The 140,173-nt window shown below is 36.8% G+C and overlaps 3 protein-coding genes across 4 annotated transcripts; 1 reads left to right on the forward strand and 2 right to left on the reverse strand.

Moving 5' to 3' along the window:
- The first annotated feature begins 13,969 nt into the window (after positions 1-13,969).
- LOC106071402 (uncharacterized) lies at positions 13,970-32,613 on the forward strand. The gene is made up of 3 exons (XM_056008998.1): positions 13,970-14,418; positions 26,452-26,690; positions 27,189-32,613. Exons 1-3 carry the CDS (start codon positions 14,311-14,313, stop codon positions 31,198-31,200), a joined length of 4,359 nt encoding a protein of 1,452 aa, XP_055864973.1. The 5' UTR covers positions 13,970-14,310; the 3' UTR covers positions 31,201-32,613.
- A 252-nt stretch (positions 32,614-32,865) lies between these two features.
- LOC106076440 (uncharacterized) lies at positions 32,866-110,400 on the reverse strand. 2 transcript variants are annotated; one of them, XM_056008926.1, is made up of 17 exons: positions 109,958-110,400; positions 87,238-87,495; positions 83,815-83,915; positions 81,177-81,352; positions 70,410-70,619; positions 69,328-69,410; positions 68,295-68,390; positions 66,873-66,945; positions 65,900-66,090; positions 64,141-64,256; positions 62,158-62,280; positions 49,987-50,182; positions 46,153-46,290; positions 45,028-45,126; positions 44,093-44,184; positions 39,883-40,203; positions 32,866-35,926 (listed from the first exon to the last, which is right to left on the reverse strand). In XM_056008926.1, exons 2-17 carry the CDS (start codon positions 87,455-87,457, stop codon positions 35,738-35,740), a joined length of 2,424 nt encoding a protein of 807 aa, XP_055864901.1. In that variant the 5' UTR covers positions 87,458-87,495; positions 109,958-110,400; the 3' UTR covers positions 32,866-35,737. The 2 variants fall into 2 exon arrangements, with proteins under 2 accessions (XP_055864901.1, XP_055864902.1); XM_056008927.1 differs by lacking the exon at positions 39,883-40,203.
- A 12,331-nt stretch (positions 110,401-122,731) lies between these two features.
- Positions 122,732-123,925, reverse strand: LOC106075528 (transcription factor kayak-like). Its single transcript, XM_013236450.2, has 2 exons — positions 123,734-123,925; positions 122,732-123,625 (listed from the first exon to the last, which is right to left on the reverse strand). Exons 1-2 carry the CDS (start codon positions 123,923-123,925, stop codon positions 122,732-122,734), a joined length of 1,086 nt encoding a protein of 361 aa, XP_013091904.2.
- Positions 123,926-140,173: the final 16,248 nt, after the last annotated feature.

Below are 140,173 nucleotides of genomic sequence, written 5' to 3' on the forward strand. Positions count from 1 at the left end.
AGAGGACTGAGTGGACAGAACTGAATGGACAGGTCTGAGTGGACAAATTCCTGGACCCCATGACTTTGGCGGATAGACAGTGTCTAAAGTTAGTGACATTGTCCACTCTGTCCGCTCCGTCTGCTGACACTTGTGAGGCTGGATGGGATGACAAAAAAAATTTTTCATGTGGACCGAATGACCTTCGGTCAATTGATTGGACGTACGGACAAAACGAAAAAGTGTTGCATGGAAAGAATTAAGCATGCAAATAAAAAGATAACATAAAGTCAGTCAGTCACTCAGACAGACATGCATGCATGAAGGAAGATTGATGACACAGTGGGCATTGATTGTCAAACTATTTATATCCTCCAATGATAAGATTGCACTGACCACCAAGTTGAAAATACAATAACATCCAACAAATAGAGCTTCACACCATCTGAATGTTCAACCTTCTCAAAGCTAAATAGTTGTTGAAATATTCGTGTGTCTATTTTCAGTTAGTTTACACTACAGACGTATACTATGGAAGTACATTGTTAAACACAGCTTTTTAAATATTGTTCTGTCTGTCCGTCTCTTTTTCTCTGTCTCTCTGTCCGTCTCTTTTTTTTTTTCATTAGCACCACGGATAAGAGGTAATTAATAGCCCAGGTCACCAAGTCGTAAGTCATTATCATTGTAAATAATTTTCTACTATTATAAAACAAATACGAATGTGATTATATGTCAGTTAAAAAACAAAACTCTTCTGCGTGCACTAAACAAGGGAAAATAAATTGCCTTATCATTATCTTCAACATCATCTTTCCTTTATGTTCCTCGTGGAACTTAGAGCCTCGGTAAAAACACAGCACTCCCCCACGGTCTCTTGATGTTTTGTTTTTTTTACAACTCAGTTTGATTACAAAGTTTATATCAACTCTGTCAGGTTTAGGAATTATTTGTGTTGTTAACTATCTGTACACACTTAAGGTCCCGTGGTTCACCCTGACAAGAACATCACTCACACACAGTCGTACATAGAGTAACCAACTATGTAAATAGTTTAAATAACAAAAAAAAATGAATTTAATTGTATGAAACTGATATATGTGTATGTACAATGAGAATGATAAATAGACAATATATATATATATTAGATATACATATAATATATATATATATATAAGGATATTATTCAATAATTAATTTAAGCACCTTTGCAACTGCTATCAACTTGTCACCATGGTTTCATAGTCCACCAGATTCTGACCGACTGGCGTCACAAACCTGCCAACCTCGGTAAAAGTAAAGTTAGACCTCAGATGATCGCCAATTGGACAATGACACTGAAAACTGTAATATATATTTCTGAGACGGCAAGCGACGCCCACACTAGCATAGACTCGAGCTCAGTATATCCAACTCCAACACTGACACCCTATAAACGAAATAAATACAAAACTTAAATTCTACTCTAAAACTAGAAATAGTGACAACCTCATACAACATATATTCATAGATATCACAAACGAATAACTCACCCTAAACAGGGGTCCAAAAATCCTACTGAATAATAAGTCCGAGAAACTAGTACAGACTATAGATATAACAACCTTTTACGGACCAATACACCGTCCGTTTCAACCAAACTCAGAGGGTGAACTGCCTCATGAATGACCAATAGATGTCACCGGACTTTATGACGTAGCAAAAACAATTCAAAACAAAAATACAAGGCACTCTCGCCCCGTAAAGGTACTACGAGTAGAGGAAATAAAAAAACTAAAATAACTACGCGACAAACTGTCTGTCTGTCTGGTCAAATGTTTGTACACGTCATTTCTCCCACTACAAATCTCAGATCAAGTGGAATCTTGGCACAATTCTTTCTTGTACTTGACAAAAAAAAAAAAGAATAAATAAAAAATCAACCAATTAGTCAATTTTTTTTTTGTTTTGGTATTGAAAAACGGAAAGAAATAGTAATTGACTGCAGGGGTCGGCCTTAAGCATAGGCAAAGTAGGCTTCCAATTGGGAGATTTTTTTTTCGATTAAAAAAAATGCAGAACTTGGATCAACCCTCACAGATAGCAGAGATCTATGTCTGCTAGCCTTGCTCTAAGTCTCTGCTATAATAAATCAGGGTTTAGGTGTCAATGTGTAGAGCTAATTGTTAGACTAGCTATGTTAGAAGAACCTGGTTTATTTCCATTGGTAAATACTCCAAAACGTTATTTCAAGTTTCAAGTCTGAGGTATCAGAACGATAACGGAATGCGGAGAACTAAAATAATCTTTGGCTTTAGGAAATTAAAAAAAACAACATATTTTTCTTGTTTTCTTTCTATCCAGTACGTCGATATAAAAATATATAAATAGATTTCATGAATTTTTAAAACTATTTAGTCTTGAAGGTAAATGGCTATTCTAAAGTAACAAAATAACCGTTTAACAGCTTATACCAAATAGGAGGTCATTGCACTATGCTACATACATAATCACTCTGTGACCAATTTTGTAAAAATTAGATTATCATTTAATGATAATCTTTTTCTTTCAGATAAAAGTAAATAATAAACATTCTACTCTTTCTTTAGCGTGGGTTCGAATCCTACTTCTGCCTAAAACCTTTTACACACTTTTCTTTCAACCAAACGAGGCTGTACAGACAGACAACACACGTGCGCTCACACACAAACATACATAACCACCCGTTGATGGTTCAAGGTCGTTGGTCTGTTTGAATGGCACTCAGGGTAAAGAAAAAAATGGGACGCTTTTAAAGCAGTTTGTTTTCACCTGGAGAAAACTGCTTGCTCGTAAATAGGTCAGATGAGAAATGGTCTGGAGCAGATATAATATTATACAGGTCTGTGTGTGATCTTGCTGACTTTGTGTGGGCCTGCCGCCAGTGAGATTTTGAAGTGTGTGTGTGGGGGTCTTTGTGAGAATTTGACGTATGTGTGTGTGTGCTTGTTTTACAAGTGCATGTGATGATAACTAGATCTAGTGTGGTAAATGTATTGAATGTTAAAATATAGTGCTGGATTTACTATAGGCAAAATAAGCTATAGCAGAGGGGCCCCCCCGCTTGTCTGGTAGACCCCAAACATAGTTACAGAAATATTTCTAATTATTTTGAAGAAAGAACAAAGGAGAAATTGCCTCAGAAGGAGCCCTGTATCTCTAATAGCTTAGGGCCCTATCAAATCGAAATCCGGCCCTGTTAAGAAAGCTGGTAAGATGATCAAAGTTGTACCTCGTGTCCGGTGGTGAATTTATACTGTTGAGATTGTATAATTTATATTTCGATTGTAGAGTTGATAATGTGATGGTAAATTGTATGTTGTGATTGTAGAGCTCATGTTGTGATTTGTATCGCTTGTGTTTGGGCCAATATACTGGTTGTAATATGCAGTGATTGTAAAGTTATATAGTTCCTGTGTTTATAAAGTTCATGTTGTGGTTGTAAACTTATATAAATCCTGTTATTGTAAAGTTGATGCTGTGTTTATAGAGTTTAAGTTGTGGTTGTAGAGTTATATAGTTCCTGTGTCTATAAAGTTTATATTGTGGTTGTAGAGTTATATAGTTCCTGTGTCTATAAAGTTTATGTTGTGGTTGTAGAGTTATATAGTTCCTGTGTTTATAAAGTTTATATTGTGGTTGTAAAGTTATATAGTTCCTGTGTCTATAAAGTTTATGTTGTGGTTGTAGAGTTATATAGTTCCTGTGTCTATAAAGTTTATGTTGAGTTGTTAAGTTATATAGTTCCTGTGTCTATAAAGTTTATGTTGAGTTGTAAAGTTATATAGTTCCTGTGTCTATAAAGTTTATGTTGTGGTTGTAGAGTTATATAGTTCCTGTGTCTATAAAGTTTATATTGTGGTTGTAAAGTTATATAGTTCCTGTGTCTATAAAGTTTATGTTGTGGTTGTAGAGTTATATAGTTCCTGTGTCTATAAAGTTTATATTGTGGTTGTAAAGTTATATAGTTCCTGTGTCTATAAAGTTTATATTGTGGTTGTAAAGTTATATAGTTCCCGTGTCTATAAAGTTTATATTGTGGTTGTAGAGTTATATAGTTCCTGTGTCTATAAAGTTTATGTTGTGGTTGTACAGTTATATAGTTCCTGTGTCTATAAAGTTTATATTGTGGTTGTAAAGTTATATAGTTCCTGTGTCTATAAAGTTTATGTTGAGGTTGTAAAGTTATATAGTTCTTGTGTTTATAAAGTTTATATTGTGGTTGTAGAGTTATATAGTTCCTGTGTCTATAAAGTTTATGTTGAGGTTGTAAAGTTATATAGTTCCTGTGTCTATAAAGTTTATGTTGAGGTTGTAAAGTTATATAGTTCCTGTGTCTATAAAGTTTATGTTGAGGTTGTAAAGTTATATAGTTCCTGTGTCTATAAAGTTTATGTTGAGGTTGTAGAGTTGTATAGTTCCTGTGTCTATAAAGTTTATGTTGAGGTTGTAAAGTTATATAGTTCCTGTGTCTATAAAGTTTATGTTGAGGTTGTAAAGTTATATAGTTCCTGTGTCTATAAAGTTTATGTTGAGGTTGTAAAGTTATATAGTTCCTGTGTCTATAAAGTTTATGTTGTGGTTGTAAAGTTATATAGTTCCTGTGTCTATAAAGTTTATGTTGAGTTGTAAAGTTATATAGTTCCTGTGTCTATAAAGTTTATGTTGAGTTGTAAAGTTATATAGTTCCTTTGTTTATAAAGTTTATGTTGAGTTGTAAAGTTATATAGTTCCTGTGTCTATAAAGTTTATGTTGAGTTGTAAAGTTATATAGTTCCTGTGTTTATAAAGTTTATGTTGAGTTGTAAAGTTATATAGTTCCTTTGTTTATAAAGTTTATGTTGAGTTGTAAAGTTATATAGTTCCTGTGTCTATAAAGTTTATATTGTGGTTGTAAAGTTATATAGTTCCTGTGTTTATAAAGTTTATGTTGCAATTGTAAAGTTAAATTGGTCGTGTGTTTATACAGTTTGAGCTATTATTGTTGAACGTACTGTTACCAGAACGTTTAAACAGGCAGTAAACATATTTATTATAGAGCTTTTTATTTACAATTAAATAATCAAATTACTTGTACTCGAATATCTGTTTATAAAAAAATCCTTGTCCTAAATCACACAGATTGGTATAGTGCCACAGACGGACAGTTAAGGGTTTAAAAGGCAGAGCGAAGGGAGTGAACTGTACTTCAGAGTACCCAGTCGGTATACCCTTATTATCTCCCTTGCCTTGAGAACGAACAAGCACCTGTAGGCTTGTGACTAAAGTATTTAAAAATTGAAAAGGGACTTAACTGAGGAGCAACGCCCCGAAGGAATCCAGACTAAAAGTTTGCTAAGTATGTGTGTTTTTAGTAGTGTCTTCATTTAATGGAGTTGTGGTACTTCATGAAAGGGAGAGAATTATTGACAGGAAATCGAGTTAGAAAGGATATGTTTATATCACACTTTCTTTTATGCTCCGGTATTTATGTCATACCCCCTGTTTGTATGTTCCAGCACTAATCTTTGACTCAACGAACGAATGAATTTGTTACATTCATGTACATCAGGATAGAAACATTGATGGTCCTAAATATTTGTTTTCAATACGTTTCTGATGCTTTTACAAAGCTTCTATCAACTCATACAGTCCGTCTGTCTGTCAGTCTGTCTGCTAAAAGGTTTCTACACGTTATTTCTCCCACACCCAAACTCGGATCAAGTTGAAGTTTTGCACAATTGTTCATTGTACCTGGCAAAACAAGAATCATTAAAAAAGAAATAACCAATTAGTTAATTAATTTTCGGTAATTAATTATTTTGTTTTGTATCGAAAAAGGGACAAAAATTGTACTTGACAGATGTCGTGGTATAAATTGAATAGTCCCCTTGAAGAGGCATATGAGCCCTGATAGGGAGAGAACAAACTGTAATAATAAATGGCTCTAAATCTACACCAATAACAGTGAACTCAGGCGTACCTCAAGGAACAGTCTTAGGTCCACTACTATTTTTAATTTACATAAACGATTTACCAAATTGCATTAGTTTAGGAACAAAAGTCAGATTATTCGCAGACGATTGCATAATATATATATAAAAAAAACAAAAAACACAAGATACAGAAATTTTACAAAAAGAATTAGATGAATTACAGAAATTGAAATCAAATTGGAGCATGTCTTTCCACCCAGAAAAATGTCAGTTGATAAGAGTAACAAAAAAGCTAAAACAAATTAATTCCACTTATCTTATTCATGGTAAACCAGTAACACAAACTAAAAACGCAAAATACCTAGGTGTTATAATATATGAAAAACTGTCATGGAATTCCCATTTTCATGAAACTATAAAAAAAATCAAACAAAGCATTAGGATTTATTAAAAGAAATTTCTATAAATCAAATAAGAACATAAAACTAAATTGTTATTTAACCTTGGTTAGGCCAATAATAGAATATGCATCCTTTGTTTGGGACCTTTCAACTCAAGAAAACATTAAGAAACTGGAACAGACACAAAATAGAGCAGTGAGATTAATAACAAACGAGTATTCACATTTGACTAAAGTAACACCTTTAGTTAAATCACTAAATTTGGGAAACACTGTCAAGACATTCAAGTTCTAGCTCTCCTCTTAATGAACACTTGAGTTCAAACTTTGTCCATGACCAGTAGAGACATAATTTGAATGTTGGGCCCCTGTGACAAATAGAGACAGAACTTGAATGTTGGGCCCCTGTGACAAATAGAGACAGAACTTGAATGTTGGGCCCCTGTGACAAATAGAGACAGAACTTGAATGTCTAGCCCCTGTGACAAATAGAGATACAACTTGAATGTCTAGCCCCTGTGACAAATAGAGACAGAACTTGAATGTTGGGCCCCTGTGACAAATAGAGACATATCTTGAATGTCTAGCCCCTGTGACAAATAGAGATACAACTTGAATGTCTAGCCCCTGTGACAAATAGAGATACAACTTGAATGTCTAGCCCCTGTGACAAATAGAGATACAACTTGAATGTCTAGCCCCTGTAAAAAATAGAGACAGAACTTGAATGTTGGGCCCCTGTGACAAATAGAGACAGAACTTGAATGTCTAGCCCCTGTGACAAATAGAGATACAACTTGAATGTCTAGCCCCTGTAAAAAATAGAGACAGAACTTGAATGTCTAGCCCCTGTGACAAATAGAGATACAACTTGAATGTTGGGCCCCTGTGACAAATAGAGATACAACTTGAATGTCTAGCCCCTGTGACAAATAGAGACAGAACTTGAATGTTGGGCCCCTGTGACAAATAGAGATACAACTTGAATGTTGGGCCCCTGTGACAAATAGAGATACAACTTGAATGTTGGGCCCCTGTGACAAATAGAGATACAACTTGAATGTTGGGCCCCTGTGACAAATAGAGATACAACTTGAATGTCTAGCCTCTGTGACAAATAGAGACAGAACTTGAATGTTGGGCCCCTGTGACAAATAAAGACATAACTTGAATGTTGGGCCCCTGTGACCAATAGAGACAGAACTTGAATGTTGGGCCCCTGTGACAAATAGAGACATATCTTGAATGTCTAGCCCCTGTGACAAATAGAGACAGAACTTGAATGTTGGGCCCCTGTGACAAATAGAGATACAACTTGAATGCATAGCCTCTGTGACAAATAGAGACAGAGCTTGAATGTTGGGCCCCTGTGACCAATAGAGACAGAACTTGAATGTTGGGCCCCTGTGACCAATAGAGACAGAACTTGAATGTTGGGCCCCTGTGACAAAGAGAGCCACAAGTTGGGCTCCAGACTACTATCACACTGTTATGTGACAACGTTTGATCTGACGCTACAACTCATTAAATCCCACCGCCTCCACCACATTATGTTTTGAGTTGTTGTGTCTACAACTACACGCTCAGGTACAAGTGACTCATCACTCAACATTTCCGACCGTAACCTAAAGGTGAGGGGTAATCAACCATGTCACAGGTTACTACCTTTTTTTTTAACTAACATGTTTCGGCTCCTTATTTTCTTTCCTCAACTCAACTCTGTCCATTTCTAGCATCTCCTCAGTCAACGGTCATCGCATTTTCTCAGTATGTGTGACCCTTTCAGGTCAGCTAACTCTAACAATCGTGCCTCGTCCCCTGTGAAGACAAAGCTCCGCCCTGTCCACCTCTAGATTAGCCCCAAGAGGTATCCCGCAGACCAGCTCCGTAGAGAGGGGAGGAGGAGGAGAAAGTGTTAGGAGTCTAACTAAGTATTTCCCCTTGATGTGACTGTGTCTCATGGGCTCATCTTTCTAGGTCTGACTAGTGATCTGAAGGACTCTATAATCTTCATAGTTCCGTGTCCACCTGTAAGGATCTTAATGTCGCCCAAGGACTACTCCAGGTTAGGCCAGAGCATGATAGCAAGACATCCATAGAATGTCACACATTGCAATGAGATTCACGTGATATATTAAGAATTTAACACAACCAAAAGTATACAAGTATTGTGAAGCATCACTGAAATGGTCTCTTGGATTTGAAAAACGAAAATAGTCAAACTATCAAAATCAAAGGTAGTCAGGAAATATTTTCTAAGAACGAAATCTTTCTCTAAAACAATCTATGTTCATCTTTCTGTCTTTTGCTCCTTTTCTTTCTCTCTCTCTCTCTCTCTCTCCTCTCACCCTCACTCCTTCTCTATCTCTCTCCTACTCTAAATTCTCTCATTCTGTCACTCTGTCACTGTTTCTCTCTCTCCTCGGTCTCGCTCTCTCTCTCTCCTTCTCTCGCACCTATTTCTTGCTACTTTCTTCCTCTGTCTTTCTCTCTCTTTCTCTCAGTCTCACTCAATCTTTCTCCTTATACCTCTCTCTTTCTTTATCCCTCTGTCTCTGTCTCTTTCTCCTTCTCACTATCTTTCTCCCTCTGTCTTTCTCTCTCCCTAGTTTTTCTCTATTTCTCCCTCTGTCTCTCTCTCTCTTTCTCCATATGTATCAATATCTCTTTCTGTCTGTCAATCTATCTTTTTATCCATCAATCTATAATTAGCCATCTATTTCTCCCTCTCTCTCACTCTTTTTCTCTCTGTCACGCTATCTCTCTTTCTCCCTTTGTCTTTCTATTTTTCCCTCTGTTTCTCTCTCTTTGTCCCTCTGTCCCTCTCTCTCTTTTTCCCTCTCTTTCTGATTCTATTTCTCAATCTCGCTTTCTCCGCCTGTTTCTCTCTCTCCCTCTGTCTCTCTCTTTCTCCCTCTTTCTCCCTCTTTTACTCTTTCTTTCTCCCTTTGTTTCCCTATCTCTTTCTCCCTCTGCCACTCTTTCTCTTTCTCTCTCATCTATTTTCTCATTAAACTTTCATGTACAAAAAGTCCACACATTCTTCTATTTCTCCCTCTGTTTCTCTCTCTATTTCTCCCTCTGTTTCTCCCTCTGTTTCTCTCTATTTTTCTCTCTCTTTCTCCCTGTATTTCTCTCTATTTTTCTCTCTCGTTCTCCCTCTGTTTCTCTCTATTTTTCTCTCTCTTTCTCCCTGTCACAGTCCAGTTTTAGAACCTCTGTGACATGATGTGACACTCAGTCACCTATTGTAATATTCCGTGCTGAGAACACGTGAATAAGTTAAAGGGACTCTAAAATAAGGGTCAATGTTAACCAGTTAGTGAAGAACTCCAGCAGAGAGTGGATGTACGATTTTCTCTGTCTGTAATATGTACCTTAATGAATTTGATCTTATGTTAACTTGAGAGATTTCTTCGGACTTAAATTGTGAACATTCCATTGATGTGATTACTTATTCTACATGGCATGAGCAGCCAGTATTTATTGGTTTATATTTTGTGACGGCTGAAGTCGCCAGTAACTTTTGTGATTTATATTTTATATGTATAATAAAACTATCGTCTGCTATAAGAGCGTTTATTAATGTTTCGGAACGTTTGTGCTTGAAGAGTTCAGTACGCTAGTATACGCACGCACCTGCAAATATAGTGCGTATGAGAGAGCATCTACTTAAGGAACAATATCTACAACACTCGGACACATTTGCGTCGTCACGCCTACAACTAAAACTAGGCAGCGACACTCCCTCTGTTTCTCTCTATTTTTCCTCTCTTTCTCCCTCTGTCTCTCTCTTTCTCTCTCTGTTTCTCTCTCCCTCAGTTTCCCTCTGTTTCTTTGTCTGTTTCTCTCTCCCCTCTGTCTCTCTATTCTCCCTCTCTTTCTCCCTCTGTTTCCCACTCTGTTTCTCCCTCTCTTTCTCTCTCCCCTCTGTCTCTCTCTCTCTTTACCTCGGTAAAGTAAGTAATCAGTGAGATACCCACTTCTGCCTCTACAGTCATTGCAGGTATCTGTATTTCCTGGACAGAGGTCAGACTTAGGTGTGTAATGTAATAGCTCTTTTATTTGTTTGTTTCTAGTCTGATCCTCTCTAATGTGTCTTGACACTTATCCCATTTTGTTTCTGAAACATTGTCGTTCTACTATGTACCGTCTATGAATAGAATAAAGTCAAAGAGCATGAAGTGACGTCAACAATCTATTCCTGCCAGTTCTATGATCGAGAGTTAGCCCCTTTTAAAGCGTGTCCAGTATCTATATATATAATTCTCTTCTTCCCTCAACAGTTTGGACGAGAAGAAGAAGTAAAGGAAAGATCACTCTCTTAATTCTGCGGATAGTTACCCTACGAAAAAACAAGAAACGCGGGGGGTGGGGGGGGTGGAGAACACGTATTTACAGGTCGCTACGGATGGCTGCGCGATGGACTGTCAAACCCTGCCCGCTCCCATCCCCCTTCATCCTGCGGGAGGTTTGGACTAGGAAGTAAACTATCTTCAACTCTGAATGAATATCCGAAACATTTTACAAACAAACATTTTACAAACACTAAATAGCAGCGCCGGACTTAACCATTTTGACCAAGAAGTCTTGGAAAGAGAACAAGTAATCTACTATGTATATTTACAGGTCACTAAATAGTAGTGCCGGACTTGACAATTGTGGGGAGGGAAGCAGATAATAAGTGAAATTTTAAGAGTTTGTATTAGAAAATAAATTCGTCTATGCGTGTAGCAAAGTCATAATAATTCTGTTTCCTATATAGATCACGCTCAATAGCAAGAATGAACCAAATGTTCTAATCTATCTTTGATAATTGTTGACCTTAAGTAATTCTTCATTAGTTTGATGCGTGAGAAGCTTCTTTCACCAGATTACACAATTACGGCTAATGCATTTTATTTATTGGCGTTTTCCATATTGAATGACACCCCAAAATGACAATTTTTGTCTATATATTTCCGTATATTTTAAGGACTTTTTCGTATATTTTGCAATTTCGGGAGATTTCCAGGAGCTTCTGGTAAATCGACAGGATGGCGCGGGAAATCTGTTTTAAGTTATAAAATGGTTTAATTTAATAATTTATACACCTTGAATTAGCGCTTGTCATATATAAGTACGGGGCCCACTGCAATCGCTTATGTTGCCTAATGCTGGCCCTGCAAAATAGCGACGTATGCTACGCCGCCGGTCGACTAGTTCACTCTAAAGATGTACTGCCAAACTAAAAAGTGTATCCAATACAAACGCTTTTTTTTTTTCAAAAGTAAAAATGGAAGAAAACTACTTTCACACTTTTGTCTTCTATTTACTTCTCAGTTACCTCCCCTGCACTGCTGTACCACAATCACACATCTGCAGAAGTTTTTTTGTTTTTTTTTAGACATTGAAGGTAGCTGACCTAAATGATTACCTAACCATCCAGTCACATTTATTTTAAATATATATATATATATATTTTACCGGATTAAATATGACCCAAGAGAACACTATCCCATATGATGGATTGTATTTTCAAATCTTACAAGATAAAACCAAAGATATACTGTAAAGCAAACCAACAACAACCAAAGTACAGCTTGCTATTTAGATACATCTATGTGTATGTGTGTGTGTGTGTTCTAGTATCAATGGAGTACAGGAGGTTTGTGTTTCTACACTTTGCACTGTATGGGAAACAATGATTGAAAGACTTGTAATGTATAGATAGTATTGATCTCCATCTTTTGTTTTCTTGATTCTTATATATATATTTACTATATATATATTATATATATGTATATATATATATATATATATATATATATATATATATCCAGTAAATTGTAAAAAGTAAATGTGCATTGTTACATTTTATTTTCTAATAATTGAATCTGTTTTAAAGTCTCTTATGCACTATCGACTAAGGAACACAACTTGTATATTTTTAATATGTGACTGTGCACATAAACAAGCAAAGTATTTCAAAATACATGACACTGTCAGCTGATTGAACGTATATGATTTAGAACTTTTAAGATCTAGTCTAGATCTTGATCTACTTTTACATTTATAGTCTAGATGAAATCAATATTAGACTTTCGTAAACATACAACCAAAGTTTATACACTTCAATAAAATTGAAACAACTCTAAATTTATCAGTTATGGCATTATCGGTACACTGAGGCTGAATACGCCTTTTATTTTATTGAATAGTTCCAATGATAGGCATTTAAATCTAGACTTAGAAGTCTAGTACTCAAGCCAAATTTATATATTTTTTTTACTTTTTACAATGAGTAATTATAACGGTCAAATTTGAGTTTTCCAAGTGTGGCCAAAAAACTATAATTTTTCTTTTCAGCGATATACATCAACTGTTAAATTTCTAGTAAAATAGTTAGAGCCGTTTTCAAGATCAGCGTCCATGCTGGTGCCTGAAGAATCCATGAAGTCCTGGAAACAAAAAGCATTCAAAAAGTATTTCTTTAAGAGTACACACTATATATAGGGACCTACAGCAGCAACACAGCTACATAATCTCTAGTCAACACACATACACATGCATTCTTTTCTGCATTTTGATCTCATTGAATTTAAAAAAATTAATTTACTTAAATATAAATACTACTAGTGTCGATGTATTTAATGTATTTCTGAATATGACATTAGTTGCATGGCTTACAGCTCTATGCAGATCTAGTTTCGTCGAATGCCATATTAACCTCAGTATTTATTCGCTACTCTTATATAAACCTAGGATTTATTCGCTACTCTTATATAAACCCAGGATTCATCCCGAGAAGGCAAAAAAAAAACAACAAAAAAACATTTGCTCTTACTCCTGGCCAATATAATTACACTCTCCGTCTCGCCCCTTCTCTGTCTTGTTTTACCAACTCCTTTCTCTGTTGGAACCGTTCCTAACTGCTCAAAGTATTTTTACTGGCATGCCGTCTGCACCTGGAAACTTCCATATATGGGAGACAGGCCCAGCGTTTGTAGGGCATCAGCCGTAGACTTGGAATATAATGTACCGCGCGCGTGCAGATGTATTTGTGTGGGTAGCTAAGTGTGTGTATATATGTAGAAAAGTGTGTATGTATGTATATGTGTCTATGTGGGGATATGTGGATATATGTGTAAGTGCATTTTTAATGGGGAAAGAATCGAGCAGATATCAAGCGAATATAAAGTCTATATCACGTGACGAAGTGGTGTTTCATGATAGCAAAACTTCAAAACTGTAAACACACAAAGTTATGGAAAGAAATATTTAGTAATTCAAGGAAGAGAACAAAGGCATATAGATCTTCCTCAATATTTATTTGGATACTCCATGGGCTAGCTGACTCAATTCTACATAGTCCATATTTGGATCTTTTCTAATAGCTTTTAATTTCTCTCTTGAAAAACTATGGGGTTAACACATTCAATTATTAAATGTGTACGTAAGACATGCAAAGCCATACATTAATGAAACATTGCCATGGACTATATGAATGGAATAGAATCTTATATTGTAAACATGGTCAGACTTGGCTACACATAGTGTATGTTGTGTGCTCACAGGGGTGTAATTGTTTCAGGCGTGTGTGTCTGGGGGGGGGGGTGAGCACTGAACGTTGTACAGGTGTAAACATCAAGACTCTCACGTGATTCACACACACACACGGCTACTTCCAGTACACACACGTAGAAAGTGAGTAGCACCTTAGTGCCAGTCTCTGTGTTTTCTTCAGTGCTAGGAGATTGATTCTCGTCTTGAATGAAACTACAATATTGAGACTTACTCTCCATCACTATTTTCATGTTTCAATGAATTTCCTGTAAGTCCTGGAGTCACTTGTTTAGTTTTCTAACTTGGAGAAAGACACTAAGGAATGACTTCTGAGAGCACGGGATTATTCTCTTGTTATAAAACAACAGCAGCCATGCGAATGTGTTGATTTCTTTGATGTGTTTACGTTTAACTTAGAAACGTTACTCAAAGTGACCAGTAGTGGTCAGTGGGATGGCGTCTAGGAGAAAAAGCGCCAGGCCAACAAACAAGGTCCAACAGCAAGTGGAAGAGGATGATGAGGATGATAACGGCGAGACAGAGTCAGCCTTAGTACTAACGGTAAGGTCAACAAACTGACCCGTAGTTAGAGAAACTACACACTCAGTAGTTGTGACGTTTTCTTCCACAGTTCAAGTATTTTAACATCTTGTTATCTTGTAATAAGAAGTCACCCATAAGTAACCCTTACATTATACAGCATGGTACTTGAGATGAATAGGAAATCACATAGAAAATTAGAACATTGTGTAGCTCGGGTGACTGAATGAATAGAATGCTGAAATAATTGTAAATGCGACTTCCTGTCTCCTTTTACTTTTTTTCTTCTCTTTCTATTTCTTCCATTTCTATTATTTTTTCCTTTTCTTTCCTATTCTACGTATCTCTCTACTTCTCTTTCCTTTTTTTCCTTCTCTTTATTTCTTTCCATTTCTTTCTATTTCCATTTCTTTCCCTTACGCTCCATTTCTTCCTTCAGTTCTTTACGTTTTCCTTTTCTTTCTCTTTTCATTTCTTTTCCTCCTTCTTTTTCCGTCTATTTTATTTTTTCAACTTTTTTTCTTTCTGTTTTCCTTCGCTTTTGTTTTCTTCACAGTTTGAAAGAAATCTTTCTAGTAGTTAAAAGTTTCCCTTTCATTCATTTCATTTCTGACAATTTAAAAAAATAAAATCTAACCTCCTGTAACACACCAACCATCTTTCCACATAAACGGATGTGGGGAGGGGGGGGGACGTTTCATCAAGACAAGAGACGATGTGTTAACTCACTTTTGACAACTGTTCCAACCGGAAGTAATAAAGCCAATCGAACAGGTCAGTGAAATAAGTACATTGGGGTGGGAGAAGGGAGATTTGATATTTCTAATTGTCTAACCAAGGAAAGTGAGCTCATGACCTGGGGAACTCAAAATAGGTCATTGAGACTGAGTGTGACTGCTTCAGAAATTAGTATTTATAAATAAGTGACAAGATTCTCCATTGACTATCAGAGAGATTCTATTTCTTTGTTTAGACTAAACTAGGCCTGAGGACGTTTACTGAACCTTCTATTGCAATTGACATTATGGGAATTCATATATCATGCATAGTGATATGTTTACAACAGTTTTATCTATCTATCTATCTATCTATCTATCTATCTATCTATCTATCTATCTATCTATCTATCTATCTATCTATCTATCTATCTATCTATCTGTCTGTCTGTCTGTATGTATGTCTATCTATCTATCTATCTATCTATCTATCTATCTATCTATCTATCTATCTATCTATCTATCTATCTATCTATCTATCTATCTGTCTTACTGACTGTCTATCAATCAATCAATCAATCTATCTATCAATCAATATATCTATCTATCTTTTCTATTTATTCTCTCTTTCTCTCTCTCTGTATCTATCTATCTATCTTTATACCTAACACTGTTTAGCCTGGGTGTCATATATATATATATGTCCTACACTGTAACGCAACTAAATGTTGAAGTCAAATAGATCAGGGCCTCAACGTCTCCTTCCAAAGACATTATGGACAGAAGTTGTAAGGAGCTGGACAGCACAGCGTTATGGGCCAGATAGACCGAGGACCGTAGATTGCTTATCGCTGTGCTAAAGTTAACATTTAACTTAGAAATAAATCTGTACTTCTACGCATTGAATATTAGGTTTTGTTTTTTGTACAGAAACTGTGCTCCTTGACATGCACACTCCGCTACACACTGACATCTTCAGAAACTGTGCTCCTTGACATGCACACTCCGCTACACACTGACATCTTCAGAAATTGTGCTCCTTGACATGCACACTCCGCTACACACTGACATCTTCAGAAATTGTGCTCCTTGACATGCACACACTCCGCTACACACTGACATCTTCAGAAACTGTGCTCCTTGACATGCACACTCCGCTACACACTGACATCTTCAGAAACTGTGCTCCTTGACATGCACACACTCCGCTACACACTGACATCTTCAGAAACTGTGCTCCTTGACATGCACACTCCGCTACACACTGACATCTTCAGAAATTGTGCTCCTTGACATGCACACACTCCGCTACACACTGACATCTTCAGAAATTGTGCTCCTTGACATGCACACACTCCGCTACACACTGACATCTTCAGAAATTGTGCTCCTTGACATGCACACTCCGCTACACACTGACATCTTCCTAAATACACCCTGTTAAGATTTCGTTCTTTCAAATACTTCATTCATAACACATCCCAAAGTAGGTCAAACTTGAACTAGAACTAACGCTCACGATATTGGCTGGAGTTTGACAACAGATCAAAGCTCCAACCCTGACCTATGTATCCAGAGTACAGGGGAAGCTTTTTTTTGTTATTGTTCTTTTGAAAACGACTTGTACTGAATGACTGGATATGAGTGTAGATCACAGACAAACACACATCTCCAGCCATTCAGCCATTCAGCAGTGTTGTACTTACATTTGATACTCATTATTTATTTACTGACCTACTGCATAGGCCTACGTAGCTAAAGATACTAAAGTAACTAGAATAATAAGGCGTCTTCGAGTCCGAAAATGCAATAACTCTAGGGTTAAGAGACTTCTCCCTTTTAGACACTGAATGCGACACTGAATGTTTTTGCACCTCGACTTTTCTGTTTTTCAATGAATGTTGGTCTCCTCACAGTCTAACTCTAACTTGATCCTTATCTAGTAGGCTACATGTCTGATAGAGTCTAGACATTTGGAGACTTGCTGGTATGCGAGCCTTTAATCCTGTAAGATTGTAAGAACGAGACACTAAACATTGATACTGTTTTGCTTCATTGGATGCTTGTCAGTAACACATTACATTATGGCATAGATAGGAAGAGATAGAAAAGAAAAAAAAAATCCATTTCAAGAAGAGAGCACAAGTAAAAAGTTCTGGCCTTCCACACACACTGTGTTTCATCTCACACACACACACACACACACAACATCTATTCGAGCTACAAAGAGTCAAACACTTTTCCTCTACAGGGCTTATATATATATATATAAAACATTCACCAACTGGAAGGGGAGACAAAGGTTGAACATGAACAGAAATAACGCGGGAAGGGAAAAGAAGACTGGGCAAGGGGAGAGTACACCTCGAGAAAGAACACACGCACGACTTCCATATTTGGAACAGGTTTGCTCCCTTGCCAAAAACACAAAGTGAAATAGAGCAAGTGCGTTTCTATCTTCCTCACTCCCCCCTTCTCTCGTTCACCTCCATCTTTAAAAAGGTAAAAAGTCTGTCGGGGTGAAGTAAAAAAATTTCCTGGACTGACTACTTGGTTAGGACTTGGCTTCCCAGCATCTAGCTCCCAGCTTTACGTGGAATGTTCAGTTTACCTTTGTCTTTCAACTCTTATCTCACGCTGAATAGTCTTGAGCCTGTACACTTACATCAGCAGCCTAGTGCACTACAGCCTGTACACATACATCAGCAACCTAGTGCAGTACAGCCTGTACACTTACATAAGCAGCCTAGTGCAGTACAGCCTGTACACTTACATCAGCAGCCTAGTGCAGTACAGCCTGTACACTTACATCAGCAGCCTAGTGCAGTACAGCCTGTACACTTACATCAGCAACCTAGTGCACTACAGCCTGTACACTTACATCAGCAGCCTAGTGCAGTACAGCCTGTACACTTACATAAGCAGCCTAGTGCAGTACAGCCTGTACACTTACATCAGCAACCTAGTGCAGTACAGCCTGTACACTTACATTAGCAGCCTAGTGCAGTACAGCCTGTACACTTACATCAGCAGCCTAGTACAGTACAGCCTGTACACTTACATCAGCAGCCTAGCTCAGTACAGCCTGTACACTTACATCAGCAACCTAGTGCACTACAGCCTGTACACTTACATCAACAGCCTAGTGCACTACAGCCTGTACACTTACATCAGCAACCTAGTGCAGTACAGCCTGTACACTTACATCAGCAGCCTAGTGCAGTACAGCCTGTACACTTACATCAGCAACCTAGTGCACTACAGCCTGTACACTTACATCAACAGCCTAGTGCACTACAGCCTGTACACTTACATCAGCAGCCTAGTGCAGTACAGCCTGTACACTTACATCAGCAACCTAGTGCACTACAGCCTGTACACTTACATCAGCAGCCTAGTGCAGTACAGCCTGTACACTTACATCAGCAGCCTAGTGCAGTACAGCCTGTACACTTACATCAGCAGCCTAGTGCAGTACAGCCTGTACACTTACATCAGCAACCTAGTGCAGTACAGCCTGTACACTTACATCAGCAGCCTAGTGCACTACAGCCTGTACACTTACATCAGCAACCTAGTGCAGTACAGCCTGTACACTTACATCAACAGCCTAGTGCACTACAGCCTGTACACTTACATCAGCAACCTAGTGCACTACAGCCTGTACACTTACATCAACAGCCTAGTGCACTACAGCCTGTACACTTACATCAGCAACCTAGTGCAGTACAGCCTGTACACTTACATCAGCAGCCTAGTGCAGTACAGCCTGTACACTTACATCAGCAGCCTAGTGCAGTACAGCCTGTACACTTACATCAGCAACCTAGTGCACTACAGCCTGTACACTTACATCAGCAGCCTAGTGCAGTACAGCCTGTACACTTACATCAACAGCCTAGTGCACTACAGCCTGTACACTTACATCAGCAGCCTAGTGCAGTATAGCCTGTACACTTACATCAACAGCCTAGTGCACTACAGCCTGTACACTTACATCAGCAGCCTAGTGCAGTACAGCCTGTACACTTACATCAGCAGCCTAGTGCAGTACAGCCTGTACACTTACATCAGCAACCTAGTGCAGTACAGCCTGTACACTTACATCAGCAACCTAGTGCAGTACAGCCTGTACACTTACATCAGCAACCTAGTGCAGTACAGCCTGTACACTTACATCAGCAACCTAGTGCAGTACAGCCTGTACACTTACATCAGCAACCTAGTGCACTACAGCCTGTACACTTACATCAGCAGCCTAGTGCAGTACAGCCTGTACACTTACATCAACAGCCTAGTGCACTACAGCCTGTACACTTACATCAGCAGCCTAGTGCAGTATAGTCTGTACACTTACATCAACAGCCTAGTGCACTACAGCCTGTACACTTACATCAGCAACCTAGTGCAGTACAGCCTGTACACTTACATCAACAGCCTAGTGCACTACAGCCTGTACACTTACATCAGCAACCTAGTGCACTACAGCCTGTACACTTACATCAACAGCCTAGTGCACTACAGCCTGTACACTTACATCAGCAACCTAGTGCAGTACAGCCTGTACACTTACATAAACAGCCTAGTGCAGTACAGCCTGTACACTTACATCAGCAGCCTAGTGCACTACAGCCTGTACACTTACATCAACAGCCTAGTGCACTACAGCCTGTACACTTACATCAACAGCCTAGTGCACTACAGCCTGTACACATACATCAGCAACCTAGTGCACTACAGCCTGTACACTTACATCAACAGCCTAGTGCACTACAGCCTGTACACTTACATCAGCAACCTAGTGCACTACAGCCTGTACACATACATCAGCAACCTAGTGCACTACAGCCTGTACACTTACATCAACAGCCTAGTGCACTACAGCCTGTACACTTACATCAGCAACCTAGTGCAGTACAGCCTGTACACTTACATCAGCAACCTAGTGCAGTACAGCCTGTACACTTACATCAACAGCCTAGTGCACTACAGCCTGTACACTTACATCAGCAACCTAGTGCAGTACAGCCTGTACACTTACATCAACAGCCTAGTGCACTACAGCCTGTACACTTACATCAGCAACCTAGTGCACTACAGCCTGTACACTTACATCAACAGCCTAGTGCACTACAGCCTGTACACTTACATCAACAGCCTAGTGCACTACAGCCTGTACACTTACATCAGCAACCTAGTGCACTACAGCCTGTACACTTACATCAGCAGCCTAGTGCAGTACAGCCTGTACACTTACATCAGCAACCTAGTGCAGTACAGCCTGTACACTTACATCAGCAGCCTAGTGCAGTACAGCCTGTACACTTACATCAGCAGCCTAGTGCAGTACAGCCTGTATTCTTACATCAGCAGCCTAGTACAGTACAGCCTGTACACTTACATCAGCAGCCTAGCTCAGTACAGCCTGTACACTTACATCAGCAGCCTAGTGCAGTACAGCCTGTACACATACATCAGCAACCTAGTGCAGTACAGCCTGTACACTTACATAAACAGCCTAGTGCAGTACAGCCTGTACACTTACATAAACAGCCTAGTGCAGTACAGCCTGTACACTTACATCAGCAGCCTAGTGCAGTACAGCCTGTACACTTACATCAGCAGCCTAGTGCAGTACAGCCTGTACACTTACATAAACAGCCTAGTGCAGTACAGCCTGTACACTTACATAAACAGCCTAGTGCAGTACAGCCTGTACACTTACATCAGCAGCCTAGTGCACTACAGCCTGTACACTTACATAAACAGCCTAGTGCAGTACAGTTGGGGAAGTAGGGTATTGAATGTTTCTGATGCATGTGTAACACTCTCCTAAATCTATGTTCTGGGAACTGCAAACTTTGTAGTTCATGTGTTTGAAAACACATGAGTAGCAAACATTGTTTACATTTATTTGATGAAATTTACTTTAAAAGACCAATTACCGAGACGCTCATATATGTTATGGGGGTGTGGTGGCTGAGTACTTGGCTTCCGAACCTGGGGTCCTGGGTTCGAATCTCTGTGAAGACTGGGATTTTTTTTTATTTATTTTGGAATTTGTAGGGCACACCTAAGTCCACCCAACTCTAATGGGTACCTGACTTTAAATGGGGAAAGTAAAGGCGGTTGGACGTTGTGCTGGCCACATGACACCCTGCTCGTTAACCGTTGGCCAAAGAAACAGATGACCTTAACATCATCTGCCCTAAAGATCGCATGGTCTGAAAGGGGAACTTACTTTACTTTCAGATACACAACGTGTAGCCCTATAATATAGTTTCACAGTATACATAATTTATGAATACACTGTGTTTTTGGTTTCTGATAGCTGAATAATAATAATTAATTAATAATAATAACACAAATACTCGCCACAAGAGGTTCTCGAGTCATATTGTATTTGGATATATTTTGACTGACGAAACATTCTATTTTAATCGCCCTTATCTGCTGTTTATTGATTTAAAAAAAAGAGAACAAAAAAAAAAACGCGACCGTTATTGACATCGCCGTACCGCTGTCTCTTAATGTAAGAAAAACTGAAATGGAAAAACAAAGACAAAATGGGAACCTAAGCTTGGAGTTTAAGTGATGATGGAGGTCAACTAAAAAAAACATTGTTATATCAACAGAGAAGGATAATGACAACTGACCTCACAATTACTTTCAAGGACTTAAAAAGATTCTCGTTGCCTGTCAGAAGGCGGTACTACTGCAGACCTGCCACATCACCAGAATATTCCTCAATGGAAACTGATAAAGGGAGACTACAATGAATTGTGTTTCCCTTTAATGAAACTCATCATGGGTTCATGGCTCCAGGGCCCACGATCACTAGGGGTTATTTAATGCCAGAGAATGAATACTTGTTCGTTTGTAACATAATAATAATATAAAATAATAATAGTATCCAGGAAACTGGTATTATCATATTGTATCCACTTATGATTTTTTTTTTAGTTTTGTTTTGTGACTGACATTGAAGACAAAATGACTGCCTGACCTGGGGCCTGACCTGGGGCGTGCTCTTGGAATCTCTTGGTGCCCTTCTGCTATCAACTTGCCCCGTCCGTAAGGTATAAACAAGTATATATATATTAAAACAATCAAAACATATATAGAGGGAAAACAAGATCCGAGAATGAGTGTGTGTGGGGGGGGGGGGAAATAACGTGTTCACTATTTGTAGCAGACAGAGTGAGTAGATATAATATTCGTGATAACAATTTTTCTTACAAAAATAGCATTTGAACACAAACACGCATAAAAACAAACATTCTTTTTACAAACATATTCAAACGAACACATATAATGTTGATAGCTTGGTTAACAACAGCTTCTGAAAGGGGGAGGGATTTGGCTATGCAAACTGTCACAGCAACCTTACAAGTGGCGTAGCAACCATGGCGCGAAGGGGTTCATGGCGCCAGGGCCCACGATCACTAGGGGTTATTTAATGGAATGTGTTGACTATAAGAGTTTAAATGCATCACATTATTATTTTATTTTAATTAAATCATGTTCATTATTCTTAAATTTTATTTCTGGTGTCCGAGCAAAAACACGAATCCATGTAAATTGTATTACTGTAGCATGTAAATTGTATTACTGTAGCATGTAAATTGTATTACTGTAGCATGTAAATTGTATTACTGTAGCATGTAAATTGTATTACTGTAGCATGTAAATTTTATTACTGTAGCATGTAAATTGTATTACTGTAGCATGTAAATTGTATTACTGTAGCATGTAAATTGTATTACTGTAGCATGTAAATTGTATTACTGTAGCATGTAAATTTTATTACTGTAGCATGTAAATTGTATTACTGTAGCATGTAAATTGTATTACTGTAGCATGTAAATTGTATTACTGTAGCATGTAAATTATATTAGTGTAGCGTGTAAATTGTATTACTGTAGCATGTAAATTGTATTACTGTAGCCTGTAAATTGTATTACTGTAGCATGTAAATTGTATTACTGTAGCGTGTAAATTGTATTACTGTAGCATGTAAATTGTATTACTGTAGCATGTAAATTGTATTACTGTAGCATGTAATTGTCAGTACATCGTTTCATTTAGCCAAGACAAACAGACACAAACAGACACAAACAGACACAAACACTCTTTTGCCCCCTGGCAATCAAATCATTAAATAAGAACAATCTGATATAAACTTTGTCAACTGTAAATTATGAGTGAGTCTGGTGTGAATGTACACTTTGGTTTCCTATAGTTATGATGTTTTTTGTTCGGTGTAATACACAAATTGTAAGACAAATTTCCATACGGAAAATAAAGATTATTATTATTATTATTATTAATATTAAATCCAACATGTTGAATTTTTTTATTTAATAATAATAATAATAATAATAACAATAACTAATTGTAAGCCTACTCATTGTGAAAGGGTTCTATATGATGAATTATATTAGCCGTTATTTTGGCTCAAGTGTTATATGTTTCTTTAATATTACAATACATATTGACTAGTTGAAATACTTGAATTAATTTTTTAGGAGTCTACAGTCAAGGTGAAGTACTTATCGGATAACGGAATAAATAGAAAGTGAATCATACGCACATCTCATTAACATGGATATATCAAATCTTATTTAATCATAGTAATACACGAAGCACCTATATATAAATAAATAATTTTATCTATCTATCTATCTATCTATCTATCTATCTATCTATATATATATATATATATATATATATATATATATATATATATATCGTGGGCGTTGCCATGGGGTGGGTTTAACACCCCACTCCCCGAAATGAAAATTGTAATTTAGTGACTGATTTTGTTAGCCTTGATTTTAGGTGAGATTTTATACTAAACCATTACTTGCCCCAGCACAGCCAAGGGGATTTTAAATTTAAAACCCCCTACCAGGGGGTTTTGAGTTTTAAAGCCCTTACCAAGGGGTTTTGAGTTTAAAACCCCTACCAGGGGTTTTTGAGTTAAAACCCCCCTACCAGGGGGTTTTGCAGTTAAATCTCCCTCTTCTATAAAACAAAACAAAAAAAAAATTCAAATGACTATCCCCAATTTCCAAGAGCACAGTTAAGTAAGATTTTGAATTTAAAACCCCTCCAAAATTTACGATAAAACCCCTCTTCAATATAAAAAAAAAAGCAAATAACACGCTCAAAATTCTATGAGCGTAGCCAAAGGGGTTTTGAGTTTAAACCGCCCCCCTCTCCAGTAGGGTTTGAAGCTAAAAAATACATCTTCAATATAAAAAAAAATTGCGCACTCAAAATTTAATGAGCTTAGCTAAATGGGTTTGAACTCAGTTTTGAGTTTAAGCCTCCCTTAAGCAATGTTTGAAGGTAAAAAATACCTCTTTAATATTAAAAAGAAAGCAAATTATACACTCGAAATTCTATGAGAGTAGTCAAAAGGGTTTTGAGTTTAAACTCCCCTCCAGTGGATTTTGAAGCTAAAAACAAAACTCTTCAATATAAAAAAAAAGCAAATTACACACTCTTAAATCTATGAGCGTAGACAAAGGGGTTTTGAGTTTAAACCCACCTTCAAAGGGGTTTGATGCTAAAAAATACCTCTTCAATATAAAATAAGCAAATTACACACTAAAATTATTTGAGCGTAGCCAAGCCATTGGGGGTTTTGAGTTTAAACCCCTCTCCTACAGTTTGCTTTTTAAAACCACCCCAGATGGTTTTGAGTTTAAAATCCCCCTACAGAGCGTATTGAGGTGGAAAATCTCTATCTTCAATATTATTCTAAAGCAAACTACAGTTACCAAATTCTATGACCGTTGCTAAATGGGGTTTTGAATTTTAAAAAAAAAAACTACAGAGATTGTTTAGTTTAAAACCCCCAACAGATGACTTTGACGATGATTTTGACGATAAAGCTTTCCTTTACGATATAAAACCTATTGCAAACTACAGTCACCTGATTTCATGAGCATATTCAAAAGAGGTGACACATTTCTACTAGTGGCTGGGCTCCATTAATAAAGTGCAGTAAATAGTCATCTGCCGAAAATGAAAAACACAAAATGTGGCTCAACAAAGATGGCTAAGACAGATTTTATGAGTCAGTTATAGAGATCGGGTCTAAATTAAGGAAATCCTATGTCGACTCCTTAGTAAGGTTGTGACAGAGCGTCGCATGAGGTTTGCGGGACATGTTCTCCGACAAAATGAATTACGCATAATAAGAGTTGCGATGACATCCTAGTACAACTTGGCGCCACACTTCATGGAGGTCCTCTGAGCAGGTGGGAAGAGGCTTCAGACATTACCAGTGACAGATTTTTGTGGAAACAGTTCAGAATATGCATTTTGTTGGCTTTCAATACCAGAAATAGTGCTGCGCCCCGCGATGGGGGATCTTCTAGCGCTCCCCCAGACCCCCCTTGCTGGCTATGGCGGGAAGTCTACAATTTTTCCACTAACTCCAGGAAGAACCTATTCTAGGGCACAATAAACGTCTTCCGAAAAATGAAGGGTCAGAATGTAATAAAGATCACACACACACACACACACACACACACACACACATACACACATACATACATACATATAAATATATTTTTTTTGCTGTTTTTTTTTTTGCGACGGTAAAAGTAGTGACGTACTGAGACAGACGAATGACGTTACAGAACACGGGTACATGTTAGGAGAAGACTATGGCTAGGGATGGTAGAAAGATGTCTAGTGAATAAATCCAACGACGGACAGAGAGACAAGACGATCATCCCCATCTGTTAATAAAAATCAGTTGTTAAGTCCCTTGGTTGTGTTCGGACTCGCATTAGAATAAGTGAAGCAGTATTAGACAACACACAAAATCGACAGGACAGATCCAAAGCTTGAGGAAATTGTTCTATTTTACCTCGTGAGGAACAGGTGTACCTTGTGTACACTCTGGAGTAGAAGCTTGTTAGTTGTCATTGACATGTACAATCTCATTAGATACAGTAGGGCCCAGTTTGGGTTTAGTCACACTCAGCTTTTAGGAGGGGGCCCAACTTCGTATTCCTGAACGCGGGCCCGCGGGTACCTTGCTACGCCACTGACCCTTAAGACGAAATCGAAGAGACAGATGTTATGGTAATATAATGGTGCTTAAACTTCTTTTTTGCGCCAAAACGTCCCGCGCCAAAAAGGCTGCGCTCAAAAAAAAACGTCCTGCTTCGAAAAAATGTGGACACCACAGAAAATCAGAATGTTAAAGCTACATGATGAACTCTCATGCTTATTCCTTTTCCGGTTCAAAACCTGATTAATGATTTACTAGAAGTTTACATTGTGAAGTTTACATTGTGTACTCTCTATTCTGCAGCTACCAACAAAACATGTTCCTCTTACAACGCCCAGAGTACATTTAACTCCCCATGGTCACAACAAGGGCTCGTGCTTTGGTGCCAGCATACCTCGAGCTCAAGGGTCTCCATCATGCGAAGCGCAGGAGCCATACATCGCCATCCCTTCAGACATCTACGAAGACTTTGAGGCTCTGAAGTCTGCTACGAAATTAGATACCCCTGATCTCATGAGGAAGCTGCTCAAAGACTACCACAGGTAAGGATATCTCGGACTAGTTTACATAGAGAACATGGTCGTATGTAGTGTACTTATATCATTCGATTATATCGTGCTATACTTTATTGCGTTTTATTGTGTTCTTGTATTTTTTTCTTTTGACTTGTACCTAGATCTACTTAAAATATTATTGTCTTATATGGCATTTGACATCTCCTTTAGTTGCTTATTGTGTGCTTCTCTTTCTAACAAACACAAACGCTCTAATAGAAGATGAAAATAAAAACGTCTTTAAAATAGTAAAAAAGTAATACCTATAAAATGTTAAAAGGTCTAAAAATCAATGATAAAGTGCAGTGACAAATAAAATATTGAACTTAAGTCAGAGAGAGAAAGAGACAGACAGACAGAAAAAGAGAGAAAAAGACAGACAGACAGGAAGACTGATAGATAGATAGATAGATAGATAGATAGATAGATAGATAGATAGATAGATAGATAGCGTTATTTATACAATTTCCAATGTTATTGTTTCAGATTAGCAACCTCACCAACACATTTGTTACGAGAGCGACGATTGGATGGAGTCATAGGCGACATAGTTGCAGCAAAGACATCCTCTGCCCTTGACCTGTCCAGGAGCTGCCACAGTGTCACCAATGTGTCAGATAAGAACCGTGACGGGGCACATGTGAGAAGCAGCCCTAATTACTCTCTGGCAGAGCAACAATGTGTTGAGGATGAACTCTCGGAAGAAGAAGAGGAAGAAGGTGAACTTAAGCCTTTGGATTTAACCTTAAACCGGCATGAGCCGGCTGTGTCACCCGACTCCGCTATCGTGGAGGATATTCACATGAAAAGTTCGAAGTCGGCCTTGAGTTTCGGAAACCAATCATTCGAGACTTATCAAAGTCTGTCCCCACAGAAACATACTGGATCGTATGTAATAAACCTTGAGCCAGGTAGCGAGGGAAGTATAACCTCCAATTCAATGTTGGCTAAAGTTTTACAGTTGGACATCCCACCCAAAAATGTTCATAAAATTCAGAATTATTCTATTGGTTCTCCATCTACTTTGTTCGGTCAAGCGAATAGAAAGAATCCAGCCTATAGTCAGACATCAGCATTGTTTCTGAATGATACAAACAAGGTGGAAGAAGACAAATCTGACATCAAAAGCATACCGTTTGCAAGAAATGAAAACAATTTAAGACTTAGTGGTCTTCCATCATATTCAGAAGCTTTAAGCTCTGTCTTGCATTCACAGACAATCTCCACTAGACTTAAAGAATGTGAATCAACTAAAGAATCTTTGACAGATGCCAGTGGTGTAAAGAAAGAGCTCCTAAACAGAGGATTATCTGTGTTTCAGACATCTTTAGGAGAATCGGATATTTCACAAAGCCAAAGAAAATTACCGTTTGGATTAAATTTACCACATGTTGATACAACACATAGAATTTTACATCAACATTTCATGCAGCAGCAGCAGTTGAAATCAGAACTTCAACATCAAAATATAGCCAATGAGGTACAACAAAGTAGACCAGTTAGCGGCACTCAGATGTCAATGAAAATGTTATCAGCTCAGTCTCCAGTGATAGAAGCTGTAGACTGCAACGGAGAAAAACACAGTTTGAAAGCCAGTGACTTAAGTTTTCCTAACTTTCTTCTTGATCCTCAATCACTGGGAATTCAACCTAGCACCACAGCAATGTCCAATGGAGCAGTAGCGTCCACTGCTTCCATTCCAATGCCTGCATTTTTCATGACGACACCCACCAGCTGTATGAATGGCGTTGTAGCAGTACTGCACTCACTACCAGAAGGTGTCACAGGCTTGCAGCCCTTTGCCTTTGCTCCTCATCCCGTGCAGCAATCATCCATCAGTTCATCGTCCATACCAGCACAGCTTTCAACAGATATGATCTTTACAACGGCCAACACGACACCGGCAACAAATTTCACTTCTATCAGTGCATCAACGACTTTAAGTGATCAGAACGCAGCCATCCAAGCAGAAACTACACAGCCTTCACCACCTTTAGCATCAGCAAGACCGAAACCGGGTCGGCCTAGAGGGAAAGGCGGAAGAGGAAAACTGCAAAGAATCCAAAATAAAGATATGAAGCTGTTAACAGAGAATACGCTGTTCCCTGGTGTCTATACGAGCATTCTAAAACTTCCTTGGAGTCGTAGATCCAGAAATAAAAGCAAGTCAAAAACTGTCTTAGAAATGAAGAAAGAGGCTCAGATAATTGCTCATGAAAAGGTTACTGAAGAAGAATCTCATTTTCTTTGCGAATCTGAAGTACATGATTTAGAATCTCCTTCTCAAGAGATAGAAGATGTATTTGATACATTGAATCAAGAATGTAAACAAGAAAAACAAGTCGACTTAAAAGGGCTTAATGAACATACCTTTGAAAATTCTATGCTTTATACACAAGAGAGTTCTAATGAGCCTCCAAAACTGGATCACATACAATCCATTCAGCGTCAAAAGCAGAAGGACCTGGAGCAACAGCAGCGTCTTCATGCACAGTATCACCAAAGACTACAAGAAGAGCAGAGGAAGCTGACCAAACAAATTGAGATGTCTTACTTAAATATGTCTAGCTCCCCTGTCCAGACTTTGTCCATCAATGCTCTCAACTTGCCAACTTTAAAACAGGAAGCTATGTCTCCTGATCTTTGTTCTCCGGTGTCTAAGTTATCAAGCAAATCGTTAACCCCTGACGGAGAAGAGACATTTCCCTCTAACGAGAGTGTGGTCATGACGTTTTCAACTGACGATAAAAAAGCGTTGACCTCGAAGTTGCCAAGAAAACGTGGACGACCTCCTAAGATGCATGTTTTATATAGCCCGCTAGAGAAACAAACTGAGAATACTGACATAGCTTCGAGCTCAATCCAGTCTCCACATAAAGCTGAGATAGAGCCTGATAACTTTCTGAACGTCACAACAGCTGCAACCACTTCTAATTTCTCTATTCTGAAATCCGCTCTATCGACAATGAGTTCAGACGGATTCGCTCATCGCCGAGCTATTGAACAATTCACCACTAGACCCAATTTGAGTACGACTTTGATGGAGCCAGACATGGAAGTTCAGACAGGCTTAAACAAGAAGTTGTCGTTTCTTACAAGTCACATTGAACTTGATTCGCCAGTAGCCAAACATCAGCCGGAGGATGAAACAACAGCAAGCAGTTACCTGGAGTATGAAGACGAGAGCACACCAGACGAACAAGATGCAGCATTGACCAATGAAATAACACCGGAAGTAAAACCTCGCAAGAAGAAAGTTTCAAGATCCTTGAAGTCAAATGAGAACTTTATGTACGCCACTTTTAAAATCAAGCCTAAAAACGGTGGACTGACGCCAAGGAAGAGCCGAAGAAAGCGTAAAGATGTGCTGGCAAGCACTGCTGCTGCTGCTGAGACCATTGCAAATCTGAGACAAAGGAAACTCCTTGACGCTACTCTTTCTGATGGACTGAAGCCGTCCTCAATGATTGCATGGAAATTCCATGAACAGTATCCGCATTCAAGCGAAGAAAATTCGGAGAAAATAGTCGCTGAAAAGAGAACTGCAAACCTGCTGAACGGAGATTTTAGCTTAATAGAGAGCCCTCATAATGTGTTGCAGACTTTTGAAACATGCCTTGATGTGCCAAGATCCGGGGAAAAGTTGCAGATGCAGCTCAATAATGAGCTCATAGATTCAGAACTTAAGGCCGAATGTTGTGTGACATGTGGCCAAATTTTTCAAAAGCATTATTCCGACACGAGCGCGCGATGTAACGAGTGCATCCGAAACACTTCCATGATCATCAAATCTTCTAAACTCTTTTCGTTCGGGGATTTCCCAACGTCATCCTTAGCATCCGTGCCTCCGGCTTCAACACCTTCCAGCACTCTAGCATCCAAAATGGAAACAGTTCTCCCCAGAGAGACAGGGAGTTCAAGCCTGTGCAGCAATAATCCCAATCGTCTACACTGTAATATTTGCCAAATGGATTTCACAAAGATTTGCGATTACCTGCAGCACATCAGAGAAAGCCATGGCGCCCCAAACGTGAACCAAGGGGATACTACACGGAGAGTAAAAGTGTCCAAAACGAAAAAATCCTTGGCACACAAGACACTGACATGCCCTGTAGAAGACTGTCCGCATTTCTTTAGAGTGCAGAGAGATTTAGAAACCCACTTTCTGAAGAAGCACTCCAGTCTAGGCACGTGCCCCCATAGTGATTGCTCCTTCACGTGCACCTCGCGTGAAGACTTGGAGAATCACTTCCGCTTCGATCATGACGCTGTTGGGTCTGTGCACGCGCTATCAGTTCCCAGTACGCCCGAGAGCATTACAGAAAACAGCGCTGACGGAATTTCTGTCAGAACAGCCTCGCTGTCCTCTGAGAAACCTCTGCACTGTGAGTTCTGTGATTATCGCTGTAGACAGAAAAACGCCCTGACGTGGCATATGAGGAAACACCCAGAGGCGGCCTCGCAATACAAGCGTTACAACAGTATGAACAGCGATTAAGACATTGCCTCGCCTAAGACATGTCCCTAGTCACTCTTTGTTTGTTTTGTTGAGTTTTATAGATTTCAATCTCACATAGATATTATAGTATCTCAAATAGTTCATATCACATATCATAAAAAAAATGGTTTGAATACAATAGATTGTACAGGGAGATGAAATCTAAAAATAATGAATCAGCAAACAATGACGTGTACAGCTACATAAGCTCAAGGATACCTGCATGGAAACAAATAAAGGAACGTCTCTAACTTATAAGACAACATTGATAGCTACTTTCCCCATTACGGGGGCTGCTAAGAATCTCGATTGTGTTCAAGCTCTTATTTGAGATGACGAAGACAAAAATCAATGACCTAAACGTTCAGAGAAGTGAACGTCACAATTATTGTGTCCTCATTCCTGGCATGTATCAGTTGACATATATTGAGATCGGCCTTTGAAAGAGTGTTGAAAGTTTATTGTATCTATTCAACAGTTTAACATTCAACAGTTTAACTTTCAGCAGTTTGACATCTTGTTTGTTACAAGTGCATATTTCCCCTCCTTCTAAACCCACCCAGTTTAGAGGAAATATCAAATTTTGTTTTGCCTAAGTCTAAAAATGGCAATGTCTTCGATTCTGAAGATTAAGTTTGAGTGCAGTGTTTCACATGACTTACGCAAACCCAGTTGTGACCTGGATATTTTTTCCACATCTCGTGCAGACAAAGGCGTTGTCCGCTTGCGGTCTATTTAAGTTTTCTTTACGTCTTCTGTGCTTGCCTTCAATAATACCATTCGTAGGTTCATCATTTATCCCGCATGGGAGACGACCGCATGTCAAAGGCGATCTTCTTTGGAGAGCTTCAAAAGGACGGCGTAACAGAGGTGCTCCCATAAACTCTATGAATATCACCTCAGGCGCCATTTCGTCCTCACTTGCATAGAGGAAAGTAGCCGGCAGTAGCAGATGGCCTCTGATAGAAACAGTTGAAGAGCTCTCACAAAGGCTCTATGATAGAGACAGTTGGAGAGCTCTCACAAAGGCTGCGGGACAAACATTTGAGACTCAAAGATAAGCCTAACTCTAACCCTTACTCTAAACCAATGAGTTAAACACTCTCCTAAGATGGTGGGTCAAGTTAAACAAAAATCTGATTCATTAACAAAGCAGAAAAACAGCCCAATTCTTCTTCTCCAAGAGAGGTAACCAAGTGCAATAGATTGTTATTTTTCAGAGTGAATTATTTACCTTTTTTATTTTTAGAGCATAAATAAACTGAACTGTAAAATACATTTTCTACAAATCATATAAATCATGCAATGACTTTGTCATTATACAATATATCAATGACTCCGTCCGTTATCAGGTTTTGTTCACTGTTTTATTTAATATATAGATATTTCTTCCATTAAATCATTGTTTAGAAATGTAAATTCTTTGTTTATTGATTTAAAACTGATATTACAATGTCAGACACCATATACTGACAGAGGCATCGCTAGGGTCACTGCCGCTCGATGCGATACGCACTTATCTTCACATTATTGCTATGTCACTGTATAATTGATAGATAGATAGGATAGACAGATAGATTTAGAGAGGGAGAGAGAAACGACACAATAACAACTAAACTTGACACGTAAATAGTGTTTTTTTCAACAAAAAAAGTCTAATGTATTCAATAGTTTATTATCAGCAAATTTGACGCATTTATAGACATTTTGATAAGATACATATAAACATAGCAAGCAATAAGATTATTTTGATATTCTGCTCTGCTCTGAACATTTCTCTGATCAGGCAAATTACTTTGAAAAAGAAATTACCGTAAAAACTAGCTCAAAACAGTTTTCATAGACATTTTAGAAAAGACTACAAGTAAAGGAAATAATGTAACTAAGTAGATGTAACCACTACATTTGCCTGGTCGTGCGGTATGCACTTCGGGGCTGTCAAATCATGTTCTATCCCCTGCATTCCTGTTAGAGGTTTGATCATCTGCATTCCTGCTAGAGGTTTGATCCCCTGCATTCCTGCTAGAGGTTTGGCATAAGGCGTACTAATCTTTACCCATGAAGCGACGTCTGAAGTTCCTAAAACCAAAACCTGAGGAAGAATTAGCCAAAACTGAACTTATTTGAGAACAATTCTGGAATGGATGAAACCTTTTGAAACGAAAGTTTTCTATGAACAAGTTTACAACTGGATTTGGTAGATCAATGATTACAATTGTAAGAAGAACATCTTAGAAACTATAGCAAGGGCCAACGTAATGTAGGGACAACAAAATTATTCCTTAAAAATGACTGACCTCTTCATCATGGGTAAACATTCCAGTGAACATTACAGCATCACAACAGTCAAACATTGACCTGATTTATCAAAATGATTAAGATACAGTTTCAAAAATAAGGTTTACACTAATAATTGACCAGACAGCTCTCACACAGATCTCTCCTCTCACACATCTCTCCTCTCACACAGATCTTTCCTCTCACACAGATCTCTCCACACAGATCTCTCCTCTCACACAGATCTCTCCTCTCACACAGATCTCTCCTCTCACACAGATCTCTCCTCTCACACAGATCTCTCCTCTCACACAGATCTCTCCTCTCACACAGATCTCTCCTCTCACACAGATCTCTCCTCTCACACAGATCTCTCCTCTCACACAGATCTCTCCTCTCACACAGATCTCTCCTCTCACACAGAATATCTTTTGTTTGCATTCACAACATTCATGACCAAGTAGTTTCTCAACCCAGAACTGAAGCAATGATTTCAGCGTCTAAAACAATTTCTGATAAATGCAGATTGTACTCTGTCCAGAGTATAAGGAATTATTTAATTACCACTCTATGTAACAAGTAAACATGTTCAAAAATATTTTTCTTAATTACAAAATATTACATGAGCAATTATAATAAGTACTTGGCAAAACAATATATTAATTTTAGATGGAGCTATAAGTATGTATTCCAAATCAAGGAGATAATTGACTTGCAAGTCCTTTCCAGTATGTGCATTTGAAAAGATCATTAGAACATTGACTTGCACAGTGTATATACACAAAAAGAATCTAGATATTATCAAATAAATACATTTCTTTTCAAACAGTAATTGAATGACTATGTAACATGACTTCTGAATGAAAGAGATAAAATTGTGAGAATCTTTCAATGAAATTGTGACATTTGAAAGTGTCACTGCATGACACAGAAAGGATGGAAAGTGTCATTGTTAAAGTAACGACAATTTAAAGTGTCATTCTACTAACGAATGACATGGAATTAAATAAGAATGATTTTATGCTATGGCTACGAAATTAAAGATGTATAAATGACCAAGAAGTCTTCTAGATATGACTTATTTTCCCATCCCACTAGTCCTAAAGTGAAATGATCTGCCACAGTTCCTGGTTAGGGTCAACGTTCATAGTACTACAAGCTATAAGAGTCTATTGCAGTGATGTCCAAACTATTTCGGACTGAGGGCCACGTAACTTTTTATCTTCCTGGACATATCTTTTAAACTAATTTGTATTCCAATGGATCCAAGCCTCTGAGATTTTATTATTCAAGGTGTAAAGAAGTTTTGAAGGCCGCATAGTACAATCTAATGAGCCGAAAGTGGCCCGTAGATCGAAGTTTTGGTCAATCTCAAAGAGTCAAACTGACATAGACATTTCACGTGGACGGAAAAGACAATAGATTGTTTTGTACATTTCTTCAGAAGTTTCTTTAGAAGAATTCTTGTTATACCAAACTGTAGAAGTCAGATATGTGTCTTCCTGTTTTTTTTATGACTAGAATCAAAGCAAAGTAGATCAAATCAAAGTAGGTCAAATCAAAGTATATCAAATCAAAGTATATCAAATCAAAGTATATCAAATCAAAGTATATCAAATCAAAGTATGTCAAATCAAAGTATATCAAAGAACTGTAGATCAAATCAAAGTATATCAAATCAAAGTATATCTAAGAACTATAGATCAAATCAAAGTATATCAAATCAAAGTATATCAGAGAACTGTAGATCAAATCAAAGTATATCAAATCAAAGTAGATTAAAGAACTGTAGATCTAATCAAAGTAAATTAAATCAAATTATATTAAATTACTGTAGATTAAAGTATATCAAAGAACTGTAGATCTAATCAAAATAGAACAAAGCACTGTTGTCTTAAATCATATCTTACATTCCTTCCAACCAAGCCATCAACTCTTATCTTAGTTGTAAATAAGACCAGCATGTCACACTCTATAGCGTACACACGTCTCATGAAATTATTTCACTTTGTGTCAGCTAACATCCTTTGGTTATAAATATATGTATTTAAAGCTTGTCAGATTTTATAGTTTACCAAACATGCATTTTATACCAAACAGAGAAATACAATCATGAATATCACATTGAGTATTAAAATAAATTTCGAGTCTTTGGTGCTATTAGCCAGATTGTAATGTCTCATGACGGATCTTCAAAATACCGCATCGATCGTCATTCAACATCCCAAATAGTTTCTTCAAATATCACAAGGAAACATCTTCAACTGTGGGCTGGCCGCTGGGACTCTTTATTAAAGTTGATACTGGGCACTGTGTTGGCAGGTTCTTTGTTTTGATGGATGCGTGCCGATTGGGTGTCATTAAACTTCTGACAGCCTGGAATACAAGGAAATCCCACTTCAAAGCCAGTCTTGTCTAGCAGCCAATAAGTCTGCATCAAACCCTTGCCCTGTTGCAATGAAATATAAATCTTACAGCATCAAGACTGATTATTTATAATAGTTAACAATATATAGAAAATACAAATGTAATTAAAAATCAATCAAGACAACTCTAGAAAAATAGCAGACATTTACAAACCAAACTGCAATTAGCAAAAGTAATCAAACAATATAATTCGTTTTTCAATTAGCGATTTTCATTTATGGCGACAAATTATAAATAGGTAGCTGTTTCCGGTGTATTATGTATATAGAATGAAGTAAATTTTTGATTGGCTATATTTGTTGAAAAGTTACATTATAATTATGTTTGCCTTTATTTGTGTGTTATCACTGCAGAATCCAATGCTCTCAATTCTTCCCTTTGTAGATCATTTTATGTTGATTCAGTTGGCTACATTGATACATTCATAAACTTATTTCATTGATCTTGAAACTCCACAATAATTGTGATTTTCTAAACAAATCCTACAGAAAGTAGTCAACAACAAACGTAATTATTGATTGCAATGTCAAAGAACTCCTTGCCAAATCTAAATGTCAATTAACTAGTAAAATTAACGATATTGAAATCAAAGGACCATAAATAAAACTAGAAATACATTTTTACATAAAAAAGAACATATTGTAAAAAAATTTGCAAAGCGAATTGTATTATAAAGAAAATAGATGCTTTTAAACTATTAGCTTTCTAATTTTTTTTAAACTAAACTGAAAGAAGACTGTCTATAGTCTATATAGAAATGAACTACTTTGTATCGACATAAACTAAAACTACAGTCATTACATGAGTTTGTTTGCTGTACATGTTTAGGATGTTCCTTCAGATTTGAAGATTTGTCCATCTTTACCCAAACTTCCCGATGGACGGCAAGACATGGCGGCAGGCAAGGTTTGAACCCGGGACCAACAAGACTATCAAATGACAGTCCAGAGCGCATATCACACGATCAGGCAGCCATCATAAATAACCCACCTGCCTTCACGTGACATGATGAAACTGTCTTAGCGAGAACTAAAGAAACAGTTTCACATCAATGTCATTCATCCATTTCTAATCAAGGTGATATACATTCGTTGATCGGAGTTCTTTTTTTTTTACGTAATCATTGTTAAAGCTTGAACGAATACCGATTTACCAGCATTATCTCAAGAGAATATCAACACAGACACTTATTCTGAGCTGACAAAAAGAATTGGAAAAGCTTCTGCTGCAATGTCAAAACTCTCCAAGCGTAGTTGGAAAAAATGCCAAAATTGACTACAGCAACCAAAATCCTAGTCTGCAATACTTCTTCTATATGAGCAGTCTTCTTTGTGATTGATGGCAGCTAGAGCTGGGCAACATCAAGAGCTTAGATTATTTCACTCGCACTGCCTCCGACTCGAAATGTGCATCTCCTGGAGGGATCGTGTCTCCAATCAGGTCAGTTGGAAATTGATTAACACGCACAGTATCTATGTTCTTCTGACACGAAGAAGACTATGTTGGCTTGGACATGTTACCCACATGCTAGTTGGAAGAATTCATAAGGATATCCTCCATGCTAAGGAAGTCTATCCTAAGGGCCGCCCAAGAATAACCTACAGAGATGTCTGCAAGTGAGATAGTCCTAAAATAGGGTCATTTACATGCACTAACTTTGATAACATTTGCCGCTCCAGAATTGGCTTGTTTAGACACCTCAGATTCTCTCTCGACTCAAGAAGAAACTAAAACCAGTGATTCATCTGGGCGCATACTTTGTCATCTAAGATTGAAGGAGCCATATAGTCTAGTTAGTTTATGTAGAGCTAGTCTAGTTATTTCATTCCAAACTGTCTAGTTAACTCATGTTAAAACAGTCTGGTTAGCTCGTGTTAATACTGTCTAGTCAGTTTATTTAAAAACTTATTCATGTAAAAACAGAATAGTTTGGTAATTTAGAGACTGTCTTGCTAGCTCATGTTAAATCAAATATTTCATTGGGGATGAAGTGACCAGGTGGTGAAGTGACCCGGGATGAAATGAGTCAAATGGACACCATTCAAAATGCTATTGCAAGTCATTAAGTTAATTATTCATGTTTCTGTGCTTTTTTTCTGTATTTGTTGACGAGTGTAGACAACGCATAGTGATTCCGTTTACGAAATCATTTATTTTAACCTTTTAATTATAGAAATATTTTAGAAGGTGTAAAGCCAAGTTGATTAATTCTTAGTTCAATGAAAACAAAAAGTTGACCGTGTTTCAGGACGGATAGAACACAAAGGCATTGAATGACTAGCACATAATGAGGCAATGAATGACTAGCATAATGAGGCAATGAATGACTAGTACATAATGAGGCAATGAATGACTAGCACATAATGAGGCAATGAATGACTAGCACATAATGAGGCAATGAATGACTAGCACATAATGAGGCAATGAATGACTAGCACATAATGAGGCAATGAATGACTAGCACATAATGAGGCAATGAATGACTAGCACATAATGAGGCAATGAATGACTAGCACATAATGAGGCAATGAATGACTAGCACATAATGAGGCAATGAATGACTAGCACATAATGAGGCAATGAATGACTAGCACATAATGAGGCAATGAATGAATAGCACATAATGAGGCAATGAATGACTAGTACATAATGAGGCAATGAATGACTAGTACATAATGAGGCAATGAATGACTAGTACATAATGAGGCAATGAATGACTAGCACATAATGAGGCAATGAATAACTAGCACATAATGAGGCAATGAATGACTAGTACATAATGAGGCAATGAATGACTAGTACATAATGAGGCAATGAATGACTAGCACATAATGAGGCAATGAATGACTAGCACAATGAGGCAATGAATGACTAGCACATAATGAGGCAATGAATGACTAGCACATAATGAGGCAATGAATGACTAGCACATAATGAGGCAATGAATGACTAGCACATAATGAGGCAATGAATGAATAGCACAAAATGAGACAATGGATGACTACCATAATGAGGCAATGGATGACTACATAATGAGGCAATGAATGACTAGCACATAATGAGGCAATGAATGACTAGCACATAATGAGGCAATGAATGACTAGCACTTAATGAGACAATGAATGACTAGCCCATAATGAGGCAATGAATGAATAGCACAAAATTAGACAATGGATGACTACCATAATGAGGCAATGAATGACTAGCATATAATGAGGCAAGGAATGACTAGCACATAATGAGGCACTAATTTCAACCAATTACAAGAGTAGATATCAATAGATATTTTAATTTGTGCATTTCAGGTGGTCTGCAAGATACAAATAGCTTCTGAACATGTTTTGGGCCTGAATGTTTTAATTGTGCGCCTCCTTTTGGATTAGGCTCTCCTTGTGTGTATAATGACTAATTTCGCTAATAAAACTATAACCACTCTGATTTAAAATGATGTAACTACTTTGAAGCGGAAAGAATGTATTTAATTAGTTTTATTTATTTATTTAATTAGTGAATGAAACAAGAAAAACATAAAATTACATTAAAAAAAAAAACCTAAGCTAATATGCAGTGTAATTGTATTAATTAAATACATCTAGACTAACAATTAAACATGTATCATAAGAAATAATTTTACCAATTGTTTTTGTTTAGCGCGATTTCATGTATTTAGCTTTCTCAATGCGCTACGATTCTATCCCTTGTCTAGACCAGTTGGGAAAGGAATAGGGTTTCAATTGTACTGGGATCGCTTTTTAAAGACATGGAACAAACAATTGTACGACTTGAATTCGAATTCGAGGCTCAAGCAAATAATTGTTTACATTTTCAGTTGAAACCTTCAGCATATTCATAACAATAATTTCCAAGAATTCTTTGACTGCCTTCCCCCCCCCCCCATATAAAAAAATAATACTAATGAAATTTGACCCTCCCGTAAATCCATCCACATTTCAAAGCAAAGTTTGTTGCTATAGTTACCTGAAGTACCAGTCGATACGTATTCTGGAGCGTGAACTCCATTAAGGTGAAAGGGGGCCCAGCGTGGTCCAAGGTTTTACTGACGGGGGCATAAATGACCACGGTAGTGCCGTCCTTGCCCTTGGTCACTTCTGACGTCCCGTTGCTGATCACGTGACCGTTCGAGCCGGCTTGCAGCTCGCTATGTGCGTTGTCCAGGTCAGGCGAGGTGGGCGGAATGTATCCGGGCATGGGTAACGGAGAGTTTCTTTTGTAAGGAACCAAAGGTCCCGAGCTACTAACCAGTTTAGTGGGACTGGGGAGGTACTTGGCCACGTCGCCCTTTAGAAAGATGAAAACGAAAAGGAGGATAGCAAAAGTTTCACGACAAAAGCCTATTTCTTTAAAAAAAATGAGTTTCAACTTCATAATCATAGTCACTTATGAGTACACGATTCAGTTTTTTTTTCTTTTTTGCCATGGACTGTAATTGGATGACTATCTCGTTAAAAAAAAAGTACAAATGTGAAACTTATAGTGTAGTGTGATACCATTTCATATTTTTAAAAGTGTGGATTGATTTGAAATTACAATCAATTACAATTTATACCAAAAAATCCTTTTGATTAAGTTGAATAGAGTGTCTTCCCATGCTCCTACTGGAACATGCTCAGTGGGTTTGGTTCCATTTCTTTGTTGAAATATGAGAGAAGGGGGGATATTTGGAGAAGGTTTCCAGGGTGACTTTAAAGTGTAAAATATACTTGTCTACATAGAGTTTCGAACCTGAGCCCCACTCATTAAAGTTTATGCCACTCACACACACAATCCAATCTCAATATTTTAAGCGGCCCTTGAAAAGGGGAAAAGACGCTATTAGTTTTGTGTGGCTTGTCTGTCCGTCCGTCCCATATAGATCTCAGAAACTAGAATTTAAAATGAAAATCGGACATCATGACATTTTAGATCATTCAAAGTTCTCATGCAACGATTACTTTTTTTCTTTTCCGAAAGTGAAGCATCTAATTTTTTAAATTATATATGCTAGCAGATTTTAAAAACAAATTACACCACTTTTCAATGAAAAACTTCAGGGGAGGTAAGTTTGAATGAAATACTGATTGAAATGTTGTTTTTAAAAAGAATCTTGATACGAACTTCGTTTTAATTGTTAATTTAAAAAAAACGACTACTTTTTAGCGCGCAGTTTTCACATAGACTATTAGGCTATACACTTGACAACAATCTAAATTAGACTAAATAGAGGCCAGACATAGATCTAGATTTAGTTTTAATTGTATTAAACAATTTGAACAAAATTTACATTTATAATCCAGAAGAAAATAGTTTACCTTATAATAGCTTAGGGGTGCAGATTTATTGATTATGTAAGCAGTAGTATCACAACAAAAAGTGAATCTGATGTGAACATCATAAATTCACTATAACCCAGTAGCAGGCTTACTAATGCTGATCACAATATTGACCTAGATCTAGCTCTAGAAGATCTAGATTCTATTTCTAGCTTTCTAGATCTAGTCTAGATTCTACTCTAGATTAGGTTTTATATTAAGTTCTGGATCTTTAGACTAGACCTAAACCTAGTCTAGATCTAGCTTCTAGACCTAGTCTAGATTGTAGATAGAAATCTAGATTCTAGAGTCTAGACAGATCCAGATCTAAACTAGATCTAGAAATAGTCTAGAAATCTAGTTCTAGCCTAGATTCCAATTATAGCTCTAGTCTGAATTCTAGGTCTAGATTCTAGTTCTAGTTCTATCTAGATCAAGAACTAGTCTGGAGATCTAGTCTAGATGTAGATCTAGATTCTAGATCTAGACTATATCTAGAACTAGTCAAGAAATCTAGATCTTGTCTAGATCTAGATTCTATATAAATTAATAAATTGTATATTCTGGATCTAGTCTAGACCAAGTAAATAGAGCGATTATGGTCAGGATTAGTAGTTCTACTAGTAGGTAGTAGTGTATCAGCCTATGCTGTTCGCATGGAAAACCTGTTTAGCTGTGTGGGCTCATTTTTTTAAAATTTCTTACTACGTCTTCTCCAATATATTAATCGAAATTGTTGGGAAAAAGTGGGTATCTTGGAGCAGTGGCGTCATGGAGAGGGGGGGGGGCTAGGGTGCGGTCCGCAAAGGCCGACACCATTTTGGGGGTGGCAACCAAGTTGGAAAAATTATATCTTGGCAAAAGCGGACACATCGGAAAAGATAATAATAAAATCTCAAGATATATCTTGGAGCAGTGGCGTCACTAGGGGGTGCGAGGGGTGCGGTCCGAACCAGTCGACACCATTTTGGGGGTGACAACCAAGTTGGAAAATTTATAACTTGATAAAAGCAGACACATGGGAAAAGATAATGATAAAATCTCTAGATGCCCAAATATGCCTAGACACATCTAGATGGTAGTTTAAGTGTAAATGATACATCACAACGTTATACCTCTTCCGTCTTAAAGTATAAAGAAAAAACCTGTTCATATGATGTTAAGCCTGTTTATAATTTTTAATTAAATATTATTGTAAAATTTGGAATAACATTTAAATAAATGTAATAAACATTGGAATTTTACATTAAAAATAAAAATCAATCAAAGTAGGTAAACAGCTCACTGTTTTGGTTCAACAACAAAATAACTAGCAATAGTGTTCATTGGAACATATTTCAAGATGGGGAGGGGTGACACTCTGAGCTACCGCACTAGGTGCCACCGACACTGTATCAGGAGGTTTCCATGCTGATCTACTCTACCTATTAAAGAATAGTTAGAAGAGCCTTATCAAAGACAACGTGTTCCACTGTTTGCTTTTATGTGAAAAATAACGCCAAATTTTAAAGATTTCTTTAAACGATCAAAACAAGAATGTGGCTTGAATATATTTCTTGTCCATTGGTAAAATTACACAAACACTTTTTTTTTTTTGGTAATCTTGTTAGTACTTAAATTTGAAGAAATAACAAAGTTGAGTCCAATTTGTTCTCATTGACCTCTGCACGTAAATCTAGTAACTCAACACCCACGCGCAGTCGTGGATCTTTGAACAACTTTTCAGTAAAGAATTTACTTAGAAATGAGAATTATATATATATATATTAGCTGTGTGGGCGACATCGTTCCAACCATAACCAACGGCCAGGCTTTTATCTCGCTTGCTCGCAATGAACCAAAGTCACTCTACGACTAAAGGAGGCCAATAGAATATATATATATATTATTATTTTCCAAATTTTGATGTCTTCGTGTGTTGTGTGTCATTGAACACTATCTGTTGAAGAACGTTCTTGTTAGTTAGGGATCGAACATGGAACAGCAGTTTCTTGTAAGTTGATGAAACTCTAGAACAGTTCATGAAATCACTCGATCATTGTGCTAGTCATACAATCCTCTGAAATGTAGCTACTCGTCGTATACTTAATATGGGCAGACGTCAACGTCTAATATCAATGAGAACAGGCGGTCGCACTTGAATAGAAGTAATTCGTAAGTTTTAACACACTAATTCATTATCTCATTAAGTGCATGGAACAAATACATAAACTATTACTTTTTATTACATTGGTCTTCGTAAAGATAAAAAACATTAGTTTACAACTTAAAAAATAACAACAGTATCTCATTTTTATGAGGTACATTAAGCCTCTCACCAATTAAAACGCAAAAAAAAGCCTGCCCCTTGTTCTATACCTTTGGCATCTTTAGTTGCCGGGAGACATTTCTGTGAAAGCGTTTGTTTGTTTTCTTTAAGTATTCTAAGCTCACCAACCGGTCTGTTTATTTAAGATCTTGCCCAGTGAATTGATTTCAAGTCGTTAGTTTAAAGTACGTGACATTGTCCAAACGAACTCCTGATTTGTTTAATGTTGATCTAAGAATCATTTAATGAAATTTAAACATTCACAATTTTATTTTTAGTAGCAATGATGTGCTTGGTAAAAAGTGCAGGTATTATTTTCATTTTGAAAATCAATGAGATTTCAATTGGTTTAAGAAATCGACTGCAGTTTCACGTTTAAACAAATAATAAAAAAAACACAATACTAAGTTCGAATTTTCTTTGGTCATAATGACAACTTTAAGCCATAGATCTGGCCCTGAAATATTTGTTATATTTACCAATAAATTAAAGGTTGAGATTATATTTGGTTATGTACGGATTGGATTTAGTTCTATTCAATAAAAAAAAAACGTAAAGAACATACACTTACTTTGACCTCTACGTGACCTCTGCACTCTAAAGAAAAACTTCCCTGGGTATCTAAGGCTGCACATGTAGCACTGGACACTTGAATGCGGTCAGCTAAATAGAAGATAGATGGACCTTGTAGTATTGTATCCAGTCTCTTACACTTTAAACAGACAGAAAACATTTAGAACATTTATTCATTTCCAGTCTTGGCCTATTATTTTATCCACACACCAGTTTCCACTGATGTTATAGGAAAAGATGAGCTCTACAAATGGATGATCTGTAGCTTTAATGTGAAACTGTACATCCACACGTAGTCCACGAGACACCCACACGCAGTCCACGAGACATCCACACGTAGTCCACGAGACATCCACACGTAGTCCACGAGACACCCACACGCAGTCCACGAGACATCCACACGTAGTCCACGAGACACCCACACGCAGTCCACGAGACATCCACACGTAGTCCACGAGACACCCACACGCAGTCCACGAGACATCCACACGTAGTCCATGAGACATCCACACGTAGTCCATGAGACATCCACACGTAGTCCACGAGACATCCACACGTAGTCCATGAGCCATCCACACGTAGTCCACGAGACGTGTGACACATCAATTATGACATCGTATTGTTAAGTCCTAGCATTTGATCCTCCGTGTCGCATTTAGGCTTGAAAAGCTATTTGAGATATTGGGGCTATTTTTAAGCCCAGAATTTAGTGATAAATATGTTCTAAAGGTCCTGTTCAGTCACAACTACTAATCAAAAGATCCCTTTATTCAGTCTCAGCTAATAATGAAGACAACCCGCTGTCCAGTCACAACTACTAATCGTGACATTTAGTTTTGGTCTCAGCTACTGAAGACAACCCGCTGTCCAGTCACAACTACTAATAGTGACATTTAGTTTAGGTCTCAGCTAATGAGTATCGTTAGAGCTCACCCTTTCCAGTGGACTCCATTCTGCTGGCTGTGTTGACAGTGTCACCAAAAAGACAGTATCTTGGCATTCTTGAGCCCACGACACCGGCTACTACAGCACCTGTTGAAGAGACAATGATAAATCATTGACAAAGACTTTTAGCCGTGAAGGGCCATAATAATTGAATAATTTAATCAAAGCTGCTAACATGGTATTAAATTTCTGGCCAGTTAATGTTTCCTTAAATCTAAAAACACACATGCAGGAGGCTTTGAAAATAAACAACGTATCGAGGTAGTTTACACAAAGTTTAAAATCATAATTGTAACTCATGTTTTTCTGATTATAATTATCTTTATATATATATAATTCTCTTCGTGGCCCAACCATGGGGGAAAACTCTTTCATTTCTGAAAATGGGACTAGAGTTACCCCACGTAACTTTCGCGGGGAAAGAGAGCACGACTCAGGAAAAAAAGAGGGGGGGGGGGGAGAACAAGTCTTTCTCATTATACTTTCTATATTTGACTACATTTATGTATGTATTTTTTTACACACGTCAATATCTGGTGTCATTAAAATAGTTGCATGTTTTTTCTGTAGCTTTGTTTTGATTTTGTCCCTTCGTATTGCCCTTCGTTTCCTAAGCATGGCCACCGCTTCACATATATTTCATGGAGTCAACATGTCTTTCAATGTTGTAGAAATTCTTGCATCAGGTAACTGTTTATTTTTATCAGTCGCATATTTCTGGAAAAATGTCATCGACGAAACTGTTGCTCTCGAACTTCGCAAGATGGCTGTAAGCCTTGTATGCTACGCCGTGGGTCGACTAGTTATTATAATTTGCTTAGAACAAAATGAGTATATCGTTTGCTAAATTTCTTGTACTTGTATTCGATCAAATCTGTTAAGTAAATGTAGAACTAACTCATCACAAGATTTCCCAATCTGCTAGAAGTGATTTTCTGCACTGGCCAAGAATGTTTTGCTATTCGTGACTTTTACTTATGTTTTTTTCTGTCATTAATTCTGAAGTTAGTATTACCACATTATGTCCACATTATGTCCACATTATGTCCACATAGGTCCCTAACCAATTCACCATTAAGAACAAATTTGAGCCAACAGAATTGATCTTCTTACCTGTGTGGATGCCGGCCCTGAGACTGAGGTATTTGCCAGGTAGATGAGGTATGTTGATATGCCCGGCATGATGTGCAAGGTCCAAGGCCATTGTGGCAATCTGGGATACATGCTTTCTGCCATTTCTTTTAGGGACACCTTCAGAAAAGACAGGACAGTGTAGGTAAACAAATGAAAAAAAAAAAAGAACTTTCCCAATGAAACATTCTGCAAACTATTTCACAGAAAATATTTTCAATTTGAAAACAAACTAAAACATGTAGAATGTTAGATCAAAACTGTTTTGAAACGATTACTTGCAATAGGTAATCATTAGCTCAAAGTCATTCATTTGCGTTGTTGTGTGAACCTACAGACAGGTTTGTGTGAATCTACAGACAGGGTGTGTGAATCTACAGACAGGTTGTGTGACCCTACAGGCAGATTGCGTGAACCTACAAACAGGTTGTGTGAATCTACAGGCAGGTTGTGTGAACCTACAGGCAGGTTGTGTGAACCTACAGACAGGTTGTGTGAACCTACAGGCAGGTTGTGTGAATCTACAGACAGGTTGTATGAACCTACAGACAGATTGTGTGAACCTACAGACAGGTTGTGTGAATCTACAGGCAGGTTGTGTGAACCAACAGACAGGTTGTGTGAACCTACAGGCATATTGTGTGAACCTACAGGCAGGTTGTGTGAATCTACAGACAGGTTGTGTGAATCTACAGACAGGTTGTGTGAACCTACAGGCAGGTTGTGTGAATCTACAGGCAGGTTGTGTGAATCTACAGACAGTTTGTGTGAATCTACAGGCAGGTTGTGTGAATCTACAGGCAGGTTGTGTGAATCTACAGACAGTTTGTGTGAATCTACAGGCAGGTTGTGTGAATCTACAGACAGGTTGTGTGAACCAACAGACAGGTTGTGTGAATATACAGGCAGGTTGTGTGAATCTACAGACAGGTTGTATGAACCTACAGACAGATTGTGTGAACCTACAGACAGGTTGTGTGAATCTACAGGCAGGTTGTGTGAACCAACAGACAGGTTGTGTGAACCTACAGGCATATTGTGTGAACCTACAGGCAGGTTGTGTGAATCTACAGACAGGTTGTGTGAATCTACAGACAGGTTGTGTGAACCTACAGGCAGGTTGTGTGAATCTACAGGCAGGTTGTGTGAATCTACAGACAGTTTGTGTGAATCTACAGGCAGGTTGTGTGAATCTACAGACAGGTTGTGTGAATCTACAGGCAGGTTTTGTGAATATACAGGCAGGTTGTGTGAATCTACAGGCAGGTTGTATGAACCTAAGGCAGGTTGTGTGAAACTACAGACAGGTTGTGTGAATCTACAGACAGGTTGTGTGAATCTACAGGCAGGTTGTGTGAATCTACAGGCAGGTTGTGTGAATCTACAGACAGGTTGTGTGAACCTACAGACAGGTTTGTGTGAACCTACAGGCAGGTTTGTGTGAACCTACAGGCAGGTTGTATGAATCTACAGGCAGGTTGTGTGAATCTACAGACAGATTGTGTGAACCTACAGACAGGTTTGTGTGAACCTACAGACAGGTTGTGTGAACCTACAGACAGGTTGTGTGAACCTACAGGCAGGTTGTGTGAACCTACAGACAGGTTGTGTGAACCTACAGGCAGGTTCTGTGAATCTACAGACAAGTTGTGTGAATCTACAGGCAGGTTGTGTGAATCTACAGACAGGTTGTGTGAATCTACAGGCAGGTTTTGTGAATCTACAGACAGATTGTGTGAACATACAGACAGGTTTGTGTGAACCTACGGGCAGGTTGTGTGAACCTACAGACAGGTTGTGGGAATCTACAGACATGTTGTGTTAATCTACAGACAGGTTGTGTGAACCTACAGACAAGTTGTGTGAATCTACAGACAGGTTGTGTAAATCTACAGACAGGGTGTGTGAATCTACAGCCAGGTTGTGTGAATCTACAGGCAGGTTGTGTGAATCTACAGGCAGGTTGTGTGAATCTACAGGCAGGTTGTGTGAATCTACAGACAGGTTGTGTGAATCTACAGGCAGGTTGTGTGAATCTACAGGCAGGTTGTGTGAATCTACAGACAGGCTGTGTGAATCTACAGACTGGTTGTGTGAACCTACAGACAGGTTGTGTGAATCTACAGACAGGTTTGTGTGAACCTACAGGTAGGTTGTGTGAACCTACAGACATGTTGTGTGAACCTACAGGCAGGTTGTATGAACCTACAGGCAGGTTGTGTGAACCTACAGGCAGGTTGTGTGAATCTACAGACAGGTTGTGTGAATCTACAGGCAGGTTGTATGAACCTACAGGCAGGTTGTGTGAACCTACAGGCAGGTTGTGTGAATCTACAGACAGGTTTGTGTGAACCTACAGGTAGGTTGTGTGAGGCTACAGACAGGTTTGTGTGAACCTACAGACAGGTTGTGTGAACCTACAGACAGCACAACCTACAGACAGGTTGTGTGAACCTACAGGCAGGTTGTGTGAATCTACAGACAGGTTGTTATTCTTTGTTTTTTTTTCGTTGTTGTTTCTTCTAAAAGTTTTAGTTCCGAAGAAGAAGAGAATCTCTAAACAATCTCTAAACAATCTCTAAACAATCTCTAAACAATCTCTAAACAATCTCTAAACAATCTCTAAACAATCTCTAAACAACTCTAAACAATCTCTAAACAATCTCTAAATCAATATTTTACTTATTATCATGTACAAAACGAAAACATTTTTAAGTGTCTCCATTATCAAATATTTTCAACATTTTTTTTTCTTTAACCTATTTTCGGGCAGGCGGTGGCTCGTTGGTTGGCTACCCAACTAGGAGAAGGAGAAACTCTTAACCTCCGCTACCTTGCAGCTAAACCCAAACACGGAAAAGGTTTCGGGAGTTATTCCTGGGAACAAATTTCAGCAGCCGGTGATCATTAGGTAGCTTGTACTTACATAGTGCTTACCTACTGGCAGACCCTGCAACGACGCTGACCACAAAGTATATCAACTTTTGCAGTTCCTTTAGACACAACAGCTGCGAGGAGAGGCGGAGGTAACTGGCGTGTAGCTACGCTCCCACCATAACCAATGCCCAGGCTGTAATATTGTTACCCAGACAATGAGCCTTAAGTCTTCTTACGACTGAAGGAGCTCTTAGATGCTACTCACAATCAAAGGAAAGTTATTCTAAACTAAGCTGACAGCAATAATGTCTTTTGCGCTACAGTATATCAACACTGTACACAGTCATATGTTTGACATTCTTTCAAACATTTGAAATATTATTTTATCTTGGTAGGCGGAACAAAATCAATATATCGACAAGAAGATCGCAGGCACTTCAAAATGTTTGACTTTTGAACGAAATTATAATTCTTGCTCTAGAACATCATGTGGAAGAGATAAATCTATAAGAATTGAGATAAACTCATGTTTAAAATTACTAGACTTGTGTTTTTGAAATTAAACTCCAGCAAGGCCTACAGATTCTTACTTCCGCATGTAAGACAGTGAAATATTTGCGTTGCTGGATTCCAGTTTGCCATTAGTTTCATTTTTTTTTCAAATCAAAGAAACCTGATAAAAACGTTTATAATAGATACGGATGTAATGTGTGGCCAATACAACATAACATGGTAGCCATTAAAAACTGTGTCAACACAGGGGCTTTCCACAAGCACATAATTCTTCTTACAAGAATGTGAGCCTAAAACCAATGGAATACTCCTTGCTCAAAGCGTCTATATCTATATCTAAAGATATCACAAGAAAGGGCAGCACTATAGAGAAGCCACATAGTCTAAAATAACAGAAGACTTCTAACAGAACAAAAATGTACTAACCCGATGACACCATGTAGGCGTCGCCTATGGTCTCTACCTTGTAGACGTCGTAAAGCTCCAGCCTCCTATCAAAGCAAGTGTAGAGGCTGTTTAAGAGGGCGACTACTTCCATGGGCGTACACGAGGCGGCTATAGTAGTAAATCCGACTATATCCGAGAAGAATATGGTCACGTCTTCATAACTCTCAGCAGGCACCTGATGGAAAAGATTTGGTTTAAAATCTGTTCAATTGAAGAGCGGGATAAAATGAAAAGATGGGAGAGAAAGAGCGGGATAAAATGAAAAGATGGGAGAGAAAGAGTGGGAGGAAATGAAAAGATGGGAGAGAAAGAGCGGGATAAAATGAAAAGATGGGAGAGAAAGAGTGGGATAAAATGAAAAGATGGGAGAGAAAGAGTGGGAGGAAATGAAAAGATGGGAGAGAAAGAGTGGGAGGAAATGAAAAGATGGGAGAGAAAGAGCGGGATAAAATGAAAAGATGGGAGAGAAAGAGTGGGAGGAAATGAAAAGATGGGAGAGAAAGAGCGGGATAAAATGAAAAGATGGGAGAGAAAGAGTGGGATAAAATGAAAAGATGGGAGAGAAAGAGTGGGAGGAAATGAAAAGATGGGAGAGAAAGAGCGGGATAAAATGAAAAGATGGGAGAGAAAGAGTGGGATAAAATGAAAAGATGGGAGAGAAAGAGTGGGAGGAAATGAAAAGATGGGAGAGAAAGAGCGGGATAAAATGAAAAGATGGGAGAGAAAGAGTGGGAGGAAATGAAAAGATGGGAGAGAAAGAGTGGGATAAAATGAAAAGATGGGAGAGAAAGAGTGGGAGGAAATGAAAAGATGGGAGAGAAAGAGTGGGAGGAAATGAAAAGATGGGAGAGAAAGAGTGGGAGGAAATGAAAAGATGGGAGAGAAAGAGTGGGAGGAAATGAAAAGATGAGAGAGAAAGAGTGGGAGGAAATGAAAAGATGGGAGAGAAAGAGTGGGAGGAAATGAAAAGATGGGAGAGAAAGAGTGGGATAAAATGAAAAGATGGGAGAGAAAGAGTGGGAGGAAATGAAAAGATGGGAGAGAAAGAGTGGGAGGAAATGAAAAGATGGGAGAGAAAGAGTGGGAGGAAATGAAAAGATGGGAGAGAAAGAGTGGGAGGAAATGAAAAGATGAGAGAGAAAGAGTGGGAGGAAATGAAAAGATGGGAGAGAAAGAGTGGGAGGAAATGAAAAGATGGGAGAGAAAGAGTGGGAGGAAATGAAAAGATGGGAGAGAAAGAGTGGGAGGAAATGAAAAGATGGGAGAGAAAGAGTGGGATAAAATGAAAAGATGGGAGAGAAAGAGTGGGAGGAAATGAAAAGATGGGAGAGAAAGAGCGGGAAAAAATGAAAAGATGGGAGAGAAAGAGTGGGAGGAAATGAAAAGATGGGAGAGAAAGAGTGGGATAAAATGAAAAGATGGGAGAGAAAGAGTGGGAGGAAATGAAAAGATGGGAGAGAAAGAGCGGGAAAAAATGAAAAGATGGGAGAGAAAGAGTGGGAGGAAATGAAAAGATGGGAGAGAAAGAGCGGGATAAAATGAAAAGATGGGAGAGAAAGAGTGGGATAAAATGAAAAGATGGGAGAGAAAGAGTGGGAGGAAATGAAAAGATGGGAGAGAAAGAGTGGGAGGAAATGAAAAGATGGGAGAGAAAGAGTGGGAGGAAATGAAAAGATGGGAGAGAAAGAGTGGGATAAAATGAAAAGATGGGAGAGAAAGAGTGGGAGGAAATGAAAAGATGGGAGAGAAAGAGTGGGAGGAAATGAAAAGATGGGAGAGAAAGAGCGGGATAAAATGAAAAGATGGGAGAGAAAGAGTGGGAGGAAATGAAAAAATGGGAGAGAAAGAGTGGGAGGAAATGAAAAGATGGGAGAGAAAGAGTGGGAGGAAATGAAAAGATGAGAGAGAAAGAGTGGGAGGAAATGAAAAGATGGGAGAGAAAGAGTGGGAGGAAATGAAAAGATGGGAGAGAAAGAGTGGGAGGAAATGAAAAGATGGGAGAGAAAGAGTGGGAGGAAATGAAAAGATGGGAGAGAAAGAGTGGGATAAAATGAAAAGATGGGAGAGAAAGAGTGGGAGGAAATGAAAAGATGGGAGAGAAAGAGTGGGAGGAAATGAAAAGATGGGAGAGAAAGAGTGGGAGGAAATGAAAAGATGGGAGAGAAAGAGTGGGAGGAAATGAAAAGATGGGAGAGAAAGAGTGGGAGGAAATGAAAAGATGGGAGAGAAAGAGTGGGATAAAATGAAAAGATGGGAGAGAAAGAGTGGGAGGAAATGAAAAGATGGGAGAGAAAGAGCGGGAAAAAATGAAAAGATGGGAGAGAAAGAGTGGGAGGAAATGAAAAGATGGGAGAGAAAGAGTGGGATAAAATGAAAAGATGGGAGAGAAAGAGTGGGAGGAAATAGAGAAAGTAAAAAAAAAGAAAGAAAAAGAATAGGAGGACAGCAATGAAATGTATGTATATATATATATGAATAAGGCTTGTCTTCGAGTCCAAATATTAATATACAGTATTTCTCTTGGATACATATATATATATATATATATATATATATATATATATATATATATATATATATATATATATATATATATATGTAAAGAGTAAGATTTTTTAAAAAGAGATCAAAGAACTGGAGAAAAAGAGAGAGAAAAGCAAAACAAGAATAGACAAAGATTGAATGTGGAAAAAAAAAAAGAAAAAAATGAAAAAAAAAAAGTAAAAAAATGTATGTAGAAGCTAATGATTTTTGGGGGGGGAAGGAAAGTCCTTCATTTATAAGCTACTTAATTTAAACAAAAGAAGAAGCATTACAAAGACGAAAGAAAAAAAAAAGAATCAAATATCTACTAAAAGAAAGTGTTCCCTGTATTAGAACAGAGTAACGTAAGTTCAAGGATTTATAAAGTTGGTAGACAAATACAAGAATAGTATTGGAGGCTGTTACGTGCGCATCTTAGTGTGAATGTGAAATGGTGCGATTGCGTGTTGAAAGGAAGGAGGAATCAAAATGGAGGAATATGAACAAGAAAGTGTTTTCAGTATTAATAAAGATTAAAGTATTTATAAACTGTGATTTGTCGTTTTCATGTCTAAAGAGTCTCATCCAATATGAAGACGTAACAAGTGGCGCCCAACGCAAAGGTAACCCACGTATCCCTCTATTCACAGGGGATCTCCTGTCAGCAGACAGTAGAGATAGTATAGTCTAGATCTAGAGACAGGAGAACATTCGATTCGATATTATTAGTAATCAACTATGGCGGACAAGGCTGAGGTAGCAGCGTTGAAGGAAGAGGGAAGGTTGTTGGAGCTTGAAGGGGCAGAACTAAGAAAATACGTACAAGAAAGGTTAATGGAGAGGGAGATATTAGATAAGGAGGACAAAAGAGAAAGGGAAAAAGAAAAGGAGAGATTAGCGATGGAAAGAGACAAAGAAAAGGAGAGATTAGCGATGGAAAGAGACAAAGAAAAGGAGAGATTAGCGATGGAAAGAGACAAAGAAAAGGAGAGATTAGATAAGGAGGACAAAAGAGAAAGAGAAAAAGAAAAGGAGAGATTAGATAAGGAGGACAAAAGAGAAAGAGAAAAGGATAAGGAGATAGTAGCAATTGAAAGGGAAAAGAAAAATGAATTGGTCGCCATTGAAAGAGAAAGATTAGCATTTGAAAAAGAGACAGCAGAGAAAAAAGTTAAAAACAGACCAAGGAAAAGAGAATGATAAAAGAAAGAGTGACTCTACAGGGAATAAACTGGCAAAATATAAAGGTTTGATATTCAACGAAGACAAAATGGACATAGACATTTTTTTGAAGAAGTTCGAGATAGAAATGAGAGAACTGGAGTACCCTGAAGACAAATGGACATTCTTATTGTCGAGATCATTTACAGCGGAGGTGCCTTCAAAAATATGTATGAACCAGGGTAACTACAGCATTGTGAAAGAACAACTACTTAGAACTTTCGGGAAAACAGAAGCTTTCTATCGCCAACAGTTTGTTAATTGTGAGATAGAACCAGAGGATGACCCGCAGACCTTCTTGGACAAAATGAGCAGCCATTTCGATAACTGGATAGAAACCGCTGAGGTAGAAAAAACCTTTGACAGTCTTAAGACATTTCTCATGCTGGACAAAGTGATGTACGAGTGTCAGGAGGAATTAAAAATATTTCTGTTGGAGAGGAAACCGAAATCCATAGAAGACATAGTAAGACTGATAAGGGCTTATAAAGTGGCACATCCCGAGAAGAAATTATCTAGAGGCAGTGATATAGAAGAAATAGTTGCCTTTAACAGAACATGTGAGACACAGAATAACTCTCACAGAACAAGGGAGACACAGGATAAACAGTATAGAAGTGGTACATATGAAAGACAAAATGATAGCCGCAACGGAAGATATCAAGGAAACAGACAGGAAAGAAAGGACTGGGAGAAAGGTAGAATAGAGCAAGGCTTATCATTGTCATCTGATACTGGAACATTGGAGATTTTTCAGACATTCGTAGGGAACAAGGCAGCCAAGACCATCAGGGATACTGGGAGCACTATTATTGGAGTGAATAAGAATTTAGTGGAAGACCATGAATATACAGGCGAATCTAGGAAGTGTGTTATGTTTAATGGGAATATTGTACAATTACCGATTGCTAAAGTTAGTATAGACACACCGTATGTTAAGGGGACAGTGGAAGCTTGTGTTGTAGATCAGGGTGAGATAGATTTAATTATTGGGAATATTCATGGGGTGAAAATATGTTCAGTAAGGGAGATTGAGAATTGGAAGAAATATTATGGGATAAAGTCTACGCGAGGTAGAAATGGGGATGTGGAAGAAGACATAAGATCTCATACATCAGATGACATGGGTAGCAGAGAGCACGAGAAGAAAGAATTAACAGATAAGGTAGAAAGCAATGCAATAAGAATGGGTCCAAATCAAAGTAAAGTAAGGCAATCAGTGGTACAGGGAAAGCGATATAAGCCCACATACAGACGTACAAATCCATACATCTTATGCTTTAATTGTGGGAAAAGGGGGCATATTAGAAGACAGTGTCAACAGTTAATTAGAATTAAGGATTCAAGGTACAATAGTGAAGAGGCGTATACGAGAAAAGAGAGGGATATTAGCAGCCTAGAAAACAGTACAGCTAGATCATTAGGTAGTAGAATCACAATGGGACATCATTGCAAAGGAGGGAAGCGGAAAGGATGGCATGTCAATAATGTTAGAATTATATAGATATGATTAGAAAAGGTAGGAATGATGGACCTTATTTATTGTTCTATTCTACATAGAATAAATATATGTGTAATGAATTGAATATTGTTGTTACAATATGCATGGAGCAAGATAGACTTTGTTTGTTAACTATTTGATTACGACTGGAATGATGGTGTTTTGTACAGGCATACAATTATGAGTGGGGAGTTGTATTGATAGAAATATGATTACTTATAGATAAATGTTAACAGAAGTGGTTTCAATTGCTCATAATAACAGTTATTATTGTGATGAATATAATTGTTATTTCATGTTGGGATTGTATTGGTATTAACATGACATTGTGTTTGATTTTGTTTAGTTATTACATTATGGTTTTATATGTTACCGATTTTTTTAACTTGGAATAGTCTGATAATATATTCAGTGATTTGTATTTTGGACGTTCGATGTGCATCGAACTTGTTAAACAGGGGGGGTGTTACGTGCGCATCTTAGTGTGAATGTGAAATGGTGCGATTGCGTGTTGAAAGGAAGGAGGAATCAAAATGGAGGAATATGAACAAGAAAGTGTTTTCAGTATTAATAAAGATTAAAGTATTTATAAACTGTGATTTGTCGTTTTCATGTCTAAAGAGTCTCATCCAATATGAAGACGTAACAGAGGCTATATTCCAGAAGTTTTCATTCCTAGTTATTCTATTGACTAATAAGCCTAGAGATATGATTTCAATATCTTTGAAAGTAACTTTTTAAAGACATAGATAGCTTTAAGCGTCTCAGAAAATTAACAATCTAATTTGTTAATGGACCCACTAATGACCACATGTGATGCTATCCATTAGCAAGAGCAGAAGGATTTTAAACTGGCGACCAAGACTGGGCCGTCTCCAACTTGCTGCACACAGAGACGTCGACTGGAATAAATCGACTATCGACTGACACTCAAAACGAAATAACCATTTTTTTTTTATTTTTTTTTTTACCGAGAAATGTTTAATACTAGTGATCTTCTATCTGTTTTTAAACGCTAAGTTTGAGGGAGAGACATAGGACTTTTGGACGTTTCGCAAATATGGTGGGTGGGTTTTGCCCCCTCCTCAACTAGATGTCCTGAAAGTGTGTGTGAAACTTTTAAAAATTTAATTAAATATAATTGAGTAAAAATGTATCAATGAATAATACTTTATTGTTCCTATGGAGAATGTAATTTGAACATCAGAATAGAAAGTTGTAAAACAAAGTAAATCAGTTCAACAGTTTGAGTTTATGGGACAGTAGCGTCCTCAGGGGGTGGCAAGTGGGGAAACCGCCCCAGGCCCTCGCTTGAGGGCGGGCCGTGATCGGAGATTCCTTTGTCACCGCCAAGTTCAAAAACCAGAACAGTTCTCAAAAACTAGAACTTGTTACGCAATATTTCCCGGCATCTATATGAAACCAATTGCCATGTAAGCTCTTAACAAAAATCGTTCAGTTTCGGTAAAGACAGCATCTTATGACCTGTACATTCTAATCGGTTATCACTGTTTAACAGTTTCACATTAGCATAAAAAAAAAACAAAAAAAAAACAACACGTTGCCGAAAGCAGCCAATCAAAATATTTTATTTCGTTAATAAATAAATAAGTCATTCAGTATTGTTATGTCGCATTACAGTTACAGTATAAAAAAAATGGTATGTGTGCTGTTACTTTAGTCCGACATAGAGACAAGGAACGAGGGTGTGCTAGAAGGATTCCTTGTTTTGTACTGTGGCCTAGCTCGTAGAGTTATTTCGGCCAATCAGCATCCAGAAAGTTTGACGATGCGTATTAATTTTTTCCCTGACAGAGATGAAGATAATCTATTTCCTAGTCCTAATCTCCCGCAGGACGACGGGGGATGGCAGCGGGCAGGGTATGAACCTGGGACTATTGAATCGACCGAACAACAGTCCAGCGTGCATACCACACGGTCAGGCAGCTATCCATACTTATGAGTCAACTTAGTTGGAATAAGCTCTGAGAATGCCCAATGGTAGCGCAACTTGATGCTAGAACACTTAGAAAAGAAAAACCTGCAATGGCGCATAATCTTAGCAACAATTCTAGAGATCGTTCAGTTGCTTGCCAAAAAAAGCACACAAAAAAAACAGCGCATTTCGTGGGAGAACAGAGAGACTTGATGCGCCAAAAAACGGTCAGTTTTTAGGCTTGGTTGGGATGCTTGACCAATTCGACCCAACCATGCAAGAACATCTTCGATGAAATAAGAACGCCGAGTCTCACGACCAGTACCTCGGATATAGGACTTTAAACGAGCTTATGGACCTGATGACATATTTTCCCTTCATCCTTGACTGCATGCTTGATGTAAGCCACAAAGAGCAGTTTTCAGATCCAGATGTTAAGGTGGAGAACACTTATGTTGTTAAAAGGCCAATAGTGCAGTGCTTACGTAGGGTAGTATGTCTTTTTTTTTCTTTTAAATAAAGTCTTCAGTATCAGAGGCGGAAGATCCGATTAGCGTGACATAGTATGATATATATAGAGACATAGTATGATATATATATATATAGTATACCCTTACGGCTTAGGGACTCGCATATGACTCGCATATGACATTCACCCAGGGCCCCGCGCACTACTAAGGCCGCCTCTGTATTGGGGGTATTTACGAGAAACTACACAAAGGATGCTAAATTGAACTTTCGAAATAAAACAATGAGCTAGAGACCGAAGGGCTTAGAAAAATGCACACTAAATATCATATAACTTTAAACAAATGCACACTAAATATCATAAAACTTTAAACAAATGCACACTAAATATCATATAACTTTAAACAAATGCACACTAAATGTCATATAACATTAAACAAATGCACACTAAATATCATATAACTTTAAACAAATGCACACTAAATGTCATATAACTTTAAACAAATGCACACTAAATGTCATATAACTTTAAACAAATGCACACTAAATGTCATATAACTTTAAACAAATGCACACTAAATGTCATATAACTTTAAACAAATGCACACTAAATGTCATATAACTTTAAACAAATGCACACTAAATGTCATATAACTTTAAACAAATGCACACTAAATGTCATATAACTTTAAACAAATGCACACTAAATGTCATATAACTTTAAACAAATGCACACTATATGTCATATAACTTTAAACAAATGCACACTAAATGTCATATAACATTAAACAAATGCAAACTAAATGTCATATAACTTTAAACAAATGCACACTTAATGTCATATAACTTTAAACAAATGCAAACTAAATGTCATATAACTTTAAACAAATGCACACTAAATGTCATATAACTTTAAACAAATGCACACTAAATATCATATAACTTTAAAGAAATGCACACTAAATATCTTATAACTTTAAACAAATGCACACTAAATATCATATAACTTTAAAGAAATGCACACTAAATATCATATAACTTTAAACAAATGCACACTAAATATCTTATAACTTTAAACAAATGCACACTCAATATCATATAACTTTAAAGAAATGCACACTAAATATCATATAACTTTAAACAAATGCACACTAAATATCATTTAACTTAAAAAAGCACGTAGCTTATCAACACATTATTCCCTACACCGGATGTGAACAAAAAGTTATTTATAGTTTAATTTTACGTCATAGATGAAAAAGTCTAATGCGAATTAGATTTAAATTGTAAGAATTCTGATGACAGATCTAACGGTCGTCTGATATTGCATTAAAACACAAAGCAATGCAGTAGCCGAAGTACTCGCGTATCGATACTCTGTTTCACAAAGACTTTGTAAGAAGCTTATCGTTAATGTCCTGACGACCCAGCTACTAGTGCAGTAATCCCGAACAACGACTTCTTCCGGTACATTTATCAAAGAGGGTCAATGAAGTATTCTCTGACAGGAGAACTTCAAGAGAGGAACCTTAGAGACATATTCACCAAGCTTGGGATTGGAAGTTTCCCTTTATTTTCTATTCTCAGTTTTCTTGAGAATTCACAACTCATTGCCCGAAATGCAGTGCAGGTATAAATAGTGCACTACCAGACTGAATGCTGCAGCCGTGGCCAGAGTCTGTACAAATATTCTTTCTACAACAAAAGTCTAAACGAGTGAAGTAACAGTAAATCACTAAATGTGGCGAGTTACTGCAGTGTTTAAATCTAGCTTTAACTTCAGCTGGTGGTAGTCTATGTGAGAGTCGACCTCCTCAGTGTACCATTTCTAAATAGGCAGTTACTAGTGAGTGAAGCACAATTTTTGGAGAAGCGATCAGTATTCAAGAAAAGACTCAACGCCCTAAGGCTGAAGTAAAGATTTTATTGCTACGAAACTGTATCTGTTAATTATTGGTTAAACAATCAAAACCATAATAATGGGTGCCAGTGGCTTTGTGGATCCCGAGAAATAAGGTCAATTTGATTCCAGAGACCAAAAGGTCAGTGGGACTTGCAAATAACTTGGCCAATAACAAATCTGTTTCTTATGAAGATGGTGTCGGAGGAATTCATTAAGAAAAGTCAGCAAGGGGGATAACTTTTGGAAATGTATCCCGCTGCTAGTTATTACCTTGAAACTCTAACAAAAGGAATGAAACAAGAGAATAGAGGCTAGAAATAGATTACAATTTTACGGTAACAGAAAGGAGGAACTTGTTTTTGTAAATAGACAGAGATTGGCGATGTTTGACAATTCTGAGGAAAATTATGAAGTATTTTACATTGGAAAAAAAATGTTACTAACAAAATGGCGATCGACGGGATAGAATATAAAAGGTTTTATAACTCACTAGATTGTCTATGTTTGCGTTGCATTTTTGTTCTATTATAGGTCTCACTCAAAGCTATTTGCATACTTGGGTCATGTGATAATTGGGTCATGTGATATTTGGTCAGGTGATAGCTAAATAAGAGTACAGAAACAGAAACCATCAGGTCGTCTCCAGATTCACAGATAAATGTCATTCTAAATTATTCTATTGACCCACAAACCTAGGCGACCAGACAGACGTTGCACTCGATTGTGCGTGTATGCGTGCATAGAGTTCAAAGTGTCTAGACAATTCATTGGCTTATAAATGAAGCGATGATATCATATTTTAATCTTGAATCCAAGTTCACTGTATAAATAAAATCATTCAATAATAAGAGACACACAATTTTTTTTTTAATTCCTCTTTTCATCTTACAATATCCAGATCTACAAATCCTGGAACCTGGGGTGGACACGGATCTTTAAAACTGCTAAAACAATGTCCCTACAAATTTGACAGTTTATGTATATCTTTGGGAAAAAATATTCTAGGAAATTACTTATACAGATAAAACTCTGCTTTGACAGTTATAATTTTAAAATTATTATCCTTTGTAATATTAACTTTGGTCTAGAGGTCTAGACCTTGTCAATAGTGATCTATTGGGCGTCCTTGACGTTGTTTAGTTTGTTTCTTGTGAAACCTTGTGACCAATTCTTCCACTTTCATTTTCTGACCTTTTAGTTCCCATGTTATAACCTCAACATTTCTCTGTATCTCTTATCAAAACCATTTATATTTTGAACAATGCAAAGAGTTAAAAATACTGTTTTTGAAAGATTATTCTCCTTTAAACAACTTATTGTGCGATTATTTGCTTTTAATAATTAAGGAATGTTAGATCTATAAAAAGGACACCACATACCACGCCCCATTCCCAAACCCCAGATACAAAATTCTTGTTAGGCGAATGTATAAATCTACTAGACTTCTAATGACAGGTTTTGAGCGCTAATTGTTCCGGAACAATTAAAATTTTGGATGAATAGTGCCCACATGTGATAATATCCTAAGACGTATAGTTTGCTCATGATTATTTTTGTCTAATCCTGTAGCCAAATTTAAATTAATGTTTTTTTTATACTTTTAAAAATTTACAACAGTCAAACCAAAGTTTTCCCAGTGTGTCCAGCGAGTTTGTAATTTGTTCCAACAATATATATCAACTGTCAAAGCAAAAATTGGTAGAGCCGATTACGATAGCTGTGTCTACCCATGAGATTCCAGGCTTTGCCCAGGTTTTGTGGACTCCAAAAATGTGACTTCAATTAAAAATTGTATTAAAAATATATATTTAAAAAAGACAATACACATATTTTAGAGCGATTATTTTGCTCTTAATAGTTTATAAATGTTAAATAAAAAATGGTACATTTTTTTACGCCGACTGCCCAGAGTTTTCCCAGTCTGACTAAATAGCAAGTAATACTTTCCAAAAGATATACATCAATTGTCAAATTTATATCAAAATCTTTAAAGCTATTTTCGAAACCATGTCCTTCCACCCAGGTTTTTTTTAGGCCATGAATTTGCAAGCAGGATAGAGGAATTCAAAAGATGATTTTGATTGTAAACAGAACCTTGAAAATAAAAAAAAGGCAGACTAGTGGGATAGACCTAAACATAAAAGTCTCCTAGATCAAAAAGTGACGAAACAACAAAAGTTTGGGTTTCTGATATGAAATGGTTTGAGCTGGTTTAAACAATACAACTAATAGTCACTAAAAAAATTGTGTTAAAAGTTGATGGAACAAACTCACAACCGAATAAAATACTGAGAAAGACGCGAACATAAAGACACATTTCTTATTCCGTATGCTAGAACAAATGTGTACAATACTTCCTTCTTCCCTAGTGCAATTAGAGAATGGCGCGGGTTTCTTGAGCCAGACAGTAAACCAATACATTTAAGTATCTAGTTAACACGCATGACTAGATGGACACACGGACGTTGGGCGTAATTATCTTCTTCTTTGAAGGAACGTCTGTACTTTATAAGATAAGATTATAATTAAGATTAATTCACAAACAGTAGGTACTTATACTACTTATGGTCAAACTAAAATATCTTGTCTTTGACTTACAGTCTTGTTTTCTTTGAGCTGCTTGGCGACCTGCTCGGGCAACATCTGGTAGAGCAGAGACTCGGCTCTCTTTCTTTCCTTGTTCAGCTCTTTGGTTTGTTCCGAGAGAGAGTTGGCATATTTCTAAAAGGTACACACATAGACATAGAAATAAATAAAGACTGGCCGATTAAAGAGTTTTATAAAGCGAAAATGTGTGACTTGCAATTTTGTGTACTTTATTATACAGTATTTATGAGCAGTATAAAAGTTAAGTATTCATATCTATTTCAGCCATAACCTATATAAGTATTACATTATTTTCAAAAGTGTTTTTTTTAATCTCTAAGAATGAAGATCATGCAATTTTTCATAATTCGGAAATCCGAATACAATAGATATACATGTTTTCAAGTTACATGAAGTTACTTCCTTCGGCCAGTCTATATTTATTGATGTCTATAAGTACACACAAACACACACCAATGTAAACAGAAATAATGGACAAGATTGAGGGCAACAATTCATTTAGGAAATCTAATGGAAATACATATATTTAGCAAGACACAATGACTTATTATATGCATAAAGATTTATTGAGCCATTTCTCGACTGGGTGTTGAGAGATCTTGTTTCACTCTCGTTGGTTGATGAGTTAGTCACAAATCTGATCGAACGCCTCATTCAGTTTTGCTTGTATGGGTCTCGGACATCTTTTGGGTAAAAGCTCTTACTATTTGTGCCTGCCCTTTTTTTTTAAATATAAACTCATTCTGTCTGGTCAAAAATGTGTACAGCTTATTTCTCCCACATCCAATCTCGGATTAAGCTAAAATTTTGCATAATTTTTTTGTTTTACCTGACAACACAAGATTTTTAAAAAATAATCAATTAGTTAATTTACTAATGTTGATTGATTCTTTTGTTTGGAATCTTGAACAACAAAAAGAAATGATATTTGACAGATGTAGTGGTATAAGTTGAATTAGTTCCCTTGAAAAATCCTGAGCCCCGAGTGAACTTTTTTGGATGCATTAAAAAAAAACGATTATGTAAACATTCATAAAGATACCTCCATGTTCCCTTCCCCTTTCTCAACAGGTCCAAACAAGTGATAGGATCGTCGCGCTTTCAGAAAGCTTCAGAGTAAACAAAAACGGTACAAATATTTCTATCGCACAGGTTTATATGACTAGGTCATCATAGGTATAATTACATGACGGGTCCAAGCTAATTGATACAATTAAAATAAATGTAACTTTTTTAAAAAGTATTTGTTGAATGTTTTTCTTGTTTGAACTTTTGGTATTAGTACTAGATGAACATGAACTTTTGACAGTATAAATTGAAGCTTTACCAAGAAAGGAAAAGATTAGTTTAGAATTATGAGTGATTTAGATAAAACAAATAAATATTTTTCTATGAATGTGTAGCTCGTGTTCACTATATCCCGTTTCACTTCCTTGGGCTGCAAAGTGTTAGGGCCACATCTAGTAGTGTATCTAAGGTAGTACGTGCTTATTGCTTATTATTCAACCCAACTTTCTCCAAGGATTTTTAATTCCCCAATAAGGTAACCAACTTTCTCCAAAGATTTTTAATTCCCCAATAAGGTAACCAACTTTCTCTAAGGATTTTTTATTCCCCAATAAGGTAACAAACTTTCTCCAAGGATTATTAATTCCCCAATAAGGTAACCAACTTTCTCCAAGGATTATTAATTTCCCAATAAGGTAACCCAGATATCTGCGAGGGTGTTTACTTCTCCTGATTGGTACTCAACTCTCTTGAAACATTTGTATATCCAGCAAAACATCTTTCTTTCTTTAACAATGTGAAATACTTAACAGATGTCAAATACTCTTTAGAGTGGACCCAAGAAATTCCTAAAAATTAAAAATAATTTGCAAATAAGCTTTGACCCTGGGACAAGATTTGATTTACTTGTATCTATTTATATGAAATAACTTGTAAAGTATTTTCATGGACAATCCAAATGATTACCTGTATATCCAGCAGCAACATTCGCACAGATAGGACGATGACTGGTGCCAAGAAGACGAAGACACACACTAAGGTAATGCTAATCGATATGTCCTCGGTCGACTGGCGACTCAACTCTGTGAATGGAGAGATAGGGCGGGGTCAACAGAAGGTGTATGATGACGTACAGAACATGTCCTGACCACAAAACAAACAGGCAGAATGCATGTAATTACTTCTGTCCTGGATAAATGATACAGATCTAAAGCACGCTTTATTTAACGTAGACTTGAATCTCATTCATTTAAAATAATTAGTTCGTTGATTACTTTCCAAGAGAACATTGAAAAGATTCAATTCTGAAAAAGCAATTTTTTTTTTGTTGTTTTCAAGTATACAGACTCAACCAATTGAAATGTCGTTGAGATATTAATGTTCAAAAACTTGTATGATCTATAATGGAAGGTCCACCCTTCAACTCGTTTAGAGCTCTATAAAGCATAGTGTAGACAAAAAAATTATGCTATCAACAAAACACAAGAAATACTGTGCATTCTAACTACTTTTAAAGACAAAAAACATCTCACAGTTCTTCTTTAGTGACCATTTCAATTTTGTTTTCGCCAAGTATTGGATTTAGTTAAAGGTGGAAATTTTAAAATATTGTTATACTGATGATGTCATTTATGATGGCAGTGTGTTCGATTCCAAAGATTAAGGCTGAATGCAGTGTTTCACGTGATTACGCAAACTCAGTTGCGACCTGCAATTATGTTACGTGCTAAGACGAGATCGAAATTACAACACAGAAAAACATGGCATTTTTATTATTCAGAATTCTTTAATGAGGCTAATTACCAGTCTATCACAAGTTTAAGAATCGATTCCAGTTCTCATTCTTCATTGTTTATTACACGATTGAAAAGAAAGAATCGAGTATTGTTACATCAAATGAAGATAAATGTGAACAGATTTAGGGAGTTGTTAATAATGAGGTATAATGAAAGTTATAAGAAGCTAAATTCTATTAGCTGGAATCTAGTATAAAGCTTCCACTCTAGCATAAAGCTTCCACTCTAGCATAAAGCTTCCACTCTAGCATAAAGCTTCCACTCTAGTATATAAAGCTTCCACTCTAGTATAAAGTTTCCACTCTAGTATAAAGCTTCCACTCTAGCATAAAGCTTCCACTCTAGCATAAAGCTTCCACTCTAGTATATAAAGCCTCCACTCTAGTTTAAAGCTTCCACTCTAGTATAAAGCTTCCACTCTAGCATAAAGCTTCCACTCTAGCATAAAGCTTCCACTCTAGTATAAAGCTTCCACTCTAGTATATAAAGCTTCCACTCTAGTATATAAAGCTTCCACTCTAGTATAAAGCTTCCACTCTAGCATAAAGTTTCCACTCTAGTATAAAGCATCCACTCTAGTATATAAAGCTTCCACTCTAGTATATAAAGCTTCCACTCTAGTATAAAGCTTCCACTCTAGTATAAAGCTTCCACTCTAGTATAAAGCTTCCACTCTAGTATAAAGCTTCCACTCTAGTATAAAGCTTCCACTCTAGCATAAAGCATCTACTGTAGTATGAAGCGTCCACTCTAGCATAAAGCTTCCACTGTAGTATAAAGCTTCCACTCTAGCATAAAGCTTCTACTGTAGTATGAAGCGTCCACTCTAGCATAAAGCTTCCACTGTAGTATAAAGCTTCCACTCTAGCATAAAGCTTCTACTGTAGTATGAAGAGTCCAGTCTAGTATAAAGCTTCTACTGTACCTACCATCCAAAGACTCAGCTATATCGATGGCCAGCGCATTCTGAATGTCAAAGAGAACGTTGAGGAACAAGGTCATGTTGTCAAACCACCAGGTGCTGGCGTCAAACGATTTCTCGATCACTCTGCTGGTGTTCTCAGAGACGACTATAATCTCATTCCTCATTCTGTCAATGTTGTTGATCAGGTTGTCCTGTCTAGAAGAAATAGAACGCTATGATCATTGTAGCAACATAGAACTTTGAACGTATAACAATATATGGATACTGATGCTAACCAGAGGTCGTGCAGCTAGGATTAAAAGCTAGAAGTCTTAGTGGGACCTCCTCATTTCTACCTCACCCATCCCTTTGTCTGTTGGACCGTTGGGGACGTCACATAAAGTTTGTCGTCCGTCATTTCTCCCTTCCTCTTTGCATATTGCCTTCGACAGAATATCTTTCATCGGCAAGCCAGTCCATTCATGTTTGTTGTCTTCTCATCGATTTCTCAGACTGCCTCTTCTTTTCCTGGTACTGTTCCCTGAAGGAAGGCCTTTGAGAGCCCCGAAGACCTTGTAATATGGCCATAGAGTTTTAGTTTGCGTTTTTTTAAATAGCAGGTCTTCGTGGGGTCCAAACGGTTTAGTAACCCTGTCTAAAATCTCTTCGTTTGAACATGGGTGTCATGGTGGGGTTTACGGGTTTAGGGGATGATATAATTAACCGGGTTCCCCACCTCTAATGCAGTAATCAGATAACAACAGTAAAACTAGTTGCATAACAACCGAACTGTAAATATGTGGTCAACGATCGTTGAACAATAACAATATTTAATACTAAATGCAAATACTTAATAATTGAAATATGTACTTATCATTTGATAATAAAGTAATATATTATTACTTGTACAAATCAACTCACCTCTAGCACGCACACGCAATTTTGGCCACATATCATAATGAAATTAAAGTTTTCACAAATGTTCAGATCAATCTTACCTGTGTTTTTCCATTTTTTTATCATAGAGTTCTTGTAACAAAGGAGAAAACAGCTGACAGGCCAGGAAGTTACCTGTTAAGTAGTATACAAATTGAATTCTAAAACCATGGGGCTAGATTTCATCAAAGTAGGCCGAGAAGACATATTCATTTCAAACAGTTTGTCACGTGACTGCAGCTAGATGTCGTAGAGGTGGCTCGCAAGCTCTTGCGATTGCGACAACATTGAGTTCAATATTAAGTTCACATGACACTTTCCGATATTCCCAAAGCTATAAAGGACTCATCGATAACAAACATAACTTTTCATTCTCGACAACAATTGCTTGAGCGCTAATAAATATAAAGAGATTTTCAAGATAAACTTCACTGTTACTAAGTAAGTAATAATAATGACTGAGCATTAATTTTAACAAGATCTCATTGAGTTGCAGTTGATCTTCGAATCATTCATTACCACTAGTTGTTTTTAATGAGATTTGAAGTCCAAGTGAGATTCAGCTGCCATACAAACTATACAATAAATGTGGGTTACAAACAAAAGAATTCGTGTACTCTGATTCTACAGTGCTCAAATGTGCATCCATTGGATTATTTGTAAAAAGTTTATCACCATGTCCTTTATGTTCTACACCGAATACACCAAAAAGCTGCTATGTATAGTTTTTCTGCCATGTATTAAATAAATCTCCATGCGCAATGAGAAAAGACATTCATTGTGTTCTTTCTACGTTAATCAAACGTAGTTGATCTCTAGGGGAGAAATGCACACTGCATTTTATTTATTAAATAGAGGCCTTTTTGTTGGACATAATAGTTGAGTTTGGCTGAATTACATTTGTGATTTTGTTTACAGTTAATTCCTGAAATTTCGGAAATGGATAAAGTGGCATATCGAATATCTCATCCATATATTTACAGATCAATAAAAAGTTTTCTTACAAGACCACAAAGACTCCCAAACTATCAGATAGTACGAGACTAAACAATGGTAAAAACGTTCTTTTGTATGTTGAAACTTTTCTCCTGTATTTTGAATGAAACGGTGCCTCTAAAATGTCATTTGTTGCTTCATCATCTTAGTGATAAAAGAAGAAAACCCATTGTGAAAGACATTTTTGCAGTTTATTATCATTATAGGGACTTTTATATGTCTTAACAAACTAAGTGTCTTCTGTTTAAGTGTATTTCGGGCTGTTTAGTCTTTGTTGTAGTGTCGAGTAACTAATACAAACAAGTAAATATATTGCTAATTTGTTTCTTCTTTAAACCATTTTCAGTTTTTTAACAAAGTCGGGCACCCTTAGACGAGTTTCTGGACATAAATATATTATCTTGTGTATGTCAGATCTGCATTTCAAGCGATGAAGCAAACATTATTGTAAAAAAAAAGTCTTTGTAACAAGTGAAAATGGTGCTGACCTATTCCTCTACTCTGAGAGCTCAAGAACCACATAAACTCATCTTGCCGGAACTGTCCAACCATATAAAAGACTCCGCCCAATGTTCTTTCAATACCTGCAGTATGGACAAAAAAAAATGTTTATTTACCTGGTAGAGTTCATCTCTTATGCACTGTCGATGCGCTCTGGGGCAATCTCTTTTTATTGACGCGTGTGGGGTGGGTTTCCGTCATACGTACAAGGACAACTTAGTTCGAATACAATTCTGATTAGTAAATCTTGGTCGACATCGGAATTTGAACACAAGTCCCTTCGTTAGTTAACTAACTTTTGTCTAACTCAGACACAAATATTGCGTGGAATAGAACATTAAAAATGAAAACGTTCCATTGGTGTAAGACTAACTTGTGAGCAGACATTCAGCTTGTTACTGAGTCAAGCTCATAATGAAACAATCAGTTCTTAAAACTGTTTTTTTTAAGGATTGAATAGATAAGACACAGCTGTAGTTAGAGACACCGCAGAGAGGTTCAATAGAAGTTGTAATTGAAGTTAGATAAATAGTACACTATTTTATTCGTGGATTTATTTCTAATAGTAGCAGTACTGAACGAAAATTTTAAAGGGCAGGAACTATTTTTAACGACAAACTTAACCGTTCTACTTTAAAACCTATGACATTTTATTCAGCAATTTATGACGTTTAGTTCAACAGCCTATGTTATTTAGCTAAACAAACTATGTCATTCTACATAACAACCAATGTCATTTATTCGACATTCTAACAATAACATTTGACATTCTAATTAACAACCTGTCATTCTACTCAACAACCTATGACATTCTAATTAACAACCTGTCATTCTACTCAACAACCTATGACATTCTAATTAACAACCTGTCATTCTACTCAACAATCTGTGACATTCTAATTAACAACCTGTCATTCTACTCAACAACCTATGCCATTCTCATTAAATTCTTTTTGTTCAAAACCTTTCATTCATCTGACATTCTAACAACAACCTTTGACATTCTACTCCACAACCTACCTATGTCATTCTTGCAAGAAATAAGAAGCTGGTAAGCCACAAGCTGTCTCCATTCGTTCCCTTCCTGTGTGTACTGTATAGCTCTAGAGAAAGTTCACCACAGTGTCAAGTATTTACATGCATCAGTTTTTCTCTTCCAATATAAGTCTACGTGTTCGCTATTAACTAAATATAAGTATTACTGAAACACAAGACAAACTGTATGAAGAGTCCCCTGATCTGGACATCAATACGCAGTTCGTCTCAGATATAGCCACAGTTCATCTCAGATATAGCCATAGTAACCAGAGGCATATTGGATTGGGGGAGAGGGGCACGATTCCCCAGGCGCCACCCTCATTGGAGTACAACATGCAAAAAATATAAATTATTGTGGATATTTTTGTTAGGTAATACATTCTAAGGTTTTGTGTATTATATTATTATTAAATACTTTTTATTTATAAGCCTATATTTCTATTTGATGTTCATGGAAAATGAGGGGGCGCCAACAATGTTATTGACCCGGACGCACGTTTTGCTCACTACGCCCCTGCCAGTTACTAGTAGAACACTACCTCCAGTGGGCTCACACAGCTCGTTCTAGCGTACAAGTGCTGCATGTGGGGAGGGTGAAAGAAAGGCTCCCCTATATCGTCCCATCCTTCACGCCGTTCTTCACGGAGACCATACGCTGTGGTGATTGCTCTTTCACGTGGGCTAGATTTCCGGCCTCGCTGGGATGAGAAACCCAGACAGTGGCTCATTAAATTAAATTCTTTCTCAACAATGGGTGTGTATTAACGATTATCTAATTGATTGGGGTCCTCCGGACAGAGGAATCTGTGAAGAGCCATCTCTCATGCCAGGCTTCTGTGTAAAATCCTTCCAATTGGTTAAGGGTCATAATAGGGTGTAAGCTTGACCCTTAATGGACGCTCACTGAAGTATGCAATTATATGATGGTGCTGAGTTTAAATCCTACTAGATATTATTCCTAAACAGCCAACAGAAATATACAAGCTTAATTAACGTGTATAAAATTTTAAAAAGCAAACTAGATGTTTGCCCAGACTGAGCTCTCAATAAAACATAGGACTCACCCATACAGCCATTGAATCAGATACTCAATAACGCTGACATAGAAAGACATCTCTTGACGAATGGTTCTGTTCGTGTCCGGTGAGTTCAACAAGTTATCTCTGTAGTTCTGTAGCATGACCTTGAACTGGGCAAAGTCAGCAAACATCCCATACCTCGTTGCGTTGTCCAAGGGCCACAGTCGAAGGTTGCCGATTTTTTTGTCAGTGTTGCTAAAAGATAGAAAAATAAATCTTTCACTGTGAGATGGAAACTAAATAGATGCAATATTTGAACTTCAATGTCTTAATTATAAATAAGTAAAGTACGATTTTTAGCGGCCCCTGAAAGGGGATCAGACGCTATTAGTTTTCTGTCCGTCTGTCCGTCCGTCCCGTTTAGATCTCAGAAACTAGAAGAGAAAATTAAAATCGGACATCATGATATTTTAGATCATTCAAAGTTCTGATGCAACGGCTACTTTTTTCTTTTCTGGAAGTGAACCATCTAATTTTTAAAATTATATATGCATGCAGATTTTTCAAAAAATTACACCACTTTTCAATGAAAAACTTCAGGGGAAGTAAGTCTTATTAAAAAGTTCACAAGATTCTTCATTAATAAATCAAGCTTCATTCATAGACTCGCGCATTGGTAAAAAAAAATTCAACTAAGGTCACAATTGATAAGGTATCAATGGATCATTCTAAAATAGATTTTGCATTTATTAACTAACTCGTGGAATAGAATACTGTTTCGAGTGTTGTTTTTAAACAGAATTTTAATACGAACTTCGTTTCAATTTTAAGTTTAAAAAAAAACACTACTTTTACCGCGCAGATTTCACACATCCTCATTAGGCTATACACTTGACAACAATCTGAATCTAAATTACAATAAATAAAAGCCAGATCTACATAGATCTGTATACGAGTTCAAGTCTAGATATAGTAGATTATAGATCTAGAGCTAGACTTAGATATAGACTTTGAGTCTTAGATCTAACTCTAGATTCTAGATTTAGACTTTGAATAGATGTAGATCTAGAGAGACTTAGACTTAGAATGACTTATTCTTTAAATCTGAAATCTAACTCTAGATATAGACTTTAGACTTAGTTCTATTTCTAGATCTAGGCTTAGACTTAGATCTTGAATTTAGATCTAAATCTAGGTCTAGATTTAGCTAGATGACACTAGATCAATGTCTAGTTTGTATCAAACTGAAAGTATAAGGGAAGATATCAAATATATATTCCATTTAAATATGTGTTTCCGTAGTGTAGTGGTTAATGGTTATCACATCTGCCTAACACACAGAACGTCCTGGATTCGAAACCCAGTTGAAACTTTTTTTTTTCTTTTTTTTAGTTAATAATATTTCTGCATTTTTTTGTGAGTCACATCCTGTAAAATTGATATGCATTTTTTGATGATTTTTTAAAGTATATTTTTTACAGCCTAATATGTTCTATCCTCTATCAATATTAGATCTGTCCGTCTTTCTCTAGGTGGACCACTTCGGGGGGCCGATTTTAAGTTTGTGTGTCCAGACTAACTGTCTTTGTAACCTTGTTTTTTTATGCACAGATTTTAACTTAATAAATGTCAATAACTTGTTTAACGATTTATCAAATATTATAAATTATCTTTCTGATTGAGAACCTTGAAAGTTCAATAGGAAATCAGCGTCGTCGAGCCATTATTCCGCGATTAATAGTTGGAAAGGATTTTATTTTGTGACCAGGCGTGGGCAGGGAGCTCTTCACCTCATGTCCTGCCTAAGGGTTCTTAATGGTATTGACCATTACTACGTTGGGTCCTACCATGTACGCTAGAAACGGTCGAATGCAGAGCTAACCACGGGGAATTGGACTCAATTTTGTGAGCCACGAGTCTCTGATGTCGGTGCACTGTGTGGACTAGCGTGGTCCTCCCTCTCCTCTAGTCTCTATCTCTTTCTTTCTCTTTCTCTCTATCTCTATCCTCTCTCTCTCTCTCTCTTTCTTTCTCTCTCTCTCTCTCAGCAAACTTATAAGGAGCAACAAGAATACCAAAAGATAAAGCCCTCAATATTGAGACCAGGTTCCAACGCTGCTCGGTCAAAATCAGTTCAACTAGTTGCTAACAAATCTTGTTTTTACGTTTATTTTTTGTTTGTTATTTTTCATTGAAACTTACAATATTAGATTTTATAACAAATTATTTGTTTGTTTTTTTTTTGTTTTTATCTAAAACATTTAAGAAAATTGAATTACTGTCTTTCTAACCTATCTAATCTTTCTGAAAGTGAGATGTGTGTCTGAGGGGTATAACTACTTGGCCACCTATGAAGGGAGCTCGAGTTTGAAACCCGCCTCGAGCAGAGTTGTGCTTAACTTTTGTTAAAGGAAATGGTTGGATGAAAAGGTACCCCACCAAAGCATTCGATTTGGAAGTAATACATCACTCTCAACACTTTATTAGCAATTGAAAATTTGATCGTTTTCTACAAAAAAGAAACAATATATATATATATTTCAAAAATCAATTCCACCTTATGTTCAAATAATATCTAAAACTAAATATCAATATTTTGATTTGTTATTAAAAGCTAAAGACAACAAAACTGGCAGTAATGGAGATGGAACCCACCACATTCATGATCATTATTAGCGCGACGCTCTATCAACTGAGCTAACGAGTGGGGAGTAAGAGGCTTTCTGTTGTCACATGCCAAGTAATCTATAAAGCACGGGGCCTCGTGGGGTAGCCCCTATTGCCCCCCGCCCAACATTATTCTGTCGGTCATCTTTAAAAAAAAATTAAATTTCAAATTTGAAACTTTTTGTTTTTCAATTCGTTGTTTGCATTTTTCAGAAGTTTCTCACGGTACATTGAACCGAAGCTTACAGAATGTGACACTGGAGACTAGTCCAAAGAACATCTATCAGTTAAGATAAAATAAGATAAGATAATTTCATTCTTCTTCACTACAGTTGTTCACTTTAGCACAACTACTACAACATTATCCACACACAAAGCAAATACACACACATACACAGCCAGCGCTTTATGAATTAGCCTTCTATGTACTTTTCCATGATGACGGATGACCCACCTCCGCATGTAATGCAGCAATGCTATTTAAGTTAATGAATAAATATTCAGGTGTTGTTATTGTGGTCAATTATGTTCTGCATAATTAAATAAAATTGACGATTCTATTTGATGGCTATAAAACAAAATGGCGCAGTGCAAGCTCATCTGTCTAGTTGGCTTTCCAGTTGTGGGCAAGTGTGTATGGGGGGGGGGGGATATCCTGGAAACGTTTTCCGTGGATCCACTCAACTAACACAGTCCTGGTCTATCTCGAGATTAGAACTCCAGCCGTATGTAAGTTCTTTAAGTGGCTCAAGCCACCCATCCAAAAATGAGAGTCTTTATTACTTTGTATTTAACTATAAACATTTCTAGCAGTATTTTTTCCTTACCAAATCGGTTGTTACATGTGTGTGTGTGTGTGTGTGTGTGAGTGTAACGTTTCCATTGCGTTTAGTGTAAATGACAAAATGAGGTCACTTGGAGACATCAAATACTTAACAACATGATATTAAAGTAGCATTGTTATCAAGGGGAAAGTACTCTCCAGGGCATTATAAATAGATGAACTTTGGAACATTGAGATTAATACATTTCCTGATTTGGTCAACAGCGGTGATTGAAAGTCACGTGTCCACTCGTTGATTACCACTTGTCCAAGCTCAGTAAAAGTACTGACTACAGATGAAGATCTAGTTAAAGATAGTTACTTTTATTAAAGATGATTTTTTTAAATATAACTGTTTACATGTGTCTACATTTTGTTTAGAATATATCTTATTAAGTCAGAGTTGTTGTTTTTTTAATTCTTACCATGTGTTGTTAATAGTTGTTCCCCACTGGTTCTTTCTGTTATTGTGTTGTTGTTTTTTCATTGGTTGTTTTCTTGTGTTTTTCTGATTGATTATTTATGTTTATAGTTTCTTACATTATTTTGTGAATGTTTTTCTATGTGATACTTAATAATATGTTTTCTATATTATTGCTTTATATTTGTGTGGTCCGACAGTTTCACTGGGCGGGGCACGTATCCCATATGAGGAGCGATGTATGCCGAAAGCAGTCTTTTTCTGGTAAGCTGAAAGGTGATCGACGTAACAGAGGTGCCCCACGGAAGACCAGCTTAAAGACTAACTTAGGCGCCAACTTTAACTGACAATAGAAGAGAATACCTGGTTGCGTGCGGCTTCAGAACGAGACAGCAGGAGGTTACTCACAAAGGCCACGTGATACACATTTGAGACCTAAAGAAAATCTGCTGCCGATGACATACATAGACGGCGAATAGAAAATCTAAATCGACCACCGGCGGACAATGGTTATGCCTGCTCTGGAGGTACTGGTTGATCTAGGGGGAGGGGAGGCGGTAGGGGCGATCGCCCCCCCCCATTCGGCCGACACCCTCCCCCAAGGGGGGGGGGACGAATTTTAGTAAAGAAATCACACAATTTGTATACGAATTTATTAGTTATGTTAATAATATATACTAATTATTTATATTTCAACCTATTTTTAGATTATTTCGCCCCCCCTCTCTAGTATGTTGGCCGATTTGGTGGGAGGGGGAAGGGGCGATGGCATCAATCCCGCCCCCACCATAAACTTTCGAGTGGGGTTGCGGTCCAATTTATTTGTAGAAATCACAGCTTGTTAACAGTATCAGTTAAATATCTATATAATGAAACTTGTTATTGATATTTTTAACCAATCTTTATATTATGTCGTTCCCATGTTAGTCGATTCGGCGGAGTGGTGGGGGGGGGGGTGATTACATCTACTGCCCTTCCAACCTAAACCCTTTGAGTTGGGGGGGGGCGGTCCTCCTTCTTTTATTTAGAAATCATAGATTGTGAACAAAATTAGTTGAATTACTATATCATTTTTATATTATATCGCTATACGTTTGGTATCTTAACTGATTCGGTGAGGGCAGGGGGGTGATTGCTTCTATTGCCCTCCCCACCCTAGCCCTCTGAATGGGGGGGGCGGTCCTATTTTTACCGAGAAATCATAGTTTGTGAACAAAATTAATTGAATTTCTATATAATATAAGCTACATATTGATGTTTTAAACCCATTTGTAGATTATGTCGCACATACACTCTGATCTCAAATTTTATCATTAGTAAATATGAAATGAAAAAGGCTTGTACCAGGTGGGAGGGGCGATACTTGCAATCGCATTCTGATCATCGGACAAACCAATACTTTTTTCTTTTTGTATTTTAGTTAATTAAGAAATAACACAAAAAATGTCACTAATATAATTTATATATGCTATAGACCCCTTATTCTTTAATGCCAAACGCAATCATTAGCAGAAATTATAAAAAAAAGAGCAAGGATTAACGTTTTCACTCTACCGCCCCCTCCCCTTTCCAGACGAAAACATGACGTTTTAAAACAGAAAAGTCAAATATGGCGACATATTTTGCGTAATTGCACACGAATTTATCTTAGTTATTTGAAGAAAGACTTTTTTGTTGAAAATTTAAAATTCATACGAAAATTTTCATTATAAGATTAACAATTTAGATGAGTTCTTAACCCAAATATCATTTTCCTAGTCATATTTTCCCAACCTTTTCTCATGCTGATATTGTTCTGCTGTATAAAAAATTTGGGACTATAACTCACTATAACAATTTGACACTTAAATCCTAAAAATGAAAAAAAATTGGAGAAGAATCTAATTAGTTCACTTAATTTCTCAGAAAGGTCCCTTTTTAATAGGATGAATTATGAGCTGTAGATGTCAGGAGAATGCATTTCTGCAACGAAGAATGCCAGAAAACAGCGCCCCCCAGACCCCCTAGCTGTGAAGAGAAAGGCCTCAACATGGCTGTTTTATTTTTTTGGGGATAATTTTTTTTCGGCGGCGATCGTCAAAGCCTTAATCTAAATATGTGTGGTATCTTAGCTTTTCAAGGAACAAATCGGTTGTATTTGCAATATAGTAAGGGCCTATAAGTTCATATTACAATATTTTTCAAGTAAAACATTTCCAAAAGGTCCTTTTTGAATGAGATGAATAATAAGCTGTAGATGTCAGGAGAGTGCGTTTCTGCTGTGAAGAATGCAAGAAAACGGTTTGGCGTCGGGGCTTCGCCCCGATCCCCACTGGGGAAGCTTGCAGCGCTCCCCCAGGCCCCCTAGCAGTCAAGAGAAAGTTCTCAACATGGCTTTTTTTTTCCGCCGAAGGTTGAGAAACCCTGCCTTCTAACACACACACACACACACGCGCGCGCGCACACACATATATATATATATATATATATATATATATATATATATATATATATATATATATATATATATATATATATATGTGTACTGTACGCGCGTTTATGCTTAGGGTTAGGGTTTACTGGACGTTAGGGTTATGGTTTGGAAAAAAATCGCCCCCCCCCACTCCATAGTTCTGGATCCGCTAGTGTCTGGAGGTGGCAAAATATGTGGGTCACAGCCGGGGCTGCGTAGCCATGGGAAATACTACATTCTTTATAACTCTTCTGACTAACTAGAAGACAAGCCTTATTATTATTATACTACTTGTTTATATTACAAAATACTTAAGGTTTTTATAGCATTTGTATTATGTTCCTTAAAAAGATATGAATGCAAAGCATACGTTTCAATTTTGTTTCGATCATTCATTTGTAGTGCAGGTCATTTTTCATAGAACTAGTAGTTGGTTGGCAATAGAAAGGGATTGGAAGGGTAGGGAACTAGGATTGAAATACCTAAACTAAATCTTTTCTTTCAAAAATGAACACAAAATCATTGCGATTTCTGATTGTTACGCAAGACTTGCAAATATTGGCCCTGATGGGCGGACAAAGAGTTCGACGCCCTTCTCAGAACTATTTCAGTGAATACAAAATTAACTAGTTAAACCTGGAAGTAGAAAACTGCCAGTGGTATGTGTGGGAGAGGGAGTTGAATAGGTCGATGGTCGAAAACATTCAGTCGTAACGAATCATCCACATGTACAACAAATCGATGGCTATACCTTGACCCAATACTGCAAAATGGAGGGACATGGGGGGGACATGATGGCACTCTGTCACGCACCATTAATGTAGATCTCGTCTCTGTTGCATTAAGGCAACAAATTTAAGAAGAAAAATGGAATGGACGACAAGCATAAGGTGGTTGAACCGTAGAGAACTAAACTTCTAAGTTGTTTGTATCAAGTTTCAATCTAGATATTGTCATACAGAACTGATACAGTATTTTTTTCAGTAAAATGTTTGCTTTATTTTTTCACCGGCCGAAGGTTAAAAGCCACAATTAGTTTTGTTTAGGCTGTCTGTTCGTCCACGTGTTTATCACATTTATATCTAAAAAAAAATGGAAAATATATTACTATTACTTTGATTACAATATGAACAATATCACAATAATAACAATACACAACAATACAAGTATGTCGTCAACACTTTTCCCAGCACATGTCTTATATTGATGGAGCGAAGATTGTTGGCACTTCGTTGCTCCTGATAACATTGAAACCTGTCTTGTTTGATGTATTGTTTACCAAGCAGATGACTATTCAGGGACCGCCCATGTTGTGTTTGTAATCTTGTTTTGTTAGTGCATTAAGTGCAATTAGTCTCGTTGGGGAGTCTTTGAAATTCTCTGCCGTAAACAATCCACTCAGACTCGCTTCAATTTATCTTCAATTAAAGCATTTTTCCCCATCAGACTTCCTCTAAGTAATAAGACATTCTCTTTAAGGTAGGTCTATTTTATTTCCAGTAGTAAGCATCATTGGGGTGACTTTTTTTTTGTAGAACATGACCAGTACACTTAGCAAACATGACCAGTACACTTAGCAAACATGACCAGTGCACTTAGCAAACATGACCAGTACACTTAGCAAACATGACCAGTACACTTAGCAAACATGACCAGTGCACTTAGCAAACATGACCAGTACACTTAGCAAACATGACCAGTACACTTAGCAAACATGACCCGTACACTTAGCAAACATGACCAGTACACTTAGCAAACATGACCAGTGCACTTAGCAAACATGACCAGTACACTTAGCAAACATGACCAGTACACTTAGCAAACATGACCCGTACACTTAGCAAACATGACCAGTACACTTTGCAAACATGACCAGTGCACTTAGCAAACATGACCAGTACACTTAGCAAACATAACATGTACACTTTACGCTATTTGAGTTTGTTATATTACTAACCGCTCATCCCCGTCCCGACTTCAGTTACTGGTTTCTTCAAACCTGGCCAGTTCATAAAACGTAACATTTATATTTCCACCGTTATTGTTGCCTGCTTCTTTTTACTGGAATAGTTCTATGTAGAAATGTCTTTGTAGTTCATGAGTTGTCCGTTTGTTTTGTTTGTTAAGTTTTGTTTTAACACTGTTCTGGTGCTCCTTGTGGGACCTAATAGATTCCTCGAATTGGTTAAGAACTTCCTATATTAAGTTAATGTCTTTCTATAAGCTGCGCCTATGAAGGGTCTATCTAAATGTAGATTTCGACGACTCCTCTGTCTTTCCGTGTCTTTTAAAAAAAAAAACGTTAGATAATCGTTCGTTGTTTTTTCTAATAGTGTTAGCTTCTAAGTTTCAACATTTTCATTGTGTATGCACTTTTTTTTATTATACACTATCCACATATTCACTCTCAAAAGTAATTTAGATAACAAAATATGTATTAATATATTTTGACATTTTGAATCAAGTTATCTGTATTTGAATACAATTCATTGTATTGATTTTGTTAAATCTTAATCTAGGCCAGGTCCCTTTCAATCACAGCAACATAAACAATTGCGAGAGTGTATTTGTAGTTAGCTTTGTAAATCAACTGCCATGCACCATTCATAAAATGGCTGCTATCCCAAACAAACAGGAACCAAGCAACAGCAAGCGGAAGAGCGTATCAAGGAAACGTAACTCGAGCTCCATCCAGTCTCTTTTATGTCCAGCAAGCAGCTTCATCCAGACTGTCTTGGGCTGCAGGAAGTCGTTCTCAGACATCACAAACCGAGAAGAATGGCTTTCAAAATGGCTGACTACTTAAGAAAACGAATCTTCTCATAAAGTCATAAAGTTATCTTTGACCAATTAAAAAAACAACAACTTAAGGTTATAAAGAACATCAAATTGACTTAGTTCTTTATCTAATCAACAAACATTAACTTTGGGATTAACATTTTTTTTCTATACATATAAGTAAACATTGAAGTATTTGTAACAGAAAATTAGCTGTGACGAATGCTGATAGTAATTAGAGACAACTAGTTTGAACAGAGATTAAAACTCCATTACACTGGTGTCAGAAGTATACAAATGTGCATCTCTACATAAATATTTTTTTCCCCTGAGACTTCAGAGAGAAATATAAAATCTTCTTTCGAATTGCAAGTTATTCATTGTACGGTTAAAAGAGTCTCCGAAGTATGTGTCAAAGTGACAAGAGTAAAAAAGAAGTATATTTATACATTTGGAAATTGAAACGTTTGCACAATTATTACTTTTAACTGACAAAACAAGAATCAATTTTAAAAAGTAACCTATTAGATAATTAATGATTGGTAATTAATTATTTGGTTTATTATCGAACAAGGGAAAGAAATTGTACTTGAATGTTATCGTGGTATGTGTTATACTTTTTTCTAAAGTTTGAAACTAACAATACAGGGCCTAAAACCTTATATATTCATAAGCACTGTTCTGGTACAGTGGTTGGTTGGCTTGAGGACGTCTGATAGACTAGAGCCCTTGAGTTTGAAGTCAGGATTTCACCCTTTTTTGTTTAAATAAATACATTTGAAAATGATCATGGTATATCCCTAGTTACCCCCTTCTTTCTCATTCTACCCCTTGCCCAACTTTTCCATACAAGTGATAGGCGCATTGAAAAATCTAAAAGCGTGAATTGCTTTAAACCCAAAAAAAAAAAATAGTAAAAACATTTCTAATCCCACAGATGTATTATTGTTAGTCTAGCTGTATAAGACTTTAATTACCGGGACAGATTCAAACTCAATTACAATACAATTACCCTTAACATCATCTTGTTTTTGTTCTAAGTATATTTTAAATTTATGTTTTTTTTTGTTCTATTTATTTCTAATCAGCTTAAACATTTTGTTTATCACATTGTAAATGTTCATTATCTGTGACGGTTAAATCTATTGTGGATTTTTATTGAAGAAGTCTTCGTTGTGTTGTACAAGGATGGACGTATTGATAAGATAAATTATTAAGTACTGATAGGATACCAATTTAACAAAAAACACTTTTTTTTTCACTTTTTAGCTCTGCGGAATCAAATTTGTAAGCTCCTCTGCTGATAGCTTCAAATATTTTGTATCATTTGATGAAAGAATTCTTGACATTGCTTATTTTAAGGTTATTTAGTTTGAAAACAAGTCTTTCCATTTATTGCTTATTTAGGTTGTTTAGTTGGAAAAAATGTGTTTCCAGTTTCCTCTTATCCTTTTCTTACGTTTTACGTTAGGTTCCATTACATCGTCACACATTTCTTCATATTGCTCTCTGTTGTAGTTCTCTCTTACTGCATTTGATGGCTTCATTATGTTACACAGTGATTTTACAGAGACAGTGATTGAGTATGAGAATTCATAATTCACAGCCAACGTACTAGGTAGCACACACCACGAATTAGAAGGAAACAAATGTAAACCAAAGCCTACTTACTCCATGCTTTCTCTGACCAATGCCTTCGTCTCCACGCCAAGATGGCTGTTTTTAGAGTCTGTGACGGAAATGAAATGCAGCGCCGTGTAGCCTCGTTCTACTTGCATGTAATGAATGAGCTCCCCTACCTGCATGCTCAGTCTTATTATATCCGAGACTTGCTGGGCTGCCAGTGTCTGGAATAGAAAACTTCATTATTTTCTTCTAGAGTCTAGGCATGTTTGCTCATTTCAAGACCGATGTAGAAGCCATGAATAAGAATAACAAAACATAACAATTATTTATTTTTTTAATATAACAAAGATTATACGAAGTGTAGTTGTATCAATTAGTTTGGATCAGTCATGTAATTAAATTTGTAATAGATCTAAACTAACAATAATAACTCTGTGCGATTAGAAATATTTTAAACAATTGTTTTTGTTTAGCGCTATTTCATGCTTTTAGCTTTCTCAATACGCTATGATCCTATCACTTGTCTGGACCAGTTGGGAAAATTGGGGGGGTGGGGGGGGGGGAGAAATAAAGGGATGTCTGGGTGAATCTTACCGTAATCGTTTTTTAAAAGTGTTTATACAAAAAAGTGGAACGCCATGAATTCGAACTCATGACTCCAGCCTCCTCAAGCCGACATTCTAACAAGTTAGTTGTGGTGTGTATGAAAAATAGAAGATTGTATACTTATGTATTGCTTTTTTTTAAAACTTACTAAAGGGGGCTAGATCAGATTACACCACCTACTTCAATCAAGTATAATTTCTTTCCATTGTTCGAGATACCTAACACATAATTAATTGTCAATAGTTAAATAATAGTTAATTAACTAATTAGCAAACTTTTTTTTATTGATTCTGTTGTTGTCAGGTTAAATATATAATTGTGTAAATTTTCAGCTTGATCCAAGTATGGGTGTCGGAGAAATAACGTGTACAAGCTTTTCACCAGACAGTCAGAGTGGGTTTTGCAAAAAAATAAAGAGAAGCAAGATTTCTGCATGTTGGAGTTTTAACTCTCTCGAGTACGCTGGAGATGGGGATTGCTGGAATTATTTGAATGATCCCCCTTGTTTCCCACATTACGTTGACTCGGACAACTTTGTTTATTTTGTATCATAAACTGAACAGAAAAATATTTTCTACTTCTTTCAGTACCCCCACCCTCTCTGTCTCTCTTTCTACAAATATGTTTTTGCATTTGTACGCTACCATGAATGTAGTGGCCTTGGCCAATATTATGATGAACTGATTGTCTGCCCATGCATTTCTGTCCTTTGAAATTATTTTTGCAATGAACAAAACAAAAAAAAAAAGAAAATTTTATTGGAAAGATCTTTGATACTTTTCTTAACTCCCTTGGCACTTTATTAGTACTATTGGAAATTTACTCCCCCCCCCCCCCCACAATCTTATCTTATCTTATATGATACAGACGTTACTTGAAAAAAAAGGATGATTACGTCATATGCGTCATACATTTATTTAGTCATGCATATTAATCTTGTTTTTCTGGCTAGCTCAGGCAACCCATTCCATGCTCTAATAGCACTAGGGAAGAAGCAGTATTTGTACAAATTTGTCCCAGCATATGGAATGAAAAATGTAGTTATATCTTTGTGTTGTGACTATTTTATTAAGTTTTGTTTTTGTTTTTGAAGATTATGGTTCAGTGTTTTATGTATAATTGCTACTTTACTTTTGAGTCTTCTTTCCTGAAGGCTTTCTAAATTTAGGTGTTACTCTAGTCAAATGTGAATATTCGTTTGTTATAAATCTCACTGCTCTATTTTGTTTCTGTTCCAGTTTCTTAATGTTTACTTGAGTTGAGGGGTCCCAAACAGAGGATGCATATTCTCTTATTGGCCTAGCTATGGTTAAATAGTATTTTAGTTATTTGATTTATAGAAATTTCTTCTAATAAACCCTAATGCTTTGTTTGATTTTTTGATAGTTTCATCAATATGGGGTTTCCATGACAGTTTTTCATTTAATATAGCATCTAGGTATTTTGCGTTTTTAGTCTGTGTTAATGTTATTCTTTATACACTTTAAACACTAATTATTACGTGAGACGCTACAACTATAAAGAGACTATGTCATTTAAATCAACCGATAAAACAACATATATTTCTTGCACTTATTCAAAGCAATCAAAATTGTAAGTAGCAGCACAAAAGACCATATACATTTTCTCAAAGGCATATAGTTGTAAATAGCAAATAATTTCATTCATCTCATCATATGTATCTTCCTCAGTGCGGGGACAGTAACAAACAGTTTTATATCAAATGACAGGTGGTCAACATATTTTTCAGAGGTAGCCAAATACATTTCGTTCAATCAAACTTTCTTTCGCTCTCTAACTATTAATAGTTTTTTGTTTGTTTGTTGTTTTATCAAAGAGACATTCCATAGAGTTGTCAAAGGAACACAAATTTTCACTTGATAGAGTTGTCAAAGGGACACAATTCCCTCGATACAGTTGTGAAAGGGACACAATTACTTGATAGATTTGTCGAGGGGACACTACTGGCTAAATAGACGTATGCAGACAGGTATCTGTATTTGAAACAATGTTTTACATAATTTCATGAACTTTTTATATAGCTAAATAGCAAAAAAAAAATAAATAAAAAAAATACCTTATTGGCCTTGTTTTTTAGATCAATACTGGACATTATAACCAGAGCAATTGTTGGCAGTATAGTTAATACTAGCATTCTTGCCATCTGTATTCGCTTCCCTGAGTAATAGAATAAATGATACATACATATTTAACACACATGAGAGGAGAGGAGAATTAAAAGCGACGAAAATAAGAGACCGTGCCGACTAAGGCCCGAACCAGTGACTCAGGAAACGACAAAACCGCCTAGCAGAATTGCATCGGATTGTCCATAAAAACATTCTTCTGGTCCAGATTCATTCGCCCGCATGTAAATTACCCCCAGTGGTCAATGGTCACATGCCCCAGCTAGCCCCGTCCCCACCGTGTCAGTCCCCTATTTTCATCACTTAAAATTCACTACTTTCTCTCATTTAAAAACTTGGTCCCCTGTTTATTTATGTTTCATATGTAGATATCGTTCATTTGTTTCAGCACCTAGCTTCACGTTTCTGAGTAATATAAGTATGTGATTCAGTTTTGAAACTAGAACACAATTGTGATTTCAATTCGGTTCAAAGAAAATCATTTGGACTCAATCACAAATAAACTCTACACTCTATCCAGAAGAATTGAAGAAATTAATTGTAAATAAAATAGATGAGAAATGGACGAGCTCTCATCCAAATCACAAGAAAGATGAAGCTTACTATAAGCTATCCCGACAAGACCAACGTCTAATCTTTCGACTCAGGACCGGACACAACAGAATACGACAACACATGTACCGGAAGCTCAAAATTGGAACCAGCGAAATCTGCCCATGTGGAGTATCACCAGAGAATGCTGACCACGTCCTCCTAAACTGCTCTCTTTACCAAGAGGCCCGTACAAGACATTGGCCCTAAATCACCCCAATAGAAAGAAAACTATATGTGGAGCTCCCTGATTTGGAAACCACTGCGCAGTTCATCTCATATATTGGTCTAGTCATCTAAACACTTCAACATAACAATGAGAAGGAAGAAGAAGAAGAAGATTTGCAATGAGACATTGAATGCTCTACACAGTGTGTCTATAGCCCCAGAAGTAAGATGACATCACGATGACTATTTCTTGGACTATTTGACACCAGACACAGCAGGGGAGGGGGGCGGGGGGATGTGTCCTACCTGTGAACATAAACATTCCAAATGGAATCTCTCAGATGCTCAAAATCTCCTCCTACGCCATTGTAACATTCTTCTAATCTCATTTTGTATTGATTCCTGTCTTGTCTATGTCAATGAATAATTGAGCGGAATTTCAACATGATCCGAGACTGGGTGTGAGACAAATGACGTGTACATCAGACAAGCAGAGTGAGTTGATAGAAGCTTTGTCAAAAAGATGCGTAGGTTTAATGAAAAATGTTTCCTAACTAACTGGGAAACCTACAGGTCACGAGTTAGAAACATATCTGCAACCGGTTCCATGAGAAGAGCATATGACATACGAGGTAATAAAGCATTTCATAAAATGTCGTCTGCTAAGATAGACACGCGGATTCGATAAGACAGACTCCTGACTTCCGTCCCTTTTGCGTATTTTTATTTTCAAGAAGAAAACAAAAGGAAGGACATAAATATTTTCATTGTTTGTTTGATTGAGTTGAAATCTATTCAGCGATAACGTTGACACCTATAACAACCTATAACACATATAATAACCTATAACACCTATAACAACCTATAACACCTACAACAACCAATATTATTTTTTAATTCAAAATATGAAGTTTATGGGGAAGAGCTGCCTAATTTCTGCCATGACTTTCAATACTAAATACAATGATTTACCAAATTTTATATACATAAAAAAAATTAAATAATCTTTTTTTAAAATAACGTCTGTATAATAAGATTATTAGCTAATCGGTTAATTTTGTTAATGATTTATGATTTGTCATCGACATTGAATAGATGCAAAGTTTCAACTTAGAGATTGGGAAGTGGGAGAATGTGACTTAATAGACACACGAAAAGAGTTTATATGTGAAAATGTGTCATCTTTGAAGAGAATTAAAAGAAACATTATTCGAAAGATAGCGCTATGAAATGGAAATGTATTAACAATATTAAAAGTTATGAAACAATCAAGAAAGAAACAAATTAGATCAAAGAATGAAAAGATCAAACCATGAGCATCAATAAACGAAATATATTTATAGAGACATCTCTATTTGATATGTACTAACGATGGTCCTTGGTTTGACATCGCCCACCGTTATCCCCTCGTCCTGAGGGAGGTTTTGGGCTAGTGCCTAATAATCTTCAATTCTAAAGGTACTTCTGAAACTTGGTAGTAACAAGCATACGACCAGAAAGTACATAACCATAAAGTACATGACCAGAAAGTACACGACCAGAAAGTACATGACTAGAAAGTACACGACCAGAAAGTACACGACCAGAAAGTACACGACCAGAAAGTACACGACCAGAAAGTACACGACTAGAAAGTACATGACTAGAAGTACATGACTAGAAAGTACACGACCAAAAAGTACACGACCAAAAAGTACATGACTAGAAAGTACATGACTAGAAAGTACATGACTAAAAGTACATGACTAGAAAGTACATGACTAGAAAGTACACGACCAGAAAGTACATGACTAGAAAGTACATGACTAGAAAGTACATGACTAGAAAGTACATGACCAGAAAGTACATGACCAGAAAGTACATGACTAGAAAGTACATGACTAGAAAGTACATGACTAGAAAGTACATGACTAGAAAGTACATGACTAGAAAGTACACGACCAGAAAGTACATGACTAGAAAGTACATGACTAGAAAGTACATGACTAGAAAGTACATGACTAGAAAGTACATGACTAGAAAGTACACGACCAGAAAGTACATGACCAGAAAGTACATGACCAGAAAGAAGATGAAAAAAATAAAATAAAGAAGCGAGTACAAGAAATGAGAAATCGACATAAAAGTTTCGCTGCGGGCACACTTTGTGTGACTCTCAAAAAATGATGCGCTTACGTTGGAAGATTAGAAGGCGCGGTGGCTGAGCTGTAAAGCTTATTGCTTCCGAACTGGGGTCCCGGTTTCGAATCCTGGAGAAGACTGGGATTTTTAATTTGGGATCTTTGGGTGCCTCTGAGTCTACCAAGCTCTAATGGGTACCTGACATTAGTTGGGGAAAAGTAAAGGTGGATGGTCGTTGGCTGGTCACAAGACACCCTTGTTGAACAGAAACAGATGACCTTACTTTACATCATCTGCCTATAGATCACAAGGTCTGAAAGGGGAACTTTATTTTACTTTACAATGGAAGATTATTCAATATACTCATAATATCTAAAAAAAAAAAAAAAAAAGCTACGAAACCTTTAAAAGTAAAAAATAAAAGATATGGCTTAACGCTAGATTTCATGACATTTAACTAGACTTCCAGTTACCTGCTTTGGTCAGAGGGTTTCCCCGGCAGAGCCTCACCAGAGCGTTCCCTCGCTCAAATTCGGCTGCCAGAAGGGCAGCCCTGCTGTCCGGCATGTCGCCAACGGTAACCTGAGACATTGTCTTGACCACCACGCTCTGGGACTGGATCTTCATGCAAGTCACAGTCTTGCAGACAACAGCGACCTCCTGACCAGGCTCTATAGAAACTTGAGGCGACATTCAGAGTCTTGGTACTCCTTCAACATCCTGCATGGAAACTAGTGAATAGAAGGAAAACATTGAGATGTGATAAACGTTTATGTGGGACATGATTAGTGATTGATTTGACATGTATGTAGGACATGATTAGTGATTGATTTGACATTTTTGTAGGACATGGTTAGTGATTGATTTGACAATTATGTAGGACATGGTTAGTGATTAATTTGACATTTATGTGGGACATGGTTAGTGATTGATTTGACATTTATGTGGGACATAATTAGTGATTGATTTGACATTTATGTAGAACATGATTAATAAGTGATTTGACATTTATGTAGGACATGTTTAATGATTGATTTGACATTTATGTAGGACATGATTAATAAGTGATTTGACATTTATGTAGGACATGGTTAATAAGTGATTTGACATTTATGTAGGACATGGTTAATAAATGATTTGACATTTATGTAGGACATGGTTAATAAGTGATTTGACATTTATGTAGGACATGGTTAGTGATTGATTTGACATTTATTTTGGTAGATCTGGATAGTGCTGCCTCTTAGAAAATGATCAATTTGATAACCTTTCAATCACATCACATAAGCCAAGTTCAGATTGAACCCTAACCTTTTCAATCAACATTTAACCAACTTTCCCCTTTGGTGAAATCTGTACATGATTTGCATGTATCATCCAAATGCATTCATTATATGAAACACTGCTTATTAAATGATGCATTAAACTACATTCGACTTATACGAAATACATTCTTTCACTTTTAAAATTAAAAAAAAAACATTTTATTTAAAATGTAAGTAGCTTACATAACAGTGCAAACTTCATTTTGTAATAAAAATAACATTCTTTTTAGAAAATTAAAAAATTGTTAACATAGATACTAGAAAATATACAGAGTGATGATGTCCTCTAGTAATAGTCCCTTTAGTCTTTATTTTACTACTAATAGTAATAAGTTGTAAAAATGGTGTACTTTTATGTACAATAATAAGGCTTGCGCATTTAATTTAATAAATTAAATGATTCGCTTTCAGAAAAGAAAAGTTTTTGCATTAAGGCTTTGAAAGATCTAAAATTGATATCATGATGTCGGATTTTCAATATCTTTTTTATTTTCTGTGATGTAAACGGACGGACGGACAATCCACACAAAACTAATGGAAGCTATTCTCCTTTTTGGGGAAAACAATGTACAAATATATAAAGAAATTCTATCCCAAAGCAATCAATACCATATTATTATGTGAATCTTCTCTTCTTGTTTTGTTTTTTCCAAATTTTAGATATCTAAATGTTTTTTTCATTCTTTGTTCTTTCTCTTGTCTCTTTGTTTCAACACGTGAGAGTGTCGTCAAACATTGCAAGGTGAAGAATGGTCTAGTGCAGTGATTCCCAAAGTGGTCTATATAGACCCCCAGGGGTCTACGAGGACTTCCAAGGGGTTTACGGAAGTGAAAAATAAATTGCTGGTCAATGACCTGTAAATGGGGGTCTACGATAGTGAATCTCATTTAAGCATGTTGAGACTTTCAATTTCATTTCCCATTAATGATTTGTATCTTTGAATTGTAACTCAGTTCAGTAAATTTTGTTTATTTTTAAATTTTAACAGCTTAACTTTGTCTACATGAAAGTACTATTGTACAATGTCCAGTCTAAAAAGAACTGTAGACATTACAGTGTTGGTTATTAGAAATTTGTCTTTATTCCTTCCTTGTCAAACAAGTCATTTCATTTGTGCTTTTTGTCACAAGACGCTAGCAGTGTGCTGGCGCCTGCTTTAACTGGTCGTGGTCTAGGGTGATTCTGGAGGCCCGACTGTTGACGCTGGAACTTTGGTGGCTTTAGCCCTGTCGCGATTTGGTGTTTGTCTATATAATTAACATATAAAACTGAACACCTGAATATAGTTAGAAAAACGTAGGCGTATAACTTTATTTACATCCAATATAGAATCTTCCAAATAAAACGTTTACATACAGGTACATCAACAACTGGTGACTAAACTCAGATCTCTAATGACTATGAACGTTAGATTTCAATATAGTTTTCTCGTACAATCTTAGGAAGACTAGCAGAAGCGGGAAATACGACCGTCCGCTCTACAAAACCCATGCCCACTGTCCGTTCGTTTCCAGCGCAAAAACCCTCCCACGTGGACTACACCGCAACACAGTGGTTACGTCCCCTTGCATCATCAGTGACGCATAACCTCAGTGGTTACGTCTACATGCATCATCGGTATCTGACCAGTGATGACGTAGACCGCGCCAACTGCCCCTTTCCCAAAATGGTCCCCTGGTCACGTGACAACAAAATAAACATTAAAGCACAAAAATAATACTTATATCCCCTTCCAATAATAAAATAAATCTAATTCAACTAATTAAAATATATTAAAAACATAAATAATTGCATTAGATCTCAAATATAAATAACAGTAAACAAACTTATAACTTTCCACAATAACTAAGGCCATGGTAGTGGACTGCGGTTGTTCTGCTTCACACACACAAACGGTTGTGGGCTCACAGCGGTTTGTGACACTTTTTATGTAACAAAGTTAAGTCGCTATGAAACAATCTAATCTGGAACATCATTTGAGACGATGCCAACATAATAAAATAGATTGAGATTTGAAATACTTTCCAACACTTTTAACCCACAGTAGAAAAAAATGTTTGACTTAATATCACAAAAGAAAAGCGGTTTGTGAGCGTCTTACTATATTTTTCTTAGGCCTATATCAAACTCCAGAAAACTGCACACTATAGGAAAAAAAATTGACTTTCCTAGTCATTGAAGAGTTTTTTAAACCTGTTTTACACAATCCTAAATCTGATATCATAAGAAAAATTCCCCTAAACAAGAATACAGATCAAAAGTGTAATGGTAAGATGAGTTAGGAGACTAAAAGATTCTTATGTAATTACTTGCAAACAACTTACTTCTAAAAAAAAAGGTCGACTAGTTAACCTTGACTGATAATATAGTGTTCATATATTATTTGCTCTGCTCTTTGCCTGAAACTTTGATCCATTGCTTCTTCACACTGAACTACGATAGCTGTCGAAATGCTTATGTTTGACAATCTTTTTTTCTGAGTTCTTGGGTTCTAAAAATCCAATTTTTAAAACAAAAATTAGGCGAAAATCGGATATAGTCTACTTAACAGACTTGTTTCATAAATTTAATGAGGTTAATTTGCAGCTACAAGGGGATAACCTTATTTGATTAAAACGAAGGCATAATCTCAATGTTTCTAGTTGGGATTAAAGTAATGAAACATACAATGGACGGGATAAAGTTTCCCAATTTTCAGATTTAAAACAGCCAAACATCTTTTAATCGAAATGTCACAATATTAAACCTATCTGAATTGAACCTCAATACTGATATTTAATTGACAAAGCTGCTCACAAGTAGATGTTTATTTTTTGTTTAGTCAATTCATAAACTACAAATTAAATATATTTTGCTACATTTTTATTTTAATTTCTTCAATAAATATATATGGGTTTGAAATCAGTGAGAACAACACATTTAAATTTGAAGAATTTTCCACAAAAATGCTGAGGGTCTACCGAAGAATGGAAAACATGGCAAGGGGTCTACAAGAAAAAAAAGTTTGGGAACCACTGATCTAGTGCTAGGTGAAGACAGGGGCAACTATTACTACAAAAAAAAGTACACAACTTATTCTCTAACTATTTTTTTATGCAGGAACCGAGAGATCTTGAGTTGATGAAGACGAAGGTTTTAAACTTAATGATTTGTAGGAACCCCCCCCACACACACACACACCAGTCAGCTCTAATGGGTACCTGGCATACGTTAGGGCAGCAATGGCCATGACACACGGTCAATAGAAACAGATGGACTTAAAATCATCTACTCTTTAGATCGCAAGGTCTGAAATGGGCAACATAACTATTTTTCTTTACTGTCATTCCATTTGACCTCCTTTGACCCAATTTAATGGCACAGACAATGACTTTGAATTCTTTTCACTTCTCAGTAATCTAGTAAACAATCTTTGAACCAGACTGTGAATTATTTCGCATATCGTTTTGGTCTGACATGCTGACCATAAGGGAGATAATTTGAGCTGTTGTTCGGTTGTCGAACTTTGATAATCATGTGAGGACAACTATTATGTCTTCCAATGGAATCACTTTGTTGTGTCCCATTTTCTTTAGTTGTTAGTCTTACTCTGGATAACATTTTTTCTATACCAAAACTCTTTTTAGGTCATCTACTGGAATGAAAGAAAAAAAAAAGAAAAAGAAAGAAACGAAGAACAAGGGAGACTAATTGTGCCAGTTATTGACCTTTGGTCTAGTTGCTTTCAGATATTAAATTTCTTCTAATTGATTTATCTGCCCGGCACAACGAAGACAGCAATCTGTAATGATTTAATGAATCCTTTGGTGGAAGGGAGAACCCCTATGAACCCATTTTGATGTTTGACCTAATTAACGACTACCCATAATATCTCACGCGCCCATGGAACATAAGATAAGGAGAAGCCCCGCCTACAGACTCCGCTATATGACCTGACTATTTGACATGTCTTGAAAACCTATAATCATGTACCCACTCTAGTAGTGGTCTTCGTTAACCCGATCAATACAAATGAATTATCTTAAAGTCTAGATCTATTTATCCTTCAAATAATCTATAGATTTCGGTCAATGTAATAGTAACTGTCTGGACATATAGCTATAATTACCTAGCTATTTATAGCATGATTGTCTAGATTACTCTAGATCTAAAAAAGCACTGATTTTCGAGATCTATATAGCAATGATTGTCCAGATCTATATAGCAATGATTGTCCAGATCTATATAGCAATGATTGTATAGATCTATATAGCAATGATTGTCCAGATCTATATAGCAATAATTCTCCAGATCTATATAGCAATGATTGCCCAGGTCTGTATAGCAATGATTGTCCAGATCTATATAGCAATGATTGTCCAGATCTATATAGCAATGATTGTCCAGATCTATATAGCAATGATTGTCCAGATCTATATAGCAATGATTGTCCAGATCTATATAGCAATGATTGTCCAGATCTATATAGCAATGATTGTCCAGGTCTGTATAGCAATGATTGTCCAGATCTATATAGCAATGATTGTCCAGATCTATATAGCAATGATTGTCCAGGTCTGTATAGCAATGATTGTCCAGATCTATATAGCAATGATTGTCCAGATCTATATAGCAATGATTGTCCAGATCTATATAGCAATGATTGTCCAGATCTATATAGCAATGATTGTCCAGATCTATATAGCAATGATTGCCCAGATCTATATAGCAATGATTGTCCAGATCTATATAGCAATGATTGTCCAGATCTATATAGCAATGATTGTCCAGATCTATATAGCAATGATTGTCCAGATCTATATAGCAATGATTGTCCAGGTCTGTATAGCAATGATTGTCCAGATCTATATAGCAATGATTGTCCAGATCTATATAGCAATGATTGTCCAGATCTATATAAAAAAATGTTCCTTCAGAGTTGAAGATGTTTACTTCGTAGTCCTAACCTCCCGCAGGACGACGGGGGATTGGAGCGGGCAGGGTATGAACCCTGGACCATCGAGAAGAAGTCCGAACGCAGTCCACACTGCACGACAAGGCAGCCATCCATATAGAGCAGTGATTGTCTAGATCTACTTAGTACAGAGTGTCCAAACCTATTAAAACCTGTTTGTCTAGTTCTATATATTAATCATTGTCTAGATCTAAATAGCAATCATTGTCCGGATCTATTAAACAGTGTTTGTCTAAATAGTAATTATTGTCTAGAAGCCTAGAGCTATATGGCAATGATTCTCTAGATCTAAAAAAACAACCATCATTATCATCATCAAACTCCATTAGAGTGAGGGCTTGAGAGGCTCAAATTCTCTCTTGCAAAAGCCCTGGACAGAAACCCTGCTGTCTTGCGTAGTGCATACATGTCACCATACAGGTCGAGAATTTTTGTTTCCCCGACCTGTCGAGACGGAGATCAGCAAGTCTGGAGCTTTCAAAGCAATCATTGTCTAGATCTATATAGTCATGATTGTTTACAACTCTAGATCTATATAGCAATCATTGTCTAGATCTATATAGCAATCATTGTCTAGATCTATATAGTCATGATTGTTTACAACTCTAGATCTATATAGCAATCATTGTCTAGATCTATATAGCAATCATTGTCTAGATCTATATAGTCATGATTGTTTACAACTCTAGATCTATATAGCAATCATTGTCTAGATCTATATAGCAATCATTGTCTAGATCTATATAGTCATGATTGTTTACAACTCTAGATCTATATAGCAATCATTGTCTAGATCTATATAGTCATGATTGTTTACAACTCTAGATCTATATAGCAATCATTGTCTAGATCTATATAGCAATCATTGTCTAGGTCTATATAGCAATCATTGTCTAGGTCTATATAGCAATCATTGTCTAGGTCTATATAGCAATCATTGTCTAGGTCTATATAGCAATCATTATCTAGATCTATAAGATTCTATAAAGCAATGAATGTCCCTTTAAAAATAACTGAAAATGTCACAAAAACCTTTGTTCCATGACATGTGAGGTCCATGACATATCTAAGGTCACCATCGGTTAATGATCTAATTGTTTTCAAAGCGTTTCTTTCTTTTTGTAATCGATTAACATTACTGTTGCATCTGAATCGTCAAGGTCAATTAATCTACTAGGTAGATTTTAATCAAAACTTTCACACACACACACACACATAAACGTGAATTGATTATTTTATTTATTTCTTGCATTATCTGGATGACTTTTAAATACAACTTTGTCCAATGGCTTGCTCAGCGTTTTTAATGGGACACAAACAGCTGAAGGGGACACAACACAAAAAAAAGGTGTTCAATTAAACGATCTGGTCATTGTGATAAGTGAAACAAGGTGAGATAACTCAAGTCCCGAAACTAAATTTGTTGTATTTACTAACAAAAGTACAGAGGGCAGGGTTGGTAGCACGATGAGAGGTCACAAGTAGTTTACTGATTCTTTAGGTTTTAACTCATATTTTTAAAATAATAATCGGGATATTATAAGATGTAAACAAACATCTAGGTGAAGTTTTGCCCTCTATGTAAGTGAAGAAACACTCTGTAAATAACTATACAAAATTAATTGAAATTTACTATATCATAGTTCCATATTTCCACAAACACCACAGGTATATATATTTATAAAAAAATACATATACATTTATTGAATTTATAACATAAACAGACACATAAATAATTCCTTTCAATTAAAGGATTAGGCTAATTATACGTAATTGCTTTTTATTCTTAAGGTATAATAAATCCAGTAAATATATGCATGTTTTCCTTTTTTTTTATCACTGTATACCTACAGTTGCACCCTTGAATATTGAATATTATTTCTATATTATTCTATAGTGTTATTACACTAGGCCAGTAAAAAGGGCCATAACACACAATCGAATCAAAGTTTGGCTTGAACCATGTGAAATTGGAACCAACGGGATAATGGTCGTCTTGCATAGTGCTATGATAACTTGCACAGACCTGGGCAGGCTCCACCACGGGGAGTCTCTGTCAGGGTGCCTTGTGTGCTCCTAGACTTCGAGGGCATTTTCGGACCTGTCCCGGCATTCAGACAATGTTTCCTTTTTCTATCTTCTGGATCAATTTAGCGCTTGGGGAAAATTCGTAGAGATACAAAACTAGAGACTTTAAAGACTTAAGAACTTTATCGGAGTTCATTTTGTTTATAATCTGGTTTATAATCTGGCATGATATGAGAACCTGAAATTATGCTTCCTTTTATTGTGTGTGTATATTAGCGAGTATTTTATTTAATATGAGATCCTGGTATTTAGGTAGATTTTGGTGAGTGTGAAACACATGTAGTTACATTTCGATTTTAAATATATTCAAGCGTTTCTGGTTAGAAAAATATGTACAAGCATATTTTCTTATATTTATGGTAGAATGTATATAGTTTGTGTCTAAACATTTCAAAATACTACAAGACGTACCTTCCTTTTTGAAATGTTAATTACTATAAGTTACGTCTCTAGGCGCTTGTAAACTTTTACAAAATGCTTTGCATCCATCCCACCCCCCTAATACACAAGCCCCATCAAGTTTTCTGGTAATTGGAGGCTACTCAAAACATTGACACTTTTAATTGCTTCAAGTTTTTTTAGAAATTCGTCCCTGAAACCCTGACCTTGAAATCACGACAGACTTTTAACTGTGATAACCGACAAGCTGTTTCAATTGAAAAACATCTGTCTCCTGTAAAATAGATAGTTATCAACATTCAGTCAGAACGACTTTGGCCTCAGAACCTTCACCACATTGTTCTGTTGCCTTCTGTGTTGTGTATAACGTAGGACAATGTCGAAGTAATCCTGAAGTTGTTCAGATACATAAACTCACAAGCCTTCTTCTGGGCAATTCAAAGCACAAAGTGATCAAAAGTCTTCGTCTTCTCAGTTCGAGAGGAAACACAAGGTCTAAGGAATTTCTTTTCAACAGACTATAAATGTGAGTGCACGTAGGTGATAGATAGAGAGGAGCAAGACTAGAGGAACAACTGCTTTTCACCTCAAAGGACAATATCTCAAAGACAAATTGCTCTTGTAACACCATGAACATCTAACTTCCCACATGGATGATGTATATAGATCTGGTCGTTCTAGTGGTTGAACCTTTTATATATCGATTTAATAACCGCTTAAAATATTTGTAACATCAGCATAGAGTGTAACTTTTATATAAAACTTTTTTCATTTGCACCATCTCGAAAAATTCCGATGTTATTTGATGTTCTCCCCCTGTTTCCTCACTACTCTCACTATTTGATGTTCTCCTCCTGTCTCTTCACTACTCTCACTATTTGATGTTCTCCTCCTGTCTCTTCACTACTCTCACTATTTGATGTTCTCCCCCTGTCTCCTCACTACTCTCACTACTTGATGTTCTCCTCCTGTCTCTTCACTACTCTCACTATTTGATGTTCTCCCCCTGTCTCCTCACTGCTCTCACTATTTGATGTTCTCCCCCTGTCTCCTCACTGCTCTCACTATTTGATGTTCTCCTCCTGTCTCCTCACTACTCTCACTATTTGATGTTCTCCTCCTGTCTCCTCACTACTCTCACTATTTGATGTTCTCCTCCTGTCTCCTCACTACTCTCACTATTTGATGTTCTCCCCCTGTCTCATCACTGCTCTCACTATTTGATGTTCTCCCCCTGTCTCCTCACTACTCTCACTATTTGATGTTCTCCTCCTGTCTCCTCACTGCTCTCACTATTTGATGTTCTCCCCCTGTCTCCTCACTACTCTCACTATTTGATGTTCTCCCCCTGTCTCCTCACTACTCTCACTATTTGATGTTCTCCCCCTGTCTCCTCACTCCTCTCACTATTTGATGTTCTCCCCCTGTCTCCTCACTCCTCTCACTATTTGATGTTCTCCCCCTGTCTCCTCACTACTCTCACTATTTCATGTTCTCCCCCTGTCTCCTCACTACTCTCACTATTTGATGTTCTCCCCCTGTCTCCTCACTACTCTCACTATTTGATGTTCTCCCCCTGTCTCCTCACTTCTCTCACTATTTGATGTTCTCCCCCTGTCTCCTCACTGCTCTCACTATTTGATGTTCTCCCCCTGTCTCCTTACTGCTCTCACTATTTGATGTTCTCCCCCTGTCTCCTCACTACTCTCACTATTTGATGTTCTCCCCCTGTCTCCTCACTGCTCTCACTATTTGATGTTCTCCCCCTGTCTCCTCACTGCTCTCACTATTTGATGTTCTCCCCCTGTCTCCTCACTGCTCTCACTATTTGATGTTCTCCCCCTGTCTCCTAACTGCTCTCACTATTTGATGTTCTCCTCCTGTCTCCTCACTGCTCTCACTATTTGATGTTCTCCTCCTGTCTCCTCACTGCTCTCACCATTTGATGTTCTCCTCCTGTCTCCTCACTACTCTCACTATTTGATGTTCTCCTCCTGTCTCCTCACTACTCTCACTATTTGATGTTCTCCTCCTGTCTCCTCACTACTCTCACTATTTGATGTTCTCCTCCTGTCTCCTCACTACTCTCACTATTTGATGTTCTCCTCCTGTCTCCTCACTACTCTCACTATTTGATGTTCTCCCCCTGTCTCATCACTGCTCTCACTATTTGATGTTCTCCCCCTGTCTCCTCACTACTCTCACTATTTGATGTTCTCCTCCTGTCTCCTCACTACTCTCACTATTTGATGTTCTCCCCCTGTCTCATCACTGCTCTCACTATTTGATGTTCTCCCCCTGTCTCCTCACTACTCTCACTATTTGATGTTCTCCTCCTGTCTCCTCACTACTCTCACTATTTGATGTTCTCCTCCTGTCTCCTCACTACTCTCACTATTTGATGTCCTCCCCCTGTCTCATCACTGCTCTCACTATTTGATGTTCTCCCCCTGTCTCCTCACTACTCTCACTATTTGATGTTCTCCTCCTGTCTCCTCACTACTCTCACTATTTGATGTTCTCCTCCTGTCTCCTCACTACTCTCACTATTTGATGATCTCCTCCTGTCTCCTCACTACTCTCACTAATTGATGTTCTCCTCCTGTCTCCTCACTGCTCTCACTATTTGATGTTCTCCTCCTGTCTTCTCACTACTCTCACTATTTGATGTTCTCCCCCTGTCTTCTCACTTTTCTCACTCTCCTATGACGTATTCTTCTGTTTAAAAAAAACATTCAGGCATTTGTTCAAGATTTGCAAACTGACGGCCTTGCTTTAAAGGTCATTGATTGCTACACTTTTGATTCGTTTGCTAATGGCGACAATGGATCCCTGATCTTTTGATAAATTGGTTCATTAACAAAAACATTTGAAACAAATTTGTAATTGTCAACATGGCCTGCTCCAAGCCGGTCAAAGAAGAAACACTTTTATAAAAAATAATTTAAAAACAAGAACGAAGTAACGAAACAAAGTTAAATTAATTGTGTTTTAAAAATGTACATCCTGCTCGATTGTCAGATACTCGTCTGTTGGAGCCTTCCATTTGGCGGCTATTTCGAGACTTGTAAAACATGAAATGTGAGTTTATCAAAGTCATTCAAATTCATTCATTGTTGCATTAGTGACAGCAAATTTTCTTTTATTTCAAAGCTTTTCTTTGTTCAATTATTTATGATAAGAACACTATGATAGATGGTGCATTCAGAACAGAATTAATATTTAAGAGTGTGCATTTATCTTATATTATGTATAACTTGTTCAATTATTTTGAGGCCTATCAGAAATGCTCGAACTACGTCGCCGCGAGATTGTCGCAGCGACAAACATTTTGAAACCTCCCTCCATACAAAAAATATCTAACTTCTTTTTGAAGAGTCGTAGTACTTAAAGAGCAACTCTTGAAAGACACAACACATTTTCTTGAAACACTGTATCACGTTGAGAACTGACAAATGTGTGCACTGGCCATGCACGCCCTTCAGTCGCCAAATACCTTTCAAGTACTGTTCTTTTTAAATGGAAGAGACTTGCCAAGTTTTCTTACTAAAACTGTTTCAGTAGAAAAACGCAAAGGTTGTTTTTTTAAAATGTTATGCTCATTGAAGGTGACATTAAGATATACACACACAAAAATGGAAAATTGTTTTTGATCGATAGTCAACTTTACTAAATTGTCCGTTTGTCTGTTGTCTTTTCCTGTCTTGATAATTGCTCAAAAGCGTAGGATATATCGAACATCAAAAATAGCGATTAATTCTGATGGTAGCGATCAAGTGATTAGTTCTGATGGTAGCGAGCATGTGATTAGTTCTGATGAATACTAACATTCTTAAGCTTTTTGGCGGCCCCCAAAAGAGGAATAGACGCTACTAGTTTTGTGTGGTCTGTCTGTCCGTCCGTCCCATTTAGATCTCGTAAACTAGATATTGAAAATGGAACATCATGATATTTTCAGAAATACTGCCCGCGGGCCAGATCGACGTGGCTCTATCCTGCCCCTAGGAACGTTGCCAAAAAGTGTAAAAATTCCCCTCTCATAAATAAAAAAAAGTTTGAAAAAAACTAACTTTCTCAACGTTAGGGTAAATGAATTGGTACCGATAATAAGCCACCCTATTTTGTTTTATAAAGATAGAGTGGCTCTTTTAAAGGACATAAACAGCTTTGTGAAAACAAATACATAAATAAATAAATTGGCATTTTTGGTTTGAAACGCGATTGCTAGATTTCACCGCGAAAAGAGGATTGATAAGAATATTTACCAAAAAATAAACCATTTTCCGACGGCGAATGCATAAAAAAGTTTTTGCAAAAGCAGAGATGGAAGAACTGTGTTCTGAAAAGAAGAATTCTGTTGATGTTGTCAAACTTTCTCTTGACAATACAAAGCAAGAGAAAAATATGGGTAGATATCTCCTTTCATTCAAATGTAACAGACAAACAAGATTTCAAAATGTTTTCTAATGCCGCTGGCGAGTCTACCTACATATCTGATACCGCTCAAAATCTTGGTATTTATTCGCGGTAAAAACAACAGTTTTGAAATCCGAGAAGTTATTTTAGCTATGAGGAGCATGCATGGGACCATCACTAGCCAAGTCCTGCCAAAGAAATTTCTTTAGCCTGAGAGAAATTGGTGGGAATAATAATAATAATAATCTTTATTATCCGTAAGGAAATTTGTCTTACAATTTGTGCATTACACCAAACAAAAAACATTATAACTATAAGAAACCAAAGTGTGCATTCACACCAGACTCACTCATAATTTACATGTGACAAAGTTTATACCAGATTGTTCTTATTTAATGATTTGATTGCCAGGGGAACAAAAGAGTGTTTGTGTCTGTTTGTCTTTGCTATCGGTGTCTTGTATCTCTTTTGTGATGGTAAAATCACAAAATCCTGACACAAAGGGTGATTCTTTATTTCGAGGATCTTGTTAGCTTTTTTAGAGATGTTTGTCTCAAACAACTGCCCAAATGGGGTTTGTTTTTTTGCCAATGATTTTGCCAGCAGCATTTAGGATTCTATAAAGTTTATTTTTATTTTTAATGCTCAGATTGCTATACCAGGCAGTGATATTGAAACTTAAAATATTGCAGATGTGAGCGTGATAAAACATAGCCAAGGCCTTTTCACTAACATTAAACGAGGACAGTTTTCTTAGTAATCGTAATCTTTGCTGCCCTTTTTTGCTGATATAATCAGTATTTGCAGTAAAATTTAGTTTATTGTCTAGGATAGTACCCAGGTATTTAAAGGTTAGCACAATTTCAATAGTCTCTCCAGCTACAGAAACAATATCATTGACTATTGAAGGTGCAACAAGTATGGTTGACAGCAAGAGTGATTAGAAAAGTTGAGTCAAATAGAAAGAAGCCTCTGTTGCTTCTCTGAAATTATTCACCAACAAAGTTTATGTGGCAAGGTGGCAAGTCTGGAACATTTGAGGGTGATCGTGTTCAGATTGAAGAAAGTTGCTGGTTACGAAAATCCATCTGTGGCCAATGTTCAAGTGTCCAGACAGAGCTGCAACTGGAACTGGTTGACTGACGAAGCTAAACATCCCTGCTGGACAAATGTCCAGTGAATTTCTACTCTGTGTTGGTGGCAGAATAATTTCTAAATCTCAGAAAACAAGTTTTCACGATAATACCAATAATGACTTATTTGTGAGAATAAACCTTTTCAGTGATCAATCGGGTGACACTTTTATTACGTAATTGTCTCACGGACGAATATCTAGAATTTTAGATCCAGGACTCCAAAACGGCACCTCATCTATGCAGCCGAACATTTAAAAGTTGGTTTAGGATAAACTTTCATGAATCAAAATAAGTATTAGATTCAATAGTTTCTAATAAAAATGGTTTATTGTCTATTTCCATTGGGTTTTTTTTATGTGGCCCGCAACAATACTGTCGAAATTTAAAATGGCCCGCCGACCGAATAAGGTTAAGCATCATTCAAAGTTCTGATGCAACTGCTGTTTATTTCTTTTCTGAAAGCAAAAAATTTAATTTTCAAAATCAATTATGCAAGCAGTTTTTTTCATAAAAAATACACCATTTTTACAACTATTGTTTGAACGCATTTATGCAAACGGTTATAATTTTTTTGTCAACACTCACAGGATTGTATTGTTAAGCTAAATAATCTCAGTCCTACAATTTACCTATATTTACAAAAAAATGTTAACCTTTATCTTTAAAAATAAAAACTATTTAATATGCATACAAGTGGAATATAATTTAAAACAGCTATTAATAAGTAGTGTTTTATATTCTATACGTAAACAGCGTATCCACACTGTGGGACGGAGACTTACAACTATAAGAAAATTTGTTAAATTGTTTTATTTTTTGAGGTTTTGATTTAGAGATTCCACCTTTACAAAACAATTAAATATAATATATAAAAGAGATAATCATCCAATAGCATCAGTTAGGCCAGGTTCACATTTAGCATCACCTATCCCGTAGTCTGATGAACCATTGGGTGCACCACACAAGATCTGTCTACCCTCTTTCTCTTCTTCTCTCTCTCTGTCCTTTGCCTTTGATAAAATTCATTCAATGTCCTCTTTGCTAGCCCAAAGGACCAGACAGTATAAACCAACGCTATGGCATCCCTGTAATAATACAGTAAGTACCGATGCACATATGTGTGACTGGCAACACCATTGCAGACTCCTTTACCCACCAGAGAAGGCTAACACCACCTACCGAGCAGGCCGTGAGTTTTCAGTATGCTCTGACAACAAATGGAAAAGTGGTTTGAGTGCTGGGACAAGTACCAAAAAGCCCGTGGAGTCTGGGAGCGCATGAGGCACCTTGACGGCGCTTTCCCATGGTGGAGGCTGTCCAGGTCTAAGCAAACTATTATAGCACAGTGCAGGACAGGCCACTGTCCTGTTGGCTCATATTTCACAAAACTATGACAAAGCTTCAAGGTGCTCACGCCGCTGGAACGAAGAGGCAAACAATTTCTCATATTCTTTTTGACTGCTCCAGCTTTGCTATCTCCATCTCGACAGGCCTGGGAAACTACAAATTCTCGATCTGTATGGTATATAGTAAAACAAAAAGTTAAGTTTCCCCTTTCAGACCTTGCGATCTATGAAGCAGAGGATGTTAAGGTCATCTGTTTCTTTTTCCGACGGTTAACGAGCAGGGTGTTATGTGGCCATCACAAAGACCAACTGCCTTTACTTTCTGGTACCGATTAAAGTTGTGTGAATTCAGGGGCGCCTTAAAAATCCCGAAATTCAAAATCCCTGTCTTCAACGAAGTTCGAACCCAGGACCTCAGGTTCGGAAACCAAGCGCTTACCATTCGACCACCGCGCCCCCTTGTATGGTATATGCGCTATCATGGGCGTAGACGGGGGGAACCCCTAGCCCCCCCCCCCCCAGAAATGAAATCCCCCCCCCCACCGCAGGGGGGAGGAACGGAATTAAGTGACTGATTTTTGCTTTCCTTTTGTTTATTTTAGGTGAGATTTTAATACTAAATCATCACTTACCACAGCACAGCCGAGGGGGTTTTGAGTTAAAAACCCTCTACCAGGGGGTTTTGAGTTTAAAACCCCCTACCAGGGGGTTTTGAGATTTGAAAAACCCCTATCAGGAGGTTTTGAGATATAAATCCCTCTATAAGGGGGTTTTGAGTTTAAAACCCCCTACAGAATTTTGAGTTTAAAACCCCCTACCAGGGCTTTTGAGATTTAAACTCCCTACCAGGGGTTTCGCAGTTAAATCCCCCTCTTCTTTAAACAAAACTAAAAAAAATGCAAACGACAATTCCAAATTCAAAGAAAACAACTAAGGAAGATTTTAACTTTAAAACCGCCTCCAAAAATTACGATAAACCCCCTCTCAATATAAAAAAAAAGCAAATTACACACTCACAATTCTATGGGTGTAGCCTAAGCGGTTTTGAGTTTAACCCCTCTCCCCTCAAGTTGGGGTTTCAAGCTAAAAAGTACCTGTTCAATATAAAAAAAAATCAAATTACACACTATAAAATCTACGAGCGTAGCCAAAGGGGGTTTGAAGCTGAAAACTACATCTTCAATATTAAAAAAAAAAAAGCAAATTACGCACTCAAAATGAACGTAGCCAAAGGGTTTAAATTCCCTCCTCCAGATGGCTTTTTCTTTAAAGTTTAAAACCCCTCCAGATGGTTTGAATTTAAAATTCCCCTACAGAGCGTTTTGAGTTGGAAACCTCTCTCTTCAATATTATTTTAAAGCAAACTACAGTCACCAAATTCTATGATCGTAGCTAAATGGGGTTTTCAATTAAAAAAAAAAAAAAACTCCAGAGATTTTTAGTTTAAAACCCCTCAACAGATGATTTTGACGATAAAACTTTCCTTTTCGATATAAAATCTAAAGCGAAATACAGGCATGTAATTCAAAGAGCGTAGTCAAGAGAGGTTACAAATTTCTACCAGTGACTTGGGCTCCATTAATAAAGTGTGAATAGTCTTCTGCCGAAATTGAAAAACACTAAATGTGGCTCAACAAAGATGGCTAAGACATATTTTAGGAGTCAGTTAGAGAGATCGGGTCTAAATCAAAGAAATCATATGCCGAACTGGGAGTCGAACCCTTAGTAAGGTTGTGACAGAGCGTCGCATGAGGTTTTGACAACAAAAGAATCAATTTAAAAGAAGAAAATGTATGTTGTTGTTTTTACTTTCTTTGATGTAGATATTTTTAGAGTGGGGGGAACTTGTCATTTTAAGTTATTGATATAAGTATTATTTTATGACATTTTCAAAATCATCACATCTTCCAAATAAAAACTGTGGCACGAAGACATGAGGACATAAGGTCATGAGGACTTGAAGACAAAAGATCATGAAAAAATCAGGACATAAAGTCATGAGGACTTGAAGACAAAAGGTCATGAAGACATGAGGACCTTAAGGTCACGCGGACTTGAAGACAAAATGACATGAGGACATAAGGTCATGAGGACTTGAAGACAAAATGTCCTGAAGACATGAGGACATAAGGTCACGAGGACTTAAAGACAAAAGGTCATGAAGATATAAGGACATAAGGTCATAAGGACTTGAAGACAAAAGACATGAGAACATGACGGCACGTGAAAATGAAAACATGGGGACATAAGGTCATGAGAAATTGAAGAAAAAGGTCCTGAAGACATGAGGACATAAGGTCATGAGAACTTGAAGAAAAAGGTCCTAAAGACATGAGGACATAAGGTCATGAGAACTTGAAGAAAAAGGTCCTAAAGACATGATGACATAAGGTCATGAGAACTTGAAGAAAAAGGTCCTGAAGACTTGAGGACATAAGGTCATGAGAACTTGAAGAAAAAGGTCCTGAAGACATGAGGACATAAGGTCATGAGAACTTGAAGAAAAAGGTCCTCAAGACATGAGGACATAAGGTCATGAGAACTTGAAGAAAAAGGTCCTGAAGACATGAGGACATAAGGTCATGAGAACTTGAAGAAAAAGGTCCTGAAGACATGAGGACATAAGGTCATGAGAACTTGAAGAAAAAGGTCCTGAAGACATGATGACATAAGGTCATGAGAACTTGAAGACGAAAGACATGAGAATATGACGGCACTAGGAAATGAAGACATAAGGACATAATGTCATGAGGACATAAGGTCATTAGGACATAAGGTCTCGAAGACATGAAAATATAAGGGAAGGTGGAAATGAAAACTTAAAGAAACGAGGATAACAGATGTAGACTTTCTTACTTACTTTCAGACGCTCCAATAATATCCTACATTTTTACATTTTAAACCTTTATTAGGATTTAGACCCTTATATCAAAGCACAATCGGCTGAAGTACTCATCTACTTTCTCTACAGTCATAGAAAAAGCCGGATAAAAAAAAATTGGGTTCAAGGGTAAACTTTTTTTTTTGATTTCGTAATGTCCCTAACTAATGTCACGTGACATGTTTGCACTAAGTAATTAAGTGCAGAACTCAATCGCTCTTATCTCTTTACACCTGGTTGGGGGGGGGGGGTACATTCAGATGAAAAGAGATGAATGTCAACATGACCGTGTCATGACCAATACCCATGACCACCACTCGTGTCCAGATAGAATCAAGAGCCGCGAGCGTCGCTCTGTGTACATTCCTACTTGATGATAGTTCTGTGTGATGGCTAATTAGATTGGGTATGAAAACAAATGTTTGACTCTGCTCACGTAACGTGTTGGATAATTAATTTCTGTGTAACTTCCTTAATGTGCCCGCTGTGAGATGAAAGAAAGAGATAAATATTAGGCGTTTCCTAGCTCTTACTATTTGTAGAGAATCTGGTGTGGACAGGAGCAAGGCGCTAGGACACAAGAATTGAAACTCCTGGGTTTATAGGTCGTTAGGGGCAAGTGGTCAAGCGCTGGACTTTCGGACCAAGAGGGTTTCGAGTTCTAGTTATGGTGAAGACTGGACATTGATTCGGGATTTGTATGACGCTCCTGTGTCCACCCAACTCTAAAGGTTGGAGAAATAAAAGCGGTTGATCATTGTGCTGGCCTCATGAACCCACGGTAAATGTCAACCATAAAAAAGGTGACCATTACATTATCTTCCCCCATAAATAGGTCAGAAAAGGGTATGGTTCCTTTTATTTTCTCTTTTTCCCTATCCTAAAGTTCTATGATTTTACTTGAATGTATAACCTGAATAAGCCATTCATAACTAACTAGTCGTCCGGCGGCGTAGCATACGGCGCTATTTTGCAGGGACGGCCATAGGCCACAGCGACCTATCCGACCGCAGTGGGCCCCACACTTTCATAGGACCCGAACTAATTCTATGTGTGAATTATTAAATTAAACCATTTTATAACTTATAACAGATTTCTCGAGGCCGCCTGATTTTCCAGAAGCTCTTGGAAATCTCCTGAAATAGCAAAATATATGAAAAAGTCATGGAAATCTCCGGAAATTATTTAAAATCTTTTGAAAACTCATACAAATCTCATGAAATATATAGACAAAAATTGTCATTTTGGGGTCTCATTCAATATGGAAAACGCCTATAATACGGGCGATATATAAAAACGGCATTATGCATTAGCCGTAATTGTGTAATCTGGTGAAAGAAGCTTCTCGCGCCTCAAACTAATGAAGAATTACTTTAGTTCAACAATTCTCGTAGATAGATTGAAGCATTCACTAATTGCTGCAGGGTTTGATCAATTTAAACGCCAGTCCAGCGCTCAGGCAGCCATCCGTAGTGTGCATACTACTCTTGTGTTTGCTCGTGGACTATCCTCAGAAATAAGAGAGTGATCTTTCCTTTACTTCTTGTTTAAACTTTTGAGGGAAGAAGAGAATTATATATATAGATTATATGCAATTAAGTAAACCATTCTAAACAAATACTTATTCTTATATATTCCAGTGTACAAACAAAAACTAAGACAAACAAGGAAATAACTCTTGGGAATTATTTTTAAAGTAAATTTTAAAGTAAATTTAACAATCAAAATACAAAAAAAAACTTTAAAAAAAAAAAATAAACTTATATCTAAGTGTATCAATTAGTTTGGATCAGTCATGTAATTAAATTTGTAACAGATCTAGACTAATAATAAAAAATCTGAGGGATTAGAAATATTTTTTTACCATTTTTTTGTTTAGCGCAATTTCATGCTTCAAGCATCTCAATACGCTTTGATCTTATCACTCGTCCAGTTGGAAAGGGGTAGGGGAGAAAGAACAGGGTATCTGGGTGATCGCTTTTAAATGTATTTTTTTAAATAATTCGAACTTGTTGGCTAAAGCCTTTTCAAGCTTCTCAAGCTAACGTGGTAACAGCTCTGCTAGAGATGAGTCTATGAACATGGAAGATTGTAGAGTTATCTATTGTTTCTATTTCATGTGTGGGTTCACTCAGACGATAGCTAAAGTAAAGGGGACTAATTCAACCCCCCACTTCAGTCAAGTACTTTCCCTTGTTTGAAATAACAAAACAAAACTAATAATTAATAGCAAATAGTTAATTAACTAATTGATTAATTTTTTAATTGATTCTTGTGTTGTCATGTAAAAAAAATACTTGAGCGACATTTCCGCTTCATCCGAGATTGGGTGAGAAATAACGTGTACAAGCTTTTTACCAGACAGACACACAGTGTGAGTTGATAGAAGCTTTGTAAAAATATTTTTCAAACTGTGCCGCATCCATGTATCAAACCACAGAGTTTTTCTTAACTCAAGGCTGTATTTTGTTTTTTATTGCTATTGTAAAGTACGGCGCTCATTTGATATGACATGCGTCTTGGTTCAATTGTGGACATAATGTCTGTATCTGGAAGGTTTCGTGCTGCCTTTAGGCGCTCATTTGATATGCGTCTTGGTTCAATTGTGGACATAATGTCTGTATCTGGAAGGTTTCGTGCCGCCTTTAGGCACTCAGCAAACACAGCTCAATTTGAGTCAAATCTCCAGTAACAATCCTTGTCTACATTGGGATTCGAACTCAAGCCCTCTTAGTCAAACAGTTTATAGCACGTGTACGTATTAGGCGAGTTACAGGACACGCATCAGTGCGTTGTGTTGGACACACCATCAACTGATTTGTTTAAACGTCACACCACAATTCACAAGTGTGTAGCAGTATTAGTCTGATGAAATAAGCGAGATGGTACCAAATGTAATATTTTCAGTTTCAGCTTGTAGACATTCATTTTACTCTCAAGCTGTTTAAAATATGAAATTATATTGTTTAGCACGATCTCAAGTTGTTTAGTTCTGTAGCGCGTAGAGGTGTAAAACGTAGAAATCATAGTGTTACTTTGAAAAAAAAAAGAAAAGAAACATAATAACAAACTGTGCATGTACTACACACATGTTTGAGCTGCCTTTGATAGTCAGTCAGGCTTACAAATTACGTAATATGTTCATAATTTGCTTCAACACTAAAGAATACTTAACGTTACTTGACAACCGTGGATTCAAACGAGCTTGGTTTTCTATTTTTAGTATAAATTGGTTTTCTTGTGCGCACACCACACGCTAAATTACGTATACAATGAAATGAGGAGAGGGGTGCGATTTCGGATAACCATGACTAGCTATTATACATATCAACACATTTCGAATATATTAAAACTGAAACCAGTTAGATATTATGATTTTTTTTTTGCATGCCAAGGCACCCCGCTGCAATTAGTTGAAGAGATAATATTTTTTTAAATTTTATTTAAACAGTTATTATGCATTTTCGTAAAATATATATTTTTGAATTAAAAAAACGCTATATTAAGCTACTAGAGCAGTGTTTCCCAAACTGCACACAGCAGAACCCTAGTGTTCCGCAAATAGGTGTTCAACGAACTACTGGAACACTTAACTAGTAAGCCACCCGTGAAACCTCTCTTAAAAACTAAGCAAAGTGTTCCAGTAAATACTTCAAATGTAAAAAGTGTCCCGCTAAGGAAAAAGTCTGGGAAACACTGTTCTAGAAATAGAGTAACGATACTGGATGGTTATTACTATGGTAGAACTGCTGTTTTAAATAGTCTATTTTGTTTTTGCGCTATTTTCGTCATTTTAACAACATTAAAAAAAGGGTTTGTGTTATTACACAAACTCGTGGTCCCCGATGGATCCGATTGTATCTAGATCTACTTGTAAGGTATCAACACTGAGAGGTACATTATCCCAGTAGAGTTGTACGAGTTATAACATTTCCTACCAATTGGAATCTTCCCAAGGGTTCGCAATGTAGGCAGTCCATAATAGGTATGCATATACCTAGCATTTAACAAAAAATATTAAAAAATAGGTAAAATCATGTTATACAATATACGTTATTATTACTGCTAATGTTTTAATAACGATGCATGTTTTCTGTTAACTGTTAGTAATAAAAAAAAACTTTTGCGTTCAGAAAACAAAAAGTAGCCGTTGCACATGCACTTTGCAAGCCACAAAGAAAATGAAATCAGATGTTCCACAGTTCTCTTCGTTTTTGAGATCTTAACGTGACAGACGGACAGACACACACAAATATAATAGCGGCTTTTCCCCTTAACGGCTGGGGGCCGCAAAAAATGGTCTAAATGTATGTTAATGTAATTTAAAAGCGAAATTGAAAGAACAAATACCAATCAAAAGAACAAAATTATCTTGGCGTTTTTATTAAGCGAAACAACAACAGGAAATGGTTGAATAAGATTTCCAGCAGCGCTATTAGATTTAGAGATCTAAATGAGACAGTCTGACGAACAAAGAGACAGCATCAATACTAATGGTTTCGTCTGTTTCACTTAGTCTCATCTCAATTAAAATATTTATATATTATGATTTTCTATGACTTTATTTTCATTTCAGTTTATAGTTATTTACATAAAAATTATGTTAAAATTTAAAAGTAATAAATAACAAACAATTGTGTCACTTACCTGTCCTAATAAAAATGTTCTTATAACTTATGTTGTCTGATGTACATGAAATGCATACAAAGTCTGAGAGTCCGAGAAGATGTGCAAGTCACAATATTTCCAGTTTCAACAAATGTAGGTCACCTATTCAAATGGCTTTTTTTTTTTAACGTTTCATTAACTTTTTTTTAAAGTTGACTTCATCAAAATCTTTTAATAGAAAATCACAATAAAAAGAAGTTACATCGAACCAGAAGTAGAAGTAAATTGAACCTAGACACTGCGAGGAAAACTTGTTCACGTCCGTCAATTGGATAGAGAAATAACACGCGACGTGTTTGTATCTAGATCTTCTTGTAAGGTTTCAACACTGAGAGGTCAATTGTCCCAGAAGAATTGTAAGAGCTATACCATTTCCTACCAAATAGCTAGTTAGTGTCCAACTGAAATGACAATGCTGAGACACACACACACACTAAAGGGTCTGTAAGTTTGATGGTGCCAACACGGGTTATAGCAAGTCTGGTGCTGTTAGAATCTGCCGCCGACCAATCGATGGAAAGTCACGTGACAAAGTGTGGAACGAAAATGTCCTCATTGAGTGAAACTTGTGCGATTCAGAAATTTGGCTTTTAGATCGTAAATAAAGATCGACTGTTTGTTGGTATCTGACGTTGACGTGCTCTATTTATAAAATGAGTACACAATGTACTGTTTTATATAATCATAAGTTCTTTTAATGAGCTTAATTAATACAGGAACAAGATAGTGCCCTAAGTCTTCAAGGAAACCTGATCGAAGTCTTAGTAAGGCGTGACAATGCACCATCTCTGACAGTCAACTATTTTCAGGTGTCAGAATGTATTAATCTACACTTTCTTTGACCTTCCCCTACCCTAATCTAATCACCTACACTAAGCTCATGTTTAATGTACTGTACAGGCTGCAAGGTTTCATTGATCGTTTGGAGTGAATAATTGGAATTATTGTGCTCTACGTAATCTTCATATATATATGAAATTAGACAAGATTAGTTTGAAGTAGTTGAAATTATATTAGATTAATATAGATTAGATTAGTTTAGTAGCCTGTAAATACGATAAGATAAGATAAGATAAGGTTAGATTAGATTAGATTAGATTAAATTAGATTGACAGTCAATCAGCCAGACAGCCAGACAGTAGATAGCTTGATAGATAGATAGATAGATAGATAGATAGATAGATAGATAGATAGATAGATAGATAGATAGGACACAATAATAAATACTACAAATCGTGCAAAATCCTTCAATAAATATAAGCATTACTTGTCCACTGTATAGAGACATACGTGAAGCAACCCCAGTAGCGCCAGCAAACTAGGACAATGTACTTCATTTGTAGAGCATTGAAATGTTCAAAGTCTTCACTTCTAATTCTATTCCCACTCTATGGAAGTGTGCTGCCAGGAAAAGAAGTACAAAGCAACTAATTGTTACAACAGTCCAAGGCTATTAATCTTCGACTGCTTAACCGCAATCGTTCTCTTGCTCTGAATCGAGTTACAAGGCTGGTTACCTCGCCGAACAGAGCCTTAAATCTGTGTTAGAAAGAAAGAGAGCAGTCGATTTGTTTCCCTGTGTAACACCATTGATCAAACTAACTAAAAGGTCTTTGTGAATAGTCCCGTAAAGACGAGAAGAAACTTGACTGCTATTTGAAATATCAAAAGACTTTACCCAGCGCTGAATTCATTGCCTTCTTCATTCAAACTTGTAGACTTCTTCATTCAAACTTGTAGGCTTCTTCATTCAAACTTGTAGACTTCTTCATTCAAACTTGTAGACTTCTTCATTCAAACTTGTAGGCTTTTTCATTCAAACTTGTAGACTTCTTCATTCAAACTTGTAGGCTTCTTCATTCAAACTTGTAGGCTTCTTCATTCAAACTAGTAGGCTTCTTCATTCAAACTTGTAGACTTTTTCATTCAAACTTGTAGGCTTCTTCATTCAAACTTGTAGACTTCTTCATTCAAACTTGTAGACTTCTTCATTCAAACTTGTAGGCTTCTTCATTCAAACTTGTAGACTTCTTCATTCAAACTTGTAGACTTCTTCATTCAAACTTGTAGGCTTCTTCATTCAAACTTGTAGACTTTTTCATTCAAACTTGTAGGCTTCTTCATTCAAACTTGTAGACTTCTTCATTCAAACTTGTAGACTTCTTCATTCAAACTTGTAGGCTTTTTCATTCAAACTTGTAGGCTTCTTCATTCAAACTTGTAGACTTCTTCATTCAAACTTGTAGACTTCTTCATTCAAACTTGTAGGCTTCTTCATTCAAACTTGTAGACTTCTTTATTCAAACTTGTAGACTTCTTCATTCAAACTTGTAGACTTCTTCATTCAAACTTGTAGACTGTAGAATAGTAATGGGTCAAACTTTTTAAGAAACGGGACACAAAATTAAAGGACAAAGTTTGGCAGGCCACAATTTTTGAAATCCAGGAATGCAGCATTAGATTTAATGACTTTAGACTTGAACTAAAGTGGTGAATGAAGCTATGATAATAGTTCTTCTTAATTTGGTTCAGCAAGGGACGTGATTATTATTCAAAGTGAACCGAGGAGTTCATCCGTTCAACTAGATCTAACTGTTCTTTTCTTTTCGAAACTTTCGGCTTTTTTTCCCCTTATTGTCGTCGACATGCGTGCTTAAAGCGTGTTATGTTTCTAGAAAGAAAAGTGTAAATAACTTTAAAATTCCCTGGCACAGTACTGGCTTGAGGAGGCTGATGAGGTACTAACCCTTGAGATCCAATTCAGAGCGCTCACTGAAAAGCCTGAAATGGCGCTAAAGAAAAACAATTGGTAAAAATATTTCTAATCGCAGTGATTTATTATTGTTAGTCTAGATCTATAACACATTTAATTACATGACTGATACAACTAATTGATACAACTACACTTAATAGAAGCTTTGTTATATATATATATATATATATATATATATATATATGTATTTTCTTTTTTTTCTGTGAGGGTGCTTAAACTGTCTGGCTCCTATTACTAAAGAGCTATACAGACTTGGCGTCAAGAAACATCTTAAAATAGATAAGATCATCTAATTGAGGTATTAGAACTCTTTCATTGTAAATCAGAGTTGAAAGCCAAAATAAAATTGTCAAAAACAAAGTTTAATTATAGACATATAATATTTATCAAATCAGGTTATACGTATTTATTATTTGACATATTACCACCTACGTTCCTATCCATTCTCAAGAGGGACTTCTTATGGTCCGACAGTTACGCTGGGCAGGGCACTTATCCCGTATGAGAGACGAACGTATGCCAAAGGCAGTCCTTTTTGGTGAGCTGAAAGGTGGTTGACGTAACAGAGGCGTCCCACGGAAACGCTTCAAAGACCAGCTTAGGCGTCAACTTTCCTTGGCTAACATAGAAGAGAGCACCTGGTGGCATGCGGCTTTAGAACAAGGCAGCTAGAGGTCACTCACAAAGGCCGCGGGATACACATTTGCGACAAAAAGAAAATCCACTGCCGAGGACAAACGTAGACTGCGATAAAAATCTTAATCGACCACAGGCGGACAACGGTTATGCTTGGCTTGGTTGTGGCAAAATGTGTAGGTCACTCTGGGGCTGCGTAGCCACGGGAAATACTGCTTTATATATATATATATATATATATATATATATATATATATATATATATATATATTCTCTCTTATTAGTGGTGTTAATACTAGTGTTGATTTTTTAAATCTATATCCTTGTTTCAAAGTTAATATATAAAATTAGAGCACTATTTCTGTCAATTAAAACAGCTACAAATCTTGCTCATGAATCCAAATACGTTTGAAAATAACAAGTGAGATAAATAATAGACCTTATTAACTAGACAGAGATTTCAACGCACCACAAGATACAATCCAGACATCAATGCTGACGGTGGCTTTGTATGCCTGGACTCCTGCAGACGCATGGCATTGACAGGCACAAAGGTAACGTCAATACAAAACTCAATGTGTTTTCTCTTTTTGTGTAGATATAGAAAACATTTTTTAAAGAATATTTAATTCTGTCTGTCATTCAAGTAGTGAAGAGTTTGGAAGCTTTATGTAATTGTCTATAATAATAATATTTACTCTTTATTAACAAAAAAAATATAAGATAAACTGAAAGTTTAAAAAAGAATAAACTAGGAAAACCTGATTTTAGAGATTCAATGACTATGGAAGTTAGCTAAAAAAATAACACTATATCCTGTTGTTTTACCATCCGAAGAGTAGTGAGAATACATATCGCTGTGCCAGAGAAAGAAAATGTGTTCATTTCTAACAAAAAAATAATGTTATTTAACAAACAAAAGTGTGACCAAGACGCTAAAAGAACGAGTTTAAATTGGCGAACATGTATTTTGTCTTAGCTAATTGGAGAGAAAGAGAGGATCAAACATTATTTTTTCTGTGTACTGAAAGAGTCCTCTAACTCTAGCCAAAAGTTTTTAACTGAAAACCAGGCACAACAAGAAGTTATGAGCCCATGGAGTGCAGAGTTTCTGATGAACAAATCAGTTTACTAAGGTAGCTGCACTGATGTCAAAGTGTGACCACCTTGTCATCGATTCACAACACTCACAGGAGCCATCGAGTCGTTTGCAGCAGAGCAGTAGCAGAATCGCGTTTAGATTAGCACACAGCGTTCTTCTGATTCTTCTGCAGTTTGAGAAGTTCATCGTCCGGTATACTCACCACTACAGCATTGCAGTAGTCGACGCGGGAAATAATTAATTCCACTGCAATCTTTGTTTGTTTTTGCTGACCCTTTATTTAAATACTAGACATATGTTACCCGCGACCCGCGGGTCTTTATTTGCGCATTACTGTCGATATAGTCACTGAGAGTGTTTTGTAAACAATTAAACGAAATAATAATGTAATAGTAAAGCGAATGTGTCAATGTAAAAATAGTGTGAATGAAGCTATTAAATCAAAATAGCTAATAGGCTTAATTAAATCCATTTTTTTTTTCAAATTAAAACATTTGCTTGTAGGCCTACATATATTTGATTAAAATTTGAGATGAATAGACTAAATTTTGTATGTTCATGTGTATAAAGTATAAAGTAGATCTTGAGGTAGACGTAGATCTAAATCTACACTAATCTAGAGTTCTGTGCTGCGCATGCGTGAACTTTTTTTATGAATGAATATAGGCCTATCTCAACACGGCTACGCAGCTTTAGCGAACAGCGAACGAATGTATTAAAAATGCTTTAGAAAAACAAATTTGAATGTTAATTTGATTAAAATATCAAATGAATGGACAATAATTAGTATGTTTATGTGTTAAAGCATAAAACTATCTTTGCGAAAAGAAGTTTTATCATCTTAGAGTTCAGTAAGAGTTTTAGACCTAGGCCTAGGAATAGACTCAGACCTCAGAAGAGAGATGTGTTAATGTGTAACCATTTGGTAATGTCTAATGAAAGAATGTTCGCCAGGAAATCTGTAGATATCAGGAACTAATTTATGTAAAAAATGCTTTTGAATAATCTAGTGGATTGGATTTATATGTATGTTAAACTTAGCTAATGATCCTTTCACGTTATTTCTCTTAAAATTAGGTTTGCGAAAATGGGTTTACCCGAAGTCGATACATTCTTATCTATTAAAAACGAAAAGAGCAATAGCTTTGTTAAATGAATGGGATTATAAAGTGAACAATTAAACGAAATTATATTTAGTACGCGATTCATGAATGAATATAGATCTAGGCCTATCTCAACTCGGCTTCGCAGCTTTCGTTGGCGAATGTAGCTTTAGAAAACCAAATTTGAATGTTTATTTGATCAAAATATGAAATGAATGGACTTTAATTAATATGTTTATGTGTTAAAGTATAAAACTATCTGTGCGAAGAGAAGTTTTATCATCTTAGAGTTGAATTAGAGTTTTAGATCTAGGGATGAGATAATAAAGTAAACAATTAAACGAATTAATATTTAGTACGCGATTCATTACGGAATTGTCTAATGAAAGAATGTTCGTCAGGAAATCTGTAATCACAGATATAAGGAACTAATTAATGTAAAAAATGCTTTTGAAACACAAAATTGAAGGTTAATTTAATTATATAATGAAATCAATGGATCTTCTTTTGTCTTTTCATGTGTCAAAGTAAAAAACTATCTGCGCAAAGTGTATTTCTTAAAATTAGATCTAGGTCTAAATCCTTTCTATCTTTTCTCATGTCAACATTGTAGACATGGCCTAGATCCATAAAATACTATAGCTGTAATAGAGTCGGACAACTTTATTTTTTTTTGAGGGTCTTACGTTTGTTTTAGGGCTACAATACATTCACTAAGGTCTAAGTTGGTACCCAAGGAACATTCCTGCCTAGTTTTATCAAGATTGGTCAAGCGGTTTTGATGTCTATAAGTAACATACATACATACATACATACATACATACCCCTCACATTCTACTTTATAATATAGATGATCAAATCAAGCTGACCTGTGAGAAAGTTGAGTCTAAGAAAACTGCACAGTTAAGAAGTGTTTATACAAAGAGAACCAAACAGTTCGTGATGTGTGAATAATGACCATGTATTTTCCACTTGTGTTATATTGTTCCCAGTACCTATTTTGAATTAAAATTATTAAATTACGAAGGCATTGGGTCCCACACTTGAAGCTAAATTAACTGGAAGCCCTTGCAGCTAATTGATTTCCTGAATTCTGTGATATAGAAATGTACTTTCTTAATTGTCTGGCCCCTTCACCCTCGAGGTCCTGAATGGTTTCACACTTTGGTGATCGGCATTGCCTCAAAACAGAGCCTATGGTAGGGTAATGGCACAGGTTTTGTTGATGGGATCGGTCTCAAGATCCTGGAGAGAAAAAAACATTGTTGTAAAAAGAAAGTTCCTAAAAATTACAATGATAGCAAAGTTCGACTACAATTTTTGTGAATGACTCTGTGAAGCAGCTTCTAAAAAGTATTCAAAAAGATTATTAAAATGTCCTTTTCTTCTTTACTTCTCAGCTCCCGTGTGTTCTAAACCACTGCATATTACCCCCCCCCCCACTTACATACGTTCTAAATAGATGAGCTCTAAGCAATGGTTCGTAATCTAGTGTCATTGAATCAATCGACAGGTAGACAGTGTTACACATTGGCGAGAGGCGGCTAAACGAGATCTAGATAGATACGGTGAAAAAAAAAAGTCTTATAGAGAAATCTCTTGACGGTTTACGTAACGAGCCACATTTGCTTGCCTTGAGTCAACTAATCAATTAGTTCTCATCAACTGAAAGGTCTGGTCATAGCTCACCACTGTAAATACGTAAAGGCACTCAATCACACACACACACACACTGTGACGTAGCTAATGCTTTATGAGTGGTAATAGATATTTAATAAGCAAAACAAAACAAAAAAGTCCATGAAACTAAATCTTCCAATTTCATTAAGTGAATGTTGCTTCCAATGAAGTTTTCGTCTCAAGATTAATGTTCAGCAGATCTGTTTGCTGCAGCTTCAAACTAAGTCATAAATGTCTTGAAACTAATACACGCAAGTTTACGTCGATCATGTAAAGTCAATCTACTCCAAACACTCCATGACTTTACCGAAACACATTATCTCTCCGCAATTTTTTCCCCCATTCAAAAGGAATTATTCATTTTTCCCATTTGTATTTTACTAGCTTGTTACGATTAAACTTCAATAATGGTTTTCTTTTAATCAGAAAATGTTATAATTGGTATAGAATACTATAGATAAACTCATGCCCTTTTTATATAACATAAATTAAAGTTTACAAACTGAAAAATTAAGTTAATTTAATGGGGTCTAATCAACGATGGTATCGTCATTCAGGAGAGAAAGAGTTAAAAGTAATTTTCTCGTTACGTTCAGAGACATTGAGGTATAGTATAGCCGCCCTAGATATGCCAGAATGGTAAACGCTTATTTAAAGTATTAACACCAACATATGCAATTATTCAAAATTGATTAAATACCAAATGCATATTTTTAATTTTTTTTTTTAAATTGATACTTTCAGCCAAATGAACATATAGTTATTCATGAAACATAAGTACTTAAGAAACTTACGCAATTAGCCAGGAAGCTTGTCTTGTTGATCTGAAAGTCAATGGAAATTTGTAAAAAGTACTTTTATGTTTAAGCACAGAGAACTTGTGATAGTGACAGCGACTAGCGTTCCAAAGAGACAGTAGGGGAACTGTTACTTAACAAAATCAAGAATTATTGACTGAAATGAGAAGAAAGAGTCTACCCAGGACCCAGCTAGTAGTTGTATAGTTGTATTTTTTTTTATTGCGCCCACATTGAAGAAGGACCAGTTCTATAATGTAAACCAGTGGTCTTCAACATGGGCGCTAGCTGGAAATTTGGGGGTGATGGGAGCCAAAGGGGCGGTAGGGAGGGGCTGGGCACAATGCGGGGAGGTAGAGATAATAGAAGAAACTAGAGGTGCACAAAAACAAAGCAAATAAAACATTTCTTCAAAATAAACGCTGGCAAACTAAATATAGACAAATTATTGTTAGCCTGCTTCTAATTTCAAAACAGAAAATGTCCTCTTTTTCCAGGTTTGAATTCTCACTCTGTTGCTGTACTGGGAGGGTATCTGTTGTCTTTAGTTCTTTGCACGCGCGTAAACGTTTATGATTTGATAAACAAATTAGGTAATACTCTTTTTAGATTACAGTTTATTTATCTACATATGTTAATATATTAATATGTAAATGTAAATTTTGTAAAATTCTAAAGATAACATTCAAATACAATAATTTATCCTTTTTTTAAATTAAAACATTGACAAAGTCGGTCTTTGAAATGAAAGCACTGAGGTTTCTCCAAAAGTTTGGTTGGATTCGCCTGTATAGGTGGAAGGTTGAACTACACAGATACATTACGGTCTTCAATCTTTGCTGTTTGGTAACTTAGAAATATGACTTTTTTGTAACCTTTCTATACACACTCACAAAAGCTTTGATGACTTTTTAGATGAAGACCTCCAAGTGCTCTACATTGCACTACCTATGGAGTTCAGTTTTCCATATTCACTTTTTAGATGAAGACCTCCAAGTGCTCTACATTGCACTACCTATGGAGTTCAGTTTTCCATAGTCACTTTTTAGATGAAGACCTCCAAGTGCTCTACATTGCACTACCTATGGAGTTCAGTTTTCCATAGTCACTTTTTAGATGAAGACCTCCAAGTGCTCTACATTGCACTACCTATGGAGTTCAGTTTTCCATAGTCACTTTTTAAAAAATTAATTTCCTTGTTTCTATCGTGAATTGTGTTTCCCTATTCTTGAATGGGTCAAGCTCTCAAGGCCAACTTCTGGAATAATTTATCCATTACACAACAAGCGAATCTTGATTTCCTTTCTTTTCTCTATTCTTGTATCTCCCTCCTTCCCTCCCTTTGTAGAGAATTCTCACTTCTCAAGTAGTTCAACACAAACTTTTATTTTGTTACAGACAGTTCCGGAAACTGGAGTATCTGAACTCACGTGGTGTTATGTGGGACAGACGGGAAGACAATGACGGAATGACCTAGACAAACAAAAAATAGTATGATACTGTTTCAGAGTTACTTGTGATGTAAACTACCATTGCAATTTGTTGCAGTATGTTCAACTTTTATAATTAGCAGAAACATTTCACTAGCTCTGACTTCTATCTTAGAGACATGGATTTGCGTATTCATGTCTTCTCTTCTAGGTCAGATGGTATTCACAGTAACTTGTACTATAGCATGTTCATTTCTTAAATTTATCCAGATTTTGTTTTACCTTTTTTTCTCTGAGTCTCTAAATCCTATCGTTAAACTTTTTAAAACCACGATAGGATTTAAACTCTCTCCCTTCACTGAAATGAGGTGAATGGGTGTTTAATCAAATTCATAAAAAATGTATTTAGAAGGGTCAAAGAGCTACTGTGACTTCATAGTAACAATCGGGTTTGTTTTTTGACTTCATAGTAAAAGTCGGGTTCTTGTGACTTCATAGTAATAGGATTTCTTTTTTACTAGTATTGAGTTAATTTGATATGTGTGAGGTCATGCTTTAATATACTGACATTTTTCGTTCAATAAATTGTAAGCCTGGTTTTTAAAAGTCGACTTTATCTTGTTTCTGGTCCTCCTCTGGGCGAGTCTGGCAAACCTATTGAACACTGTCACTCAAACCTATTGAACACTGTCACTCAAACCTATTGAACACTGTCACTCAAACCTATTGAACACTGTCACTCAAACCTATTGAACACTGTCACTCAAACCTATTGAACACTGTCACTCAAACCTTTATATGGTCCACCTACTTTTGGCAGGAAATGTAGCTCAATATCTTTGATGTTTAAGGTGCATCCTGAAAATGGTGGCAGGAGAGAATGCCCTGCATGATGCCAGGACATCCGCACTATTACCATTAGTAGACGCGTGTGCTGGCTGCTGTGGAGTAAACTTCTACAAGAGATGAGGGCAGGAGAGATGCAGGTCGTCCACTGATGTAAGGGTGACATGAAGCATTTTGAAATTAACACCAGCAGAGGAAGCATAAAGATATAAACACATCAGAAGCATGAGAAAAATTCGAAAAAAATCTGAAAAACTGCAGCGTGTGGTAATGTCAAATACCTGTGACCGTGATATGTACCAGCGATTGGCCTCCCATCAGAAGTTTGGAAAAGATATTATATACAGACGTAAAATGTCCCAGATAGATGAATGAGATGAGATCTATACACTGTAGGCGTGTGTATATATTTCGTTACATTCCCCCCCCCCCAAGCAAACATCTGTCTGTGTGCGTGCCCTCATCAGCCTCGTCTCTTATTAGTGCAACGAGATTACCGCCGACATTCAATTCTGATAAACAGCTATCATCATTTATCACGTCTTCTGTGGCAGACGTAGTGGGCTGATCCTGGTGTCAACATGACTTGGCTCATTCATTGGATCTGTTAGCATCCTGGAATCTGTGACCTACCATTTCGTGTTGATCTCGTACAAGTGTACAATGACCCTTTGGAGAGAGAGAGAGAGACAGAGAAAAAAGCAAACATATTTATACAACTGCACTTCCTTGAGCTAATGAGATTGAGACTAAAGGTGCGCGCCAAAAACTCGTTAGCTAACGAATTACAGAAAGGAATAATCTTGAAATGTATTATTGCCCTTGTTTGTCTAAGTTGTAATAAAGTTTTGTGAATAGTGTTGCTTGCCTTGTCCCACAAACAATTAATGTATATAAATATATATACACGAATGCCCAGGGCTGGAGTGGAAGTCCTGGGAAGGATTATTGTGGGAAGCTCCCACTTATTTTTCAAGACATTAATTTAAACTCTGCTATTAATAAATACAAGTAATTTGAAACATATTTGAAGATAATAAATGTACTCATAAATTTAGAATTGAATATAGTAAATAATTATTTTTTTTTAAATTTAAACAGCTTAGAAAAATACAAAAAAGTTTACGACCATAAGCTTTCTCTACATTCAATCCATCAAATCCGAATAAATAGGTTTAATTTAATTTTTACAGAACAAGTAAATAAATAGCTCTAAATGTGAGAGAAGAAATGTATTTTAGAGATTAAATAATGTCATTGCCTAATTAAAGGTAAACCAATATTTAAAAAAAAAATATATATATACATTCTTGTTTTTTAATTTTAGCTTTCTGAAATCACATTGTAATGCTAGAAATTTGAGTCGTAAACTAAATTTTAGATATGATTATCTATATTATAAAAGCAACAAATCTTGTGTTCTGGAGTTGTTGTTTACACATAGTTAAAACGTTTCAAAATGTGAAATATAGATTTAGGCTCAAATCATACTTTCGAATATCGACACATGTTACAAATGACGTATCCATCTGTCAAAAACAAAAGCGCCATTTTCATCAATTTGACTTCATTTTGTCTACGAATTTGTGTGGAAAAAAAACTCCATTTCTAAACATGTTTATCATTTGATGAAATTTTAAAAATCAATAGAAACCTAAAGTTACTAGTTTAGTTTTGACAATGAAGAAATCACATTCACAATAAATCATGAATAGGAAAATGGTCGCTATCGATTGTCTAAAGGTATTGATCAAGATCTATTGTTGAAAGGGTTTTTTTTGTTGTTGTTGAGTGTAGACATTGAGTTTAGACTGTTTTTGAGTGTAGAAATTGAGTTTAGACTGTTTTTGAGTGTAGACATTGAGTTTAGACTGTTGCTGAGTGTAGAAATTGAGTTTAGACTATTGTTGAGTGTAGACATTGAGTTTAGACTGTTGTTGAGTGTAGAAATTGAGTTTTGACTGATGTTGAGTGTAGACATTGAGTTTAGGCTTTGTTGAGTGTAGACATTGAGTTTAGACTGTTGTTGAGTGTAGACATTGAGTTTAGACTGTTGTTGAGTGTAGAAATTGAGTTTAGACTGTTGTTGAGTGTAGACATTGAGTTTAGACTGTTGTTGAGTGTAGACATTGAGTTTAGACTGTTGTTGAGTGTAGACATTGAGTTTAGACTGTTGTTGAGTGTAGACATTGAGTTTAGACTGTTGTTGAGTGTAGACGTTGAGTTTAGACTGTTGTTGAGTGTAGACATTGAGTTTAGGCTGTTGTTGAATGTAGACATTGAGTTTAGACTGTTGTTGAGTGTAGAAATTGAGTTTAGGTTGTTGTTGAGTGTAGAAATTGAGTTTAGGCTGTTGTTGAGTGTAGACATTGAGTTTAGACTGTTGTTAAGTGTAGAAATTGAGTTTAGACTGTTGTTGAGTGTAGAAATTGAGTTTAGGCTGTTGTTGAGTGTAGAAATTGAGTTTTGACTGTTGTTGAGTGTAGAAATTGAGTTTAGGCTGTTGTTGAGTGTAGACATTGAGTTTAGACTGTTGTTGAGTGTAGAAATTTAGTTTAGACTGTTGTTGAGTGTAGAAATTGAGTTTAGACTGTTGTTGAGTGTAGAAATTGAGTTTAGACTGTTGTTGAGTGTAGAAATTGAGTTTAGGCTGTTGTTGAGTGTAGAAATTGAGTTTAGGCTGTTGTTGAATGTAGACAATAAGTTTAGACTGTTGTTGAGTGTAGACATTGAGTTTAGACTGTTGTTGAGTGTAGAAATTGAGTTTAGGCTGTTGTTGAGTGTAGAAATTGAGTTTAGACTGTTGTTGAGTGTAGAAATTGAGTTTAGACTGTTGTTGAGTGTAGAAATTGAGTTTAGGCTGTTGTTGAGTGTAGAAATTGAGTTTAAACTGTTGTTGAGTGTAGAAATTGAGTTTAGGCTGTTGTTGAGTGTAAACAATAAGTTTAGATTGTTGTTGAGTGTAGACATTGAGTTTAGACTGTTGTTGAGTGTAGAAATTGAGTTTAGGCTGTTGTTGAGTGTAGAAATTGAGTTTTGACTGTTGTTGAGTGTAGAAATTGAGTTTAGGCTGTTGTTGAGTGTAGACATTAAGTTTAGGCTGTTGTTGAGTGTAGACATTAAGTTTTGACAGTTGTTGAGTGTAGAAATTGAGTTTAGGCTGTTGTTGAGTGTAGACATTAAGTTTAGACTGTTGTTGAGTGTAGACATTAAGTTTTGACAGTTGTTGAGTGTAGAAATTGAGTTTAGGCTGTTGTTGAGTGTAGACATTAAGATTAGGCTGTTGTTGAGTGTAGACATTAAGTTTTGACAGTTGTTGAGTGTAGAAATTAAGTTTAGGCTGTTGTTGAGTGTAGACATTAAGTTTAGACTGTTATTGAGTATAGACATTAAGTTTAGACTGTTGTTGAGTGTAGACATTCAGTTTAGACTGTTGTTGAGTGTAGAAATTGAATTTAGGCTGTTGTTGAGTGTAGACGTTGAGTTTAGGCTGTTGTTGAGTGTAGAAATTGAGTTTAGGCTGTTGTTGAGTGTAATTATAATCCTCATCTTTGAAATCCCTCTCCCCTTTTGTCTTCATTTACATTAAACATTGTTCTTTTTTTTACAAAGGGATTCTTTTATCCATTGTATGCTACATGTGTGTTTTGTTTACGATCTGTAGGGCGCGCTGATCTGTGGTGGCGTTAGACACCCCTAGACCGTAACGTCATCAATACAAAATTTATTTAATAATTTATTGTTTTTAATTGAACAAACCTCCCAGAGCCCCATCAAAATGGTGGCCTTTCTCAGCGGCGCGTAAAACATTAATATTAGTATTTAATATAATATTAAACGTACAAATCGTAAAACTACAAGATTGCAAAGACTTGCTGTTAATCGATTGTTGTATGTGTAACTATTTGTATTAATTATTGTAAATGCGGTTTATGTCTGGGCTTTGTTTCTTGTTACAAGCTGGTAAATAGGAGCATGGCTAGCAAACATCAGAACTCAGATTGGCCGCCATATGAAAATTATCCTAAATTATATTTTCAGAAAATAAGTTGTCTTCATAGTTCAATTGATTTGATGTTTATTCTTTTATTGTTAATATAAGTTGGTTAAGAGGTCATGGTTTCAAAACTTCTATGTACTCTAGTTGGCACACAAACATTACTAGCAAGAGAATAGTGTCTGTCTACTCTCACTTTGTTCTGTCAGCCTGTACCGTCCCCTGCAGGCAGGGTGTCAGCCACATAAATAGTGACTAATTAAACGTGGCCGGCAGGTGATATTATTTGTTATAGGAATGAGGTCATCAATCTCACAAGGAGGCTGAATTGGCAGACACAGAAACACAGATTTTTACACAAAAACTGAGGGGAAGGGGCAAAAACTAATCAAATTTGTTTATAAGAACTATATGAATATGTGTGAGTGTGTGTGTGTGAGAGAGTGCGTGTATGTGTGCTGTTAATGTAGTGCTTGTGAGTGTCAATAGACTTGCGTAGGCTTCCAGAGCTAATGAAAAATAGCTTGTAAAAAGATAGACAGACACAGATAAATAGATGGATGGATAGATGAGCAGACAGACAGACAGATAGACAGACGGGCAGATATATATATATATATATATATATATATATATATATATATATATATATAGATAGATAGATAGATAGATAGATAGATAGATAGATAGATAGATAGATAGATAGATAGATAGATAGATAGATAGATAGATAGATAGATAGATAGATAGATAGATATGTTTCAAATGGAAACGTTTGCCTAGACTAAATATTTCAACATAAAGATACATGAAAATTATTAACTCATTGGAAAGTTTCTTTGTATTTTTAACGGCCCCCGTTTTGTGTGTTCTGTATGTCTGTCCGTCTCGTGGCTATTTTTTTCCTCCAAGCGTATTCTTGTATTCTTAGTATTCTTAGATGCACAAACGCATTCTTTTGACGTCTATCGGTAAACAAGGTGGTGATAATCACGTCCTACGTATTTCATATGTCAATCTATACTAGTCATGCATGTTGATCAGTGACTTAAACTCTGCTAAGTCGTTGGTTTTCCTGGCTGATTCAGGCAACCCATTCTATTCTCTAATGGCATTAGGGAAGAAAGAGCACTTGTACGAATATGTCATAGCACACGGACTGGCTATATGGGCATTTAGGCACTCAAATGGCACGCATTAAATTGTTAAAGGTTTTATAATATTCTCAAATATTTGTGGCTATATAAGCGTCATGTTAAAAACATCTTTATAGACTATAGTACTAATTGAATCTAAAACATTTTTTTGAAGTAATAGCCTTCATTCGTAGACAAGTGCTATTACTAGGCTTCATTCTTTTAGTCGTACAAATATAGCGATTAAAAAGCAACATAAGGTTCATATTTCTCATAACGATATAGAGCATGCATACAGTTATCGATATATTGTAAAAAAAAATAGCATAATGATTTTGAGACGAGATAGGCCTATAATGGGAGGCCTATAATATTATACACAATTTATGGGCTGTACTGTATAGAAATGCCTGGGCCGATTTTGACATCCAGTCCGCCCCTGGTATATATATAAGTTTTGTCAATAAATAAATAATCCATATGTTCCAATGAAATCGAGTTGAATGGGATCAGATCGGAAACAGATGTGTCAAATGTGATCGAATCGGATCTGATCGTATCCAATAGGATCGGATAGACCTATCAATTTTGATCCCAATAGAAATTGATCGGATCGGATTGATCGAATCGGATCCAGTAGGATCGGATCTGGTCTGATCAAATTTTATTTGATCGGATCCTCTATCAACTTCGTTGCCAGTTTCGGGAATGTCCAGACTTCCATCCAGCCAACATTTAACTTGCAACTTTTAACTCGAAGAGAGTGCAAGCTAATAAGTAGGAATTGAAAAATTAAACGAAACGCGACATAGAATAAGCCTAATAAGCTTTATTATCTTGGCGGAAGCATTTTTTTTTTTTGTTCTTTCCATTTTAAGCTTTAGACAACACATAAAATAACATAGATCACTCAAAGTTACCCTAGCTCAATAATCACAAATAAACCCTCGGGTCAATTTGGAATATACAAAAGTTGGTTTTTACTTTATAATTTAATTGTAATAGGAACAATATAATATCATATATTTTATTTTTAAGTGTATCATCTTTGAGATAGTAAAAGATAAAATGATAAAGTGGTTTTTGTTGTTTTGTTTGAAAGGGCCTGAGGGAGGTTCTGCTCGAAGAGAATTTAGAAAAGGTCATCAGAGTTAAAGATTTTTTTATTATTTAGTGATAATATTTTGACATAGCGAAGCAAAGATTTTACGTTTTGAAATGTGGCATAGATTACGTTCCTCGATTTTTCCCTATTAAACTCAATTATACACCAACGTAATGTTAATAAGGTTACAAAGACAGTTTGTGTGGAAACACAAACTGAAAATCAGCCCCCGAAGTGGTCCACCCAGGCAGGTAAAAAGGCAGGTTTCAATATTATCAGTATGAAATTCTATCAAAGACAAATGACAGAAAATAATGGAGAAAAAAGGTTAACAGATCTCGTGTGGTGCCCCATCGGCCCAGCGGACCAAAGGATAGTTGAAAGTGAATGTGAAGTTAGATGTGAACCTGGCCTAACTGATGTATTATAATGAATATCTAATTGATCTAATTGTTTGGAGTAGGATAAATCTCTTATTCCTCAAGAATAAAACATTTCCGTAAAAAAATGTTTTTTTTTTTTTTTTTGGTTAGGTATGATTGGCCTGTTGTATATTTCAGTTCACGCGATAATATGAAAAACTACTTATTAATTGTTGTTTTAAATTATGTTTGACTTATATGAATACTTATTATATTTTTCTCTTTAAAAAAATAATAACCATTTATTTCTTTTGTAAATATATATTTAGTATATTAGAACTTACATAACTTAACAATACAAACATAAAAAAAATTTTGACAAAAAAAATCTTCAACCGTTTGCATAAATGTGTTAAAAATATGGTAAATGTATGCCTCCACTAATAAAAAGCCTCACCTGTATGTTACTATTAATAGTAAATAGTTGTAAAAGTGGTGTATTTTTATGAAAAAACTACTTGCATAAGTGATTTAGAAAATTAGAATTTTCGCTTTCAGAAAAGTAAAAAGTAGCCGTTACATCAGAACTTTGAATGGTCTAAAATATTGTTATGTCGGATTTTCACTATATTTTCTAGTTTACGAGATCTAAGCGGGACGGACAGACGGACGGACAGACAGGCCACACAAAACTAATAGCGTCTTTTCCCCTTTCGGGTGCCGCTAAATATAGGATTTGAGAATTAATCTTTCATAAGAGACTTATTAGTGACTTGGTTGTTTGCACGACACTAAAGTCAGAAACAAACATCCGGAGGAAAAGCTCCCGTCGCCTCAGCGTGGCGCCTCCGTGGAAACGTCCGCCCGGTAAAGCGGAAAGGCTAAGAAAGAGAACAAACATGGCCTCCTGTGAGCTACCACTGTGTGCTCTAGAGAGTGTGTTGCACATGGTGAGGAGGTGAGAAAGGCCTACTAAGCCGTCTGCATCCATTGCACCGTTCCCTAGCTGGGGTCATACGGATGGTGATGGCCCTTCCACGGAAAGCAATGGCAAATTATAGGAATATGAAGTGTCCCCTCGTGGGCTCAACCTCCGGCCTCGCATGAGTCGGGGGGAAACCATTGCGTTGGTTTAAGGTACCGTGACCCATGAACAAACGGATGTGATTAAATGATCATCTAGTTGATAGGGGCCTCCAGACAGATGGGTAGGTGAAGAGCCAATCCTTCATCCTGGTCACGGGATAAAATCCTTTTCCTGGTCAAAGGTTAATAAAAGGGATTTATCTCGAACCTTTTTGAACATCTCAACGAAACAAACATCTGCCGATATAGAACAAATTTATGTTCAGACACCATCCGCATGTGATCAATAACCAACACAAATTTCTATCAATGCAATACAGATAAAACAGCACTCACATCCTCTGATATTAACTTTCTTAGATACTCACCTCCTTTGATACTCACCTCCTTCGATATCCGCTGCCCCACCACACCCTTTTGTTTCGCTGTCACACCCACCCATCCTTCCCTCTAGTTTTGCCTCCTCTTCCGGATTTTCCGCGCTCTGCAGCCGGAATGTGATCATTTCTTTTCCGCTTTTACAGTCAGACAAAATGTCGCAGATGATTTTTAACTAGATCTATCAGTTTACATTGTGTGTTGATAGTTTGTCTTCAGTAATATGTCTTGAGTGGGCGAAAACGTCTTTTGGTCATAACATTCTTTTAGTTTTTACATCTTTCTGTTATATTTCTTCGTAGGCTGAATGTATGTGTGAATCTTAAACTTTTTTTTTTACAACGCTTGTATCAACTCCCTCTGTCTGTCTGTCTGTCTGTCTGTCTGGTACAAAGGCTGTACACGTGATTTCTCCAACACCAAATCTCGGATCAAGCTGAAACTTTGCACAATTATTTCTTTGACCTGACAACACAAGAATCAATTTTAAAAAAATAAATTAGTTAGTCAACTATTTGTAATTAATTATTTTGTTTGGTATGTCGAACAAGAGTAAGAAATTGAACATGACTGAATTAGTCCGCTTTATAGGTTGTCGTTTTAGGCTTGGCAAACACAAACATGAAATAGAAACAATAGATAGCTAGACCATATTCCATGTGGTTACCATGTTGGCTTTAGAAGCCTGAGAAGGCTTTAACCCACGAGTTCGAATTCAGGTCGTTCACCTTTTTTTTATAAATACATTTAAAAAGCCATCACCCATCTACCCCTTTCTTTCTCCCCTACCCCTTTCAACTGGTCCAGACAAGTAATAAGATCAAAGCTTATTGAGAAAGCTAAACGCGTGAAATTGTGCTAAACAAAAACTGTTGGTAAAAGTCTAGATCTATTACAAATTTAATTACATGACTGATCCAAACTAATTGAAACACTTAATATAAGGTCATTTTTTAAGTTTTTTGTTGTTTTTTCCAGCTAGTAAATGCAGTTGAACCATAATCTTCAAATACAAAAACAAAATTTAATAAAATACTCTGAAAGACACAAAGATAAAGGCACATTCCTCGTCCCATATGCTAGGACAAATTTGAACTAATACTCCTTCTTCCCTAGTGCTATTAGAGCATGGAATGGGTTGCCTGAGCTAGCCAGGAAAACCAGTGACTTGGCAGAATTTAAGTCATTGGTTAATATGCATGACTAAATGCATGACGCGTAGGACGTAATCATGTTCTTTTTTGAAGTAACGTCTGTATTATATAAGATAAGATAAGAAGGTGGTTGTATTGTAGCACCAAACACGCCCTCTCTCCTGGACAACTGAAATTCATCTGGCGTATTAAAAAAAAAAAACAAAGCCGCTAATCTTGCATCATTCTACAAGTCTAATATTATTGTAATGTTTTCACTCTACAACTAACAATAAATATTCTTATTCTATATCACCTAGAACACACACACACATTATTTAACAGATACCTAGACAATATATATGTTTCTATGTATCTACATGCAGTATGCAAACTGTACTCCTCCAAACAAAAGTACATGTTGTCGAAAGACCACTTATAGTTTTTACTATAGACTCTATTTATATACAGGCAATGCTTTGACACATGTTTCTCTTCTTGGTAATAATCTGAAGAGTTGAGTCAAAGACTAGTCGAACTCTTGACCTTTGGAAGTTTGCCTCCATCTACTTTTCATAACAAACTTCTGTCTGGTATAGATTTAAACAGATGTCAATTTTTACATCCCTATTACCGATGGATCGTAACCCAATACGTGCGGGCTAGAAACGAGGCCGAAGGCCGAGCACAACGGGTAAACTTCCCCATATTCATTCTCTGTACATCAGTCTTGCATGTGTCCGCCATAAAAACAGCTACTTGAGCGGATGTTTGTTTTTCCATTCCGGGCAGTGCAATGGACTTAATCCTTAGGCACCCCAACGGGGGTTTTGTTTTGCTTCACTATAATCGTCTCCTCTAACGACAGTTTTTACACGAGCGCCAGGTTAAGAATGAAAAGCGTTACCCGGGAACTTTTTTATACATAGTAATAGGCCTATATTGGTTTCCTATTCTATCCATAACATTATATCAAACTAGGTCCTTATATATGTGATACAAGACGAAATACTGTGTTCAAGTTTCTGTAACATTTTTTTCTTTCGCCCGCTCTGTGTTTAGATTCATACACATTAATAATAAGACAATGTCTTCGCTTCCGACGATTATTATTGACTGCAGTATTTCACATGACCACTCGAGCCTAGTCTCCACCTACATATTTTGATTCATCTAATGCAGACAAAATGAATGTGGAAGTCACCAGTGAGAAGTGAAATTACTTTACTTTAAAAAAAAGTACCCTTTAACTTCTATAGGTCACCACTATACTACATTACTTCTATTATTAATTAGTGTAAATTGTGTAATATAATAAAATACGAAGCTACTGATTGTTCTTAAATGGCTTGAAATATCCAAACTTTTTGTTCTTTAAATATGAAGAAAATCTAGAACGATCTTATTAGGGAATATAGCTCTTGGAAATCACAATAGATTACTTTTGACTCGTCGAAGCATGACTAATTTATGACGCAAAAGTTATTGACACCCATCCGTTGATCTGATCAGCGCACATTAGCTTATGAGACACAAGTAGCATCTATCTCATAATATTACAGGCCATGGAAGCTCTAACAGGTTTGGTAATAAGCTAATTAGTGCTAATAGCTAAACCCATCATTTGTATTCCAGGCTGAGTGAACAGCCTCTATCATCACAAGAAAGTACTAAGGGACCGCAATGAGCTATATCCGCTAGCGGCCTTATGAGTAAGGGAAGAAGCAGAAAATATCCTAATCATATCGATATATACTCTTTCTAGTACATATATTTCAGTTATTAACAATTCTACAAAGTCCAAAAAAAATTGAAGCCATCCGGACCAGTTGTCTGTCATGAACTGAAAACGAAAATGTCAAGCCCGCACTATTGGAACAGACAAAAGAATCACTCAGAAACATAATAATAATCACGTCACGAAAACTACGAAGCCGTGAGTAATACTTTTATAGACCTAGGTTATCAAGTTCAAGTTCTGAATAGTGGATTGCTTGGAAAAGGTGATGAACCGTTTAGCAGTGTGTACTAAATACTGGACAGCTGTATCAGAGGATGAATAGTTCAGCAGTGTGTACTAAGACCGGACAGCTGTATCAGAGGATGAATAGTTCAGCAGTGTGTACTAAATACTGGACAGCTGTATCAGAGGATGAATAGTTCAGCAGTGTGTTCTAAATACTGGACAGCTGTATCAGAGGATGAACAGTTCAGCAGTGTGTACTAAATACTGGACAGCTGTATCAGAGAATGAACAGTTCAGCAGTGTGTACTAAAACTGGACAGCTGTATCAGAGGATGAATAGTTCAGCAGTGTGTACTAAAACTGGACAGCTGTATCAGAGAATGAACAGTTCAGCAGTGTGTACTAAAACTGGACAGCTGTATCAGAGGATGAATAGTTCAGCAGTGTGTACTAAATACTGGACAGCTGTATCAGAGGATGAATAGTTCAGCAGTGTGTACTAAAACGGGACAGCTGTATCAGAGGATGAATAGTTCAGCAGTGTGTACTAAGACTGGACAGCTGTATCAGAGGATGAATAGTTCAGCAGTGTGTACTAAGACTGGACAGCTGTATCAGAGGATGAATAGTTCAGCAGTGTGTACTAAGACTGGAAAGCTGTATCAGAGGATGAATAGTTCAGCAGTGTGTACTAAATACTGGACAGCTGTATCAGAGGATGAATAGTTCAGCAGTGTGTACTAAAACTGGACAGCTGTATCAGAGGATGAATAGTTCAGCAGTGTGTACTAAATACTGGACAGCTGTATCAGAGGATGAATAGTTCAGCAGTGTGTACTAAATACTGGACAGCTGTATCAGAGGATAAACCGGAATGACGATGGCTGAGACAGTGGCGTAACAACCATGGCGCGAGTGCGCTCGGGCCCATGAGCACTCAGGTGGCTTTGCAAGGAAAAAAAGCGAATGTATCACATTTCTAATACGTACATCTTTTGCTTGAAGATGTTTCCGCATTGAGTCTCACGACACTGTTACTTGTAGTACTCTACTTCCATTATGAATGATGATACATTTAGGAACACCCGATAGTGATTTTTGTTCAACAGAATACAGGAGGAAGGGGCGTCACATTCCTGAATCCTTGCCCAAAGGTAACTAGCTACACTACTGGACTGAGATATGAACTATGCTTTGACCGAAGTATGACTGATATCATTAAGAGATAACCCAATTTAGAAGTTTCAATGAATTTCATCGCCATATTCATTATATTGCATTGTGGGTCGAAATGATTTTAAATTCAATTAATGCTATAAAAAAATTCCTTATTTTGCTGACAAAAACGCAAAGGTCTCTCCATTTATTTAGTTAACATCATAACTGTTTTAGCTCCTTTGTTCTCAAAAACAGCCCAATTGTAATGTTAAATACGATCTTGTCTGGCTCCTTTACAGAGACAATGTCATTTCCGGCCTTCTGCCTCATCAAAAAAAAAATAACGATAGCAATAATGAAATGAGCAACTAACTTGTGACCTTAAAGGTCAGTAGACGACATGGACAAATATGAGAAATGCAGATTACTATCCGTCTCAATCAGAATTACCATCCAATGTACTCTCGAGAAAAGTGCATGGAGGATTGAGAGCAAGTTCTACTAGGTCTACATCTATTACCGAATATTAGAGGTATTTTATTTCAGTCCAATGCACCAGTAGCGTCACTAGGGAGTGCGGGCGTGCGGGCCGCACCGGGTGACACTCCCAAGTGGAAAAAGTGTACTTTTGCAAAAAACAAGATGTAAAAAAATATTTGCAACAATATTCAAAGCATAGAATTGTTTTGTATAATTGTGCCTAATGTTGAACAATTTACTAAAATTTTTATTTTGTTGTTTTGATAAATAATGGACAAGTCTAAAATTAGAAAATCACAAAGATACAGAAAAACAAACTACGCACTCAAAATGCTATGAGCGTTGCCAAAAGGGGTTTTGAGTTCAGAGGGGTTTGATGCTAAAAATATCTCTTCAATATAAAAAAAAAGCAAATTACACACTAAAATTATTTGAGCGTAGCCAATCCAATCGGGGATTTTGAGTTTAAACCCCTCTTCTACAGATGGCTTTTTTTTAAAGTTTAAAACCCCTCCAGATGGTTTTGAGTTTAAGATCCCCCTACAGAGCATTTTGAGTTGGAAAACCCCCAACAGATGATTTTGACGATAAAACTTCTCTTTTCAATATAAAATCTAAAGCAAACTAAAGTCACTTAATTCCAAGAGAGTATTTTTACCAGTGGCAGGGTTCCATTAATAAACTGCAGTGAATAGTCATCTGCTGAAATTGAAAAACACTAAATGTGGCTCAACAAAGATGGCTAAGACAGATTTTAGGAGTCAGTTATAGAGATAGGGTCTAAATCAAGGAAATCCTATGCCGAACTGGGAGTCGACCCCTTAGTAAGATTGTGAGAGAGCGACGCATGAGGTTTGCGGGACATGTTCTCCGACAAATTGAATTACGCATAAGAAGAGTTGCAATGATATCCTAGTACAACTTGACGCCACTCATTCATGGAGGTCCTCATGGTAGGTGGGAAGAGGCTTCAGACAATACCAGTGACAGATTTTTATGGAAACAGCTTGATGTCAAATGCTCCGAACGGCGCGGGAGGGTCTAAGTCAGTAAGAATAGCACATTAGGATTTTGAAATAGAACTTTTTAATAGCAGAAAAAATGCACTGTAGATACAAAAGATCCACCCCCCCCCCACCCCCGAAAAAAATCTTGGCTACGCCCATGAAGTTTATTACCCTAGCTTAGGTTTATTTAGACTTTAGACTGATACGTGACACTATAATTAATGTAAATAAGGAACATTGAGGATTACTTTGCACAGACTGCTTGGTATCACAATGTTTCTATCAAAGTAGACATTAGTATTTCACGCAAATTGAAGATAAGTCTTCAATGAATAAAGGGAATATTCTTGAAATTGTGGAAATGTTATCCAAATATGACCCTGTACTGAAATAATAACTTATAAGATTTAAAGGCACCGATGCACAAAGAAAATGTTTGTTTCCAACCTTGAACTAGAGTTCAGAGATTTTATAAATGTTTTAGAAAACCACGTACAGAATATACTTATCAGAAAAATAATATGTACACTGGTATCTTGTATCACAGTACACCTTACATAGATTTCTGAATTTGCAAGATATATTAACATTGGCAATTTTTTTTTTTAAAGGTAAAATAGAGCTGATATTATTAGTTCTAATATCGTAAATGCCTGTATAGGGATGTGCTTAAGTTAATGATGTGCCTATTTCAGATATAGCTTCAATGTCTGAAGTCCATGAAGGAGTGCAGGCAATATTAAGAAAAGAAAGTAAAAGCAAATTTGATTAAGCAATGCGATCGAAATTCTTTATCAGAAAATGCCTCTTGCATAACGCTTTCACCATTTTCTGAGATCCTTTAATTAATAATACTGAGGTGTCATGTCTCTCTCTCTCTCTCTCTCTCTCTCTCTCCATATATATATAAAGACTATTTTTGGTGCGTAACTTTCTTTCATTCCGATATTTTTTTTTATTTATGTTTCATTCTACGCATATCTAGACTTAGATCTAAATCTAATTTTTCTCTGAATCTAGATAATTTTCAGACAGAATAAATGTAAGGAATCATCCTTAGGTCATGCAATGGGATTATCAAATGAGTGTCTACAAAGAACAGGTGTAGCCCTCTTATCTTCCTGCATTATAATAACCCCTATTCATATACACACACTATCTTTAATAAAACGCACCTCCACCAGCAGTACACTTTTTGGCCCTCGTTTATCCAGTGGAACAGCCATCAATCTCATAATTCTTGGCATCCTCTCGTAGAAAGCCCTCATTCACAACCTTTTTGAGAATCCCCCAATTCCTTTTTTTTTAATCCTAAAAATGCATGCCGGTAAAACACTGTTTTAAATAAAGTATATCCTCTTAGCTTATGCAAATTTTTTACCCGTAAATAATAAAAATATTAATTAATAATTTATTGAAGCTTTGTTCTTGCAGAGGAACAGTTTGAAAAAAGAAAATGAAGTGGGTAAAGAAAATTACTGTTGGTATATCTTAGTCCGATCTTTACCTATTTATTTTTCTTTGTCGGACATAGATCTAAATCTAAAGAGGCAGCTAAATTAAAATTACCCATCTACACAAACCGTATTATACACCCGTACAGTCTGTCTCCATGCTGTCATGTCTTGAGCTATCTCCTCACAATACTTTGGTTGATGCTTGTGGTTCTCATGTCTCGCTTGCAGACATCCCTCAGGTTAGTCTTGGGTGGCCGTTGGGTCTGACTCCCTCCATAAGTTCAGCGTATAAGATGTCTTAAGGGATTCTTCCATCTGGCATGCGAGTGAAATGTCCGAGCCAGCGTAGTCTTCTCTGTGTAAGAAGAGCATAGATGCAGTGCATATTGGCCCGTTTCAGAACGTCCTGGTTGGAGACATGATCCCTCCAGGAGATGCACATTATGCGTCGCAGGCAGCGAAAGTGGAAGCAATTAAAGTGTAAACAATTAATAAAACTCGCAAAACACAACATCTAAACATACCACTGCAAATTTTATTTCATTTGTTTGCTTTTTCTTATATAGATTAATCTACGGTACTAAGTATTTGTAAGAGTCTGTGCATTATTAAAATACAAAAAAAAAAAAGCGATGAATACTTATAAATTGAATACATTTTGTATAGTGCAACTTTCATGGTTATGGCATTCCGACGTCTACGGTCCAATCTCCATAGTACCATAATTGGGGGGGGGGGGTATCTGGAAGCAGATTTCCTTGATGCCTTTATACAAGCCTTGTCTTCGAGACGAAGATTAATGAGGAGTGCAGTATTTTACGTGGCTACGCAGCGCCAGCTACGACCCACAAATTTTGCCACTACCAACGCAAACATAACCATTATATGTCGATGGTTCATTTATAGTCTCTTTTCGACGTCTACGTCTGTCCTTGGCAGTGGATTTTCTTTTGTGTATCCCGCGGCCTTTGTAAAACGAAAACAACAACAACAACAAAAAAAAACCCAGCTATCTCGATCTGACGCCGCCTGCAGTCAGATACCCTCTTCTATGTCAATTAAAGCAAGTTGGTGCCTAAGTTGGTATTTAAAGCGTAAGCCCATCTGTGGGACATCTCTGTTACGTCAACCACATTTCAGCTAAAAAAAAATATTGTCTTTTGCAAACGTTCGTCCCCCCATACGGAATAGTGCTTTCTCCAGCGTAACTGTCGGACAATAAGAAGTTCCTCCATACTGTCCATATCGCTGGAACATCGCTGTTTGTAGTGCGGTCTTGCCACCGTTTGTTCATGATAGAGCGAAAACATCTTTGGTGAGAAGTCTTAGTTGCTTTCTGTATAGTACCAATGTCTCAGGTCCATAGAGAAGGGTCTAGAGAACCAACTCATTCCTGGGGGAGTCTGAAAGCACAACTGCTTGAAAATATGCGTCATTCGATACTATATGCCTCCTTGATATGTGAAGTGGTCTACCACGTTAATGGGTTGTCCATTTAGGCCCACGGGGATTAGGCCTATTGAAAAATTCTGAAACATGAATTCTGTTTTGTGTTTTTTTTTGTTGTTTTTTTTAGGTATATAGATAAAACAAAATTTGTGAATTTGTTGACTGCTCCGATTTTTTTTTTGATTTTTTTTTTACCAAAAATTGATTTGACGAATCCTTCTTTAGAATACCGGTACTAACGCAGTTTTTTAAGTCTTTCTGCCATTTAATTTATTTTGTTAAAAGTAAAAAAAAAGTATATGTTTTACCCTAAAGATATTGCATTACTTGGTCTTTCGAACTAAAGACTTAATGCAGGGGCGGACTGGCTATATGGTGTGACAAGTCGGATTAAGATTTGGCCGTTTTGGGTGTCTAGGGGATTTTTATGGTTTGAGAATCCTTACTTGCACATATAAACTACAAGCACAGCGTTATAATGCAGGCAACAAATACTATATTTAGATGTAAACTTATGTACAGTTTATTATACAACATAAGATAATGAAAGGTGAAATGCTGTACAGATGCTAGAATGGGATCTAGCGTATTTACATTAGGAGACTATCATCATCAGATATTAGAACCAAGTGGTCTGAGTGTCATTAGGCTGGTTGCTTAGCTTTTGTTCCGGTGCTGCACTGGTGAGACTGGTGTGGCTGATACTGATGCTGTCTGCTGGTGGGCTGGCGTAGTGGATCCAGGCTCCGTGTGCAGTCCAACTTGTATGGTTGCAGAGCTAAGCTGCGTCTACCAATCAGTTAAGCCAGTGACGAGTCTGTGGCTAGCGTTGTTACTTGGACTCTTGAAGGATGAGTAAGACTGATGTCTACAGATCTGGTGCCAGCAAATCTGCTATCAGCTTTAGGTTGCTAAGATTTCAGGCGGATGTAGCCTATAGATAAAAGCTGCAACGATATGATGTATGCGTCGGTTTAGCCATAATGATAACACTGGGAGGTAGATGCCTTTCCGTGAAGGACATCTTCAGAATGATGTATAGAAACTATAAGCTAGTTTCATAATTATCAAAGGGACCTAACAAATGAATATAGTGTCCCATCAAGGGAGATAACAATAATAATGGGGACTCCCATAAAGGGAAATAACAAACAGTAATAAGTGATAAGTGATAAGTAATATAAGTGACGCTCACCAATCGCGGTGAATAGCAAGTACATACATCACTAAGATAAATGAGATGAAAGGGGAAGGGGAGATCAACGTCTGATACTCGCCCGTGCTCTCACATAAGTAAACATAGAGCATAAGTAAATACATACTCAGTAATAAGACATGTTTACATAAATGTTTGGATAATTCCCTGCCAAGGAATTAATCAATGATACTACGTTGAAGGCTCGTGCTGAGCGCTAATATATCAGAGTTAAAACAATAATAGTTAAAGAGCTAAATACATCTGGTAAGAATTGTTAATAAACTCTAGTCCAGCTGGTTTGAACATTTAGCCACAAAAGTCATGATATAAAATATAAGTATACAGTAATCTACTTACATTATCCATGATAAGAATGCACAAATAGGTACACAAATAATGTAGTAATAAATGCACAAATATACATATATACATTACTAAGTAAAATGGTTCTCAAGCACTTTACTAAGTTACATACCACCAATCCAAAGTGAAATAAGGGAACGAGAATAGTCTAGAGCTCAAGCAAGAGATAGATGTGCTCCCTGTGGGCTCTCCAGCGTGAATGAGATCGGACGATGAAGTTTGTCCATATACACGTGGATAGCCAAGGGGGGGGGGTGAGTGGCGGGAGATAGGTGCAAAGGTGGTCTAGACTATTTGACGTCTTTGACAAAAGGGGTCCACGCTTGACCGTGACGAGAGTTTCCGGGAGATAGACATTGCGCGAGGGCGCGAGTTGAAAGCCCAGGAAATCAGCCCAGGTGGCCAGGTGGATTATGAAGGGGAGATTATCGGAGCTCGGCCAAAATCAAGGGAGATTATACCTTGATAATGGCTAGTGCTAGACGAACAGCGTTGCCCGAGGCGTTGAGTTGAATGGGCACTTTGAAGTGACCAGCCGCTCCCAACAAGGGGGGGGGGTCAACGGATGTTTGCCAAGATAGGAAAAGGGGAGCGTACTCTTGTCAAGAGTCTAGTGTGGCACGTGTCAAGGTGGGATAGTTAAATGTGACATCGCTGCCAAAGGGGGTGGGGTTGGATTGGAGGGGTGGTGGCTGTGTTTTTAGCGCTTGATTGGCTAAATTAATAAAATTGATGATTAATAGCGAGTAAATAAATTAATTAAATGCTTAGACCTGAGTGATATCTTGAGTGAGCTAAAACGGTTCGTCACATATGGGCATTCGGGCAAATGCCCGGTGGGCCGGTACCAAATGAGCCGGTCTGGTCGTGACCAGATAATTTTTTTAAAAATTAAGACAGCTTTAAAAAAAGGGTGACAGCAGCAAGAAAGAGATGTTCAAGTTTTTTTTTTTGGACAATTAATTTTGTTTAAAATTCAACTAGAATATCAAAAACTTTTCACTATACTTATTATCATTTGCAAAACGTCAGACCGTAATTTTTTGTTATGTACGAGCGCCATGGACTTCAGCACTTCTTTGATATCTTCGAGGTTGTGTTTGGCCTGATCATTTTGCTGGTCGGCATGTACAAACTTTTGCTTAGTTCGAAGTCATTAAAGACGTAAATTCTTATACTAATGAACTGGTTTTATGTAGCGCTGTTACATCCGCTATTGAATGAAAGGAGATTTATAGATGAAATAATCAGGGCCGTATTTAAGGGAGGGCAGGCGGGGCTACATCCACGAGGAATATATATATAGGTCGGTATCTCGACGTCTCTGAAACTTTTAAGTATCATTTTTTTTTCATTTTTAACGCTAACACTTTAAAACTTAGGTCGGCTGGCAACGCTGTCGTTAAGTGTCCGCTTGTGGCATGCTCGTAATATATGAATGAGACTAAATTTAGCATGTTTTTAGATATAAGTATTTTTATTCCTAAGTGGAATTTCATGAAAGCTTTTGAAAAACTGTAGGGGGCCTTCACAAAAACCTTTCCCGGGGTCCC

This window comes from Biomphalaria glabrata, chromosome 13 (genome assembly GCF_947242115.1).
Source record: "Biomphalaria glabrata chromosome 13, xgBioGlab47.1, whole genome shotgun sequence".
In the NCBI taxonomy this organism is placed as follows: Eukaryota; Metazoa; Mollusca; class Gastropoda; family Planorbidae; genus Biomphalaria; species Biomphalaria glabrata.

Excerpts from the sequence above, each read along its gene's own strand:
- LOC106071402 (XM_056008998.1), top strand. The coding sequence starts at position 14,311 with ATGGCGTCTAGGAGAAAAAGCGCCAGGCCAACAAACAAGGTCCAACAG. Across the intron at positions 14,419-26,451 it reads AGTCAGCCTTAGTACTAACG|CTACCAACAAAACATGTTCC; the intron begins GTAAGGTCAACA and ends TCTATTCTGCAG. Across the intron at positions 26,691-27,188 it reads CTGCTCAAAGACTACCACAG|ATTAGCAACCTCACCAACAC; the intron begins GTAAGGATATCT and ends TTATTGTTTCAG.
- LOC106075528 (XM_013236450.2), bottom strand. The coding sequence starts at position 123,925 with ATGAAGACAAAAGGGGAGAGGGATTTCAAAGATGAGGATTATAATTAC. Across the intron at positions 123,626-123,733 it reads AACAACAGTCTAAACTTAAT|CCTAATCTTAATGTCTACAC; the intron begins GTCTATACTCAA and ends ACTCAACAACAG.
- LOC106076440 (XM_056008926.1), bottom strand. The coding sequence starts at position 87,457 with ATGTCGCCTCAAGTTTCTATAGAGCCTGGTCAGGAGGTCGCTGTTGTC. Across the intron at positions 70,620-81,176 it reads TTGGTCAGAGAAAGCATGGA|CAACACTGACAAAAAAATCG; the intron begins GTAAGTAGGCTT and ends TCTATCTTTTAG. Across the intron at positions 68,391-69,327 it reads TTCTTGCAAGAATGACATAG|GTATTGAAAGAACATTGGGC; the intron begins GTAGGTTGTGGA and ends TCCATACTGCAG.